General features: G+C 44.2%; 1 protein-coding gene across 3 annotated transcripts; it reads left to right on the plus strand.

The window, feature by feature from the left end:
* The first annotated feature begins 23,466 nt into the window (after positions 1–23,466).
* On the plus strand, positions 23,467–95,127 carry LOC126237489 (uncharacterized). Of its 3 annotated transcripts, XM_049947634.1 has the most exons (7): positions 23,467–23,608; positions 33,685–33,940; positions 42,194–42,360; positions 54,559–54,710; positions 66,403–66,578; positions 79,736–79,944; positions 92,599–95,127. In XM_049947634.1, exons 1-7 carry the CDS (start codon positions 23,578–23,580, stop codon positions 94,158–94,160), a joined length of 2,553 nt encoding a protein of 850 aa, XP_049803591.1. In that variant the 5' UTR covers positions 23,467–23,577; the 3' UTR covers positions 94,161–95,127. The 3 variants fall into 3 exon arrangements, with proteins under 3 accessions (XP_049803591.1, XP_049803594.1, XP_049803592.1); XM_049947635.1 differs by lacking the exons at positions 23,467–23,608; positions 33,685–33,940 and adding an exon at positions 40,421–42,095; XM_049947637.1 differs by lacking the exons at positions 33,685–33,940; positions 42,194–42,360 and having other exon boundaries at positions 54,583–54,710.
* The last annotated feature ends 49,052 nt before the right edge of the window (positions 95,128–144,179 follow it).

Genomic DNA, 144,179 nt, shown 5'->3' on the forward strand with positions numbered 1-144,179 from the left:
AAAAGTTGGAACAAAACATTGCCAATTTAAACCAAAAAATTTTAAATGTTGAAAACAATATGCAAACTAATGTAACTGTTTTAGATCAAAAAATTTCAACAGTTCAGGAAAGTTATATTATCCAAAATCTGTGTGCAAACAATGGTATGGTGTGGTCCAGCACTCCTATCAAAAGTTTTCCATCAGACTATTAAATCCAGTGGATTTTCTGCATCACTGTAGAGATACTTTTGCATCGGGCATGAATGACAATCAAAAAATTAAATTAGTTAAAAGACGTCTTGATGGCGAAACTCTATCACGGGTAAATTTAAATTTAAGTCAGTGGGAAAAATATCAAAGATTCAAGAAAAGTTTTTTAAATAAATTTTGGTCAGAACAGGGGAGAACCAAAAGTGAATTTTGAATGGTCCTAATTATAGGAATAGGGACAGTGCTTAAAAAGAGTTTTGGAATAACCAACTTAAAAAATTAACACACCTTGACGAACCCTTTAACAAAATGCCCTTGATTGATGCACTTAAAAGCAGATTACCAGGGAGGTTGCCTTGGGATTTAGTACATGGAACTGATGATTGTCTTGAACAATTTTTACAATATGTTGACAGGCTGGACAGAGCAGTAGAAAGAAGTATGTACCACAATAATCAGAGTTATAGAAAACACAATGTCAGTAATCACAGAAACAGAGATAACGGTAACTTCTATCAGGATTAAAGTGTCAATAGGGAGAGAAATTTTGAGCATCAGCAGAATGCAAATAATGGGGATAATCATGGGATTTTTAATAGGAAACAATCATAGAAGTGACTACTCGGGAAACAGCAGTTCGCCTCAATGATGATCCACAATTCTGGAGTGAGCAAACACATAAAGCAAAGGATCACAAAGTTACACTTGCGATTAGACAATAATAACAGTGTTAATAATATGGCACATGTATCTGAAAATTGAACAGAAGGAATATCAGATTTCTCATTTATGTTTTGATCAAAAGTTTTGGAATACTATGTTGAATTATGGTGATCTAGGTACTAATCACAAACCAGAATGTGAGAGTAGTGAGAATTTTGATGTAGTACGTACTAATTATGTTATTGATGTATGTAAATCAGGTGATGACTGTACTGCATCTGAACTAGGTGGTGTTTTTTATGTACATGTGAATGAGAGGTGTGAAGTAACTGAGGTTAAGTCTGACGCTGGTGGCTTACTGCAAATGAATGTAGGCGAGGTACATGACTCTGATGGAGATGAGACTTTTATTGTTAGTGACATTGTTAATGAACCAATGTTGGAGGAATATGATGGTGATGATAATGAGTATCGGGTATTTGCGGAGTTTAAGAATAATGAAGTTTCTGAGTTATTTGTGAATGATGTTCACAATACAGATAAGGCAAATGATGTATGTGAGTTGTGAGTGAGTGTCATTGAATACCTTTGAGCCCAGAGAATAAAGGTAGAAGCTTTTTGAAGTTAGTTTGGCACCAGACTGATGATAACAGAGATAAATGTGTATTCTGGAATAAGTTAGCTATGGTTAGTCAGAATATGTATCCAAATTCGTGGACTGAAGTGAAAGAAGATCTAAGCAGGAAGTGTAATTTTGACAGTAATGTTTTTTGTGTTCTTTGTGTAACAAGAGATGTTAGTTGTGCCATGGAATCTATTCGATATGTTCAATATTTAATGATAATAATAATAATAATAATAATTTTTGTGACAGCCTTCGTAGCGACAACACTTCGCTGTAGAAACGGCCTAAGAAGTCACCGCCACACTTTTAATAGCGGGCCGACCGGTCCGCTGGAACAGTGAACAGAAAGATGAAAACCCAAACACTCGGATTAAATGAAAGTCGGTACTTATCTTTATTAACGACGATACAGAACACAGTGGTGAACATGGTCTACAGAAATCTGTCTAGTTCGAGTCGGAGCGGCTAGGTCAGCGTCGGCTGACGACAAACAACAACTCTGCTGCGATGAACACACAACTGACTAGCAAGTACACAATTCGGTGGCGAGTATACAACTGAGCGGCGAATACAGAACTGTCCTAGCGCTCGCGACTCCAGCGCTTAAGAAGCCAGAAGCCAGCGGTGGCGCGCGCAGACTTGCGGCGATTTCCTGTATCGCTGGCGCTGCTTATGCGGACGGCGTCCGGACTTTGATGCTGCCAACCTTTTTGGCAGCGGGCTCGGTTGGCATTACTTGCTAGGATATAACACTCCTCCCCCCCAAATCGCCGCACCGTCGTTGAATAATGACGTGGCGAGCGTCGACGGCGGGGGAGGGGTCTGGCCGCAGACGTAGCAGAAGAGACCGGGGCGGAGACTGTTGTCGGTGGCAGTCCCCGGTCCGCACCCCAGCATTGGCTGCGCGGGGCCTCGGGAAACACCGACTGAAAACCGAGGTCAGGGTGCACGCCTGTGACCACGGGCGCAGCTTCTGGTACTGGACGCGACGGGGCGTCGGGACCCACGAAGAGAGGCAGCGTCTCCTGACGCTGCGTCGACGGCTGCCGAGTGGGCGCCGGACAAGGCGCTGCGGTGTCAGACTCCTTGGGGGTGCCCAAGGAAAGCGGCTGCAGGACAGGCTGCACAGCCACCGCTTGGGAAGGCGGCCCGGCTGAGGGGTCGACGTCCATCTGCTCCGAAGGCGGTGGCGACTGAAGAGGGACCGCAGGCGCCGGAGCGACCACTCGGGGGGCTCCCGTATGAAGCTGCGCGGGAGGCATCAACGGGACGGGCTGTCGGCGTGGTAGCGGCGACGGAAGCTGCTGCTGCCCTGGGGGCGGCAGCGAAGTCGGAAAGCGCGGCTGGAACCCGCCGCGGACCAAATCTGTGGACAAAGAACGAGCGGCAGAATCCGGGCGGCCAGCGCGGCGCAACTGGTTCTGATGCCTCCTGTGCACCCCAGTAGCACCTTGAACAGTATAAAAACCGCGACCCTGGACACTTATCACGGTACCACGTTCCCAACGACGGCGACCGTGATAAACTCTGAAAAAAAACGGCGTCGTTGCGCTGAACACGCGTGCGATGCTCAGAAGCGGCGGGTCGATCCGGGGGGTGCAACAACCGTAGTAGGGTGCGATGACGACGGCCGTGGAGAAGCTCCGCAGGCGAAGGGCCGTCGCGTGGCGTGGTGCGGTACGACGACAGGAACGTGATGAGGGCCTGCTGACGAGAGTGCGTAGCACGAAGGCGGTCCATATGATCCTTGAATGTGCGTACAAAACGTTCCGCTGCACCATTCGATTGAGGGTGGAACGGCGGAGTAAGAACATGGCGAATGCCATTGGCAGAACAAAAACTTTCAAATTGAGCAGAGGTAAATTGTGGACCATTGTCAGACACTAAAACTTCTGGAAGACCCTCAATACAAAAAATTGAAGTCAACGCCTGTATAGTTTGTGCAGACGTTGTAGACTGCATGGGCACAACAAACGGAAAATTACTAAATGCATCTATCACGATGAGCCAGCGAGAATTCCAATATGGACCAGCGAAATCAATATGTACTCGCTGCCAGGGACCGGCAGGGCGTGCCCACTCAAAATAGCGTTGAGGCGGAGCAGCTTGGTGTTCGGCACACGTCGAACAATCTGTAGACATCTGCGTAATCTGCTTATCAATGCCGATCCATGTACAATGACGGCGGGCAAGCTGCTTGGTGCGGACCACTCCCCAATGACCTTGATGCAACAAGTCGAGGACCTTGGATTGGAGCACTTGGGGAACCACTACACGAAGCTGGTCATACTCGGTGCGTAACAGCAAAACTCCGTGCGAAACAGACAACAGATGACGTTGCGGATAATAGCGACGAACCACAGGATCCGATATGTCCTTTGCCTTGGACGGCAAACCACGTTGAACAAAACGTAATAGTAAACTCAGATGAGGATCCGTAGCTGTCTCACGTGCCACCTGACGATAATCAATCGGAAAATCCCGGAGGGATTGATGCTCATCGGCGTCAATCTGATGGCAAGAGTCGTCAGAGGAATCGAAGACATCATCCGCAGCAATCGGCAATCTAGAAAGCGCGTCAGCGTTTGCATGCTGAGCTTTAGGGCGATACAGTATCTCATACTGGTATTGTGATAACAAAAGAGCCCAACGTTGTAGTCTCTGAGCTGTCCGCTGAGGAACTGGTTTAGACGGATGAAACAGTGACGTCAGGGGCTTGTGATCTGTTACTAAATAGAATGGTCTACCATAGAGGTAGTGATGGAATTTTGTGACACCGAACACAATAGCCAACGCTTCCTTGTCCAATTGGCTATAATTACACTGAGCTTTGTTTAGCAATTTAGATGCGAACGCAATAGGACGTTCGGTGTTACCGACTCGGTGAGACAACACAGCACCGAGGCCGAAAGAAGAGGCATCACAAGCTAACACCAGAGGCTTGTTAGGGTCGTAATGGACCAGACAACGATCATTCAATAAAGCCTCTTTTAGCTGCTGAAAGGCTGATTGGCAATCAGCTGACCACACAAACGGAACATTCTTACGGCGGAGACGATGCTACGGTGCAGCAATCTGTGATGCATTAGGTATAAACCTAATATAATATGTCAATTTGCCAAGAACTGCTTGCAATTCATGCAGATTGCGAGGGGCGGGCAAATCACGAATAGCTGCTAAATGTGACTGGGAGGGATGAATGCCTTGAGCATTAATAACATGTCCCAGATACTCCAACTCCGTAAGGAAAAATGAACATTTATCGATGTTGCAACGTAGGCCTGCCTGAGACAACACTGTAAACAAACACTCCAAATTACGGAAATGTTCAGCAGGCGTCCGACCGGACACAACAATATCATCTAAATAGTTGCAACACGATGGCACATTAGCCAAAAGTTGTGACAAAAAACGCTGAAAAACAGCTGGAGCTGACGCACAACCAAAAGGCAAACGCAGAAAACGGAACAACCCCAACGACGTGTTTATGACAAAATATTGTTGTGATTGCTCGTCGAGGGGCAATTGCAAATATGCTTCACGGAGATCAATTTTGGAAAAGAAACGAGCTTCCCCTAACTTATCCATCAGCTCGTCCGGTCGAGGTAAAGGAAAAGAATCAATGACAGTCTGAGGATTAACTGTCGACTTAAAATCAGCACACAAACGTAACTTGCCAGACGGTTTCTTTATAATAACTAAGGGAGAAGCCCACTGGCTCGCTGAAACGGGTTGAATAACACCGTTGTTTTGCCAACGACGAAGTTCATCTTCTACAGGTGCCCGGAGGGCGTGAGGCACTGGACGAGCACGAAAAAATCGAGGCTGAGCATTATCTTTTAACGTAATATGAGCGACAATGTTCGCAGCACAACCGAGTTCGTCTTTAAATATGTCAGTGTATCGGTTACACAAATCGGTTATGCTGTCTTGAGGAACAACAACAGAATTAAGTTGCAACACATTGTCTTGGATAGACAGGCCAAACAAGTCAAAACAGTCTAATCCGAAAATGTTTACACTGTCTGTAGCGCGGAGCACTGTGAATGAAACTGTTTTTGTGTTGCCACGGAATGTGGCTGGCACGCTACATACACCTAACACAGGAATTTGTTCTCCACTATAAGTAGCCAAAGAATGTTTTGCCACTGAAAGTTTAGGGCGGCCGATAGCCGCATACGTAGCACTATTTATTAGAGTCACAGACGCACCAGTGTCTAATTGAAAATCGAAGGTCTTATCCTGGATGTGTAGCTTCACAAATAGTTTATTACACTGCCTCTGGATCGGTGCAGCGGAGGCGGAAGACACAAAATCAGTGCGTTTAGCGCGTGTTCGCTGCTTACGACAACTCGTGGGTTGGGCGGGTGGAACAACAACTCCCGCTTCACTTGCAGTCTGTACATTACTTTTTACAGCGTTTGAATTACGCTCGGGTCGCATAGCAGAGGGCTGGGTGGGTGGCTTATTGCGAACAAGTTTATTACCCACACGAACCGTGGAAGAGTCTTTAAACGCGACCTTCTGGGCGGGCTGGCTTTGAAGAACATGAATATCCATGGGCTGGGCAGCACTAGAATTGTTCTTGCGTTTACGCAAACAAACAGTCTGGATGTGTCCTTTCCTTTGACAAAAGTGACAAACCGCGTTTCGTAACGGGCAACGTTCACGAGGATGAGCAAGAACACACTTAGGGCAAGACTTAAGTCTATCATTTTGCACACGCGGCTGACGAATGTGTTTAACATGACGCGGCCGGCTAGTGTTTACAGTCTGACTCTGCCGGTGGGGCCGCGGGCGTGACGTAACTTGCTTAGCACAGGCAATTTGAGAAATACATGGCTGATCTAACTCACACTCAGCATAGTCAAAAGTATCTTGGGCTTCAATAATGTTCATCACAGTCTCTAATGACGGGTCAGGCAACTTTAAGATAGCAGCACGAATACGAGAATCTGCAATGTTTTGAGTAATAGCGTCGCGTAACATGACATCACTGTAGGAAGCTCCACACACACAATTAAATCGGCACTGACGGGTGAGGCCCCGTAAATCTGTTAACCACTGTTTATTAGACTGATGTGGCAGTTTCTTTAATCTGAAGAACTTGAATCTGGACGCTGCCACATGAACTCGCGACTCGAAATACTCAGCAAGCTTGGTAACAACAACGTCATAGTCTAAAGCTTCTGGCTTGGATTCCGGGAACAACTTACAAAGTAGTCTATAGACTTCCACGCCTGCAGTGGAAATTAAATAAAGCTGCCGCTCATTACCTGTGATTTTGTAGACTGACATGTGCGCCTGCAACTGCGCGAAATATTCTTGCCATTCTTCTCGTGATGCCTCAAAAGCACGAAAAGGCGGTGCTGCCTGTGCTTGTTCCTTGTGTGCTGGTGGATTAGCCGCTTGTTTGGCGATTGCTTCCACCAGACTTTGTATTTGCTGACTCTGTAACAAGATCAACTGTTGTAATTCGGCAGACATAGTGAACACAAATTAAACCAGCCCCCAAAATTCTATCTCAAGAAACAAGTTAAACCAGCCCTGCACACGAGTTCGGAAGTCCTCGTCGCCAGTTTTGTGACGGCCTTCGTAGCGACAACACTTCGCTGTAGAAACGGCCTACGAAGTCACCGCCACACTTTTAATAGCGGGCCGACCGGTCCGCTGGAACAGTGAACAGAAAGATGAAAACCCAAACACTCGGATTAAATGAAAGTCGGTACTTATCTTTATTAACGACGATACAGAACACAGTGGTGAACATGGTCTACAGAAATCTGTCTAGTTCGAGTCGGAGCGGCTAGGTCAGCGTCGGCTGACGACAAACAACAACTCTGCTGCGATGAACACACAACTGACTAGCAAGTACACAATTCGGTGGCGAGTATACAACTGAGCGGCGAATACAGAACTGTCCTAGCGCTCGTGACTCCAGCGCTTAAGAAGCCAGAAGCCAGCGGTGGCGCGCGCAGACTTGCGGCGATTTCCTGTATCGCTGGCGCTGCTTATGCGGACGGCGTCCGGACTTTGATGCTGCCAACCTTTTTGGCAGCGGGCTCGGTTGGCATTACTTGCTAGGATATAACAATAATAATAATAATAACAATAATAATCCCTGATACACTTACACATGGAATAACTTATCTGAAACCTAAAGATCAAGCAGACACAGCAAACCCAGCAAAATATGCCTACCAGCAATATACAAAATATTAACTTCAGTCATTACACAGAAATTAATGACACATACAACACAGAACAAAATTATAAATGAAGAACAAAATGGCTGCTGCAAAGGAGCACGAGGATGTAAAGAGCAACTGATAATAGATACAGAGGTGACATATCAAGCTAAAACTAAACAAAGGTCGCTACACTACGCATACATTGATTACCAAAAAGCTTTTGATAGTGTACTCCACTCATGGTTACTGCCGATATTGTAAATATACAAAGTAGATCCTAAATTAATACAGTTCCTAAACATAGTAATGAAAAATGGGAAAACCACACTTAATATCCAAACAAAATCAAATAATATCACATCACAGCCAATACAGATTAAGCGTGGAATATACCAAGGAGACTCATTAAGTCCTTTCTGGTTCTGCCTTGCTCTGAACCCACTATCCAACATGCTAAATAATACAAATTATGGATATAATATTGCTGGAACATACCCACACAAAATAACACTTTTGCTATACATGGATGATCTAAAACTACTGGCAGCAACAAATCAACAACTCAACCAATCACTAAAGATAGTAGAAGTATTCAGCAATTATATAAATATGGCTTTTGGAACAAACAAATGTAAGAAAAATAGCATAGTCAAGGGAAAACACACTAAACAGGAAGATTACATGTTGGATAACCACAGTGACTCCATAGAAGCAATGGAAAAAACAGATGCCTATAAATATCTAGGATACAGACAAAAAATAGGAATAGATAATACAAATATTAAAGAAGAACTAAAAGAAAAATATAGACAAAGATTAACAAAAATACTGAAAACAGAACTGACAGCAAGAAACAAGACAAAAGCTATAAATACTTATGCTATACCAATATTGGCCTACTCATTTGGAGTAGTGAAATGGAGTAACACAGACCTAGAAGCACTCAATACACTTACACGATCACAATACCACAAATATAGAATACATCACATACATTCAGCAACAGAAAGATTCACATTAAGTGGAAAGGAAGGAGGAAGGGGATTTATCGACATAGAAAACCTACATTATGGACAGGTAGACAATTTAAGAAAATTCTTTCTAGAATGAGCAGAAACTAGCAAAATACACAAAGCAATCACTCATACAAATACTTCTGCTACACCACTGCAATTTCATAACCACTTCTACAACCCTTTAGATCACATAACATCAACAGATACGAAGAAAGTAAATTGGAAAAAGAAAACACTACATGGCAAGCACCCGTATCATCTAACACAGCCACACATCGATCAAGACGCATCCAACACATGGCTAAGAAAAGGCAATATATACAGTGAGACAGAAGGATTCATGATTGCAATACAGGATCAAACAATAAACACCAGATATTACAGCAAGCATATTATTAAAGATCCCAATACCACAACAGATAAATGCAGACTTTGCAAACAACAAATAGAAACAGTAGATCACATCACAAGCGGATGTACAATACTAGCAAATACAGAATACCCCAGAAGACATGACAATGTAGCAAAAATAATACACCAACAGATTGCCTTACAACATAAACTTATAGAACAACACGTTCCCACATACAAGTATGCACCACAAAATGTACTGGAGAATGATGAATACAAATTATACTGGAACAGAACCATTATAACAGATAAAACAACACCGCATAACAAACCTGACATCATACCCACCAATAAAAAGAAGAAATTAACACAACTAATCGAAATATCCATACCCAATACAACAAATATACAAAAGAAAACAGGAGAAAAAATTGAAAAATACATCAAACTGGCTGAGGAAGTCAAGGACATGTGGCATCAGGATAAAGTTGACATTATACCAATTATACTATCAACAACAGGAGTCATACCACACAATATCCACCAGTACATCAATGCAATACAGCTACATCCAAACTTATATATACAACTACAGAAATCCGTAATTATTGATACATGTTCAATTACCCGAAAGTTCCTAAATGCAATATAACATATACCGTACAGTTAAAAGGAAGTCACGCTTGATCAAGGTCCTCGTCACTTTCCATTTTTAACCAGACCTAAGGTCTGAGTAAGGAAAGAAGATAATAATAATAATAATAATAATTCCCGTGGAGGCCCGGGGAAAGAATAGGCCTCCGGTATGTTCTGCCAGTCGTAAAAGGCGACGAAAAGAACAAACCACTAATAGGGCTAACCCCCCTTTTAGTGTGATTAGTTGGTTCAGGACAGAACTAAAGAAGCCTCGGACAAGCGCCATCATGGTCGGGGACGACGCTTGAACCCTATGCCCGCCCACAATGGTAACGACACTGCTAGCCAACTGGAAAATGATTCAAATCCAAATAGAGGTGTTTTGCAGGATATGCTTCCTGCAACCACCCTAGAAGGAAAACAAAGACAGAGGATGAGATGGTCAGATGAAGTTAATCGACACCTCATGTTCTGTTATTACCAAGCAACAAACCTAGGAACCAACACAACTGGATACAGATCACAAGTATACACAACATTTATTACCAGATACCCAGAATTAAAATTTTTAACAGAACAACGACTAGCTGATCAGATCGGTGTAATGATCAAAAATAACAGGATACCCCTGTCAGAATTAGAAAACATCAAACAACAAGTACAAAAAATACTGGAACAAACCTAATGAAACGGTTACCAATGGGTGTAGCTATTCGAAACGGACGAAATTTATTTTAAATTCTTTGTAGGTATTTGTCATGAAGCCATGGTGAGACTCGCATCATGTAAAAGACAAAGCGTGTCAGGCCATACATTTACGTTCAAAATGGCTCTGAGCACTATGGGATTTAACATCTGAGGTCATCAGTCCCTCAGAACATAGAACTATTTAAAGCTAACTAACCTAAGGACATCACACACATCCAAGCCAGAGGCAGGATTCGAACCTGCGACCGTAGCAGTCGCGCGGTTCCAGACTGAAGCGCCTAGAACCGGTCGGCCACAACGGCCGGCCATAGATTTAGGTCTAGATGGCAGAGAGCGCAGTGGCGGCATGGCAAGGACGACGGATTCAACGTTTTGGAAGGTGCCGATTCAAAAGTGTGCAGCACCTTCAAACTCACTGCTCCTGCACAACGAGGGAAATTCTGAATTTTATTTTTCGTTTTCTGTACTGCTTATCGACGTACCGGTAAGTGTGGTCAGCAGCCACGTGTCACCACTGCAGTGAGTTTGGGTCGGTCCGTACGCCGGCCCCCTACTGTGTGGTGGACTCGGCCCGTGTCGCTCACTGGCCTCCCTCGCCCTGTGTTGCTGTGACGCCCACAGCCGGGCTGGCGGAAACTGGAAGCGGCTCAGACCGCAAAAGGGATGTTAGCTGCCCGCTGACCGCTAACTGCATGCTGTTACAGCGAGGACATGACGCACTTCCCACACACACACACACACACGTAAAAGCGTGGAGTATTCCTGGCGCACATCCGCAAAGCTCCACTTACGCAAATACGACTTGGAGGCGAGAAATCGCGATCCTGCGATAGTAGCTTCCCACTAATGGACAGATTTACACCAAACATGTTAATAAGACACGGCTCTATTCTGCCTTGGCACACAAAACAGCCACTGTTGAAGAAGAAACGAGAGAAATCACTTAAAAAAAAGGACAGTATCACCAAGAATGGCGACGTTTTACTGAAAGTCAAAAGTTTGCCGCACTTCAATGCGGTATGCTTTTAATAGTTTCCACAACGGAAGTGTGTCTTCACATCTGACATAAAACCCGCCAGTGTAAACATGTCGCCCACACATGTCGCGCGATCGCATTGACGAGGCTTGCAACCGGCAAGGTCAAAAACGTACTAATAGACGTCTACCATTTAACAGTAAATATAATGAAGCTGTGTTATAAGCAAAAAATGCTCAACACATTGTAGAACAACTTTTATTCTCAAAAGAACGAATAACTTGGAGCAGTGAAAGTTGTATTGTGTCAGAAATGATCAAATCAGTCATCCACACCGTACTCGTACATCCAGCAAACGTGTCTGTAACTGAACAGCCTACAGCCACTGGGCTTGTCAAGAAATCACAGTGGGCACCTGCTATTCTTTGTCTCAACTGATACAGGGTCAGTGATTTAACAAGCAGCCGTGTTCACTATACTCCAGCATATTCTGTGTAACGCGCTATGGTAGGTATTAGTTTCCATCAAAGAACACTTCTAGCGAGCGTAGTACTGTATTACGTTCACCAGTAGGATCAGAGACACAAGTTTACGGAACAATCAGGTGAACAAATCGTCAGCGCGGATGTAGCACCGCCTGTGTTATTCACGTCAGTCCGGTTTGCACACGCGAATAACCCAACACTGACGCCAGTGTACAGAGCTCTAGAGGCCGCCGTTCGACGTGGGACTGCTCCGGCTGCAGTGCTGTGCTGACTGAGGCAGGCGGGGGCGGCCGCAGCGCCTCACCAGCTGCAGCGCCGGCCTCTGCTGCCGCCGTGCGGGGGCGGAGCGACGCCCCGGCGACCGCTCTGCCACTGGGAGACCGCAGCAGCTGGCAGTGGGACAGCTCAGCTCCTTCACTAATACAGTAGGGATATGAGGTGAAAGTAATACTGCATTCACCTATAAACCCCCCTATTGAGACTAAATATCTGAACAGCTATCATTTCTTTCCTTCTGGAAGATAGTATCAGTCATACTTAAATGCCGTTCCGCCGCGTCTTTTAAACTTTGCAATATTGTATCGACGCTGTTCACTTGATGAAAGTTACTGAACACCGAATTCAGTACCTATGAAAGACGGAAAAGTCAAACTAATGCTCTTCCAGAAATCAAAACCAATATTTTCATTACAATGTTCATACGACAAATCAGGGTCAGATATTTTCGTTATGGAGTCCAAATGTTTCCTCTAGAGTCAGCCATGAATCTAACTAGTCAGCTAGATAATTTCTGCCTGACTGTCTGTTGACAATCTCTTGCTTTTTTACCAGACCAGGATGTTTCGTAATATCAACCAACCAAAAATCTTATATTCTTTTCACAAAACTCAATTTATCCCTGATCATATTCATAACTATTTCATATATTCGTACACCTGGAAGGGGTCAAATTGTCGTCCTTTTACAGAACTGCCGCATAAGCTGCACGTGCTGCGCCACTCTGTGATGCTGTCAGTGGTCACGTGATCACTCTCGCACTCGCAGACGAGCTCCTGCACGTCCACGCAGCCCTGACGCCCGCCAGAATCGTCTTATTCCAGGGGCAGCGGCGACAGGTCGTGCAGCTGCAGCAGCGCAGGTAACAGAGCTCGTGAGATCAGACGCGTCAACACAAACAGTCGCGAACGACCTATTAGCAGTGAGACTGTGGGCACCCACACTTCTAGCTCCTCTCCCCTCCCTCCCTCCCACACACACACACACACACACCACAGCATCGACGTGGAGAGCTCGACTGGTGCCGCCAGGGCTTCCTTCAGCTGGAAGAAGGAATGGCGCGCCCTGGTCTTCAGCGACGGCAGCAGACACTTGCCTGCATCCAAGTGACGGTCGTTTGTGCATACGAAGAAGAGCTGGTGAGTGCTACCTCAAAGAGTGTACACACTGTGCTGTTCCTGGAGAGGACATGCAGAATGTTGTTAAACCTGCTCTTTTGCTTTTCTTGTAAGAGGAAGATGGTGTGTTGCTCCACGAGGATAATGCTCGCCCACATACTGCTCATCGAGCTCAATGTGCCCTGCAAGACGTGTGGCAACTTCCCTGGCTGGCACGGTCTCTGGACTCCTCTCCAGTCCAGCAGGTGTGGGGTATGATGGGACGACAAGTGACAGGTGCGACGTGTCAAGCGAGGACTCTTACACAACGACGTGACATCACGTATCCCAGGGCTGTATTCGCCCCCCATACTATTGACTCGATGACAGTCAGCGCCTGTGTTGCCGCCCGTGCCGGCCGCGGTGGTCTCGCGGTTCTAGGCGCGCAGTCCGGAACCGTGCGACCGCTACGGTCGCAGGTTCGAATCCTGCCTCGGGCATGGATGTGTGTGATGTCCTTAGGTTAGTTAGGTTTAAGTAGTTCTAAGTTCTAGGGGACTGATGACCACAGCAGTTGAGTCCCAAAGTGCTCAGAGCCATTTGAACCATTTTTTTTGCCGCCCGTAGTGGCTACGCCACTTGCTAATATGGATGTCTCAGGTTGGGTCGATGCCTGATTCGTCCAACCGTGTGTGCTATTCGTCTGTATGTGTTACCACTTCACGTACTCCATATGCAGTGTTGCAACAATAAATCTTGAGTGACCTATTAACCTCCAAAAGCACCATTTTTTTTTTTCTGGCAGTGTATTAGGATCCATGAGTTGCAACATTTGCAGACAATAATCCTATACTATGAGATCATCAGCGTCCATCTTCCACCTCTAGTCTACGCTCTCCATAGACATTAAATCACGAGTAACTTGTAGTTAAAATAGATAACTTCACACAGAAATGTCCCTGGAAGCTTGTTCTAGCTGTACTACTGATGTGGCGACAATGGTTTGCAACTCATACAGGGTGTGGGGTTACAAGCTCAGACGTCTAGGTTATAATTAATATGTATTAAGGAAGAATATTTAGAAAATGGCAGTTCTAATTTGCCGAAACTAGTCATCACTGTACGATCAATTGTGATTTCGGCAAATGAAGTTTTCGAATCAGAAGACTTCAGCATTTAAAGCTATAGAGAGTCTTCTACAAGACTCTCTCTGTGCCAGGTAATCCAATAGATGTGACTTCAATTATAATGAATGTAATGCAAATAGAGATGTACAGGGCGAGTCAAAAAGGAATTTGCAACTTTAGAATGATACAGAAATGTATTGACATAACTTATAGAATCGGTAGGTGTATGATTATGCAGCAAACAACCTCCATGTAGTTCGGTCCATCAGTGCCCCATTCCACCACCAGGAACGGCAGCGTTCTGCGCAGTTAAGATGGCTGCTTTCACTGGTGTGGAGCGTGCCCGCTGTGTGTCCTGGTACCATGAAACGAACTCTGCAATAACTGTTCGGCGGTTTTATTAAAGACCGCGCGTATGTTCCTCGCATTGCAAACAATTTGGCCGACGCGAAAATCGAATCTACGCTGCCGTTGCACAAGTTTCGCCAGTTTTGGCACAGTGAATGTGGGATGTGTCCCACATCATAGATGGTAGTAACATCGAAACGAAATGACACTTTTATGTGAAACTTGAGGTTCTTTGCTACAAAATAACACGTCAATCGACTCTGCAAGATATATCAATATATTTCTGTATTTCGAAAGCTACAAAGTCCTTTTTGACACACTCTTTATTTTTAGCGTCTTCAGTGTGCAGTTTTCTAGAATTCTACTGCTGACCAAAGATAAGTTACTTCCAAATGCAACATCTTTGAACCTTAGCCTTAGCCACACTCTTTGGTTTGTTTACACCCAGTGGAACAAGTGGGAGTTGTTGTCTGTGGCAAAGTTTGTGTATTGCTGTGTGATCAGTCCAACTCTAGAACATGAACTACGTTCTCCAGTGTGGCTTGTGAGCAATGGGTAAATTGGTGGATGTTAATTACTGCAAGTAATACCATCAAGCTGACCTTGCACAGTAAGTAATTCTGGACACCTTGCCACATTCTGTGCTTCTTTCTATCGTCTTTTGTGTCCTTCCTTGGACTACATTTAGACATTAGAACAGTTATGCGAGGGATGACTGGTCCCGTGACATTCGAGGTGTGAAATATCTCATGTGGTAAACTGATAATGGGAGGTGCCGCCCAGGGACGTCGGGCTCGGGGACACGTTCTGAGGCCGCGTTCCTCACCAGCGTTGTTGGGGCCACAACTACCAATCATTCCTACTTTGCTTTTTTTCTCTTCTCAAAAGTTAAAAATTTCATAATTTTCGATTTGTAAATTTGATGTATTATAATTTCGAGAAGTGATTACAGCTGTATCTTATACAAAAAATGACAAAAGACCTCCACGCGGCAGTGCACGGGCAGCGCTGCCCGTGACGTCAGCTGCGCAGCCAGACACCGCGGCGAGGCGGGGGCATCGGCCGAGTGCACTGAGTGGAGCACTGGGTCCGCAGAAAAGTATCAGGTGGCGGACCCTGGCTGCGCAAATGCAGGCTCGGAAAAGAAAGAAAGTGCAGCCTTTGCTGGAGTCACTGATAGCTCGGTTAACTCGCGCCGGTCTTCCAGGACGCTTAGCACGATGCCGCAGCCGTGGCGGCTACCTCGGCAGTGAGCGCTCAGCCCCCACTGCCTGAGAGGACAGCGCCGGCCGCCACCGTCAGCTGCCGTCAGCCTCCGAGGCACCCACTCGGCCGCCCACTACGTGTTTTCCACGCGGCTGCACAGACAAGTTGTTGTACTGCATTTGCGGCATTCTTAGTGGCCTTCCCTGCGCGGAAAGCGAGCTGCCAGTAGTTTGTACCGCTCAGAAGCCGGTGAGTCGACTTCTGGCGCCACCCAGCTTTTCAGATGCTTTTAGCCAGCAACCAACTAGATCTATCGGACTTGCTTGATTATAACTACCTCCGCGATTTTCCATGGCCAATTTCTAGACATCGATTATAAACGAGACATAAACATGGAGCTAGCTTTGGGGCCAAAAGTTATGTAACTTCTTCTGGTAGGCCCTGAGAACCTCGGGCTTTGCCTCAAATGAGACTATTTAAGGGTATGGAGACAGCCTTATGAATCCATGTCAGCAGGGGACCGACCGTTCGAGGGGCTGGAGGCTCAGGAATGGTGTGGAGCGTTTTCAGTTGCAGTGACATGGGACTCCTGATATGTCTATATACAATTCTGATAGCTGACACGTACATAAGCATCCTGTTTCATCATCTGCATCCAATCATGTCCATTGTAAAGTCCGACTGATTCGGGCAATTCCAGCGGGGCAATGCGGCAACCCACATGTCCAGAATTATTACAGAATGACTCCAGGAACTTTCTTCCGAATTTAAAAACTTCCGCTAGCCACCAAACTCCCCAGACGTGAGCATTATTGAGCATATCTTGGACGCCTTGCAACGTGCTGTTCAGTAGAGATGTCCACCCTCTCGTTCTCTTACGGATTTATAGACAGTCCTGCAGGATTGAAGATGTCAGCTCCCTCCAGCACTACTTCAGACATTACTCAAGTCTGTGCCACATGAACCAATTTCTTTTACTCTTCAGTGCCTACATGTGTGCACGTGTATATGTGTGGTTCTTTTTTCACCTACGCATATTATGTACAGGCAAAAACAAATTAGAAAAGAAAAAGTGGTTGACTGGGAAAGCAGAGTGCTTATTATTAGTTTTCAATTTTTACATGGAATTAAATGCAAATATGGCACATAATTAAACGGAAAAAGCAGATAGTTTATTAATTTAAAAATGTATATGGAATTAAATGTGAAATTATATATGTGATTAAATGGTATAAATGGTTCAAATCGCTCTGAGCGCTATAGGACTTAACATCTGAGGACGTCAGTCCCCTAGAACTTAGAACTACCTAAACCTAACTAACCTAAGGACATCACACACCTCCATGCCCGAGGCAGCACTCGAACCTGCGACCGTAGCGGTCGCGGGGTTTCAGACTGAAGCGCCAGAACCGCTCGGCCACACCGGCTGGCTTAAACGGTATAGAAAATGAATATATTAAAAAATGGACATCGATCATTTTCTTTACAAAAAAAGATTCTTAACAATATCATTGTTATTCCCTAGAAAAGAACCTAATCACTACAAATGACTAGCCAGATGTAAATGATGAAAAAGGAGTATTTCCTTAAATCAATATTGTAAGATGTGGCTAGTTATTTACAGTGTGCTGCATTACACATGTCTTTCCTTCACAAATAGACACCTTACATATCAGCACAAAGCAAACTTCAAGGTAAAACAATAGGAACTAAAAAAATTATGCACAGTCACAGCAGCTTCGCAAAACATTACCCCTGAGTTAGAATAACTGTATGTAATTCATCATGAACATTAAAGTGCTGACTGCTGCGGGCCACACGCTGGCTGCCCTCCTGCATGCACCACCAGCTGCGGCGGCAGCACTGCTGTGGAGGCCGTGGCTGGCTGGCTGGGTGGGGAGCTGGCTGCTGGCTGCTGGCTGCGGCCCCGCCTCTGCAGATCTCCTCTGGAGGCGGGCTGGGGGCTCCCCATCCAGCCAGTGGCCACGTGGGGCCCGCGGCGGCAGCTCGCCACGGCACTGCCCGGCCGACACGTGCGCCGCTGCCCCACAGAGGCGTCTCGCGCACAGTGCTGGAGACTCCCGAGTAAGCACTGGCTCATGGCACGTTTATGTGCAGTACAATGGTGCGGACTGGGATGCGGTGGGACAGAGAGAACAATTTATTTTGTATTTTCTTTATTTACATTTATACATTCTATACTCGTTGTGTTGTGCATTGTTTTCCGGGAAATTGCTTTATATTAGCGTTAAATTCAGCTTGTACAGTGTTCAGTCCAGAAAGTAGCACATATATGAGTAGATATACCATCCCTAAATTCTGCTTCAATGGACTTGATACTAATGGCCTCTCCTGGCACAGGGAGAGTACATGAAGATATAACCTGCTCCTCCTACATTCAGATACCAGCATGTTAGCCCGTCTGTAGCAGTCGCTAACACGTATTATAAAGCACCCAAATTCCCCACACCCAAATGTTTTATTTAAATTCGCATACCCCCTGAAGTTAATTCAATCACAGCTTCCTATTATATACCCACTATTAAAACTCTCCTCCCATACATTTCAATGTCGGTTGGTGATTTAAATCCACCACACTCTGTTGTCATCTACTTCTTTGAATACTCCCTCATGCTACACAGATAGTCCTTTCATGCCAAAAACACTTGGAAAGTTTTCTACTTCTACAGCCATCCCAAAGTCACTGCCGGGTTCTGGATCTACATTCACGGGTTTAGATAGACTAACAGTCAAACTATATGTGTTGGTGAAAAGCGTTACACTTCAACAACTTAACTGAGACTTGGTGAGTTGAGGAAGCTCTGATGTCTGAGTATAATAATAGAAAGACTGCCGGCCGCTGTGGCCGAGCGGTTCTAGCTAATAGTCTTAGGCATAGTACAGGAGATGTTAAAAACAAGATGCTTCCTAAATCAGGAATTTATAAATTGACACGTAAAGACTGTAGCAAAATTTACATCGGGCAAACAGGGAGAAGTTTTAATACCAGATTTAAATAACATACTACTGGAACAGCACGTAATAAATCACTCTTTGGACAGCACTTAGATATGAAAAAACATGCAGAAATCAATATAAGGGATAATCTGAAGATATTGCATGTAACTCAAAAAGGACCTATGAAGGATATTCTAGAGAGCCTGGAAATTTTTATACATAATAAACGGAATCCGGCAGCGATGCTGAATGAAAAAATAGAGTCACGATAAAAAAATTTTCGAGCTATTCGAGAATAGTATTTGTACACAATGATGCTACTTTTCCTTTTATTATTTCAATAATTTAATTCCTTTGATGGGTACTACAAACGTGTCATAAACTTTCATCCTATCTTTAGATTTTTTAGGTTATCCTTGATTGTCGATATTTCCATAATCTCAAATAGGTGACAACTTCTCTGTGAATGAAGAGCCACGACATACCTCTACCACAGCAACGGACGCCGTGACCAGGGCGAAGATAACACCATATATGCACACCCGCTGCTACCATGACGACGGCGTCCTCGCTACACAGACTAGAGGGCGCCTGATATACGCTTTGTAATCCATGGCAACGGCGTCCTTACCACAAGGAGTAGAGGGCGTTGTAGTCCATCCGTATTAGCCGTTTTAGTAATTGACTCAAATGTTTTGTACGCACATCTACGAATAGATATATTATAATACAAGACGACACCAGTTTTTGTGTGTCACAAATTGTTTTACTTTATATTATGGCACATAATGTAATTTACGAATTTTACGAGTTGACTACTGAACATATGTTATTATTTTATGATTAACAGTATAACTGTAACTCTTTTTAAATGGAATGGTTCCGTTTTCTGTTATTTACTGTCACTTAAATTTATGTTAAATCAAGGTGACTAGTATTTACATATAATAAACTGTATTAAATGCAGTTGGTGCTACCATCTATTCACGTCATCTCAGCACGCTATTTAAGCCCATACGAAGGGTTAGTCTCGCACCCCCACGCGCATCCTCTATGACCTCATCCCCTTCCCCCATCTTCTCCTTTTCCTTGAACTCATCCGCACACTATATATTGTCCGCCGCCTTGATCCCCCTCACCCCCTGGTGTCTCCCTTCCTCTCCACTCCCGACCAGATGCCGCGCCTTTACCGTTGTGTCCCTCCCTCTCTCCATCTCCACACCCTCCATCTCCTTTCCCAACACAACTTCCACCGTCTACCGCTCCCGGATGATGAGCTTCGCCCTGACATCTACCCTTCCTACCAACTCTAACCCCCTCTTCCTGCCTCCTCCTCAGGGCTCCCTCTCCTCCCCCTCCCTCCTTCTGAGCGGATTCCACCTCCTACTCCCCCTCCATCTCTTGTGCCTTCTTTCAGTGTCTCTGCGCTCCCTCCTGCCCTGTCTTCCCTTTTCCTCTCCCGGCCCATGTGTCTCTTGCCTCTTCGTGAACCCACGGTTGCCCCTCCTCTCTTCATCCCGCCGCTTCCCCAGCTGCCCCATGCTCTCCCCTCCTTTTCCATCCTCCCTGACCTTTCCCTCGGCAGGTCCCACCTGGTAGTTTTATTCTTCGTCGTGTGTGCTCCAAGTGGGTTTTAAGTGTGTTGTTTCGGAGTGTTTTTACTACTGTGGCCAACTTTTAACCTGTGCATGCGCATCCAGTGTCTTCTGTGTTTTACGAATCGCCAACTGTGTTTTTTAACTTTCTGGTGACTTTTTTAACTGTCCCCAATGAACGTCTACATGTCAGTGTATTTTTACCTCCATTTTCTCCCCTTACTCTGTTTTCTGTTTCCCTTTTTTACCTCCTTATGTATGTATTATTTTCTTCTTGTTTTAGTTGTCATGTCACTCGGCTGAAGAGCGGCGGATTGTGCTGCTGACAGCCCTCCCCTGCCCATATGGGGCAGGGGAATGAAATCACAATAAAGAAAAAAAAAAAGTTAGTCTCGCATAGTTTCCTCAGTTATGTAGACAGGAGTGACACCACCAGCAGTCGACCAATGGGTAACATGTTTAAAATTTACGTAATTTCAGCTGTTGTATAATGGAGTCTTTCTGACGGACGTCTATAATTTCACGGTGTAGACGCCCAGAAGATGACCCCTACGTCGGCTTGAAACCGGTTGGCGATATAATAATAATAATAATAATAATAATAAATGCGATGAAGACTGTTTCTGAATAATTGCTTCAGTCTGGAATCGCGCGACCGCTACGGTCGCAGGTTCGAATCCTGCCTCGGGCGTGGATGTGTGTGACCTCCTTAGGTTAGTTAGGTTTCACTAATTTTAAGTTCTAGGGGATTGATGACTCAGATGTTAAGTCCCATAGTACCCAGAGCCATTTGAACCATTTTGAATAGAAAGACTGCAGGTCTGATAAATCTGGAAGGTAGTCTGTGGCCTGCTGATACATTTCAGCTGGAGTTTATTACCCTGCTGAAGAAAGACATAGGTATAATCGAATATATTTGGTTTTTGGCCCATCCCTGATGATAGCACTTCGCAACGTTCTTTTCACTACTGTATACAGACCTGAAACGATCCTTAATGGGGCGAGAGCAGTGTGGCGGAGGGGAATGGAGGGGGATTGGGGTGGGGAGGGAAGGGTGATCGCACGTCTGCTGTAATACGACACCGGAAGAAAACTACTGACAGATCCTGAGTCAGCGATTTGGCTCGCAGTCCACAGTGATTAAGTGCTAAGGTGGCTCAGTACAGTCTGTTAACGAATGGACGAGCGTATACAATAGGTTTCCAGAATTGTGAGTGGTAGAAAAATTTCTTAATAACAGAACCGCTTACATTGCACTCGAGAGAGCTTGGCGTGCTGCAGGACATAATCTGACATACAGGATGAACTGATGATGCTGTGGTGTACGGGGAGATGTAATTCTTGAGTGACTGTGGGACGGTACAAGTTGACTTACACAAAATTTCTAGATGGTGAGATGAATGGTAGTTGGATCTAAACGTAGAAATACTGGAATACAGCATTAGCAGTCACATCGATGAATTATCTCTGTGTAAGGTTGCAAAGCGATATGAAATGGAATGAGCATTTAAGAATGGAGCAGAGAAGGTGAATGCACGACTTCGAGTGGGAGAATTTTAGGAAACGTAGGGTTAATCTGTAGAAGACAGAATATAGGACAATAGTTCAACCCATTCTTGAGTGCTGTTTGAGTATTTTGGATCCGCACCAGGTCCTATTAAAGAAAGACATCGAAGCAATTGAGAGGTGTGCAGCTAGATTTGTTACCTTTAGATTCGAACAACACTCACATGTTGTAGAGATGGTTTGTGAACCCAAATAGGGACCCCTGTAAGGAAGACAATGTTATTTTCGAGGAACACTGCAGAAAAAATTTAGAGAACCGATATTCGTAGCTGACTGCAGAATGATTTCACGGGCATCAACGTCCATTTGGCGCAAGAAGCACTAATACAGAGAAATTATGGTGTCCGTGGGGGCAAATATACAGTCGTTTTTCCCTTGCCGTATTTAAGAGCGTAACAGCAGAGGAAATGACTAGTAGTGGTGGAAGGCAGCTTCCGCCATGCACCATATTGTGACTTATTGCGAGTATAGGGAGATGTTCATGTATATCTACAACAATGCTCAGCATGCCAGCAAGCGGTGTGTGACGGAGCGTGCTTCTAGCACCCCTAGCTGACAGTCTCTTTAGTGGACTTGTTGCATCTTCTACGTGTCCTGCAAACAAAACACAGACTTTGGCTCGTCTTCCACTCAAGATTTTCTGCTTGATCGTTCCTATTTAAATTGGCCCTAATTCTAATCACTTGGCATTAGCTGAAATGGCTCCCTTTGAATTTGTGTGACTCATCGAGCAAAAGAAATATAACGGAGTCCTTCTAGTTCGTTTGTGGGTGACACAAGACTTCTCATTGTTTAGAATCAGCTGCCACTGCCGCGCGGGGTTGCTGCACGGTCTGTGGCATCTTGTCACGGTTCGCGCGGCTCCCCCTGTCGGAGGTTCGAGTCCTCCCTCGGGCATTGGTGTGTGTGTGTGTTGTCCTTATCATAAGTTAGTTTAAGTTGGGTTAAGTAGTTTGTAAACTTAGGGACCGATGACATCAGCAGTTTGATCGCATAAGCTCTTACCACAAATTTAATTAAAAAAAATTAATGTTCAACTGCCTCTTTGCGTACCGCACCGATAAATTCTCTAAATAATTTTGCTATTGCTTTGATCTTCTGATGACTTTACTAGATGGTAAAAGAGAGCATCATCTGCAAACAATGGCTGCTCAGATTGCCTCCTAAATCGTTTTTATAGATTAGGAACAGCAGAATGCCTACAACACTTCCTTTGGCAAGGGCAGATATCACTTTTGTTGTACTCGATGACTTTTGTGAACTGCTACCACGCAAACAGGAATACGGGTGTGACCCGGAAGAGAGGCGTCACGCTTCCCGTGGTTTGGCCGTCCTGCGGCAGACTTCCGCTGCGCCCGTCGTCATATTGAGCGCGCGCTCCCTGCGACGCGCACTGCTTCTGTTTGCTCCCCAGTGTCGACAGCGGACAATGCAGCCGGCGGGCGTAATTGCCACAGTGGCAGCTCTGCTTGCAGCAAACGGGACATCGGTGCTGGATTGCGTCTGCTGGCGCCTAAACAACGTTACTGGCACAATCTCTGAACTCAGTCCCGTTGAAAATATGATGCAATGGCACTACTGTGTGCATAAAGGTAAGTGCTTTTTCGTGCAGTACATACTGACAAGACGTTATGCACAGTGCAGTTTTCACTCACGCACAGGCGCCTTGGCTTTCATATGCTCTTATCAAAGGTTATACGTTTCCTCACTGACAGTGAAGGACCGCCTTGGGGACAAACTGCACTTCATTCTCACCCTTTTCGGTCAATGTACTTTGTAACAACCTTTTGCATGTGAAAAATATCATAATGTACGATTTGGAAAGACGGTAAATTAAGCATCTATATTTGCGAATTGAGCCCAAAACGTTTTTCATATGTGTGAGAATAGATAGAAGTAAGATGTTGCGAAATACAACGAGTAGATTCTTTAAAACCAAAGCACCTTCTTGCGTAATTTCTGCCGTACCTCGTCATAATAGCACCCTTTACGTATTTTCCATAGTTCTGTATTCTACACAATAGTGGACACTGATATTACAATTAAAAAAAAAAACAATTCACAATGAATATAGTGATGTCAAACGGCTCTTAACTACTTAACGTACAGCGATACATCGATAAGAAAGAGAATTAAATACAAACTAAGTACAAAATTTCGATCGTTGGTAAGCACAATGAAGAGTGGAAAGTTGCGAGTGACAAGAGAAAATGGTGGGCTGCATTCTGCGCTTCAGAAACTAACATTCGCCGTTGTGTCATCGCGGTGCAGAGGACGTATCCTTAGCGGTACAGCACAGACATCGGTGGCTGATACCTGAAGTGGCTGCGACGGAGTTCACTTCCTTCACTGCACTGTACAACTTACCTTCCCCAACAGTTTAATTTCCTAAATTAAGTAAAATATTTTTGTAGTTCTAAAATTACCTTACAATGAGCCTGACAACGTTCGTAGGGTTGAATCGCCTGTAGACGCATAGAAAAAGACCATCATCCTTTCCTTTTTCGTGATGGATCTATGACTCTGTCGTTGAAATTTGGAAACCTGTGAATCGTTTTCTTTGCAATAGATAGCATGGCAAGATGAGACAGCCTATCTTCATCTCTGGTACTTCTAAGAAACTGTTTGATCCGCGACAACGTGCGGAAACACGTCCCTGCTTCACAGCTTCTCATCGGACAGCAGCCGCTAATTTCAGCAGATTCCTGACGTCGCCAAAAGGTTCTTGCAGATTATTTTCAATGACAAACTTTATAAGGGCTCCTGCGGTTTTTTTTTTCTTGAAACCTATTTCGAGAATAAATGATCTGTAGCTCTGTTTTTAACTCAGCTTTACTTAAAAAATTGATAGGACTGCGTAACAGCAGATAGAACATTTTCAGGACACTAATTTTTCAATGAAAGAAAGAAGCGGTGTTTGAGTAAATTAGAGGGCAACAAGTGGCTGCAGAATTCAAACCTCTGTTTCTTCTGTGATATCATTAACATTGTCTCTAATTTTAAAAATTTCGTTTCGGAATGATGCTGCTGCTTGCTTTATTGAGACGCGACCAGTGGTATATTTTTGAAATTGGCTGTACTAGATGTTCACGTAGGGCATGCATACATATTATAAAAATGGATATATGTATGTGTGTGTGTGTGTGTGTGTGTATGTGTGTGTGTGTGTGTGTGTGTGTGTGTGTGTGTGTGTGTGGTTTGCACATGTACCACATCCCTTCCTGAACCGATTTCAACCAAACTTGCTACACACATCTCTTACTGCCAAAAATGAATTGCTGTGGGGGTAATAACTACTCACCTCTCATAGTTCAGGACACATAACGTCATAAACAGTGAGATGCACGACAAATTGCCTCATAATGGATGACGTCTAAATTTACTGCTTCTTCCCTCCCACCTCTGTTCGCAGCACATTCTGCACACAGTACCGACGTACACCAGGGAATGTACCTGCAAAGTCGTGTCATTGCATGACGCAAGGCCCAGGAGATGTGGCGTCTTGAGTGATGAGCTGTGTGAAGAAATGCCCCGTCATGTATGAATTTTTAATGCATTTATTCGTTAGAGCTGTGACACACACAGAGTCGAGTCCACTTAAGAGAAATCCCCGATACCTGGCAGAGCTTTCATCATCTTTCAGCTGCGAAGCGCAAACGGCTGTAGGCGAAAACATTAGCCACCTGTAGGGCTGTGAAGAGTCTATGCAGACGTTTACAGAATCGCGGTCTAGACATGAAAATAAGCTGTGCTTACACTTCTGGAAATTATGCATATTTCGTTTCGTAATTTGAAGTGTTTTCATGAATACATATAAATGAAATTTTTTCGATATTACAGAAAAACACAGTTCAATTTTTGTTTTCATTTCTCATAGAAAATTGCCAAATGAATACCTGTACATTGCTGGGTTTGTCAGCTAGTTATTTTTATAAGATATCCCTAACCGAAAGGAAATTTTTGTGTGATAGAGTTTTATCCTTAGATCACATGTTTGATTTACATTTGTTGTCTGGCTGCTGGTATCTTCAATGTGTTTAAGACATTCTGGAGTGTCCTCTCTATTCACATTAACTGTGAGCACTTTTCATGATTTAAAGTTCCATGTAATGGCTGATCCGTGTGGGATTCTTTGTTTCACAACTGCATCTGGAACAGCCACTTTTCGAGGTGAATGACAGAAAAGTATTGCTACCTCCGCAGTAGTTCTGAAAAACGGTTTCATTTGTTTGTTTCGACTTGTCGCTTGGGCAAAAATTAAGTTCAGTGAGTGTTCATAACAATGTACGTAATACACGAAATTATGCCCTTATATTACAGTTGATTGGATTTCTGTATGATGGTCACGCATGACGCTGGCGCCATCATAAATTTGAGATATTACGTTTTCTTTCGTTTCTTGGACAACATCGGCGAGTACATCTTTAATTGAATCAGCCAAGGAGGTAGCACTGATGAGCGATTGATTTGAAAACATGCAAAATCTTTCAACCGGCTCTTCAGCAGATAACAGAAAACGAAATACTACCAGTAACTGAAATTTAGAAGCTGCATCAGATGTTTCATCTGCTAACAGAGAAACAAAAACTGTCTTCGCTAGTTCTGCATTATCTTCGTCCTGACACACATGTAACGTACAGTCCAATAAATTCTTCTGTATACCACAGGGTGCACCTAAAAGACAGCAGCATTGCTCACGTGCTCTTTCATATCCGCAGCTGACGCGGAAGTGAAATTTACCCGTTCCCTAAGTATTCTACGACTGTTAAATTGTACTGTTTCATCATGTACACGTAGCGCAAGTTCAGACTCACTGCAGAACTTTATCTTGGAAAGAGCATAGCGAGTTTGTCTTATATCGCCGTTCTGTCTTTCTGTATTTTGCCTGAAAGCTAAGATTTTGCATAATTTGTGTTTTTCCAACGACTGATAATGCGAAAAAAGCATTCTTATGTCCAATAGATTCCCCACGCTTCTTAAACTTCTCTGTTAGATGACTTACAAGGAAACTGTTAAGTGCGACGTCGCAGGTCGCAGGAACAGTCTTTAGTAAGGCTTATTCGAAAGTGAAAATTATGACCAGAAAAATATTAACTGGTGATGACGCACCATGTCCACAGAAAACGAGAGTCTGGGATGCGCAGAGATCAACCTTCTATGGGGTGCACGTATTACACCTCACAAAATGGACATCGTCGACATCCAAGAAATGTTAGAAACAAACCATTAACTAGGACCATGGAAACCGAATAAAAATGGCGCGTCTCAATGATCACAAAGGTTCGCACCATCGAGATCAAAGACGAGCTCCTTGGCAGCTACGAAGCGTGCAAGGCATCCAGTCTTGAAGAATGCATACAGAAATCACATTGGAGTAACAGGGTGACGAGAACTGACGGAAAGTGATGGCGTGCAACAGAATGCGAAACAGCTTACCGTGGAGCTTATCGTGAAACTGGCTGTCCTTTAAGGCGTTGCTGCAGGTAGTGCAATAATATGTTCTATACGCACAGAAAAGACAAACATGTGGAGGTTGAATTCATCTGGTGGTTCCAGGAGGTATGAACTGCAATGTCACACACTTTCCAGGAGCGATAGTTTGTTCTTTAGGAGTATGACTTTTATACGCAGACTACGAATGAAACAAAAGCAACTTATTTTGACGAGCTATTAGCCAATGTTCATACCATAGTTGCAGTTATCTAACGCCCGTTCTCCCACTCTTGCTTGCTATGATGTAAATATCCCCTACTGCCCTTGCCAAAATCACTCACATGAGAAAGAATCAAGGGTCGCAAAGCACCTCTTAGTTCCTGCAGAGCAATGAATAGCGTTCCAGCATATTTACCATCCGGTTAAAGAGTCAGTTAATTGTATACGAATTGATATTACATGATCTTGATAGAATTCTCATGATACCTTTAATTTCCAGGGTCCCTTTCATATGTGTTTCCTCTTCAAATGCAGATTGGTTGCAGTTGAAAACAAATTCCTTACTCAACGATAGGGTAAGTTTGAATACGCCCCTACAAATTTCTGGGCCGATTCCGTAGTATGCTGTGCATCGTCAAGCTTCGTTTGAAATTTCATTGTCCTACAATTCTGTAGCACAGTTTGACGTTAAGCAAGCATCCACTGCTTCGCTTGAAATCACTATATGTATGTCGGGCGCAGTTTGATGTGGATGACGTAGTGGGTCACCAGCATCTACATCCCGTAAATTGTATCGAGCATCCTTGAAACGCGAAAACATCAGTTTTTGTGACAAGTGCGTCTTGTCTGTTCAATAACCGTAGTTTTTCTTATGCACTAACGGTGATATTTCTGCGAACTTCTTCAAAATACACTACTGGCCATTAAAATTGCTACGCCGCGAAGATGGCGTGCTACAGACGCGAAATTTAACCGACAGGAAGAGGATGCTGTGATATGCAAATGATTAGCTTATCAGAGCATTCACACAAGGTTGGCGCCGGTGCCGACACCTACAACGTGCTGACAGGAGGAAAGTTTCCAACCGATTTTCATACACAAACAGCAGTTGACCGGCGTTGCCTGGTGAAACGTTGTTGTGATGCCTCGTGTAAGGAGGAGAAATGCCTACCATCACGCTTCCAACTTGGATAAAGGTCGGCTTGTAGCCTATCGCGATTGCGGTTTATCGTATCGCGACATTGCTGCTCGCGTTGGTAGAAGTCCAATGACTGTTAGCAGAATATGGAATCGGTGGGTTCCGGATGGTTGTACGGAACGCCGTGCTGTATCCCAACGGCCACGTATCACTAGCAGTCGAGATGACAGGCATGGCTGTAACGGATCGTGCAGCCACGTCTCGATCCATGAGTCAACAGGTGGGGACGTTTGCAATACAACAACTATCTGGACGAACAGATCGACGACGTTTGCAGCAGCATGGACTATCAGCTCGGAGACCATGGCTGCGGTTACCCTTGACGCTGCATCACAGATAGGAGCGCCTGCGATGGTGTACTCGACGACGAACCTGCGTGCACGAATGCCAAAACGTCATTTTTTCAGATGAATCCAGGTTCGGTTACAGCATCATGATTGTCGCATCCATGTTTGCCGACATCGCGGTGAACGCACACTGGAAGCGTGTATTCGTCATCGCCTTACTGGCGTATCACCCGGCGTGATGGTATGGGGTACCATTGGTTACAGGTCTCGGTCACCTCTCGTTCGCATTGAAGGCACTTCGAATAGTGGACGTTACATTTCAGGTGTCTTACGACCCGTTGCTCTACCCTTCATTCGATCCCTGTGAAACCATACATTTCAGCAGGATAATGCACGACCGTATGTTGCTGGTCCCATATGGGCCTTTCTGGATACAAAAAATGTTCGACTGCTGCACTGGCCAGCACATTCTCCAGATCTCTCACCAATTGGAAACGTCTGGTCAATGGTAGCCGAGCAACTGGCTCGTCACAATACGCCAGTCACTACTCTTGATGAACTGTGGTATCGTGTTGAAGCTGCATGGGCAGCTGTACCTGTACACGCCATCCACGATCTGTTTGACTCAATGCCCAGGCGTATCAAGGCCGTTATTACGGCCAGAGGTGGTTGTTCTGGGTACTGATTTCTCAGGATCTATGCACAGAAATTCCGTGAAAATGTAATCACTGTCAGTTCTAGTATAATCTATTTGTCCAATGAATATCCGTTTATCATCTGCATTTCTTCTTGGTGTAGCAATTTTAATGGCCAGTAGTGTATATTCGTGATTGTTGTTTTCGTATGCCACGGATGATTTTCCAAATACAAAATTACGTTTAGTACCAACTCCTAGGACAACGACTGTCCTTCAGTACGTTTCACTGGAAACGGGAACTGGGGCTCCCTGCCCGACAGCGTCGATGAAGTGCCCCACACCTGTTTCAGTAACACTTTCTTTCTATTGCCGTGCACGTATCATCACCACTATACGCCTTTTGTACATTGTTCGCACGACACCACCCATTCCACTGACTCATTTGCAGAAAGGCTAATCCTTCATCCGCCACTTCTTTCTCACTCAGCGAAATTTCTTGGGATTCTTTCTGACGGAATCTCAACTTCGGCTGTTGTTACTGAAGATATAACGCAATGTTTGCTTTGTTTATCGTTTCCATTGCTCTGCTTTGTATCAACACCATTAGCACTGTAGCACTATCGTGAGTTACTCGTCGACTAAGCAGTTCAGCTACGCTCCGTAGCCTCGTGCTGTCGACAGCATTTGATAGCTCCAGTCCCGCCCCCTGTTGGCATCTGCAGCCAGTGTTGTGTTAGCACGGTAGGCAAAATGTGGGTCGTCGAATGACGTTAGATCTGACATGCCAACGCATGTACAGCTTGTGCCTTTACCCTTAGCTAACAGCAAACACGGAAAACAAAATGGGCTATTGGTAGGAGTGAAGCAGGAAATGCAAATTTTGTTTTTACGTCCATTTACATTAACACACCTGGAGGATGCCTTACCTCGGCTTGTTTACGCTTGCCTTAACTCGAGCTGAGGCGGCGGCCTCTGAATTCCATAGTTCCCTTCGAAGCTTTAAGGTGTTTCATCTAGAGAGATACTTTTTGTGTGTCCAGAGACCATGCCGCAAAGTTTCTGGCAGGTGAGAACAGATAAGCACTTTTTAGTGCAAAGCCACTCTCTGCCACTCAGTGCCTTCATTGCTGCTTTATTTACGGCGAGGAACCGTATGTCAACCGTACTTGCATATCGGTCGACAATTTCAGTTCGATTATTTCTAAAATGATCTCAACATCTGATGAGTACTTAGCTATTACATTTGTTTTCTCCCTGCTCCGTAAGCGCTGAACGTTCCCACACAAGTACAAAGGGACAGAAGTGCAACTACTGCCTCGGAAGTGTACAGAACAACGAATGGCAGCGCCTCTGCTACTCACCTAACGAGATACCCTGGGTAAACGCGGCTACAGCTAAGAGGAAAATACAGCTCGGAGGCGGATCCCAGAGACTAAAGCGAGAGGAGAGTGGTATGCCGATTACATCATTGGGAATTCCAGCTTTTCTGGCTGCGGTTATTTGACTGTGACGCAGTACTTGGCAGGTAGACTGTGATGAGACAGGCTAAGTGTGCGGCGCTCCAGGAGATGAGAGTACAGAATGCCCGGGGTCGTCATTCACGGCCCAGCCTGGACTGGAGATCTGAAGTCGCCAGGAAAGGCTCCCACCGGCTGCCGCTCCAGTCTGGAGCGCCCTGCCGCCTGCAGCCCAGCTGCCTCTCGGCCAGCCTGGAGTCTCCTCTCCAGCCCCGCACTGCCAGCTCCGACACCAACGTAAGACTGTATCTGCTCTGGCGTTCTGCAAAGGCTTATGAGCACGGGTCCATATGTCTTATTCCCAATCTCGCCAATCAAACCAGTTAACGATAAGTGTGATTTTGACTTAAATATTACTGTCTCCGCCTAGCCAGGTACATCGCACGTTCCTGTGGTAGCGTGTAACGTGCGCATATGGGCGCACGATACTCTTTAAAGCCTGTACTATGGTAAGTTAACGGGCTTCACCTTATGAGAAAGGCTTTTCGTATAGATATTGACCGCGTGTACCTGAATGGTGGCAAATCAGACTTACACCCACTCTGTAATAACAATGATACGTCAAGTAAGTTCGAAATGCAACTACACGTCAGGATGGACAAAAAAACAACACAGAAGATGCTACCAATTTGTTAATAATACGGTCGCCAGCCTAATTAGGCATCAACTGAGTTTCTTCCCTGTACAAGTTGGCAGATATTCGTGCAAAGCAACAAGTAGTAACACTGCATAATATAGTAGAATTTTAGAATCAGATAATCTATTGAACTGATAGTTTCACGTTCTGTACTGATATGGAAAAAATCATGAATACAAAACACTGCACTATAATGTATACTACAAGACTTCGTACTGATTAAAATCGGGCATAGGTTACCCTAGAAATAGCATTTTCGAGTCACACACAAAATGTCAATTTTGATAAAGATAGAACGCTGATAAATTTTGGCCTTTATATTGACTTTAACTTTGCTGGGCAAATCAGTTTAGAACACTTCAGAATTCAAGTGAGTAAAAAGGGGGGGGGGGGGGGGGACCCTGAAACTGTTACGATTTCTGTATAAAAAAAATTGATTATTGAAATCATTATGCGCTCAAGATTTCCAATATATGAGTTACTACTCTTTTTATCTTATTTCCTGCTCATTTAAATACCATTTTTTACATAGTTAGGTCTGCAAGTAATTATTATTAACACAAAATTTAATTTTTCATTTCGGGACACTCGGATTGCACAACATTTGGAAAGGACCCTATCTAGGTTAGTTGTGAGGATAATTAAATGGTAGGACAGTTCTGGTGAAATTTAAGTTGTTATTGAACAGTATGGAACAAAAGTAACACTGGTCCATACGAATACAGTACTAAAAGTTTCAACCTGTTTGTATCGATGCGGCGGTTGGCGGGCGGCGAGATGGCGAAGCACAGAGCACACATACAACCACAGCAATGGCCCTTGATGTATCGGCACTTTAATTCTTCATAGCGTCGCAATACTTTTCCATTTAGTGCCTATGGAATTTTGCCATGCTGAATGGGCGTTGGAACGGCATACCCGAGGCTCAGTGAAACTATGTCTTCCAGGAGAGCCTCCTCGCTCCAGAAGGTGTCGCTCAGACCAATGCCCAACTCCGACTACTACTGCTGAGCCCGTTGTGCCGTACAGTGCCCGCGTGCATTTTCCCGCGCTCGCCTGCCATCCACCTTTTACCGCTCCCTTACAGACAAGGTATTCACCCGAGGTTTTACATTCTACATATTCTAACACATTGCCTACGTATGGACCAGACGCACAGTTACAATTTTAAACATCTTACAATAGTTTCAACATTTGTTACATTTCAATTCTATTACAATATTGCTTGACATTTGACATAAACATTAATATTCACACTGAAAATTGTTTACAGTTTCCTTAACATAGTGGCATGAAACAAAAAAGAAATGAAATCAGAACATCAATTACACTAATTTATCGAAAAATCAGGTGAAACAAAATTTTCTTACATGTACAATAGTACAGCGTTGTTGTTGTTACAAGCGGTGCTAACTCTGTCAAGCTGGGGCAGAACAGCTTAGCTGACATGCGACATTAAATTATTTTCTTGAAAGGATGCCGAAAATATCGCAAGCGAGCTGTCTCAAGGACTCAGAAATGTAACAGCTGCGATCAGTGTAACCAATTACGTATTCTATACCGAGTGGCTCCCCGTGAGATGGGCGAGAATGCAACGTGACATTCTCCGCTCTGCTCAGGGCCTGGATGCACGGATCGTCCACACCGATGCTGCAGTCAGAACTTCGGCTCATACGGAATGACGGCACAGTGTCCAGTGTTGTACTGTCGGCGCAGCTCTTCCCGCTTCCTCGTCAAGGGGAGCCGCAGCAGTGGCCGCCGTGCTGACAGTCAGCTGACTTGTTGACCTTTTGCTTGTAAAAGTGTGCAGTACACCTCACGCCGTGTCGATTATCGTTCGCTGCAGCTCTCTTAGTGTTTCACTTTCAGTAGCTGCTAGTACTGATGAGCATATGAGTAGCCCACGGAAGCTCGTGAGTCAGAGTGCAGACCTCGAGGTGACTGAAGAACGTTTTGCAGTTCGGTCACCGGGGTTCGCAACGTGCGACGGCCTGGAGCAAGCGCTCCCCGCGTGGTCAGCTGCGGAGCGCCTGGCGGACCGCATCTGGGACTCCGGACTGCCGCCGCCGCCAGCAGGTGGAGCGGCGGAGGGAGGGGGGTGCGCCGGCGCCCTGGCGCAGCTCCGCTCCCTCACGTTGCGCGAATCCGTGGAACTCCTCGTGGTGCTCGACTGCCGGATCGCTAACGACTGTATCGACTTCCGCTGTGTACCGAGGTATGTAAACCACTCGACGCCATTACTACTGACCGTACAACTAACTCTTTCCTTAAATTTATTCTCAATGCTGTCAGCTACTTTTCCTATTTTGCGATACGAACTATCGGTCAATAAGGGCACATTTGTGAGACCCAAAGAGGAAGCGCGCTAATACCTTCTGCTGCCGCCTCTTCTGTTGACACTTTCCACCGAGCAGTCAACGGAATGTGCCTCGTGGCATACGTCTCTCTCCGCTCGCTGTCTCCGCATATCGCTACAGCAGACAGTAAATAATCTGATGATGACAGTCAAAGACTGAAAGCGGTAACTAACAATAAAAGCTTTTCATCGAGACTGCTTGCGTTACTAAAATTGAATTTATATTCCTATTTCCCAACCGTAATATCAAAAATCAATAAAAGTATAGCGTCGTTTGAGATGACAACAGCTGTAGCTCGATACCGTTGTTAGTTGTAAATTAGTTCAAAAGTGAACAATAAACACTGCAAGTGGCTAAATTAATTACTTTTCGAAAGAAGCAATTGTAGAGTCAACACCCTGCACCACCAGATTACAGTAATGCTCCACAACATTTGCTGTACATACGTAATTAAAATCTCTAACATGGCAGCAGTCAGCAACAGTAAAATTATGGAAGCCATAGGAATCGAACAGCCAACCAGTGGCACGTCAGATGTTTATTCACACTTTTACCTTGCTTTACTGTTCATTAAGCCATGTGGCTATACCTTAGCATTTATATGGGTCATTTTAGTGTTGACTGAGCTTTATGACCTGTTTTCTCTTTTCACACAATAAGTTTACACACGTAACTACTTCTTCCAAGGAAGAAAGGTTTATATCTGTTTAAACCTAGGTAAGGATTCGAATAAACTTGTGAAGTACAACTAGCTGGTGCATGATTCCCATTCTTTCCATACATCATTAACTTATAGTAAGACAGTCACATGCAAGCCAACTTTTGCTCCAAGCATCATGAAATGGCATCACGGTATTGCCGCCTCTAGCCTCGAAGACTTCGTCAACTCGGCGGGGAAGAGAGTGCCGGAAGTTTCTTCAGATACGCAGCATCTGCCCGAGGCCTCCCACTGACGCATCAGATCCCGCAGAGCTACCAGTGTGTGTGGATGTCGGCTGCCACGTCTCAGCCGCTGTTCCAGACAGTACCGTACGTCTGCGGCTCTGAGACCGGGTTGTCTAGTGGTCGCCTCGAGGTGCTGTAGGGCGCCTGAGTGTTCGTGAAACCGGGAGTGTATGCACGCGGCCCTGGGAACACGACTCTGTGTGTCATCTTCTACAACGCAAGTGTCCAGAGAATAGGGCAACACTTCGTCACCGACAATGTTGAAATAAACGTGCTGGTTCAGGTTCACATTAACCTTGGTGACTGAATCCAAGTCACGGCGACAGAAACACCCCTATGACAGCATGGAACCACCAGTGGCTTGAACTGCATCCTCTGTAGGCCGTCGCTCCCATCGCCACCTCCATAATTTCGGAAGAGGCGAAATCGCGCGACTCGTGTGACGCACCTCCACCCAGCCACTGTCCGTCTCTGTGTGGTTTGGCCCACTCAAGACGTGCAGCTGTGAGTGTCTGTGTGAGCGACGGTCGCTGACTCCAAATGTCGAGCCGGTGCAGCCGCCTTCCGAACGATTGCTAGGCAGCTGGTTCAGATGGAGCTGTTTTGCCAGGCATTGGCAATTTGCGTCTCGTTTGAAACCGATCGCCAGTCACTTGGAGTGACACTCGTCAACAGCCCTGTCGGCTAGGGTCTTTTTACGCCACTGCCTCACATCACTACGAGTGGTTCACCATTCGCTGCAGATACTTGGACAGTCCACATTGATAGACCAACAGATCGTGTAACTTTACTAGTGGTGTGGTCGTGGACATGTCGAAACGCAAAAATTCCTTTCTGCCAATTCTCGACATCTCCACGTCGACGCAGGTGACCGCCCTGATCCCACGCGAGCGACTGGCACGTACACACCGCGATTGTCACCTCACCGTCACCACTGACGTCAACGGTGGAGCGTCACGTGACCGCCTGGTTCCTCCCCTGCAGCACGGCATCCAGCCCTCCAAAGCGACCTCTGTGCTCAATTAAGTGGAGGCATAGCTTTTCGTCTGATGACATTAGTTCATGCTTTCCAGAAGCTCTGCGTTTTGTACACTTTTAGCCAACACTTAATTCGTCTATGATAAGCATCAGGTGGCAAATAACTTTGTAGTTGGCGACTTCAAGCACACTTTGTTCGTTTTTAATTTCACTAATAAATGGTGTACCATAATCGGTGGATTACTTTCTATCTACAAAAGACATATCGTTTTACGATCGCCACCCAAGTGTTGTTATTGCTTTTAGAAGCATATGTGTACTGTTCACTGAACATACGCAAATTTCCAATCTTAGTTCCTCATTTGCATATAACGCCATTTTAATATCATAAAGGAAAACGTTCCTGATGTTCTGCAACTACTATTTACATAATCACGGACTAGGATTCATGTTCTTATGCTGAGATATGATGGTTTGCGATTAAATTCGTAACATCTGCACAACATTGGGAAAATGTTTCCGTTGTGACATTATTTTCATGCTCTGTCGATCATCGAACGATAATTCATTTACTTAGCGTCATTTTCTGTCAAATATGGTTATGTCTCCGTCATACACACACGAAAAAAAGTTTTGCATCACCCGAGTTCCCAGAACTGCTGAAGATAGACGTTGATTGTGGATATTGTATCACGGTTACAGTCCCTTCGACTGTTCGGAGATGTCACTAAACCCGCCCAAAGACGTAAACAACCGTGCGTGAGCAGCGCTTATGACACGGAAGGGATCCGACAGTTCCAGTCGTTCCACCAGGAAGGAGGTACACGGCTCGTGTTGTCTGTAGTTCAACCGTGCCCAGACGGTCAATACCGCGGTTCGATCGCGTCCGCATTGTTACTTTGTGCCAGGAAGGGCTCTGAACAGAAGAAGTGTCCAGGCTTCTTGGAGTGAACCAAAGCGATGTTGTTCGGACATGGAGGAGATACAGAGAGACAGGAACTGCAAACGACATGCCTCGCTCAGGCCGCCCAAGGGCTACTACTACTTCAGTGGATAACCGCTACCTACGGATTATGGCTCGGAGAAACCCTTACAGCAACGCCACTATGTTGAATAACGCTTTTCGTGCAGCCACAGGACGTCCTGTTAGAACTGAAACTGTGCGCAATCGGCTGCATAATGCGCAACTTCACCCCCGACGTCTGTGGCGAAGTCCATCTTTGCAACCACGACACCGTGCAGCGCGGTACGTGACCCACCAACCAATCTGAGGGATCTACGCCGATTCGCCGTTGAGGAGTGGGACAATCTGGACTAACAGTGCCACGACGAATACAGGCAAGCGCCAATGCCAGAGGACGTGCTACTGGGTATTAGAGGTACCAGTGTGTACAGCATCTGGACCATCACCTCTGAAGGTCTCGCTGTATGGTGGAACAACGTGAAACGTGTGGTTTTCTTGACCAATAAAAAGGGCGGAAATGATGTTTATATTGATATCTATTCCAATTTTCTGTACAGGTTCCGGAACTCTCGGAACCGAAGTGATGCAATCTATTTTTTGATGTGTGTATTAAGTAGTGAAATACATCTCAACATATCCATATCTTACTAAGCGAGGTCATAAGATTGTTGAAACGTTGACCAGTCACATTCAAAAGGGTAATTAGATTAGGAAGGAAGACTCTAAAGCAGTAGATGATTTGTCCTATTCAGGCAGCAACATAATTGTTTGCAGCCGAAGTAGACAGGACATAAAATACAGACTGGCTAGGGCTTGGAAAACATCTCTGGAAAAGAGTAATTGTTTTGCTGTTTAACATAAATTTGATCTTTACGCTGTCATTTCTTAAGGTACTTGTCACGAGTGTAGTCTCGTATGGAAGTGAAACATGGATGGTAAGCAGTTGACACAAGAAGAGAATATGAGGTACTGAGATGTAGTGCTAGAGCAAACTGCTGAAGAATAGGTGTTTAGATGGTTTAATTATGAGAAGATACTGAATCGAATTAGAGACAGTAAAAAATATGCCACAACTTGAGTGAAAGAAGGGATCAGTTGACAGAACACCTCCTGGGACGTCAGCGAATCGTCCGTTTGGTAATGGAGAAGTGGTGTGGGGAGAAAAACTTGTAGAGGGACACCGAGTGATGAGTACAGCAAACAGGTTCAGACGAATGCAGGCTGCAGTAGTGGAGGGGCTCACACAGGATAGTGTAGCATGGAGGGCGGCATCAGACCGGTCTCCGAACTAACAATGACAACGACAAATAACTACGACAATTGTAATGACAACAGGAATAACGTTATTTCTCACTAATCTGAAATCTGAATCTTGCTGACAGATGGAAACTGTGTGTCAGGCCGGCACTCAAACCCAGTCCTCCTCCTTCTGCGGACACTTCTCACACCAGCTGTAGTACCGAGATATGAACAACAATGTGGGCATTGTCGGTCCGCCTTGATGCAAAATATTTTTGTTGTTCATTTATTTATTTATTCATTGCCCATGTTAGTTACAGAGACAAATATCGCCATCAATGTAAAACATGCAGAAAATAGCACAGCTATAAAACGTGTAAAACGTTATTACATGTTTACTGTTTGTTTTTTAAATATTGTGTTCTGTGGGTACTTTCATAATAGCTTATTTATTATACATTATAAGCGTGATTTTAAGATTCTTGTTGGTGTTTGGGGCATATTTTCTGTGTTTTTCTGTTGCCGTTTTTCTAAACATAAATCATGTCATTTGCAACTGTGTGAGCGACTATTAGTAAACAAATACGAAAACGTGAACTTACATATGTCAGCGTTATGCAGTTGGGATTACGGTGGTGTTGTGGATACAGTTTTGGTGTGTACTAGGTTGTTACATAGTTTCTCGTGTACTCATGTTCGCTGGACGGCTTGCAGCTAGTTCTATACACAGAAAAACATAACCGTCGCACTTCTTTCATAATGCATAACGTTACGCCAACTTGCCGCTGGCGTGTCTCGTGACAAATGTATCACACGTTGCAAGAAGGTTACGAAAATTTAAGCGCGAGTTCTGACGACTTCCGTTCCTCATTTATGTGTGTCTGTCTGATCGGCGAGTGGTTCTCTTGCAAGTGTGTGCTTTCTGTTGTGTGTCGTGCGTCAGTTCTCTCAGAGCAGTGAGGATTGTGTCGTTGAAAAGTGTGTTTTCTTCGTTTATTACGTTTTTCCCTTCCACTATTGCTTTTTGTATGTGATAATTTTCTTCTGTTGTTGTCGATATAAACAGAAAAACTTCTGGGATAGAATAAAATGACCAACCTAAGTGATTATCCAACACAAAGATATCAAAGGAACCCAAAGACATTCATAGAAAGCATCACAGGCATCCTCACACAGAACCAGACAAAAAGAATGATACAAAGGAGTCCTAAAGCTCCACTCTTAACAGGCCTCCCTGAGGTCCACAAACTTCTCACTCTAGTCAGGCCAGCGGTGGACTTCAGAGAGACACATGTACACATCCCTAGAGAAATCATACACATACACAAACAACAGAAGCTTCAAAACCCCATAAGACATAATAGAGAAAATTAAGAACATCCCCCCAAGAGCAAAACTTGTATCTTCTGACATTACATCCATGTACACACACATACTCACAGAAGAAACTATAAACACTATAGAACAACAGCTAAAGTACAAGAAATTCCCAGAAAGACAAATAAATGAAATCTCATCCACTCTTAGTCTAATCACTGAACAAAACTATTTCACTTTCAGCAACAACTTCTGTTTGCAAAAAGAGGGGCTATCCATGGGATATCCCCTCAGTGCGAAATTAGTAGGCATATTCTTGGATCGTATAGAGAACACAATATTCAACAACTTTTTAAAACAAGATGAGTACAAAATAATTGACTGGTACCGATACGAGGATGACATAATTGTCTTATAGATGAAACACAAAACAGTTGAAGAGCTACACAGTAACATCAACACAGTACTACCTCAGTCCCACTTCACAAAGGAAAGAGAAAAAAAACAAGAATCTAAATTTCTTGAATCTTACAGTTACAAGAAACAAGCACCAACATTATTTTTCCATCTTCAGAAAACCTACATCCACAACCACTGCTACCCATATCTCATCCAACCACCATACATTCAGTAAATATGCCAGCTTTGGACCCATGCTCCACAGGATAAACAGAACACGTCTTAAACTGAAGAGTACACACAGGAACTAAATATAATCAAACACAGCCGGCCGGAGTGGCCGAGCGGTTCTAAGCGCTACAGTCTGGAACCACGCGACCGCTACGGTCGCACGTTCGAATCCTGCATCGGGCATTGATGTGTGTGATGTCATTAGGTTGGTTAGGTTTACGTACTTCTAAGTTCTAGGGGACTGATGATCACAGCAGTTAAGTCCCATAGTGCTTAGAGCCATTTGAACCATTTATAATTAAACATATTGCTGTTGAAAATTACTACAAAACAGATATCATAAACAAGCTCAACAGCAAGGTAAATATGAAACATAAAAATAGTGGCCACCCACTCAAAAGCACAAGAAAAGAATCTGAAAACCCACAGGCCAAACACACAGACAACAGAGCAGACCACATCACTTCAGGAAACGGAAACATATGGTACACACTGACATACAGTAATAAAATATCACATAGAACTGGAAACATCTTGAAAAAGCAAGGGATCCCAATAACATTCTAAACAAACAACATAGTTCATAAAAGACTAAGACCAGACAAAAAAATCTCAGAAAAATTCAGCATGCTGTAATATACCAGCTCACATGTAACTGCTGTCAGGCCTAACCCATAGGAGAAACAATCAAAAATATCCGAATGAAGTACACAGAGTCCTAAAAAGTGACAGCACACATTCCACTTTCGCAAGACACCCAATGAACAAAAACTGTACCTCTACTAATATCGAAAGTGATCTACACATAACAGAATGCACACACACGCAAAAAGACATAAACGAAGAACAGAAGTCGTCAGAAATTCCGCTACAATTTTCATAGTGTCCCCTTAGGTAATTTCTTCGCACTCCAAGGTCCCGGGTAGTTTTTTATTGTTGTTCGAAGTGGTCGCCTAGTGACCAAATTCATCGTGTGAAACTGGCTACTTACTGACTGACGAGCTTCCGAGTTGACACCAAACTGAGGGAGTACTTTTACAAATAGAGACTCCAGCCAAACACAAGCGGAACTGAGCCCACAGAGTTCTACCTCCATGACACAGAGGCACACAGGCAGTCATATGTGCCCCTGGATAGGACCAAAATTTCCTGCAGCTACTTCCTTAATTACCTTGGTGTCTCCCTCTTCCTGTCACTGTCGTTTATGCAGCACTGCGCGGACCTGTGAAAGTCGTTTGGTTCTATTCTAAATCAACTGCACTACATTTCCGCAAAAAAAACTGGGGAGCAAATGTAGACAAACAAAACAACGCTGCAATTTCTGTTGGTTATTGAGCTGTCGCATATTGTGCTAAAGTGTGGGAGAATGGCACCCATACAGTTAAGACGTAAGGAGCCATGTTGACTATTAATGACATTGCTACAACAGCTACAACTTAGGGGTTGCATGTTCTGTCCAATTTTGTCCCTGCTAATCTCACAATCAAGGATGCCAAGGTACTAATTCCTAAGACAGGGTGCAATAAGTATTGAGTCCAACTGAGTGAGGTAGCGCAGTATGGTCTTTCTTGTCACGAAAGATCAAGATTCAACCTCATCCAAATGGCACAGGAGAGACATGGCAACGTCTTGAAAACGTGGTATTATAGTGGAAGTGCTGCTCGTGATTATGGCGCCAAGGAGCAGACGGTGAGCCATGTTGTGGGAGAGCGCCCACTCCATGCCTTTGAAGGCGGTCTGCCGTGCTTGTCCAATCATAGTTCTGGCTGCACGTTTGTATGTGAATTCTTGTATTTCATCAGAAATTATCAGTTCACCAGAATATGTTAGCAGACTCGCATACCAGCCGTGATGTAGGCAACAATTCCTGTCTGACACCTCGATTCGTCTCTAATGGGCTGGCGACCTCTATCAATGGGAAACGTAAAAGCTGGAGAAGGGCAAGTTCAGTTTAGTTTTCACTATTCTAGTCTACAAAATACAGTCAAGTTTCAGAATATCATCTGTCACATAAGCTGACTCCATTTTATTTTGAAAGGTTGAACAACATGGAATGGAACATGACAACGCTGCAAGCGGATGATCTGAGGCATCATTTCCTGTCCCAGTCAGCGCATGCTGTTCGACGCGTCACAAGAGCCACGTTCGGCAGGGTGAGATGCGAGGCGCGGCGTCATGATCAGTTTGAATGGAGGGATGAACCTGGTGAGTATATTATTTGGAAGTTCGTTATTGTTAAATAAAGTGTAATGTGCTCATTTAGGTATTCTATAAAAACTCTCGTCGATGCTTATGAACACATGATGGAGTTGCACCACATTTGAAAATTCAGTCCTAATAACAGTGCATAGAAATAAAAACATCAGAAGTAAATAATAATCACACTGGAGAAAAGAAACAGTTATCTAATCACAACCGATTGCATCTAACAAGAGAAGATGACCAACCTGGTCTCACATACAAAACGCACACCTGCAAGGTGTGAGCCCCAGCTGTCTATGTCGCGCGGAGATTTGCGCCACGATTATGACTGTACGCAGTTAAGACCTTCTGACCACATAGGTTTTTAACGCTCGTGTACCACTTGTTTCTGGCACGCTCCGCTGCGTCCGCCCATTGTCGGAGCTCGAACTACTGTACGCTACGGTGAGTAAGAGGTTCGTGTTTATAGTGCCGGTCAACCGACAAGCGACAGTGTGGCACCTCCAGGAGCAGTATACAGTGACGGTCAAATTGCCACGTTTAAACGTCAAAGCTCGCGACAGTTGTGATCGGTAAGCGTCGTTATATGTGGCTATTCGACTAACTCTTACACGAGGCAAAAGAAACTCTATGAGCGTTTCTTTGTGCTACTATTTGTACCTTGCGATTTAGTTGCGGCAGTCATAGAGAAGATCCGTTAAATGGAGAGAAGAATAGTTGATTGACGTTAGACTATTCTTTATGAGAGGATGGTGGTGACAATGATGACGATACCCTTTCACCACCATCATTTTCGTCAAACAACTTCATTGGCACAATGCGACAGAGACGTAAAATCACGAACTGATTGTTTAGGAAGCTTGCTTTGAAGAGGTAATATTGTCAGATTTCACCTTGCCTCTGTCCGTAACAGAGATCTGTGTGTGTGTGTGTGTGTGTGTGTTTTATAAAAAACTGCTGCAGAATATGCCCTAAAATATTGCTAAACAGTGTTGACCATATATGCGCATGGCATTGAAATACTATCTGCTCATATTGCTTACCCGTTTTTCATGTTAAATAACATGTGTTCTAGTTGAAGAACAAAGTTTCGAAACACACGGGGCAGACGTGACCGACTCCACGCACGTCTTCCCACACTTGCGACATGAAGCGGGTCTGAGGGCTCTGGACGTCACCCCGCTGCACAGTACTCTGCACAGATAGGGTTGACAGAAGAGATAGAGAAGATCCAACAGAGAGCAGTGCGCTTCGTTACAGGATCATTTAGTAATCGCGAAAGCGTTACGGAGATGATAGATAAACTCCAGTGGAAGACTCTGCAGGAGAGACGCTCAGTAGCTCGGTACGGGCTTTTGTTAAAGTTTCGAGAACATACCTTCACTGAAGAGTCAAGCAGTATATTGCTTCCTCCTACGTATATCTCGCGAAGAGACCGTGAGGATAAAATCAGAGAGATTAGAGCCCACACAGAGGCATACCGACAATCTTTCTTTCCACGAACAATAAGAGACTGGAATAGAAGAGAGAACCGATAGAGGTACTCAGGGTACCCTCCGCCACACACCGTCAGGTGGCTTGCGGAGTATGGATGTAGATGTAGATGTAGATCAGGCATCTGCAGTGGGGCGGAGCCAGTCGCAGGCAACCTGCACCAACAGAACTTTAAAAACTCTGCATTCAAGACGTCTGAAATGAGTATTATCTTAAGTATGGCCATTTATTTTAAGAGAGGGCGGGTGTTCGGTATCTAGGGTTGAGATCTCGCAAGTGTACGTTTTTCTCCTTACAAAAGAAGGTCGAGTTAGTTATGTTTATGTGGAAGGTTAAAAGTAATAAACATGAAGGTTGAGAACAGATTTCATTCGATGTCAGATAAAGAGAGATCATGCTGACACATCAGTAGAGCACACCGCCTCTAGCCTCGACAAGGGCCTGAGTTGGCCGACAAAGAGAGTCCACGAGTCTCTCCAGTTGTGTCGTGTTCAGCTGACGTCACTCAACTGGTCCCGTAGAGCCGCCAGATCGCAGGGACGTTGAGACCGCCGCTGTCCACACGCTGGAGCCAGACATCTGCTGTGAGGCGGAGACCGGATGGCTTAGCGGGCATGTCGGGATGCGGCAGGACGGCTGAGTGTGTGTCCACGCGGTCTGTGAACACGGCTGCTGTCTTGGGAGCGTCCCCAGGATACTCAGCATGAAGGTAGCGCACAGGTCCGGATTAAAAAATCACTATGCGATGTCATGCGATCTAGACTGCTCGCTCACTAAACTTCAGCACAGATCTCTGACACGTGACGTTTTAAGACTCCCGTTCATTGTCGTTGCGATAAAAGTGACAATGCAGTAACTTTTCCGAAATTTTCAGACCTTTAATGCCATACGCTACAGAGCGTACGGGGATCCACTACACGATGCCAACCCCAGCAGAACAGACACTAAAAGTCGCAAGAAACGACAGAGCCCGTGTCCTTAGAAATAGTGTAAAGTGCGTTATAAGAAGTAGCGGAATTTGGCACATTGTGTACATTTATTTACTTCTTTATGCGTTTATTCCACCTGATAAAATTAAGGCATTCGTGCACTCTCTTATATATAACCTGACATCTCAATGGGTCAACATTACGACATGCGAAGTACACGGGCAGCTTACGGTGGTGATAATTATACTACACTCCTGGAAATGGAAAAAAGAACACATTGACACCGGTGTGTCAGACCCACCATACTTGCTCCGGACACTGCGAGAGGGCTGTACAAGCAATGATCACACGCACGGCACAGCGGACACACCAGGAACCGCGGTGTTGGCCGTCGAATGGCGCTAGCTGCGCAGCATTTGTGCACCGCCGCCGTCAGTGTCAGCCAGTTTGCCGTGGCATACGGAGCTCCATCGCAGTCTTTAACACTGGTAGCATGCCGCGACAGCGTGGACGTGAACCGTATGTGCAGTTGACGGACATTGAGCGAGGGCGTATAGTGGGCATGCGGGAGGCCGGGTGGACGTACCGCCGAATTGCTCAACACGTGGGGCGTGAGGTCTCCACAGTACATCGATGTTGTCGCCAGTGGTCGGCGGAAGGTGCACGTGCCCGTCGACCTGGGACCGGACCGCAGCGACGCACGGATGCACGCCAAGACCGTAGGATCCTACGCAGTGCCGTAGGGGACCGCACCGCCACTTCCCAGCAAATTAGGGACACTGTTGCTCCTGGGGTATCGGCGAGGACCATTCGCAACCGTCTCCATGAAGCTGGGCTACGGTCCCGCACACCGTTAGGCCGTCTTCCGCTCACGCCCCAACAGCGTGCAGCCCGCCTCCAGTGGTGTCGCGACAGGCGTGAATGGAGGGACAAATGGAGACGTGTCGTCTTCAGCGATGAGAGTCGCTTCTGCCTTGGTGCCAATGATGGTCGTATGCGTGTTTGGCGCCGTGCAGGTGAGCGCCACAATCAGGACTGCATACGACCGAGGCACACAGGGCCAACACCCGGCATCATGGTGTGGGGAGCGATCTCCTACACTGGCCGTACACCACTGGTGATCGTCGAGGGGACACTGAATAGTGCACGGTACATCCAAACCGTCATCGAACCCATCGTTCTACCATTCCTAGACCGGCAAGGGAACTTGCTGTTCCAACAGGACAATGCACGTCCGCATGTATCCCGTGCCACCCAACGTGCTCTAGAAGGTGTAAGTCAACTACCCTGGCCAGCAAGATCTCCGGATCTGTCCCCCATTGAGCATGTTTGGGACTGGATGAAGCGTCGTCTCACGCGGTCTGCACGTCCAGCACGAACGCTGGTCCAACTGAGGCGCCAGGTGGAAATGGCATGGCAAGCCGTTCCACAGGACTACATCCAGCATCTCTACGATCGTCTCCATGGGAGAATAGCAGCCTGCATTGCTGCGAAAGGTGGATATACACTGTACTAGTGCCGACATTGTGCATGCTCTGTTGCCTGTGTCTATGTGCCTGTGGTTCTGTCAGTGTGATCATGTGATGTATCTGACCCCAGGAATGTGTCAATAAAGTTTCACCTTCCTGGGACAATGAATTCACGGTGTTCTTATTTCAATTTCCAGGAGTGTACTTCTGCTAACAACAACAACAACAACAGTGGAGACACATAAGAACACACGTTTCTCTTGATGGGACATGCACAACTGTTGATACACATCCAAGTGATAAAATCAGCTGCTGATGTACAATTTTGCAACTGTAGCATGTTATGCTTTATATCAGAATACACATACTACAAAAATTATAGCTCTGCATCTTTAAGTTGACTTAGATGTAAAACAGTGTAACTGTTTCAAACTGTGGATGCATTACTTTTACATGTTTGTTCGCCTTTCTTTTAACAAATTACATGATAAAAATATCAAAAATTCACGTACTGCAATTACATAACACTATGGCTTCAGTACAAACAGTCATGATTGCACACGAGGTTTGACCTTGGAGCGGAGTGGAAGAGAGGGGAGTCCCTTTCTCTCTCCCTCTGTCGCTCTTTGTTTTAACTCGCAACCGTCGGTAGCTATCGAAAACGCTCGCTTCCCCACGGGATGTATGCTTCGAAAAGGATCGAGGCACAGGAAAGTTCCATCTGAGGTTACGTCCTGGCGAGACTCTTGTTAATACTCGTACATCTGTATTTATGGGAAGAATTGTCCGATTATCTATGTCTAGAAGTCGAAATCTATCGTTTTCTAAATCCTGCTCTTCGATTGTGTGGCACACCTAGGGCCAGATGTAAGCTCAGATGTCAACTGAATTGCAATGAAGAGTGGATTGAAGTTTAAGAGAATGGTCTGGAAGAACAAAATGCGGAAAGGAGTGGGACACTAAAGTGCAAAGCAATCACGAAATTCATTTGAATTTCTCTTGGGCTGTAGATATTACGTTGATGAATACCACACAGGCAGTTCATTTGAACAGAAATGGACACCTATGAAAAGGGCATCGTAGAAATTGGACAAACAAAGATAGATATAAGGAGCTAACGGAAAAGAAACCTTGGGAAACAGAAAAAAACACAGCAACTGATCAGCAAATCATTGGCGAAAGTGTCAACCAAGAATTATTGAAGTTGGCGTCTAGAATATACGAGAATGGTGGTATACCATTAGACACAACCATGAAGATAACAGCAGAAACTTGCAGGCCTATCGCACAACTAGCATAACACCTCATGTATGGAATTTGTCGACAGGACTAATATATACAGAGGAATGGAAAAGATAATAGAGAATATGATAGATGGCGATCATTTCACCTGTCAGAAGGCTAATAGCGTGAGAGGGTGGTACGTCTGATATTGTGACTGATGAGAGAAACAAAACTTGGAAAATAAAATGGCCACATTCATAGACCCTATAGACCTAGAAAAAGCATCCGGAAATGTAAACTTCTGCAAGATGTTCGAAATATTGAGAAAAATGGGAGTAAGTTGCAAAGAAATACGGGTGATACGTACAAGAACCAAGAGGAAACAATAAGGTTGCATGACCAAGAACAAAATACTGTCCCATCTTCCTACCAAAGCGTTTGGTATGTTCCATTCTTCACCGATTCTGCTGAGAACCTCATCATTTTTTCTTTTATCAGTCCATCTAATTTTCGACATTCTTCTCTAGCACCACATCTCAAACGCTTCGATTCTCTTTCGTCCCGGTTTTCCCACTGTCCATGTTTCACTTTCACAGAATACTGTGCTCAAAACTTAAGGGGTAGATTTTGGGAAAGTCACCCAGAACTGTGGGTCAGGGGAAACTTACTGTACGAGATGAGAAGGGAAGACTAATTGTTGAGGACTGCATCGGACGAGATTTGAAAACCTAAGAGCTTAAGACAAGGTGATATGCACGACAGAGATTACTGCTAAAACATTGATCACAAGTTATTAAGAGTGAGAAGGTAAGCACATTGTACATAACAGAGGTGGGATGGGGCGGTGAAAAATAGATGGGAATGACAATGAAAGATGCAGGAAACTGAAACGGAGTGAAGCAAAGAGTAGTTACAGTGATAAAAAGCTGGATGGCGAGAACCAAGGACACGTTGTAGAGTTAGTTCTCACCTACGGAGTCCTGAGATACTGGTGTCTGGGGGAGAAATCCAGGTGGTGAAGCAGGCGCTGGTGTCACGAATGTCACGTTGTAGATCATGCTCTGCAACAGGATATTGTGAGTTACCAGTATATACCCTCAGCCTATGCCCATTCATCCTAATTGATAATGTGATGGTAGTGATGCCTATGTAGAAGGCTAAACAGTGTTTACGCAGTAGCTGGAATATGACTTGTATCTTTTCGCAGCTGGCTCTCCCTTTGATAGAATATGTTTTGCCAGTTACAGGGCTATTATAGGAGGACACACTCTTGTTAACTCGAGATCAATGTTTTAACAGTAATCTCTGTCTTGTATATTACCCTATCTTCCACCTTTAAGCTCCCTGGATGCGGTCCCCAACATTCCTTCTCATCTTGTACGGTAAGTCTCCTCTTACCCGCGGTTCTGGGTGACTTTCCCAAAATCTACCCGTTTTCCCCCTTTTCCTAGACCTGTCCAGTCCTTTTCCTTAACCCTTCTTCCTTCCGTTTCAACCCTTTTACCTGCAGAAGGAGCCACTGGCTCCGAAAGCTTGCCAATCACAACAGTTTCTATGTGTGTTCTGCCGCTGCTTCGTGAATCGATTCTTTTATCTATCCTATTAAATAATTTTATCAATGATTGTTTGATTTCGTTGTTACAAAACTGACAGTTGATGTTAGTTGACTTCGTTTGGCCGTGAACATCCTCTTTGAATGTTCTCTTTCATTTTTCCATTATGAGTTAGTTTGTCCTTGGTTAAAATGGCTCTGAGCACAATGGGACTCAACTTCTGAGGTCATTCCTTCTCATCTTGTACGGTAAGTCTCCTCTTACCCGCGGTTCTGGGTGACTTTCCCAAAATCTACCCCTTTTCCCCCTTTTCTTAGACCTTAGAACTAGTTAAACCTAACTAACCTAAGGACATCACACACATCCATGCCCGAGGCAGGATTCGAACCTGCGACCGTAGCAGTCTCGCGGTTCCAGACTGCACCGCCTAGAACCGCACGGCCACTTCAGCCGGCTACTTTGTCCTCAAGGTAGCAGAATCCTTTCAGTTCGTCTTGATCCTCGTGTACAATTCTGACAAGTTGAACACTGATCTGATTTCTGCTAGACATCATTAATTTAATCTTTCTTTGGTTTAGTCTTAATTCATAGAGTCTACCCATTAGATTGTTCATTCTACTCAACATCTCCTACTGTTACCTCTGACTTCCATTGAGAACAGCAATGACATCAGCTATTCCTGTCACTGATAACCTTTCAACATGAATTTTAATTCCATTTCTGAACCCCATTTTTAATTCCGTCATTGCTTCTTCGATGTACAGATTGAATCGTAGGGGCGATTAGATGTATGTCTTTTACCTTTCCTAACCTAATCTGTTTGTTATTGGTCTTCCTACTTTATCCTCTTGTTTGATGTACAAATTGCACGTAACCCTTCTTTCCCTAGAGGTTACACCCATTTTCCTTAGAGTTTCGGAAATCCTGCAACATTTTAAATTATCGTACGATTTTTATCTAACTACAAATCCTACGGACATGCCTAGATTTTCCTTTAGTCTCGCTTTAATCATCAATCGCCAACTGAGAAGTCCTTCGCTGATGCCTTTATCTTTCCTAAAACCAAACTGATCGTCATCTAGCACTTCCTCAATCTACTTTTTCCTCTTATATACATATTCTTGTCAGCAACTTGAGTGTGAGAGCTCTTTAGGTAATTGTGCGGATGTCCTCGCACTTATGTGTCCTTGAACATACAGAACTATGTGAATGATATTTTCAAGAGATACTGATTGTGTATCTGGAGAACCAGTTTGAATAATAATTTGGCTTCCAAATTTTCGAAATTCCTAAGAACTCTTCCATATGCCTTCCAGATCATTTGATCGCGAGTCTTCCTAACCCCTGTTTGTTTCTGTGGGCTGCAGAGGTAGGCATCTCGACGACCGCTGCTTCCCGTGACGTCTCACGAGGCCACCTGAGGACAGAGCAGCATCGACCTGACCGCCACAGGCAAAAGCGACTCCCGCCGCTGAACACCACAGAACACCCTACACTATGCTGCTTGTGGTGTGGTGTCAGTGGTAGCCACAGATCTCAACCCAGGTTACACCGGTCTGTCTGTGATGGCTGGTGAACTTCTCCCAACCCGTGGCTATACATTCTGCAGTCGTTGCCCTACAGCCAGACGCCAGTGTAATGTGTCGGTACGATGCTCTCAAGTCCCTCATACCGATCATTCGTTTTTTTTACAAAGTCATTGAGATGCACGTTCTTTGGACTTTCTCTTTTGCGATTTGCGCTGAGTAATTCCAATAGCATTAGGAACAGAACAAACATCGTGTACACACATCATTCTCCATCTGTAGCAATGTCTTTTTTGTACTGAAAGTAGGCTCGCATAAGAACGAAATGCCAAAAATCTGGCACAGGCATAAAAATAATGCAGTATCTTTCTTAAAGACGTTGTGTCTGCCAGTAACTGTAACATTATTTGTTTTCACGACTACATTTTCGATCCTGTGCCCTTTATACAGGTATACAGCAATAACCGAAAAGTGAAGTGCAGATGGCATGTATAGAACGCCACTATCCTCCCATACATGAGGCAGTTATATTACAAAAAATGCTAAAAACAGCACATCACTTGCATCGGGCCACTGGAGGTGTCAAACTTTACAAATCTTCTGACGTGTGTATATCTCACTGTTGTCTCTGTATGTTGAGTCTCCTAACTGCGAGTGTACATCAACTTTAGATGAGCGTAAGGATCATAGCAATGGCATAAGGTAAATTTATTGTTACTGATGTTAACATCACTAACATGAATCTCCTCAAATCACTGTTCATGTTGTTTACACGACAACTGAGGCGGTTGGTGGGGAACATATTCACAAGTCGTTTCTTCTTTGCCCTTAGCAGTGATTGTACATGTAGTGTCGGCAGACTTGCCAACACTACGCACACTAATTGAAAGAGGCGGCCAAGATGCACGCGCTAACTCACGAAGGATGGAGTGAGGTCTGAAACAGGAGACTTAATGAATGTGATAAAGAAAATACGTATCTTTGGAATATACTTAACTTTTAATACATCCTTGTATACATCGTTCTTGATGAGACATCTGGAGATTGTGGCGATACAAGTGACTCTTTATATACAAGCTATTTAAGGCTAATGGCGCCTTGCTAAGTCGTAGCCATTAACTTAGCTGAAGGCTATTCTAACTGTCTCTCGGCAAATGAGAGAAATGGCTTCGTCCGTATAGTCGCTAGCAACGTCGTCGTACAACTGGGGCGAGTTCTCGTACGTCTCTCGAGACCTGCCGTGTGGTGGCGCTCGGTCTACGATCACACAGTGGCGACACGCGGGTCCGACATGTACTAATGGACCGCGGCCGATTTAAGCTACCACCTAGCAAGTGTGGTGTCTGGCAGTGACACCACAGTACATGCCACAGTAAACGTTTTATACCAGAGTATCTTAATATCGTGTTTACATTTGTTAACAAAATTTGGCATTCTGATTACGATACAAGCATTTGGCGTAAAGAAAAAAGATAAGACATTTCTTTATTGTGATAGTGCGTAATAGTACATATGGTATCCATCGTCAAAGGCTTACAGTAGCTTGGCTGCTCATAAAAACATGGCAGTAATAATCATATATATATATATATATATATATATATATACACTCCTGGAAATGGAAAAAAGAACACATTGACACCGGTGTGTCAGACCCACCATACTTGCTCCGGACACTGCGAGAGGGCTGTACAAGCAATGATCACACGCACGGCACAGCGGACACACCAGGAACCGCGGTGTTGGCCGTCGAATGGCGCTAGCTGCGCAGCATTTGTGCACCGCCGCCGTCAGTGTCAGCCAGTTTGCCGTGGCATACGGAGCTCCATCGCAGTCTTTAACACTGGTAGCATGCCGCGACAGCGTGGACGTGAACCGTATGTGCAGTTGACGGACTTTGAGCGAGGGCGTATAGTGGGCATGCGGGAGGCCGGGTGGACGTACCGCCGAATTGCTCAACACGTGGGGCGTGAGGTCTCCACAGTACATCGATGTTGTCGCCAGTGGTCGGCGGAAGGTGCACGTGCCCGTCGACCTGGGACCGGACCGCAGCGACGCACGGATGCACGCCAAGACCGTAGGATCCTACGCAGTGCCGTAGGGGACCGCACCGCCACTTCCCAGCAAATTAGGGACACTGTTGCTCCTGGGGTATCGGCGAGGACCATTCGCAACCGTCTCCATGAAGCTGGGCTACGGTCCCGCACACCGTTAGGCCGTCTTCCGCTCACGCCCCAACATCGTGCAGCCCGCCTCCAGTGGTGTCGCGACAGGCGTGAATGGAGGGACGAATGGAGACGTGTCGTCTTCAGCGATGAGAGTCGCTTCTGCCTTGGTGCCAATGATGGTCGTATGCGTGTTTGGCGCCGTGCAGGTGAGCGCCACAATCAGGACTGCATACGACCGAGGCACACAGGGCCAACACCCGGCATCATGGTGTGGGGAGCGATCTCCTACACTGGCCGTACACCACTGGTGATCGTCGAGGGGACACTGAATAGTGCACGGTACATCCAAACCGTCATCGAACCCATCGTTCTACCATTCCTAGACCGGCAAGGGAACTTGCTGTTCCAACAGGACAATGCACGTCCGCATGTATCCCGTGCCACCCAACGTGCTCTAGAAGGTGTAAGTCAACTACCCTGGCCAGCACGATCTCCGGATCTGTCCCCCATTGAGCATGTTTGGGACTGGATGAAGCGTCGTCTCACGCGGTCTGCACGTCCAGCACGAACGCTGGTCCAACTGAGGCGCCAGGTGGAAATGGCATGGCAAGCCGTTCCACAGGACTACATCCAGCATCTCTACGATCGTCTCCATGGGAGAATAGCAGCCTGCATTGCTGCGAAAGGTGGATATACACTGTACTAGTGCCGACATTGTGCATGCTCTGTTGCCTGTGTCTATGTGCCTGTGGTTCTGTCAGTGTGATCATGTGATGTATCTGACCCCAGGAATGTGTCAATAAAGTTTCCCCTTCCTGGGACAATGAATTCACGGTGTTCTTATTTCAATTTCCAGGAGTGTATATATATAAAATTTTACATGTGTATTCTTTATACCACATTAACATCACAAAGGTATAAATCGCATTCACAACAACTTTCGTACATGAATTGATCCGGTGGACAAATAAAAAGAAAAAGGAGTACAAAAAAAGAGATAAAAACATGTGATGGGATACATGTCACACATTACAAAACATTATGTGTATCATCATGTAATTGTAAAATGTACTGTTAATATGTAAGGTACTGTACCAGTACAAATGTAGTCATACATTTCCATGCTCCTTAGAAAGTTTAGGCCGAGAATGGCTTTTTCAGCTACACTTGCAAAACACCTTATTCATTTTTTTACTGAATTATTAAAATATATTACTTATGTTAAAATAAAAACACCCTAATTACAAAAACGTGTATGAGTGGACATAATTCTTTCTCATTTCCATACATATCATACCAATCATGGGGAACGTCGTAAAGACTACTCATATTATAAAACCAGCATAGACACGATCCTGTGCAAATCGTTACGTCCTATGCTTGTCAGTAAGTCAAAGTCAAATAGCCAAACTATACATTCTCATTTATGTTACTTTCTATTATTAGCACGTAAAACTGACTGGAATTTATCTCGAGGTCTCTTCTTTCTTAAATCCGTCTTATTGTTGGGCAAGCCGTGTGGGTGATTTTTGAAATAGTTGTATATTTCCACTTCTTCAGATATTTTGATACTTCTACCCTTAGGTTAATTTTTATTACTGGATCTACGTTAGGTGATGGTACTCCTCTCTCTTTGCTTGATGTGCTCTTTAAATTTGTCGCTGGAATATGAGCTTTGTAACGTCCGGTCAAGGTGTCCACGCTGTAACTCATACGATTACTGACATTGTATATTGATCTACTTTCAAAAGGTAAATGCTACCTGCATACACTTTGTGGGTGCAGAAAGGGAAAGCTGTGCTTCCTACAGAAGTCTGATCCACTGGCTTGTTCACCAGTCCGTCGTCTCCCGTCTTGTGCAGAGCTGCAGGCCCAGGCGGCTGTTTTCCGGGAACGCCTCTCCAGCTACTGGCGGGACTTGGCGCAGCTGCTCTCACTCGGTGCGACGCACTTCTCACAGCTGTTGGTTCCCCTCGCATTCGAACGTATGGTAAGTGGAGTTTTTTCCTCCTCTTATAAACTGTATTATACGTACAGGGGGTGAGAAAATGACACACACCACCTGGTCAGTTCTTGGAGAGTGTTTCCCAGCTTAGCTTCTTCACACTGTAGTTATCTTTGGCTCTCCAGTTCTAATACTAACCATCTGGAAGAATTCTGAACCAACCTCTACTTCTGTGAGCCTTTTGGGGCTATGATGCAGGGAGGCTAAGCTCGGAATGGTTAGAGATCGTAGAAAATCGTCTGTATCTTTCTTTTCTCGTATTTGCTAGCTACTTCTTTAACAGATTCAAATAACTTTGCATCCAGTCCTGCTTTAGAAGATGAAGCATGTTAGCTTCATATTTAGTGGAGAGTGGTCTAGAGTCTCAGTGTGGCACTTCAAGTCCCCATCAGCATCTTCTCTTCCTAAGAATCCCTACTCCATATGGAAGGCCTATAAAATTACTTCTCTCAACATGGAGGTTCGTCATCTTTAAATCTCGTAATGAACCTGTATACATACCACATAATTCATACATTTCGACACAACTGCTCAAACTCTTCCCACCTTAACGTTCACGTGACCATTTCCCACGACTCCATGACCAGACGATAGCGCAGCTGACACTTGTGGCTCTACGCCATTGGTGGCCCCCTGTGCTCACCACTGCCAGCCACCACTGTCCGTGTGACACGGCAATGCCCCAGCCGCCGCAGCCACAGAGGACGCGCGTCAATAACGAAAACCTGCAGTTGAGGTCCACCAATTAGCGCGTGTTGCGCCAGCGAGTGGCTTTGTTAAAGGCACTGTGCTACTACAGTCACAAGCGGAATATCTGGTGAATGCGTCAAGGCCAACGAAAATCTGTGCCAGACTAACGTGAAACCGGATGCTGCTTTCTGAGAGCATTCATCTTAGTCGTTAGGCTTTCTGCACGTGTCTCGTGGCCTAACTCGAACCATTATCGAGTCTGAATTCTCTATGATTTATGAACACTACCACCAGTGATTTTCCCACTACCGAGAATAAAAGCTATATGGTCTTTGAACACATACACTGGACTCGCATTCGGGAGGACGACGGTTCAATCCCGTGTCCGGCCATTCTGATTTAGGGCACGGCCGACTTCCTTCCCCATCCTTCCCTAATCCGATGAGCCCGATGGCCTCGCTGTCTGGTCTCCTTCCCCAAACAACCCAACCTTAACACATAGAATGGCACCGAGCGAGGTGGCGCAGTGGTTAGCACACTGGACTCGCATTCGGGAGGACGACGGTTCAATCCCGTGTCCGGCCATTCTGATTTAGGGCACGGCCGACTTCCTTCCCCATCCTTCCCTAATCCGATGAGCCCGATGACCTCGCTGTCTGGTCTCCTTCCCCAAACAACCCAACCTTAACACATAGAATGGCCACTGTGCATTATGACTGTTTGGATTCTGACAATAGTATACATGGAAAGCAAAAGGACGCAGTATGATCTGTGTCTTTGTGTAGCTTTTTGTGGCGTATGTAGCAACGTGCCAGTCCCTAAAGTATCGTGTGAGCCTCATTTTGGATCCATTGAGAAGAGAATTAGGCGATACCTGTTTTAGTGAACTGAAAAGGTTCTGGGTAGATTAAATCTTTTGCCTATAAATATTACGGATGTTTGCTGGATGGTAATTTCAAAGATTGCTATAAATATTACGGATGTTTGCTGGATGGTAATTTCAAAGATTGATAGTAGCGGTTTCCCTATTTAAGAATGGTTTCTGCCGACATCGTATCATGTCCTGTCATTGCATCTTGTTTTCGTTACCATCATCCAAGCATTTCACTGCAGCAAAGGCAATTTGCCTGATACGTATCCAATAATTTGTAGTGTTAGTACCTCACAGCTTGCGAGAATGTTTAAAGGACGACTTCTTTATTACATTTGCGGTGCAGCTACGCTTCGTTGATCATACACTGCACCTGCTTAGGAAAAGTGTAATTGCGAAAAGTATTCCGTGAAACCAATGTTGTACAGATAGTTTCGATTTAAAGACACACTTAGCTTTCTGAATGAAACTTAAGTCTTCAGACAGCTGCAGCAGTCTTGAGGTATTCGTATTCGAGATAATTCCCCTCGTGGTTCTTCACTACAGCCCTGCAGAGTAGTACGGCAAAGCGTGCTGTGGCCCAGGTAACGACGCAGCTTACGATTTTGACCCTGTGCCCCTGGTAACTGGGCTCTCACATAATACTGTGTACAAATATGTATGTATGTATGGTCAGAATAGTTCAAATGGCTCTCAGCACTATGGGACTTAACTTCTGAGGTCATCAGTCCCCTAGAACTTAGAACTACTTAAACCTAACTAACCTAAGGACATCACACACATCCATGCCAGAGGCAGGATTCGAACCTGCGACCGTAGCAGTCGCGCGGTTCCAGACTGAAGCGTTTAGAACCGCTCGGCCACATCGGCCGGCATAGATTAGGTCTAGATGGCAGAAAGCGCAGGACGACGGATTCAACGTTTTGGAAGGTGCCGATTCAAAAGTGTGCAGCACGTTCCAATTCACTGCTCCTGCAAAACGAGGGAAATTCTGAATTTTATTTTTCGTTTTCTATACTGCTTATCGACGTACGGGTAAGAGTCGACCCACTACAGTGGGTTTGGGTCGGTCCGTACGCCGGGCCCCCTACTGTGTGGACTCGGCCCGTGTCGCTCGCTGGCCTCCCTCGCCCTGTGTTGTTGCGACGCCCACAGCCGGGCTGTCGGAAGCGCGAAGCGGCTCAGACCACAAACGGGATGTTAGCTGGCCGCTGACCGCTAACCGCATGCTGTCACAGCGAGGACGTGAGGCGCGTCCCACACACACACACACACACACACACACACACGTAAACGCGTGCAGTATTCCTGGCGCACATTCGCAAAGCTCTAGTTACGCAAATACGAATTGGAGGCGATAAATCGCGATCCCGTCTAGAACCGGTCGGCCATGTATGTATGTATGTAAATTCAAAAAATATTGTATTCGAAAAGGATTTCTTTTTTCTCTGGCTCCTGCCATCAATATAAAACTGATAACGGAGGTATTTCACTCAAAAAATATGACAAAGAAGAACAACTGTATTGTAAAATTTCCATTTTTTCTCGTATTTGTTATATACGTAACAGTTTTGTTATTTCGTAATTGATTCATTACAATATACACATTCTTTTGTGAATAAGGTAATTTTTTAATTTCCAATGTCTATTAAACACTTATTAGTAACTCAGACAGAGAGAGAGAGAGAAGTTTTCAGTGTGTACATACTTAGAACAGCAACAGCAATGGCAGCTCAAAAACAATACACACACACACACACACACACACACACACACACACACACACACACACACACACACACACACACGCACACGCACCATAAACATATAAAATACTTTCTTTACACGGATGCATATTGTACATGTTCCACACGAAATATATACTCTGTCTCTCTCTCTCACTCACACTCTCTCTCTCTCTCTCACACACACACACACACACACACACACACACACACACACACACATGGACGCACGCAGTGTGCAATGAGACATTCATAATCTCAAATATGCAGTCAGAACTGTGACAAACAGCTCATCAAACTATTTCACACACACCCAGTCAAGTGTAACACCTTTTTATCTTTTTACTAACAAATAAACCCACCCAGACACATCAGTAAATAGTCTGGGTGCAGCAGATTTCCACACCTATGCCCCCCGATGAACCACTTGTGATCGTGATAGGACACCCCTGCTTCCAGCTGGAATTGCAGTATATACCTCAGTATATAACCTCGGTCGAAAGGTCTCCTGATAAGCATTTGTGGTGCAGCGCCAATGCCCTAGAGGAGGCACCTGTTGAAGTCCCTGAACGTGAAAGTCTTTCAGGCTGTGCAAATCACCGTGGCTGTCATGCTGACTTGTGGGATAGTCCAGCTCTACCTCTAGGACATATCCCTCAACAGCATCAGCAGCCACATATTTGATCTCTTTCCTCAGTCTGGTCATTTTCCCTTTGGACATCCATGAGAGCCCTTGAAAAGGGACACTTAGTTGCATGGTTTACCTTTAGAGACAGTTTACATCCAGGTACAGGATGAAACTGAAATCGTCAGACAACCTGTACTCCCCCTCGATTATTTGCAAGTTATTTGCCTTGGCATACCTGCGCACACATCGGCAAAGTCACTCGTGGACCGCATGTTCCCATGCATTTCAACGTCGGTCAAGAATTCGCTGCTGGCTTGTGTCTTTCTTAACATGGCATCCCACGAAATCTCAGCCATATGCTACAGAACTTCTCGAAGATGTTGCCGGTCAGATGTACATTCGTGTTCATCATTTTACATGTTCTGATAAATCAGAGATGCCGAAGTCCTGCTGTTCATTCACCAAGTGCCCGTTCTTTCCATTCATTATGGAAATGCCTCTTAGTTTACTAGAGAATGGTTCAAATGGCTCTGAGCACTATGGGACTCAACATCTGTGGTCATAAGTCCCCTAGAACTTAGAACTACTTAAACCTAACGAACCTAAGGACATCACACACATCCATGCCCGAGCGAGGCAAGATTCGAACCTGCGACCGTAGCAGTCGCGCGGTTCCTGACTGAGCGCCTAGAACCGCTAGACCACCGCGGCCGGCTTACTAGAGAATCCAGATATTCGTATGGAAAGACCTCTTCTCCGCCACAAGTTGAAACTCTTGAAACTCTACATCATCGAGATAAGAATATCTTCAGGACGCGTTGGTTCAGCAAATTGCTAAAGAGACGTGAGCATGAAGCGTTGTGAATCCAGGAAGTGGTGTGATCCTCTTTGAAGCGGCATGTATTTGTCAACGGTGTCAGCAATGACACTGACCTTATCATCCTAATACCCAGACTCGTCAAAGTGCTGAACTAGAAAGTGGGCATCATGGTCGCTGAAATTGTGGAAAAGATGGCTGTGTGCTGTGGCAGTTGGTACTTAAAGTTACACGGGTTGTCAGCTGCACTCTGGGACTTCCCCGTTACGTGGCAACAGACTCTACAGGGAGCTTCCTCACCTCTGTCCAGTCACAGTCCCCAGGTATAACGATCAGCTGCCTGCTTGTACAGTGCATCATTCTCCTTCACGTTGGTCATCAGGACGTTTTCACTATAAATGTTATAAACATCCCGTACAAGACTTTCAAGCTCAGTGAGCAGCCATCTCGCACTATTCCCTTGACATAAGATTTTAATTTTAGTGCACAGAACTTGATGGGTAGCCACATATCGTATGCATCATTTTGTGACAGTGATATGGGAGGCAGAGGCACCACGTTCACACTGTACCACAGGAGCTAGGAGGCGCTCTAAATCGACGTAAACGACGAAGGGACAGAAGTGTTGGTGAGAGGCATTCTTAGACTTCGAGAACCGTTTATCCTTGATAAGCATTTCCACACGTATTGTTTCCTGGCTCTAGCAGTCAATCAGGTGTCTTTCAAGATACATGCTCTTGGTAAACGACTTGAGACATCTAAAGCAAAAATATCTTGCACCTTTTTTGTTTTCATTTCAGAGGAACGTAGGTGGGACATGCATTTTATCCAAACGTTGTGTTGCTTATCGTCTTCAGAGATTAGCAGCAGGTCTACACTTTTTGGATATTTCTCGGCTAATATGGACAAGAAGAGGGGACCACCTAATTTACGCTCGACTTCTTTGTCGATGTGCCATACAGCGTGTTAATGTTTGTCTTCTTCTTATGGCTTTCCTACATTCCGCCATAAACGAGAAATTAGAACGTCAGTGGACATCTGGTGTTTGTTGTGTATCTGTATGCCCTGTATTTTTTGGTTAATTTCTATCGCTAGTGAGAAGCAACCATGGAAATCAATTTAAATTCCTCTCGTCATGATTCTGGGCATTAGGACATGCTTTTTGTTAGCAGTATATACTTTTGAAGAGAGATGTAACTGGACCCCACAATAAGTTGATCAAAATCTTATGAACATAAATCAAGGTAGAGCATACAGCTGAGTGTCTTACACGACCCCCTTTCCTGCACCTCAGAAAAGTGACTCAGTATGACCACTCTGGTATCGACTCACCCCATGACGTCACGACAGCTCTCCCCCTAACTTGGACAATGCTCTTCCCCTCAACAACACGTCCAACTCCTAATAACTCTGCACACGAGTAGGAGAAACAGACGCAGTTGATAAGTATCTAAGGAAGGAGAAATAAAAATCCGTATTCGTATTATAATAATAATAATAAATTCTGAGTACTTACAAGTAAAACTGTTGTTGTGTTCATTACTGGAATACACTTCCAGCAACTCATCATCAGTGGGCATGTTTGTCATTAAGGGCATATCCAGCATGGGTACTAGAGGAGGTGTATGACGTCGGCAGGGGAATGTGTCTGAAAGAATATGGACAAACCCAAACGAAAACACAGGTGCAAAAGAACTAGTAGCTGGTGGTCGTGTCTAAACACCGATATTCGCCCTGAGAACATCTACAAACTAGAGCATCTCAAAAATAACAAACAAAAAATTTAATACTGTAGAATAAGCGATATCTGCCTCTGAACAATCGAAGTCGTTCCCCAGAGATCATCATCATCGTCATCATCATTATCAGCTGCTGGATTCAGATCCCACAGCGAGTAACGCCTGCTCACGCCTAGAAAAGAAGAAGTAGAACCCATAAGAATCACTTACACTACTGGCCATTAAAATTGCTACACCAAGAAGAAATGCAGATGATAAACGGGTATTCATTGGACAAATATATTATTCTAGAACTGACAGTGATTACATTTTCATGGAATTTCGGTGCATAGATCCTGAGAAATCAGTACCCAGAACAACCACCTCTGGCCGTAATAACGGCCTTGATACGTTTGGGCATTGAGTCAAACAGAGCTTTGATGGCGTGTACAGGTACAGCTGCCCATGCAGCCTCAACACGATACCACAGTTCATCAAGAGTAGTGACTGGCGTATTGTGACGAGCCAGTTGCTCGGCCACCATTGACCAGACGTTTTTAATTGGTGAGAGATCTGGAGAATGTGCTGGCCAGGGCAGCAGTCGAACATTTTCTGTATCCAGAAAGGCCCGTACAGGACCTGCAACATGCGGTCAGGAATTGTCCTGCTGAAATGTAGGATTTCGCAGGGATCGAATGAAGTTAGAGCCACGGGTCGTAAGACATCTGCAATGTAACGTCCACTGTTCAAAGTGTCGTCATTGCGAACAAGAGGTGACCGAGACGTATAACCAATGGCACCCCATACCATAACGCCGGGTGATACGCCAGTATGGCGATGACGAATACACGCTTCCAATGTGCGTTCACCGCGATGTCGGCAAACACGGATGCGACCATCATGATGCTGTAAACAGAACCTGGATTCATCCGAAAAAATGACGTTTTGCCATTCGTGCACCCAGGTTCGTCGTTAAGTACACCATATCAGGCGCTCCTGTCTGTGATGCAGCGTCAAGGGTAACCGCAGCCACAGTCTCCAAGCTGATAGTCCGTGCTGCTGCAAGCGTCGTCGAACTGTTCGTGCAGATGATTGTTGTCTTGCAAATGTCCCCATCTGTTGACTCAGGGATCGAGATGTGGCTGCACGATCCATTACAGCTACGCGGCTAAGATGCCTGTCATCTCGACTGCTAGTGATACGGGGCACTTGGGATCCAGCACGGCGTTCCGTAGTACCTTCCTGAACCCACCGTTTCAATAGTCTGCTAACAGTCATTGGATCTCGACCAAAGCGAGCAGCAATTTCGCGATACGATAAACCGCAATCGCGATAGGCTTCAATCCAACCTTTATCAAAGTCGGAGACGTTATGGTACGCATTTCTCCTCCTTACACGAGGCATCATAACAACGTTTCACCAGGCAACGCCGGTCAACTGCTGTTTGTGTATGAGAAATCGGTTGGAAACTTTCCTCATGTCAGCACGTTGTAGGTGTCGCCACCGGCGCCAACATTGTGTGAATGCTCTGAAAAGCTAATCATTTGCAATTCATCACGCTTCTTCTCTCCCCACTAACATTACTTACACATAGCGCATTGCGACAGTACCCAGCGTGTTGGTACACATTTGAACATGCCTCTCTCAACTTGCAACTGCTCTCATTACTTACCAAGCGTGGACGCAAGGCAGCACAAACGGGTTTATTTCTCGTAAGAAAAGAACTTCCACATATTAAACGAGTGGGATTGTGCTGTGACAGAAACGCGCGAAATGGAATATGCTGGTTGCAAGTAGCTGCTGATCGGCTATGTTTTGAGCGACACATCGCAGAAACTTGGGAAATCATCTCGACAGTTCTCCAAAAAGAGTGTAGATGTCACCTGGTAAATAAACACAGGTGACAAAAGAACTGTAAAAAATTAGCTCGGGAGTATCTAAACAAGTGCAAAACTTTTATTAAGAAAATAATATTTGCACATATCTGCAACACAAGTAAATCCATTTTTCTCTCCAGCACCATGCACTTGCTTAAGGTGTCGGACTGACATACAGTTGAATGGTTCCAAATTCAGGATGGCAGTGTTCTTGAAAATATCCCACATTCATACCACCACCTCACGACCTTTGACTGCATGACGCTCTCTCTGTGATCACAGAGTGATGTCAGCATATCCTCACAGGTCATTCCTGTATCGTGGCGGCTACTGCGATAGTGGAATCGAGTCAATCACGCTACTGTCTTCGTTGTTCTGAGCAACTGGGCAGAAGTGACAACTGTGTAGAAACTTGTCGAAACACAGACTGAGTCGATGCGTGTGACAACAGCTACACCTTTAATCATCTTTAAACATGAAGCGGCCGCAATCGTCGTGGAGGCCTCGCCCGTGAGCAACAATGTTGTACCAGAAGACAGGCAGCTTGGACCCTGGCAAGCAGGTCTTCAGCTGTATCTACAGGTGTTTCGTACACCTACATCTTGGCATAACCTCAGAGAATGCAGTCGAGGGTTGTAAGATCCAGCGATCGCAATGGCCATCAGAGAGGACCCCCCTTTCCAGTCCTACAATGAGTGTGAGTATTCTTCAGGTGCTTGGTGCTTGCAAACATTAACATCAAAGTGGAATGATCTTGGATAATGCCCTAAAATACCTTGACTGAGAATCTTTGCTGTTGGCCTCCGATATGGGTGGCGTGGGTTTTGTCCTCATTCTAGATCTGCCTGTTTGGCTTTTGAAAACAACATCACGGATGAATGAGGCCTCATCCACAAACAATACAAACTGTATGAAGTTGGACAGTACAGCTCTGTGAACGATACTGGATTGACACAAGCAGACATAGGGCTCAAAATCCGTTTGTCCCAGTGCTTGCACATTTCATCTTTGATTACTCATTGTGCACTGTACACAGCAACACACCTCACCATGAACACAACACAAGCTATCTGATGCAATGGACAGCTGACAGCAGGGTCAGTGGTGTGCTTGCGGCACAGGTTAATGCGCCACTGCGATGCTTGAGTGCTACGAGCCTAGTTGTGTACAGTAGGTCCGTTTAGTGGTCAGGTATCTACACAGTTTATCAGATGTTACTGTTCGAGTGCACAACGGACACCCGAGATCTTTGCCAGAGTGTGAAGAACTGCAGGCATCATTGCAATACATGCATTCAGACTGACAGTCGTTGCTTTGAAGAATTACTATGAACTACATTGTTGTTAGGTGGTGTATGCTGTGTATGTCCTTAACACAATAAATATGCACTTTCGAGTATTGGTTCCCTATCTCAATATAATATATTGTGGAACCACTGTCACCTGCTTCAGTGTGACCCAAAAGGATTGGGGACTCCACGTACAGAGAACAAGAGCAGCTCTGTCCCACTTCCCTCAGACACTCCCGACGGCACCCATGTCTGTGGTGAGCACGCACCTTCCAGAACAACATACTGGGTGATGCTAGGGTAGATAGAAGAAAGGAAAACAGAATGGGAAAGTACGAGAGGGACTCAAGCACTAAGGGTTCTGTACAAGCTACCCATCCTGGGAATCGAGATTCCCAATGATTTTTGCCTGTTATCGACACTTTGTAACTTTACTGGCAAGATACTGGCCCCAGGAATACCAAGATCGATTCAGAAATTCTACGTTATTTCCTCAGCCCAAACAAACAAGAACAAGCAAGCAGAGGACTTTAGTTTACGTATGTAGGAAGACAAGATGTAATAACACATTTCTGTTTACGTACTAAATCATGAATACAACATACATTTTATCTTTGGGTGCAGTAATGTTCGTATGCTATACTTTCAACGGGTCATGAATACAATGTATGTCCAAATCGAAAACGACATTTTTATGTGATATAATGAAAAGTTAACAGGTTTCAGATTTTTTGCTTTACTTGTACCGGAAAACTTAGTTGTTGCCAAATCTCATGATTCCAAGTCAATGGAGAGCACCCTATAGGTTTCGATGAGTGAGTTTTCGATTATCAAAACACGAGACATAAACGGCCGTATCTGTTGACTGGAGTGAGTTATAATCTTACAGTTTTTACGCCGCCAAGGGTCCACATACCTTTGTATGTGACATAATTTGAACATGATACCCAGAACTTATCCAGAGAAAAAGATTCCTAACAGATGGTCAGACAAATAGACAAACTGATAAAAAATAATAAGAAAAGTATTTTCTAGAGTTATATAGTTACCAATTTTGGATTTTAATATATTTTCCTTTATTTGCACTGTGAAATCTGGCTTCTTTCAAAATGTCATGATTCTAAATCAACAGGGAGCACCTTATAGATTTTTGTGAGTGATTTTTCAAGTATGAAAATATGTCATTTAAATGGCCAGATCTTTATTGCAGTGACTTAGAAGCCTACAATATGTACAACGTCAAAGGAGCATAGACCTTAATATGTGACATAAATGTGAGCTTCGTACCCGAAAATGGTCCAGAAAAAATGATCTTAACACTCGAACAGTCAATACATTCCTTCAAATCTGCAATATTCGAGACCAGATACAGACGACATCGTGTTAGATGACGAGCAACAAACGCAAATTTTCGGCAAAAGCGATCAGCCAGGCAACAGACAAATGCTACAAAATTTTGAGTCAAACTGACATTTCGTGTGTGCACATTTAACTCAGATAATGTTTCAGATATGGAGCGGCTGATGTCTATCATTGCGTTTGTAGAAGGTCATAACGTGTTCAAGTTTCTCACAGCGTTGGTAACGAGTAGGATTTTGACGGATTTGTCAACAGTGTGGCCATTCTATTTTCGAAAATCGTTCAAAAGTTTGAATAGAATCTCGTCAGAGTTCCAGCCACGCCATGTGGCTTTACACGTAGGAACTCGACGCTGCTGGCAGCTCCAGAACATTTCAGTTGGATACATCGTCACGGGAGTATACATTCATACATTCAGACGTCTGTAATGTCAACTACCAAGAAATATCTGCACCTCTCTTATCGGATGTCACAGTTTGAGAAATGTATTTATTTAGTAAAACCTCACTAGGCATCTGCTGTGCATTAATGTTTTTATGCCTCTACAAAACTGAATGTACTACACTCATGCGCTGGCAGTAATTTCAGTGTCATGTAATAGTGCTACATGTAACTGTATATTAAGACAGGCTGCTGCTTGTGGATGTTATGAAAGTAATTTGAACTATTTTCTGTGTGTCTCAGGGTAACCACGCAAGTGATGAGCAACTCCACGGTTGGATTAAGGACATGGAACGTGTGAAAGACATGCTGCGCACGAAATTAACCGGATGGGTACATGACATGCAATTAGCCAGCAAACAGGTGGAGCACTACGAGCTGGAAGAAGACGAGGACAGGCCAGGGCACTTGATAATCAGGTATAAACCAGTGTACACTCAAATGTCTGTCGTACTCACTACGGTTTATTGGAGTTTATCTCACTTTTATCCATTGAAGTATTCATTAAAGTTATAGAAAACACAGGGATCATTTAATTCAGAATGGAGTAAAGAACTAGCACTAATAGACAGTAGTGAAGGGCATGATTTACAAAGTTTTTTGACTCCGTTTAGCCTTCGATATTTTGATTCGTATTGTGTCTTAAAATGTTCCACGTATTACGTAACAGACCAGCGGAGAAAACTGACACAAAAAACGATGTTACTGCATTTACTAGAGAAAGTATTGATGGTTACAGATACTTCCGAAGTTTTCATAATTTGTGGAAACAATGGTGTGGAACCTGACACGAAAAGTGAGCGTGTCCTCGTCTTATTCGGGACAAAAAAAAACACTTCGGGAGAAATTACGGTAATACCGTGTAGTAGCGACTCTAGTCCAGATACTGGCATCCAGTCGGTGAGGAAAAGAGGCCACAAGTCATGTTCATCTCAATAGATGGAGGAAAAATCTAAGCAGCGAGTAGGGCAGGAGCGGATAGCCATCGTTCTTGTATTTTGTCCTGTGGTTGGTGTGTTTAAATCAGTCCGTAGCATAGAGCGTAAATGAGGTTGCGAGCGGAAAGAAAGCGGAATAGTCTCTCGAGTGGTTGACATATGGGGCCGTGGAATGGAGTGTTGTAGGAGATATGTTGGCACTATGGAGGGTGACCAGGTGGCTTCCTATGTGGGAATGGGCAAGCTCCCAGCAGGCACCCCAGGTCTTGTGGCGGTGTTGTTGGATTCTTTCAGGTGGCTTGTTGTGGGGTAGCTATGGAGGTGGAGAACATGGATTACGATGGACAATTAGACTCAGTCGTGATTGCTATCAATAGAATGAAAGACTTGTGCAGTTATATCTTAAGAGGCCGGTAGGGGAGTCACTTTGCGATGAGTGTGTCTGGGAAATGGACTAGGTCTTCTGAAACGAAAGTGATCAACCGACATCCACAATTAAGTTCATCATGAGAATGGATGTGGGTAAACAGCTGTGGAGAGGCAGTGGTCAGTGTGAGGAACGAAATTATGTGCTATAGGATGATGACAGAGACAGGCAGTAGGACAGATCACGGTCAGGGTGGTAAAATACACACTCAGGATAAAGTATTGTGCAGGATGATTGAACATGATTTGTAGCCAACTGGAGCTGTTTTTGAGGAACGGTATTGTTACTCCACAATGTTTATTGTGTGGGGATTTTTGGTTTGCTACTCCACATCTGTCATCAGAACTGTGAGTGGGTTACTGATTCACTGTGTACGGACACGTGCAGATAGTGTGACGGGATAAAACTATCGACATTGTGTCAGGCAGTGGGAATGAAGGTAACAGTGGTTGGGAAGGTGAACTGAAAATCGGAGATGGGTAGATTTCAAGACAGGGGTGCACTACGCAAAGGAAGCAGCTAATCGGATAGCAGAGTACTTGTGGAGTGCACATGGGGGGTTTCAGGCTAGCCGGTAGTTTGAGGTACTCTCATGAACACTCGCCAGTTGGTACACATTTAGGGAAATCAGATAGCTTTCAGAGTAAAGTCAGTTCGACTCTGAAACTTTTATCAGTCAACTGTCGAAGTATTTGTAACATAGTTCCCAAATTTGCTCTCCTCCATGAACGTTCTCAGCCTCAAATTATTCTTGAATTGAGAGCTGGCTAAGACCCTAAGTAAAAAAACTCTGAGATATTTAGTGAGTCTTGGAATGTTTATCGGAAAGACATATTCGACGCCGTAGGAGGGGAAGTGTTTATTGCAGTTGACAAAAAATATTCTCTTTACTGAGGTTGAATTTGAGTGCAATAGTGAAGTTACGTGGTCGCACATAACAGGACTAGGTGAAACCATATCAGTTGTTGGATGTTTTTACCACCCACCCGACTCCGCTGGGACAGATGTGGAGCCATTCAAAGAATCAGCTTTCCATAAATATCCAGATCACGCGACACTAGCTGGCGGTGACCTTAACCTACCGAGTATAGACTGGGACGTGTATGGATTCACTGCAGGTCGTGCAGACAGACAGTCTTGTGAAGGACTTTTGAACACATCTTCCGAAAACTGTGTTGAGCAGCTAGTTCGTCAGCCAGCACAAACAGGCAGGACCTTATCGATGGCGTCAGCATAGAGATGGGGATTAGTGATCATGATGTCATCTTAGCGACTATGGTTACGAAAGTCAGTAAATCAGTCGAGAACGTTAGGAGAGTCGATATGCAGTTGTCAGCGTCTCACTTAGACAATAAAATACAATCATTCAATTCCAGAATTATGGCCATAGAGGAATTATGGCTAAAGTTTAAAGAGATTGTAAATCGTGATCGGGAAAAGTATGCGCCTACTAAGTGGATCAAGGGCGGAAAAGACTCATCGTGCTTTAATAACAAAATTCGGAAAATGCTGAGGAACGAAAGAATGTTACATTCTCGGTTCAAAAGAGAACGCGCAAATGAGGACAGCAAGATTTGTAGAGATTCGTGCGTCTGTGAAAAGATCTGAGCGCGAAGCATACAACAGCTACCACCGGAGAACCGGAAAAAGTTTTGGTCCTCTGCAAAATCGTTAAGCGGATCTAACGCTTCTATTCAGTCACACGTTGACCAGTCTGCTTTGGCGCTAGAATATTCCAAAAGGAAGGCCGAAGTTCAAAATTCCTCGTTTAAGAAATCGTTCACGCAGGAGAATGGTTTGACCATCGCACAGAGTCCCGTGTGGAAATCACAGTAATGAGTACCGCTGGCGTAGAGAAACAGCTGAGACAGCTGAAAGTAAATAAGTGGCAATGCCTAGGTGGAATGTGTACGGCACTGGCCCCTTACTTAGCTTGCATTTACCGCGAATCTTGCGATCAACGCGAACAACAAAGCGAATGGAAAAAAGTGCAAGTGACTCTAGTGTATAAGAAAGGTAAAAGAACGGACCCACAAAACTGCAGACCAATATCCCTGTTTCCTGCAGGATCCTTGAACATATTCTCAGTTCGAACATAATCAACTTTCTTCAGACTAAGGAGCTTATGTGCACAAATCAACACGGTTTTGGTAAGCGTCGCTTCTGTGAAACTCACCTTTTCCTTTTCTCGCATGATGCACTGAGAGCCATGGATGAAGGGCAACAGGCAGATCCCATATTTCTAGATTTCTCGAAAACATTTGACACGGTGTCCCATTGTGGGGTGCTAACGCAAGAACGAGCATATGGAATAAGTTGACAGATATGTGTGTGGCTCAAAGATTTGTTAAGCAATAGTATGTCTTCGTCGTCGGCGAGGGTTCATCAGAGACAAGGGTATCATCAGCAGTGGCCATGGAAGTGTGATAGGACTTCAGTTGTCCTCTGTATAATAAATGACTTGGCGGAGAAGGTGGGCAGCAGTCTGCGGTTGTTGGCTCATGATGCCATGGTGTACTGTAAGGCGTCGAAATTGAGTGACCGCAGGTTGACACAAGATGACGACGACAAAATTTCTAGTTGGTATGATGAATGGCAGGTGGCTCTTGCTGTAGAAGAAAGCGGATAAGTAGCAAAAACCAACCCGTAATATCCGGATACGGCATTCCAAGTGTCCTGCTTACCACAGTCGCTTCATTTAAATATCTGGGCGTAATGTCGCGAAGCGAGATGAAATGGAATAAACAAAAAAAATGGTTCAAATGGCTCTGAGCACTATGGGACTCAACATCTTAGGTCATAAGTCCCCTAGAACTTAGAACTACTTAAACCTAACTAACCTAAGGACATCACACACACCCATGCCCGAAGCAGGATTCGAACCTGCGACCGTAGCAGTCCCGCGGTTCCGGACTGCAGCGCCAGAACCGCTAGACCACCGCGGCCGGCTGGAATAAACATGTGAGGATTCTGGTAGGGAAGGCCAACGGTCGGCTTCGGTTTATTGGGAGAGTTTTGTGAAAGTGTGGTTCGTGTGTAAGGGAGACCCCGTATAGGACGCCAGAGCGACTTCTTTTTTATTTATTGTTCCGTGGGACCACATTAAGGAGAAGTCTCCATGGTCATGGAACGAGTCAATACATGAAATTATAACACGATTGTAGAAACAGATAAAATGAAATATAAGAAACATATTCAGGCGACAAGTCGTTAGTTTAAATAAAGAAAATCAAGAATGTAACACTGGAATTTGCTTAATTTTTTAGCTCTTCCAGGAGCTCCTCGACAGAATAGAAGGAGTGAGCCATGAGGAAACTCTTCAGTTTAGACTTAAAAGTGTTTGGGCTACTGCTAAGATTTTTGAGTTCTTGTGGTAGCTTATTGAAAATGGATGCAGCAGAATACTGCACCCCTTTCTGCACAAGAGTCAAGGAAGTGCATTCCACATGCAGATTTGATTTCTGCCTAGTATTAACTGAGTGAAAGCTAATAATTCTTGGGAATAAGCTAATATTGCTAACAACAAACGACATTAAAGAAAATACATACTGTGAGGGCAATGTCAAAATTCCCAGACTATTGAATAGGGGTCGACAAGAGGTTTTCGAACTTACACCACACATAGCTCGAACAGCCCGTTTTTGAGCCAAAAATACCCTTTTTGAATCAGAAGAATTACCCCAAAAAATAATACCATATGACATAAGCGTATGAAAATATGCGAAGTAGACTACTTTTCGAGTTGAAATGTCACTTATTTCAGATACTGTTCTAATGGTAAATAAAGCGGCATTTAGTTTCTGAACAAGATCCTGAACATGGGCTTTCCACAACAGCTTACAATATGCCCATTCTGTCTGATCAAAATATCGGTTCTTGTTGAATTGTGAGTTAGAAACTGTAAAAACTGAGTCTTACTGTGATTTAGCATCAAATTATTTTCCACAAGCCACGAACTTATATCATGAACTACATTATTTGATAATGTTTCAATATTACACACAAGATCCTTCACTACCAAGCTGGTGTCATCAGCAAACAGAAATATTTTTGAATCACCGGTAATACTAGAAGGCATATCATTTATATAAATAAGAAACAGCAGTGGCCCCAGCACCGACCCTTGGGGAACGCCCCATTTAACAGAGCCCCATTGGGACTGAACATCATTACCACTCTCAATATTGCGGAGGATTACCTTCTGCTTTCTGTTCTTAAAGTAGGAGGCGAACCAATTGTAAGCTACTCCCCTTACTCCATAATGTTCCAACTTCTGCAGTAATATTTTGTGGTCAACACAGTCAAAAGCCTTCGTTAAATCAAAGAAAACACCTAACGTTCGCAACCTTTTATTTAATCCGTCCAAAACCTCACAGAGAAAAGAGACTATAGCATTTTCAGTTGTTAAGCCATTTCTAAATCCAAACTGTACATTTGACAGCAAATTATGTGAATTTAAATGCTGCAGTAACCTTGTATATACAACCCTCTCGATAACTTTAGCAAACACCGATGGCATAGAAATGGGTCTATAATTGTCAACATTATCCCTGTCTCCCTTTTTATAAAGTGGCTTCACTACCGAGTACTTTAATCGGTCAGGAAACCGACCACTCGTAAAGGAAAAGTCACAGATATGGCTAAGTACTGGGCTAACATACATGGAACAATACTTCAGTATTCTGCTAGATACCCGACATATCCATGAGAGTTCTTGGTCTTTAGTGATTTAATTATTAACTCAATCTCCCTCTTGTCAGTATCATGGAGGAGCATTTCAGGTAACAGTCTCGGAACACTTTTTTCTAAGAGCGCTATATGATTCCCTGTTGGGACTAGGTTTCTATTTAGTTCACCTGCTATATTCAGAAAGTGATTATTAAATAATGTACATATATGCGACTTATCAGTAACACGGACGTCCCCACTACGCACTGATTCTATATTCTCGACCCGTCTCTGCAGACCAGCCACTTCCTTTACGACTGACCATATGGTTTTAATTTTATCCTGAGACTTAGCTATTCTGTCTGCATACCACATACTTTTTGCCTTCCTAATAACTTTTTTAAGCACCTTACAATACTGTTTGTAATGGGCTGCTGCATTTAGATTGTGACTGTTTCTAACGTTTTGATATAATTGCCACTTTGTTCTACAAGATATTCTTATCCCTTTAGTCAGCCACCCAGGCTGCCTGTTTGTGCTAGTACCCTGTTTTGAACGTTCTAACAGAAAGCAACTTTCAAAGAGCACGAGAAAAGTCTTGAGGAAAGCATTATATTTATCGTCTACTGTATCAGCACTATAAATATCTTGCCACTCTTGTTCCTTGATAAGGTTTACAAAAGTATGTACAGCAACTGGATCAGCTTTCCTAAAAAGTTGGTAACTATATTTAACATGTGTTGCAGCACAAAAATCTTTTAGACTTAAAATTTGTGCATCATGATCTGAAAGGCCATTCACCTTTTTGCTAACAGAATGCCCTTCTAGTAATGATGAATGAACAAAAATATTGTCTATGGTTGCTCTACTGTTCCCTTGCACTCTCGTTGGAAAGAATACGGTTTGCATAAGATTATATGAATTAAGGAGGTCTACCAGCATCCTTTTCCTTGCACAATCACTTATACAATTAATATTGAAGTCACCACATATAACTAACTTTTTGCATTTCCTATAAAGTGAACCAAGAAAGTGCTTTAGCAAAAATGTTGTGAAATCGGAGTCTGGGGATCTATAAATAACAACAGTTACAAGTTTAACTCCGTTAAATTTAACCACACCTGCACAACATTCAAACACCTTTTCAGTGCAGTACTTTGAAACATCAATTGACTCAAATGGGATGCCGTTTTTCACATACATGGCTACTCCCCCACACCGCAAAGAGCTCCTAGAAAAGCTGCCAGCCAACCTGTATCCTGGTAAAGGAAGCCTCTGAATTATTTCCTTATTTAAGAAGTGTTCAGATATACCAATAATTTCAGAGTCAACATCTATAAGCAGTTCTCTAACTTTATCTCTAATACCTTGTATATTTTGATGAAACATACTAATTCCCTCATTACTCGGATACCTAAGCTTTGTCGAAAGTGGTTCCTTTGTTAGAGAGACTTCCCTTAAGCAGGAATACCTATCAGCTGACTAATCTAAAAAAGGTGCAGCTCTAACACCCACTACTGCAGGAATTTTCCCATGAGTGATCCCACCAACCCCACCTATGCTGTCACCTGTAAGCTTTGCCAACCTCCCCTTCCCATACCTGTTGAGGTGCAGGCCATGTCTAGTGAAACCCGTCCTGCTGATAGACTCCACCGACACCACTGAAATGTGACTCATGCCTTCTGTCATCAGCGCACCCCCAAGTCTCATGTTATTACGCCTGACGGCTGTATTAAGATGAGGCCGATCGTGACGCTGAAACAGTTCCACGAAATGCACATTCGTGTTGCCAGTCTGAGTGGCTATCTTTTCCAGGTCACCATCTATGTCATACTCCCCATCCCTATCAATACTATTACCAGCCCCACCCACAATCACTACCTGATCCTCTTTAGTAAAATCCCTACATAACCCCCCTATGTTAAAAGTCACCTGAGCCAATCCTGCATTAGGCTTCACAATGCTGGTGACCTGGTACTCACTCCCCAAAACTTCCTGCAACTGCTGGCCTACACCTCTACCATGAGAACTACATAACAGCAGAACCTTCTTCTTTCTCTTAGACTTTGCAACTGTCTTAGCCACCGTAACTGCTGAGGTCTGCTGCATACTTCCTACATCTACAGCTACTAGAGATTCCTCTCCACTAGACTCTGACAGTTGGTCATATCTATTACAAACACCAATAGTAAAACTATCTGAAAATCTTCTTCTCCTAGCAGATCTCTTGCCAACAGCCAGCTCCCATTCCCCAACCCCCTTCTCCCTCCTCATCCTATCTAGCTCCTCCTGTGCGTTTTTCAACTGCACCTGAAGGGCACAGATCTTACGCTCCAGCTCCTCTATCAACTTACTCATGCTACATAACCTACAGTTCCAGGAGAGGATCTCACCAGAATGCCCACTGGCTTCCCCACTGCATTCCCCCCAGTGAAAATACTTCGAATAAGTCTCACACCGCAATCCACTACTCACGAACCTTGTTCAGCATTGCTCGAGTGCTTGGGATCTGCACCAGATCGGATTGAAAGAAGGCATCGAAACGATTCAGGGGGAGCAGGTAGATTTCTTACCGGAGTTTCGATCAGCATGCAAGTGTTACGTACATGCTTCTGGAGCTCAGCAGGGAAGAAGACACTCATTTCGAAGAAAACAACAGAGAAAGTGTAGAGAACCTGGCTCCAGAACGATCCTAATAATGCCAGCATACATTTCTGGTAGGGACCACGAAGACAAGATACGAGGAATTACGGCTCCTAAGGAGGCATATAGACAGGTGTCTGTCCCTCGCTCTGTCAGCAAGTGGAACAGGAAAGGAAACGACTAGTTGTAGAACAGGGTACCCTCCGCCACGAACCGCACCGTGGCTTGCGGATTATGTATGTAGATGTAGACACAAAGGACGATAGTTGAGAGGAATTATTGGTTTCATGTCCGTAAATTTAGTGAAATCATTTTTGGCTTGATTTCATTTGGAATCGTGAGGTTTTATCTAGTCTATTTCATTTGTTTGGTCTTATGACTGCATGCATGAGGGTTGTGGTGTAATAGGTGGCCCCAGTTGGGTGTAGATAAGGACATTGACAGAAGTTTATGACGGCGGTGACGAAGCTACAGTGGTGGTGGATGTGGTTGGAACTTCTGGCTCCGGCAGTGGTGCGGGCGATGGGGCGGGCCGCGGTTTGGGGCTGGCGAGGGAGTCGACGGTAGCGCAGGTGGCGGCGACGGTGGTGGAGCATTTGACGGAGGCAGTGGCGAAGGAGCTGCCAGACTACGGCTCTCTGTGAGTGGTGAAGCAATGAAGACGACGACGAAGGGTGGGAGATGATCGGCGAAGAACCACTAGCAGAGTCCAGGTGAGAGCTGAGGTGCTGGTGAAGTATAGTGGGGCATGTCAGTAAAACGGAGGATATACTTCATACTGGAAATTTTGAGAGGACATTTTGAGGTTAACATGAGTAAAGCGAGTCAGAGAATATACTCCAGCCGAGAATGTGCTCATCGCGAGTAAAAGGGTGAGGGATGTTGCTCAAAACAAAGAACGTTCTCCGATTTCGTGTGAACAAAACTAGAGGAGCTTCTCACAACCGGAAAATATTGAAGCGAGATCTGTAGCATTCTTCGGGCTGAGTAAGTTCTGTTAAGTTTTACCTACATTTTGGCAATGATGGCAGAATTCATATTGCTTGGGAGGCAAAAAAAGAAATATGTAGCCCAACGAAGTGCTGAATTGAGGAGCTGTAGAAGTTTATACCGCTTTGACAATAAGAACATCATCTGCGGACGACCTCTCAAAAGAAGTGAAAATTGAAACATTTTTATCGCTATTTAGTAGACCCAAGTTTTCAGACTGACGTACGAGAACATTTAGCTGTAGGCCTACACCAAACAACCGTTTCGCTGACTTTTCCAGACGTTCACCATCATGTCTTCTCACAGCATAAGTCTTATATAGTGTGATGTTAGAAATAAGTAAGGTTACCAGAAAAATTAAGAACTGGTTTATTGCAAACCTAGCGACCTGTTACTCGTAACGAACGCATGGTGGGGCGCTTACGTGCTTGCCAAGCGAGCAGACAGCTGTGGGCCGTATTTAACCAAAATTATCTCGTGTTAGAGAACTCATCAGAGTTCCGGCTTGGAGTAGATAAAAAGTCATGTAATCTTAAGATTTCGTTCGCATAATGTTCGCCTAACTTCTATAACTGAAAAGTTTTCCGCATGTTGTAAATTCGGTAACCTCAAGAAAATGCATTTTCATAAGCTGTATACGTAATTGTCTTAATAATTTGTTGCCGCACATAAAATAAACAAAATGAAACGTAGTGCAACTCTGCCTGAACACACTGATGCCGGTTCCAGACATGTCGCCCGTTTGAGCGAGCTGAATGAAACGTGACACTGCGCGTGCTTTCTGTGCCGGACACGGCAGACCACACACACCGAGAACTCAGCAGGGAGCAGAGGTACTGAGAAAGAGGAACCCTCTCGTCACAGATTATGGCTTCGAATGTTTTGCTCGTAAGAACTTTCCCAGAGAATGTTCTTTTGCTCGGAGAATCTTCTCCAGAGAACGTCGTCTTGTTTATTCATACGACCCAGCGTGTTTACCTTCTGTTGGATGTCAGTACAAAGGCGATAACCAAAGACGCACGAGGGGCCACAGAGCTCCAGCGGCAGTGGTGTAGCCATTTCGTGTATCTTCTGTAGTTCACGTATCGCCATTTACAGTCGGTCATTTCTAAATTCCGCCAATCCACTTCATTACTGGACTCGCATGATACCTTCAGTAATGGCTCCAGCACTACAGGCCAAAGCCGCCTATAGCACACAGACCCCTGCCTCTGCACGCAAATTGACGACGATTCACTTCCGTGGCATCGGTCTGCCCCGCTTGTCGACACTCCAGCTCCATGTGGCGAGTATTTATTGCGTCCTCTGTTGATTTGCCACTTTGTGTTGCAACGCACTTGCTCCTAAACTCAATATGGTATCATTATAGCTGTGTAGTACATTCGCAACTGTCCAGAAGTTTCGAGATTTTCTTTAGAGCTTGTTTCAGTGGATATTGTTTGTTCACTTCCTTGCTTCATTTAAATCCGTTCTTTCGTTGCCTTATGGAATGAACGGCTCCATTATGTTAAAAACAGCCCTTTCCCGAAATTCTTCCCAAACCAAATTTCCGTATAATGTTTATTCAGGTCATTCTCAGTATGCATCTACTTCCTGGATCTGTGGCATGCAAACCATAAATTTTATCACGGCACGGATTCTGAGTCCCAGCTTGTCAGTGTAGTAGGTGTGGTACTGTTCCTTCAAGCAGAACAGCGTGCTGGTGTACGTAGCGTGTAAATGGTTTGCGATCCTTAGCACCGTGGCACCACATGCCTTATGGGAGGGACAGCTTTCCGGTCAAACTGGGGACCCAGACATCACACGGAACTCATTATGATGCAGCTTCATGCTTTAATTGGCAACGTCGTTGTCAAGTAACAGTGATAACCAAGGACCATACTACAAGGAGTACAGGGAGTACTGATTGTTCTGCATTGTATCTGGCAGTATGGAAACTTTCCATCGTTGATGGGCTATAGGGAATGCTGTCGTAGATTAATCAGGAAAAATTTGTCTCATACCCGATTCTGAGGGCTCCATTCTCATCGCAACATGTACCTGACACATATGTATCGAATCGATGTACGGAACACCGACCTTAGGACAAAGTTTTACGGCCAATAATTTCTGTATGATAATTTTCACTGCCAAACGAGAGACCCGCACCAACCACTCACGAAGCGAGACCGAGCGAATTCTTCAGAGCCAAGTAAACAAACATTTGTATGCAATAGTGAAGCGTCAGTTTGTCAAGTTTTACGTCAGCAGACATGTACTTCTGCACGTCAAGCATAGCAGTGTGAGATGGTGGGATGCACACTGCCGGATGTAAGCAGAAACATTGTAAAAATGCCACAACTGATGAGGGTATAATGAGTAAAACGAAAGACCTATTGCGAAATAAAAACACATGTTTGGTATTTGCAAAGACGGATTTGAAATAGTTTAAGTCATCGTATGGCGCTGTCCTTAGCCGTTGGATTAGCTGAAAGGGACTGAATAAGTGGACCTGCTCGACGGTGCACTCACGATTGTCCACAGAGCTTCTTCCTGTGGGAGTTCTGCTTTCAGCTGTCATACAGTCTTTACGGAAAATTATCGCAGATGTCACATCACCTACAGCAGATAGGAAACTCCCTGGCAGGTTAGAGCCGTGTGTCGGATCCGCGGCGTGCACTCTCCACTGCAGAGTGAGAATTCGTCCACGAAGCAACTCCCGAGGCCTCTGGTCACTGCAGTGCCCATCCTTCCGGGAGCGCTGGGCCCGCCAGCCGTGCAGGGGAGCTTCTGTGACGGCTGGAAGGCAGCGGCTGAGCTACTGGCGGAAGTAAGGCTGTGACGGCGGCTCTCGGTCCGTGCCTGCCTAGCTCTATGTCTATTTTTTTAAGGACGTGTATTCGCCATTGACTATGAAAATTGTTTTACAATTGCAGTTTCGACCTTATGAGCCATTTTCAAGTGGTAATGTGGAAGATTTTGCTTCAGCTCATGACAGACATGTCTACATGTCAGCGTCTAAAATCATCTATAACAAATTTGAACAAGTCATTCATATCCTTAACATAAATATCACATGTTCACTCTCTTGCAATGCATACGAAATTCTTCTTTAAAGAAAAGAGGTGTTCTGCGGCAAGCGCTGCAGTTCTGCTGTTTGATGTGCCTGAAACCAGTTAAAACGATATAGCAGCACAGAACGGAGTGGATGATCTGCAAGAAATAGTTATAATCGGTGTCTCACTCAAATGCTCCGAAATCTAAAGATGAAATCTCGATGCGCTAAAATGCTAAAAAGACCAATGGATTTGCGATTGTTTGCTGTGCCGGCCAGTGTGGCCGAGCGTTTCTAGGCGCTTCAGTCTGGAACCGCGCGACCGCTACGGTCGCAGGTTCGAATCCTGCTTCGGGCATGGATGTGTGTGATGTCCTTAGGTTAGTTTGGTTTAAGTAGTTCTAAGTTCTAGGGGACTGATGACCTCAGATGTTAAGTCCCATAGTACTCAGAGCCATTTGAATCATTTTTTGTTTGCTGTGTTAGTATGCATCCTTTAAAGAATGAAAAAGTTCCAGGTTTGTGTCCCAGTCTGGCACACAGTGTTCATCTGCCAGGAAGTTTCTAATCCACTGCTGAGTGGAAATCCGTTCTGGATACTTTTAGCCGCGCGGGATTAGCCGAGCGGTCTAGGGCGCTGCAGTCATGGGGTGCGCGGCTGGCCCCGGTGGAGGTTCGAGCCCTCCCTCGGGCATGGGTGTGTCTGTGTGTGTCCTTAGGATAATGTAGGTTAAGTAGTGTGTAAGCTTAGGGACTGATGACCTTAGCAGTTAAGTCCCATAAAATTTCACACACATTTTTCTATACTTGTACGTTCTTGCATAAACTATACATGCTAGGTTTTTAACTTTTAACCTCGCACCTTGTGTGGTACAGGCGGCCACTGTTGAGTAAACACCGGCTGCGCTATCAGCCGTGGAGCCTCTCCTTTGACGACGACTTCAGTGCGCTGTGCAAGGAGCGGCAGCCAGAGGCGTCGCAAATGTTCAGTCTCGCTGATGAACTGTACGCCTTCTATCGTGTCTACTGGGTCACTGCAGCTGAGTACATCGATTCATTCTACGGAGATGACTTCAAGATTGTAGGTAAGTTTAATACTGGGGCCCGGCCACTTCACGGTTGTGCGCTGACAACTGCTCAGTTGTTCGAGGAATGAGATTCAAATACCCTTCTGAATTTGTAGTTTTAGCTCTTGCGTGATTCTGCACGTCACGCATGATCTCTGGTGCTCTTTCCAAAGTCAGTTTGTAGATTCCTCGGCAACTCTCCGTCTGGATCTATGACAAGCTATCTACTTCATTTCGATGTATTATTGACTTCTTCATTATGGAAGGACTAAAAAAAGACTACGGACACAAAATTTTGGAGTGTTTAGAGAAGATTAAAAAGAACAAAGTTTATGTGGCACAAAGGTCACAGGTGTACCCCCACCTGCTCGTGGCCCGTGAAGGTTTCGACGCCAGCGATGTACAGAGGCTGTGTGATGTTTTGGAGACGTTACTCAAGTGCCAGCTGGGTGCTAATGATTGTGCAACACACTCGAAACAAGTGGACGCCTCTCAAATAACGGTTGCAGCCTCAGCCTAAGAGGCAACCACCTCACCTGGGGTGTCTGCCAGTGTCTGGTACACCGAACAACTCGTCTCCCTCCTGTAGGAGGCCCGCCACACCTCTAAGACAGTGCCCATCCCACAGCACTTTGAACACCGTCTCTGAACGCCAGTGCAGATAAGACCTTCATACGTGTGCGACACGTGCCTCATACAAAAAAGTCTTCCTCTTTATCTTCCAGAAACACTCTAAAATTCTGTACATCTAGTTTTTTTTTTTTTCAGACCTAGTCTAAGGCTTTTTAAAACTGGCGAATGGTCTCTGCAACATAACGGCTACAGACAAGCTAATTTTCTGTCAATACTCTAAGTGGTGTAGTGATTTAAATTTCTCATGTGTGATCCTAGCACGATACTGTTCGTATTTACTAATTTTCTTTGACGAACAATATTTCGATTTGTAACAGAACAGTTAATTGTATGAGATACACTGTTAATATTATCCTTAGAAGTGTTAATACTATGAACTGTAGTAGGACTGAGGAAACACTGTATTTTCAGCTATCGAACCTGTTTGCTAAAGAACTCTATTTGTTCGAATCACTATATTCTTTAAATTTATTATTTTACTCTCGTTGCTGGACTTTATCTCTTACTCGATCATCTATCTATCGTTGCACCAGACATGAAACGAGCTGTAATCGTTCATTTCTTTCTTTGTAACTGTCTGATAGCTTCTTGTTCGGTAGGGGGTAACTCCACTTAAATGAGAGGAAGGGGGGACAGTGCTCCCTCAGCGGAAAAGTTATTTATGCCTGCCGTTGTCACTCTTGACCGCTTCAGGCAATCGAACTTGCAGGGTTCTAATTGGTAGTAAACCGACTAATTAAGAAACTAAGGTGGTCGAAAAGGGTTACAGCACATAAAGAAGTAAGTTATCATAAGAATATGCGTATATTAGAACCAGGGACTGTAATACTGCGAAGAACGGTCTTTACAAAATTTCGGCTGCAGCCGATAATTTACTGCAGACACTCATAAGAATAATAGTGGCACATAAACGGAAATACGCATTGTTAGCAAGTTACTAAACAGGCAGACTCTTACCCCATCTGTTTCTAGACTCAGCTGCACTCGGCAGTAAGTCTATGACTGAAACCGTAATGGACACCGAGAACAAACGTGTGAGCTGAAGTTGATGTTTCTATTCCTCGCGAGTTGCGACAAGATATTAAAGAATGAGCAGCGACAAGAGCTTACAGAGTTGTGGACAACTAGCCGTTTGTCTGGAAGCTAACTTTAAGCCCGACATTGAAGATATCTTCAGGGGAAAGTTGTCATGATAATCCAGAGAGATCGGAGAGATCGTGGTAGTTCGGTCGAGATAGGGAGTGGGGGAGGGGGGGGGGGGAGGGAAAGAAGAAACGGGTGCGAATCTCTTCTGAGCACGTGGCGATGTTGGAGATGGCTTGCGACATCCAGCAGGCTGCTACAACGGCCCTGTCTGAAAGAGTTGCCCTCGCCACTATTAAATCCGTGGTGCTTTACTGTCGGCTGTTTTACGCATCACTGTCCCGCAGGACTAGATGCTTGGCCACAACAGACCAACGTATCAGGAACTGAGTCCTGATTTGCTGTCGCTGCCATTGTGTAAAATCAACTAAATCGCAAATCCAAGGCTACAGATGTCAAAAATACTTCCTGTGTGACGACTATCTGACACAGTATCGCAGAACCACCTGGCCTATCCCAATTACAAACAAGACCAGTCCAAGTTGCAAATTTTTATTTTTTATTGATTCGATGATTTGTTTCGGACCGAGACCCATTTTCAAATCACCATAACATAGTCGAAAATGGCATTTCCGAATATGTCAAAAACGTGCAATGAACATTTACAGTGCATGCAAATAACTCATCGAATGAACAAAACTTCGGATCGGTTTTTCGTTCACTGATTACCAGAAGTTGCTGACCCAAACTACAGCAGCATACTGGAAGTTCGTAAAACCACCCATGTTAACTATGCCAAATGTACAATCCTTGCACAACTGCATCATCTACACAGCCTCAACCCGAATGATCTAATAAATATAAAGTACACGCATTATTCACGACACTAAACTTACATTCCGCATCCCAACTACATGCATTCCATCCTCACCATCAAAGATATTGAGTTCAGATCCACAGTTTTCTACACCGTCAGTCGAGCTCACCGTCATCATCTCAACAGTTTCTTGTGTCGCATCCCTAACATGAAAGACATCCAGTTTAGAACCACTGTTTTCCACAACATTCACTCTCTTTCAACGTCCACATATCGTCCAACAGATGACGATAACAGCCACAGTCACCTTCCATTTTAACATCCAAGTCACCTATTCCAAAAAGCAACCCAACTTTATCTTCAGCCACACCAAAACATCAGCTTAAAACCTATACCTAACCTTGTTTCGCCACATAAAACATCAAGACAAAGCAGCAGCATAGCATTCCATCCATATGTCTGTTCCATCAAATCCAACGAGATCTTCATCACTCACATGTTGTAATGCTACAACTATACTTTAATGAAAATGGTTACAGTCTCGTAACACAGTCCCAGTCACTATACACTCTACAAAGCACAGATAATTGCTACAACATACAATCAGATGGTATTGCCATTGGGTGCTTGTGAGATATCCTGATACCAGCACCTCATTCTGCAGATCAGAAACCCTGGGATTGGTGATACACATGAACAAAAACACTGCCACATTTTCCAACAACTGAACAATCTATTGAAAAAGGATTCATTCTCCTCTCATCCATAACAACCACACGTTACCAAACAACCTCAACAAGCCAGACTCAGTGCTTCATATCTTAAAGATATACTCACTGTATCTAATGACTGCTCGACAATTCGGTACGTACAATGTCACACAAATACGACCACCATATCTCTTGGTCCCAGTTTAAAATACCTGTCTATAACGCCACAAAACGAATTAAATACAGCATTTACAACACAAGACTATAAAGTCACACATTTTGTGAGTGTGTGGGTTGGTGCTATTCTGTCATTCTGCGCAACAGATTAATCTGAGATGTACCCTTTACCCTTTGGCCCCTGCAAGATGCAATTTCCACCCCCACACTACTACAAAAGTCAGACGGACACTCCTAAAGTTCTAAAGAGAAATGCCTGAAAAACTTTCAGCAATAAATACCTTCTGGAGTCGTCCACTGTAAGGAAATGACACAGAAATTCACAAAATGTCTTACGTAACTAGTGGGATACTTGGGTACTGGAGTAGCGCTAGTTAGTGTAAGATAAACATGAAAGTAACGAAAATTATTATTTATTTTGCAAAAATTCTGAGAAATCACAATAGCACTTTTAGTTATGAATTGAACACGTTATTTGCGGGTTCTTTTCAGAATGTGAAGTAACCTCTTAAGGATAGGATTCGCTAATGAAATTTCTATACAAAGTTTAAGATTGTTATTGACTTGGCAGAATGGCTGAGAGCCGCACCTACTCAACTTGAATAATTATCCATTAGAATGTTGCTAGGTACAGCAGAGGCTGTCACGTGTGATATGCAGTGAAGGGTACTGTTGTGGAGGAAATGTGGGGGTCGCAAGAGCTGTAGCTGCGATGACTGCTTTCTATGCCGCTCGCTGCCGACAAATAAGATAACTCTCGTTCTATCTGGATTGACCTTCGCCAATCAAACTCTCCCTATGCCTTGATGAAGTCAAGGACTCCTATTCGCCCCTAGTCTATTGGCGTGGTACACCGGTCAGATAACCAGTCCACCGCGATGCCACTCAAAAATTCGCTCGCAGGCGTTTAACTATTACTCAGTCCGTTCACACCGCACAGTAAGTGTGGCGGCCAACACAGAGAACAACGCTTAATCGCAAGGACTCAGTATAGAGTCACACTTCGATTCGCTCTCGACAGAGGTGCTCTCCCAGTGAAGTACTGAGGAGAGACTTGTTCCTCGCTCTTTGAGTACACGTACGAGCGCGCACGCTCTCGTTACGTGTTCTCGCTCCAAGAGTGACAACGGAATGGCCCCTCTGCACGCCAGACGTGAAGGGGTATATCTTTCGATCTCTTCCATTACTCCTTCAGCTCAAGGCGTCAGAAATATCGTCTGCCAATCAGCATTGCTATTCTAAAACGGGAGAATGACGTTTTGCTTAAGGCGACCAATCCGGAAATCTGTAGTATAGGTGTTTGGCGTTTGCTGTCTCCCTGTGAAAATCTCTGAAACTGCGTGCTATGTGTAAAGAATGCGTAGGCTGGCTGCTCCCACACAATGTAGCGGAATTTGCTTTTAAGCCGAACACGGGGTCGTCCTTTCACTCGGGCTAACGCTGTCTCCTCTACAGGCGGTCACTGGCCGACGTAGATAGCTTGGGACCGGCCTCCTGGTGTGCGGTTGCCTCTCTCGAGCTAAAAGCTCCTGTGACCGTCGAGTCTGGAATGTATGTGTGTACGCCAGCCTCGAGTATTTCAACCACAGTGCGCACTTGCGATTTATTAGTTATTTGCATATCGTTTACATGAATTCATACAATACTGACTTTATCTTATCGAGTTTGGGCTCGAATGAAGCGTCTTGATGTGCAGAATATGATTGTGAGGGCGGAATATGTAACCAATGAAGGAGACCACGACGTCTTACAATTTCAGGAAATTCTTATGAGAGGCTGCTCATGACTCTATTACTTTCGACCTCCTTAAAAAACCCTTATTTCCTACTAGCTCTAGTCAAGTTGTGTGATATCATGCTGTATGCAAGTTTATATCCCACGGCTCACCTATGATTTAAGGGTAGTGTCTTTGTATACTAATCAAAACGTCATGGGACCCAGGTTCAAACCTCGCTACTGCTTAAATTTAGAATAAAAACCATCAGTAATGATGGATGGGCGGATAGAGCTTCAAGGCACTTTCTTCCCCTGCTCCTAAAACCCTGAAGAGTCAGCAGTGCTCAAAGGCATGAGAATGCAGAAGGTAATCGGAACCACTGGTGCCTGTCCACAGGACATGTGGCCTATAATTGAAAAGTGGTATGATGACTCCTCCATTGGCGAAATATTCCGCAATAGTCGCACATTCGGATCTCTGGGAGGAAACTGGCAAGTGCCAGGTGTCCCAATGAATTATGTTTACTGTATAGCTCCTTGTCTGGCACACCATGCTTCTATTGTTATTGTAAATCTTACTCAACAGCGTATCTCCATCTGCCTCGATAACTTCACCTCTTGGTGTAGCCTCTGCTACATCAAAATCACTTATGTTAAAAACCCAAGGAATTATCACAATAAATACCACCAATCATTTCTCTCTCCCTAACTTCCACCATGGCACACATAAACATGACTGTGTGGTGGTACTCTCTTCAAAGGTAAGCTGGTTCGAATCCAGGTGATGGAAGAAATTTGCATTGCTGGTATATCCCCAGTAATGGGAGGGGGAATTGAAGTAAAGTTTCCCATCACCAGACCTCGTGTCAGTGTTCTACATTACATTACCTCTCCTCAGTGTATCATGATACACTGATGCCTGTGACACTGTTGAAGGTGACACATGTGGTGTCGACGATACTCGCCTGCAGCAAATCGTCAATCGACCACCGCAGAGATGCTGTACACCTAAGCAGCATCGCCACCGCCTATGAGAAAGAGGTAGTAAGCCACTCCTCCTGTAGCTTCGAGGCGCCACACACGACAAGTATTTCCAGCTCTGCCAGTGCCTGGTACGAGTTCTGCCAGAGTCCAGCCTGAGTTCTGTCTACGAGGGTATCAACAGTTCCATGACGACTGCAGAGAAGCGACGAAGTTCTGCCTTCAGAGTGCAGTGTCGGCGTAACGTCACTCAGTCAAGCCTAGGCCAAGCATGCACGTACAGAGAGTCGAGGGCCAACAACAGACACATATTTGGCACAGTTGTAGTAAACGTCCAGTGCTCATCATCTGCAGACTTGCACTGTAATGCCGCTCAGTGTTTTCAGCAGCTCCTGTGTATTTGGACCCCAATTAATACCACACGTGTTCACGCAGCCACAGCCATGAGGAGCTAAAGATAAGTGTATTGCTTTCCAAACAATAAGGCGTTCTGATCATTGACTGTTTCATTTATCTACTTGTAAATTTATTAAAAGCATGACACAACAACATGTGTGTCAGATGTGGATGTTAAGCTCTTAACGCATCCATTACAGTCATGTACACTCAACAGATAACTCCGAGTCACAGTTCTCTCACAATGCAAGGACAGTGCCCAATTACGTGCTGGAAGATAAGCGCTTGAAGTAAGGCGGTGGACCTGCTGCTCCATTCCTCTCTGCTGACATGGGCAGAGGACTCTCACTTTCTCATATCTTGGAATAATCACGCATCCCCAGCTTACAACAAACTCAAATTAAGAAGACAGGAAACTCGACAATGTGGGGATTCCATCATTCAGCCATCCTCTGTACTTGGGTAAAACCCACTGAACGAGGCGATGCTGTGGTAAGCTGTTGGCTCCAGGCTTGATTTTCGACCATATTTAGTTTCTCTGCGATGTCCCTACACAGCTTAAGGTGAATGATACGACGGTTCCTATGGATGGACGCAGCTGTCCTGCTTCCCCGTTCTTCCCAATTCTGGGTTATGCTCTAATAGCTGTTTCACCAACAGGACGTTAACCCCTGATCTTGTTTCTTCCTTCGTCTTTCCAAAAGCCTTAGTAGCCCCAGTGTTACTTTCGCCAATATAGCTTGGATCTCAGCACTCTCAAAAATTTACCATTCCTTACAGTCTTAGAACACCTTGCATTCTGTATCATATTTGCAGTCTCAGACGCAACCTCTACCAGCTGATTACATTGCCCTCTCTTCTGAAGTTCATCAGACTTTGTCACAAATTGTAAACGTCCCATAAACGTGGGGAACAAAAGCAATTTTTCTCGCCTATCCTCTGGATACCTAGGCTTCTGGTGCGCCTATACCAACATGTCATATCCACCCTCCACTTGCCACCCTTCTGTATCCTATTCGAGCGGAACTTCAGCTGGCTAGTTCTTCCTGCTCCAGAATAGTATGTAGACACTTACTCCTCCAACCAGCTATAATCCTAGCGTCTACGCCTCTTCAATATGTAGATGATCCCGCTTCCAGCCTCCTGACCACTGTCATCCCTCCCTCACACCTCCCTGTACCCACATCAACTTGTCAATCATACTTCCCAGCCCACTCCAACACCTTGAATACATACACCCTTTCTGGCCGGCACCTGCATCATGCTGTATTACCCTCGTAGTAGTTATTGGGAACTGACTGCCAGTGACTTGCCAGAAGAAAGAGCCTTATCTTCACCATAGCACCATCATCAACTTCAATGTACATGTGTTTATGTAGAGACACTATGGCTTTTATTTTTTTGAAACCTATCATTTTATTCATTCTCCCATAAAAGCAATACTGGCCTAACTTCGATAGGCTGAAGAGCAGCAAAGTGTCCGAAGCTTGCGCACCACACGATAATGTGGTGGGAGTGGAATGAATAACAAAGAAAATGGAGTGTTTACGACAAAGTCGTGCATTCGGCCTTTCACAGAACGTGCCGGTGTATAAGAATCTTTCAGAACTTATTCGTCTTACTGGGTATACATTTGCGCTCAACACGCCAATGAACTATACAGGGTGAGTCACCTAACATTACCGCTGGATATATTTCGTAAACCACATCAAATACTGACGAATCGATTCCACAGACCGAACGTGAGGAGAGGGGCTAGTGTAATTGGTTAATACAAACCATAAAAAAATGCACGGAAGTATGTTTTTTAACACAAACCTACTTTTTTTAAATGGAACCCCGTTAGTTTTGTTAGCACATCTGAACATATAAACAAATACGTAATCAGTGCCGTTTGTTGCATTGTAAAATGTTAATTACATCCGGAGATATTGTAACCTAAAGTTGACGCTTGAGTACCACTCCTCCGCTGTTCGATCGTGTGTATCGGAGAGCACCGAATCACGTGGGGATCCAAAGGGAACGGTGATGGGCCTTAGGTACAGAAGAGACTGGAACAGCACATTACGTCCACATGCTAACTCCTTTTTATTGGTCTTTTTCACTGACGCACATGTACATTACCATGAGGTGTGAGGTACACGTACACACGTGGTTTCCGTTTTCAATTACGGAGTGGAATAGAGTGCGTCCCGACATGTCAGGCCAATAGATGTTCAATGTGGTGGCCATCATTTGCTGCACACAATTGCAATCTCTGGCATAATGAATGTCGTACACGCCGCAGTACATCTGGTGCAATGCCGCCGCAGGCTGCCACAATACGTTGTTTCATATCCTCTGGGGTTGCAAGCACATCACGGTACACGTTCTCCTTTAACGTACCCCACAGAAAGAAGCCCAGAGGTGTAAGATCAGGAGAACGGGCTGGCCAATTTATGCGTCCTCCACGTCCTATGAAACGCCCGTCGAACATCCTGTCAAGGGTCAGCCTAGTGTTAATTGCGGAATGTGCAGGTGCACCATCATGCTGATACCACATACGTCGACGTGTTTCCAGTGGGACATTTTCGAGCAACGTTGGCAGATCATTCTGTAGAAACGCGATGTATGTTGCAGCTGTTTGGGCCCCTGCAATGAAGTGAGGACCAATAAGGTGGTCGCCAATGATTCCGCACCATACATTTACAGTCCACGGTCGCTGTCGCTCCACCTGTCTGAGCCAGCGAGGATTGTCCACGGACCAGTAATGCATGTTCCGTAGATTCACGGCCCGGTGGTTTATGAAACCCGCTTCATCGCTAAACAGGTAGAACTGCAACGCATTCTCTGTTAATGCCCATTGACAGAATTGCATTCGATGATTAAAGTCATCACCATGTAATTGCTGATGCAGCGACACATGAAACGGGGGAAAGCGGTGACGATGCAGTATGCGCATGACACTACTTTGACTCAGTCCACCGGCTCTCGCAATGTCCCGTGTACTCATGTGTGGGTTCATGGCAACAGCAGCTAACACACCAACTGCACCCGCTTCTCCTGTGACGGGCCTGTTACGGACCCGTTTGCGTGATATGACCATACCTGTTGCATACAGTTGGCGGTAGATGTTTTGCAATGTGCGGCACGTTGGATGCTCTCTGTCCGGGTACCGTTCTGCATGCACCCTTCAAGCTTCAGCTGCATTTCGTCGACACTCGCCATAGATGAGTATCATCTCCGCCTTTTCAGAGTTCGAATACACCATGGTCACAGTTCCTACAACACTACACTATCACAGACGTCTGGTAACACGGTGTACTACAGTTGGTCTGCGTGCGGAGACGAATGCAGAATAACAATAGCAGCAAGCGCTACATGCGGACATTGCGACAGCTAGAACAAACCACAACAGTGCACTACAGCCACACTCGTAAACACGGTCGTCATCGTAAACATGTCCCTGCAGATGCTGCTCGCCGACCGTGGCCCGTGTTTGTTACAAGACGCAACTGAATGTCGAAGGCTTCAATCGTCAACTTTAGGTTACAATATCTCCGGATGTAATTAACATTTTACAATGCAACAAACGGCACTGATTACGTATTTGTTTATATGTTCAGATGTCCTAACAAAACTAACGGGTTTCCATTTTAAAAAAACGTAGGTTTGTGTCAAAAAACATACTTCCGTGCATTTTTGTATGGTTTGTGTTAAACAGTTACACTAGCCCCTCTCCTCACGTTCGGTCTGTGGAATCGGTTCGTCAGTATTTGATGTGGTTTACGAAATATATCCAGCGGTAACGTTAGATGACTCACCCTGTATACATTGGATGCTGTGTAGCATATCAGTATCATTCTCCTTTGATTTGTACTCTGAACAGGAATAGTGCTCGAGGAAAACGACCATCAGGACTTCTCAGAATACAGTAGGTAAAGCCGTCATCAAGCTGAAGCCTGGTTTGGTCACCACAATGCTTCGCGAGCCACTGTCCTACTGCAGGTTGTGGTCACTCGCCGTCTTCCTACTTCTGAACTAACTTACCCAGTTAATAATTGTGGGACACAGTTAATTATTGGGTCTCCGAACAATTCTACAGTTCCAACATTTTCGATTTCCATAAATCGATGTCAGAGGTGAAAGAAGAGATAAGTGACAGAAGGAATCTCGGGAGCAATGCCTGAATCCCAAATCTCTGGAGTTGTAATCCCACATTCATCCACTCAGCAGCTGAGGCATATATGTCCCAATTGCATTTATTGCTGCATTATTATCATTACTCTAGGTACAAGTGAGGCGAAGTAATTACATTTTTCTGCGTGTTTTTGAATGTATGCAAACAGACTATTAACACTAAATCGTTCATTGTGGTAAAGGTACTTCCAAAATCGTCAGTTACTGTATTTTGAAAGTGAAATATCACACAGACGAGAATTCAGCCTGCATCCTATTTCTTTGTACAGGACGCCTATGGAGTTGAGTCAAAAGAGTATATTCTATATGGACGTAGTTAGATATAAAAAAAAATACGTATCCAACGGATCAGTGTATGGACGATCACACCTTCCTCAGATATCTATGTGTCTCGCTGTCCCCCTTGCTTTATTGCGGATCGTTCTAGTAATTCTGCTTAGAAAGACTTCCTCAACACTTGTCAATTTTCCATTAATCTTTCAACGTTGAGCCACATGAGGCTTTATTATTCTTCATATTCAGTTATTTGCGTGGTAAGATCAAAAGTTTGTCATGACGATTTCAAAAGGTAGTTGAGGTGGTAATGTTGGGATTTCGTGGTAACCATTTTAATGTGGCATTAAATGCTGCAGAACCAAATACAATCCGAGAATAAGTTGTTCATTAAGAAACCCATACATCTGAACAACAAAACGAGACTCAAGCTCCTTCCTTCTACAACCACACAAGATCCGTGATTGCCTTGTCATGGAGGTGAGATACTGAAAACTTTTGTTGTACAGAGAAATGGAAGTTCCCATTCATGCAAGCTTCAAAAGAATGTGGTGCTAACAGGTATTCTGATCACACAATGGCCCACATAATGTGAGGTAGGTTCCTTTCCAACTCTTGCTGATAATGGGTACTTTCCTTAGACAAGAAAACAATATTTTTCCTGAGCAAACAGTGGTATATGGCACATTTATAAGTAAACAACACTCTTGAGCGAGACATGGCACAAGTCGCCACAACGAAGTACGGCAGGTTACAAATCGCTGCTCCATACTACTGTCAGATAATTCAGTAACAAACATGGGCCTAAATCCTTTCGTATTCATATTTTTTCAGTGTGGTCGTGCATTGTTGAAGAAGATGCTTGAAGTCCAACTGCTCTTTTGCAAATGATTTTCATTGGAGACTGCTCATCTGATTAAGAGTGGGTGACACACGTTTCCTGTCACTTTTTATTGCTTCCAATATCTGGTCTGTCTTTGAGACAGCCTAAAAATACAGGACATTTATCTCAATCAGGCATGGCTACTTTACGAGGGGGACTGAAGCAAATGGTCTCATCATACCTTACATAGTTTTTCCTATCTGCGGATGTTCATGCACCCACGAATCCTCCACTAGTCTCTCCTTTACAAGATAACTGTTGGCCCATGGATTCGGAACTCAAAGACTGCAGTGCTGAAACAAAAATATAATTCTGTTTTTTTAACATCTTCAGTGCAGGACTGTCAATAAAACCTATTTACTTCCTTATTTTTACAATGTCAAGAGCGATGCAGGGACTTCTTGGACATGATGAAATAGACGTGAATATTAACAATGATACCTGTCTTTGTTAATATTCTTACTTTGTGTTGCCGGCCGCGGTGGTCTCGCGGTTCTAGGCGCGCAGTCCGGAACCGTGCGACTGCTACGGTCGCAGGTTCGAATCCTGCCTCGGGCATGGATGTGTGTAATGTCCTTAGGTTAGTTAGGTTTAAGTAGTTCTAAGTTCTAGGGGACTGATGACCACAGCAGTTGAGTCCCATAGTGCTCAGAGCCATTTGAACCGTTTTTTACTTTGTGTTGACATGCCGCCTTACATACTTCTGGGTCACTGAACCTGGATAATGTGGGTAAACAACGCCCAGGCTCGTCATCCAGAGAAGACTTTGGATTCAGCTGCCTGCAGTGAACGGCCACCACCTACTTGCTGTCGTTTTCTTGCAGACGAGGAGTGGCAGCTGGAGGACAGAAGCCACGATACGCTCTCCGTGGACACTGACTGCGTGCAGCTGTTGGTGAACGCCCTGGACCACCCCACGTGTCCGCTGGAAGACCTGCCGCTGGAAGCCGTTAAGCAGCGCGAGCAGTGCCGCGAGCAGCTGTGGGACGACGTGGTGCAGAGGTCGCCCCACATACCCGTCACCAGCTACCTGGCCTACACGCAGAGGATAAACGTCAACCTCTGTCTGCTGGCCTGGATGGCTGTCAACTCGTACGGCATTTGTCAGGACGTCCCGTTTAGTATGCTACAGTCCGTGCACGATGCTCGCTGCTATTTCGATAGTCCCGACGATCAATCGTGTCTGCAGTCGAACGCTACAGACGCCATCTGCTCTGTTTCCAGAGCTATTCTGTTGCTAAAGTGTCGCGACTTTTCCTCCATTAGGACTTTCTATAATTGTAAGTTCACTAGTTACGCATTTCCATTATACCATAGTAGTAGCAGTGTACTGTATCAGGAGCTAACAGAAGAAACACTGAACTACAGAAAGAGTTTAAACAACGCTACCTTGAGATACAAGGATTTCAAAATAGACAGCTTGAAGCCTTTAGAAATCTCATTTATACTGATAAATATCATTTTCCGTTTTTCGACTGCCGGAGTATACATGTACCTTCCCCAGTTACGTAATTTGCCTGGAAAGGTATTCTTGTCCTTTCAGATCACGTGCATGGTCCAGATCCTGTGTTCTGAGGTCGTGTATCGTATGGCAGGCGTCCCTGACTTACCAACAGCAGTGCTGATAGACAGCGCCCTCACACTTCTCAGCTGTATCTGGCTGAACTCATTCTGCTACCAGATGTATGCTTGTGTTCGCCATCTCAGGCTTCCTGACCAGCTACTACCTGTTGAAGTAAGCCAGTTATTCCGTCGTGAGGTGCTGTGTGCGTTTATACCGTGGAGTATAGTATGTGTGGCAGCTGTTGCTTTGGAAAAGACGAGTAAACATCACCTGATCCACAGTCGCATAGTAGTCCTTGCAGGGATTTCAGTGTCTGTGGCATTCAATTTGGTTTGTCTCGGACTGCTTGGATACATGTACCTACGTACTCGGTGCTCCATGCGGCAACTCGAAATTTTTGATAACAAGAAATTTGCCTCAAAGAAGCAATGTCTTTTTATGTCAGTTAAGGCCATTATATTAAGTGGAATAGGAATTATTATTAGAATTGGGTTCCACCAGGCTCAGGGAATAGCGCAGTTAGTGTACTATATGCATCTAGTTACGATGGTGCAAGGACCAGTGCTCTTCGTCTGTTTCGTTTGCAATGGAACGACGCTCCCCATACTCAAGAACAGGATACTTCTTTGGTGGAACCCAACCGACATCCCTGCAGGTCTAGAGCTGTGTTCGGCAGCCGAGAGGAATCTGCCAGGAGAAACAATGAACAGTCTCCCTTTTCAGAATCCTAGCTGTAGCCTCCTTCAGTATTTTTCGCAAATAACTGTCTCCACACTACACTGCGTTAAGCCCAGCAATAAAAATGGACTCTACCTGGTATGACAATATTAAATGTCATTAAATCTCATATCGTACAGCCAGTACTTCTCTTTCCTAACGTCTCCTTCATTTATAACTGTGTGCTTATTTGTGAGTGGTAGCCCCTGTCTACCTATTCTAATGCACTGAGACTACTTACTAAAATAGTTGGGAAATGCTTCGTGTATACAATAGGCTGCGTCAATCACACAGCCTGTTATATACAAGGAAAACGCAGCACGTTGTCGAAGGAATTCCCGTTCGTCAGGGTCATCTACCGTGGCGATGGTGCATTTCTGGACACATATTCGTATGACGTCTTTTCTCCGTTTTCCGTCGAGGATCTGTCTTTGCAGTTTGTCGATTTTATTAATGTATGATATTAGTATATATCATTTTATGTCTGAAACAAAGAAATTTTCCATGTGTGTGTGAAAGATGTACTTTTACATGATTTGTAATTCAAGTACCATGACAAGTGACATTCAGATACTTATAAAATCAAAAGAGAGGGGCCAATGACTGAAGTGGTGTGTGCATGAAAGTGTAAATGGGTTTGTTGAGCTTATTAGTGGTTCGATTACATAGAGTGGCTCAAACAGGTATAGTAATAAAGTAACAGATGACTTGTTGTGTGAAATGTGGCTTGAAGTGAACGCAAAATGTCGAATGACAGAGTTATATGAGATTAGCATTATTGGGTTTGTGAGACAAGATGGTGATTTGTTAAGCTAGAGGTTTGTAAGGGTACTATGGCAGATGTTAAAAGTTAATGTTCCATGTGCCACTCTTGAGCAAGGAAGAACATTACTTAAAGGCGTATTTACAGAAACAGTACTGTGGAAGGATAAACTTGTGCCAGTACTGTGAGTCCTGGAAAACGTGCCATAGTAGCTTCACTAGGAGCACACAGTACGCCGAAATTGTTGTGATTCGTAATCAATAGACGATCTCCCATTTGTTCAAATAAAACCTGAGTGAGCAAAGTGAAGGAGTGTCTGTGTGAATTTAGTATCCAGCCCAACTGAAAATCCTGTGATAAATAGTATTACGTGGAGTCATTTTCGCGAATTGTGAAAGTACAGCCATCATCGCGCACTTAGCAGGCACCCGCAGTGTTAACCGCGATTTTCGCACTGGACGCAGTGGAACCAGAGGCCGCAGCGCCACGAGGGAGGCAGGTGCCGGGTGCAGCCCGCCTGGCCGCAGGCGGCGCCGGCAGCTCAACACATTCTGTAAAACCGTTTCACGGAGATTTGCAGGCCGTGCGCCTCGATTCTGTCAGCGCAGCGCCAAGCCAACCCTGGCCCGCTTTGCGTGACGTCACAAGAGCGCGCCGCGGCCTTCTCTTTAGGTGGTGGTGGCCAGAGCCGACACGGGGCGCACTGCGGGTGCTTAGCGGCCCACCCAGACAAGCGTCCTGCACCACCGGGACACGCGTAAAGTCAGTCCGACACAGTGGTCGCCGCTGGAAAGTATCGAACCTCATCGCTCGAAAGCCAGTAGTTAACGGCCCTCGTGCTACCTACTTACCCCCAGGCAAAATCCCGAGTTCCGGCCGCAGTACTGGGAACATTCACAGCCGAGTCCAGGAAATTACTTTCGACTGGCTGTACGAAATACACAGTTCAAACTCAACAGGAAGACGGTCACTCAAAAAACATTACTCCCAAATTTGGATAACAAACTGAGATTATCGCTATCCAATTACCCCAGCCAAGCCAGTCATTTGAGTCGGAGCACCACTGCCACTTAGCTAACATCACCGAGTTTTCCCTGAGCTACAGTTCGCCGTAAACGCCCACACTAACTACTATGCAACATTCGCAGATGACAGGAAAGTTCTTAAGCGGTAATGGATGCGCGCAAACGAGAACGCGTGTGGAAACTCGAGAACACTGTGCGTCGCGACACAGAACTCCGCTCCGGAGCGCCCGCGACCCGCCACGTCGGCCACAAGGTCGCCGACGTCCAGCTTTCGATTCCCCGAGCTCCGAGCCTCTCCACGAAATCCTTCTACACGTGGGCCTTTCAGCCAATCAGGAGCAGCAGAGGACTGGAAGTCCCACCACTGGCCACTCCCTGCTGCTTACAGCCGCTGCTGTCACGTTCTAGTCTTCAAAAAGGCGAACCAGCGAGAAGATATGGGTGGTCAGGGAATCACAACCCTTTGACTCGTGGGGTATCAAGCATTAACTTCTGCAACCAAATACCTATTAAGGGCTTTCATCTGATGTATCCGGAGACAAGCATTCTCGCAGCCGAAACTGCTTGAACTGTTGTTACATGTACGTAGATGTTCGACAGCACACGTGTTACTCAGACGATGTCCCCTGCAAAGTACATCATGCGTAACTCGCGCCACTGCCGTCAAATGCAGCATTGTCAGAGCGACTCAGACTTGGGATCAGCAGTCTGCACAACCGCCACACTTTGAGACAGGGACGACCAACTCGCATCTGCCGAGGCTAAAGGTACGTTGTCCAAGACGCGACGCACACTAGCGACTGCGACGGGTCGCTACGTGACGTCAGAAGTTGCCTGCTGGCGCATGCGCAGTTCGAGTTTGGGATGCGACGCGCGACTGTTGCGGCAGCTGTCGCAGCACTGCACCAGTGAGCAGTGTTGCGACGGAAGTCGCACGACACAAAGACGTACGGCTGCCAGAAAGATGTCGAGCCAGTCAAGGAAAACTGAAATGAGCCACTCACAGGATGTGATGCTCTGTGAGCTGGTCTCGCAACATCCTTGCCTTTACGATTTGAAGAACCCTAAATATAGACACTATGTTCAGACATAGAATTTGGGAAGAAATTGGTGGACATTTGAAACTGGCAGGTGAGTGAAATATATAATATTTTCCCATTAATGCAAATTTTTCAGGCCTGTTATGAAAATCATATAATCCATGCAGATGTAGAATTAGAATGATGAAAATGAACTTGAAGGTCAATTTTCGCATTACTCTTTTTTGTGACGATAAAAATTGAAAACGGCAAGTACATTACAAAATGAACAATCTAAAGTACAACGAGAAAGTTACATTTTACAATACCTTCACTTCGAAAGTAAACGGTAGATTGGTGTCTTGATGATACCTTCTAGTTGTGAAAAACCACCACCAGATTGTTGTACAGCTTTCTGTAATCAATAGATGTTCGTTTTTGAGGAAGGCGTTTCTCAACAGATTGCGCAAACAGTTTGCTGCAATAAGTAATTTGTCACATTCACTTCAATTCATTGGTAGAAGATGGTGCTCAAAAAACCGTTTTTGAGGAAGGCGTTTCTCAACAGATTGCGCAAACAGTTTGCTGCAATAAGTAATTTGTCACATTCACTTCAATTCATTGGTAGAAGATGGTGCTCAAAAAACTTGTGCCAAAAGTGCACTACTGTTTTACAAGGCCCTTCTGGTCTGACACAGTTCACAATTGAAATTCGTCTTTTGTAAATCCTGGAGTCATCTTTTGAGTGCAGCTTGGCAAGATTAAATGTTCATGTCATCCATAACGATGTATGCTGTCAGAATATAAGAATATGGAAGTTCATTTAGATGGGAATAAAGAGTCAGCCGGCTATGAAAGTTGCCTTAGCTTGTTCCAAAAGTTTCTGCATGGGAGAAACTGACAAGTATAATTTGGGGAAATTTTGTGAACAAGCACGGACATTATTTCTTCCACATTTCTGCTAGTGTATACTGTAGACGTTCAGAATGAAAATTCTAGAAATGTTTAAGGTGTAACCCTATCTTGTTGTCAAGAACTTGAAACAATGGAATGACGCTAGCGTGCGCTTATTGTTAATAAACTTATCTTTCATTGGAATTTTAGGTGAAATGTGCAAAAACACATGGAGGAATATTCGGGACTCGTATCAGAGAAATAAACGAGAAAGAAAGCTTGGAACAGGTTCAGATGCCTCAGCAAAACCAAGAAAATTGGTTCTGCTTGATCACTTGGCTTTAAGAAACCTACATTTCGTGGCATTTTAAATGAAATTGTCAAGAGCATATGGAGAAATATTAGTAACTCATACCGGAGAAATATATGACATAAAATGGTTTCATTAGGTCGAAATGTGTCAGCGAAACAAAACAAATGCATTCTCTATCGTGTGATGACCACACGATTCTCGTTGCGCGTCGACAGAACTGGCGGCTAGTCGCGACGCTCCCGGAGATATATGAGCCCAAATCTCGGAAACGGAGATAGATATCATTCTGATCTCAACTTTAAAAATAATTTCGATATGTTAGCTTCTTTTCATCGGCAACGATGTATGACCTAACGTGAACCATACGTAAAGTAGCCAGCGACCACATTTTTCACTGTACACAATTCAAATTTTATGCAGTAGGTTACTTGTAAATTAAGTATCGGAATAACTGTGACGAATATCGGAAAAATAGACACCTCATTATCAAGCTGTGATGTGAAACTGTAAGATACGCAAACATCAATTTTTTGTGCCTTTTACTTTCCTCACAATTGATAGAGAAGTAATATACAGCGAAAAAATCACGCAAAACCGGAAGAGATACTTTTCAATTTTTTAAAGTAAAAGGAGAATCTGTGGCAACGGCCTTGCCACAGTGGATACACCGGTTCCCGTGAGATCACCGAAGTTAAGCGCTGTCGGGCGTGGCCGGCGCTTGGATGGGTCACCATCCCGCCGCCACGTGCTGTTGCCATTTTTCGGGGTGCACTCAGCCTCGTGATGCCAATTGAGGAGCTACTCGACCGACTAGTAGCGGCTCCGGTCAAAGAAAACCGTCATAACGACCGGGAGAGCGGTGTGCTGACCCCATGCCCCTCCTATCCGCATCCTCACCTGAGGATGATACGGCGGTCGGATGGTCCCGATGGGTCGCTTGCGGCCTGTAGACGGAGTTAGTTAGTTAGTTAGTTAAAAGGAGAATCTGTATCGAAAAAGTAACTCTGGGAGCCGATGTAACTTTGTTGCATTAACATACAGTATTTTTTACAGCAAGAAAATCGGAATTCTTATTTTTCTTATGTATTTGAATCCGCCGCCGCCGACCGGAGCTTGGGAAACGGCGACGACTCCAGTCGTGTTGCGGCCGTGTCGCCGTCTGCCAGGGTGGGAAAAGAGGAGGGGGCAGCGTCGCAGTCGCAGCCAACTGTCGCGTCTTGCACAACGTAACTTAAAGGCACAGAACTCAACGTTGACTGCGAGCGTTCTCAAGCAGGGCGTGGGGACTATGGATCGTCCTGTTACCGATATGCAACAACAGTTTTCAGCGCACCAGACTGAAGTAGAGAACTCTGTCTCCAGCAGATGTCCAGAAACGCAACGCTATGCGAACTAGCCGAAAACCCGGACAAGAAACCCGAAGTAAACATCCAAAGCCGCCACAAACACGATACTCCAATTACAAAAAGTTTACACTCATCCAAATACATCTCACGAAGAACAAGGTTTACAACTGGTTGGATGCAGATGGAATTAAAGTACATCTAACACAACTTATGGCACTTTAGCAAACCCTGCAATAAACTATAAACTAAGAAGGTGGCAAACAAACCGCCAAATCGTTGTAACCTGCACTAAAACAGTTGCCTGGGCCACCAAGTCGTTCATAAAAAAATCCGAAAAAATTTGCCAACATCACAACACACCCATCAGATATCGAAACCCGAGAGAACAGTTTGAGTTACTTACCGATCTGAAGCAACAGTAACAGAAATCACACCGCACGCCAAAAACTAAGCAAAAGAGAAACCACACAGACTCACGCTCGCCTTTGTGATAACCAATTTTGACCGTGATATAACAAACGAAAAAACTGAAGGGGACCTAAAGGTACCGGGAAACTAAATCAAAATTCCCGCTATTCCTTCCAGTCATCTATAGTTACAAAGAACCAACTAACGAGCTACTTGTTCACCATTTCAGAATGCACTGTGTACCTCACAAGATTGGACTATTTAAACACTACCTCCTCAATAACAGCAACGTCCATATTGCAAAACTTTCCAACAAGCCACGAAAAGCTGCGATATAAATTGAGATGTGGAGAACGGAGTCGAGCACATCGAATTTTTAATTGCAAAATAGACCCGAAACAAGAAGCACCAAAATGCAGGGGCTGCAACACTGGCAACGTTAATAGTGATGAGAGTTGCAAAGAAAGACCGAAACAGCCTGTCTCAGCAAACAAAACTCAAAACATTAAGCGCATTGATCAAACTATCACGGTCTTCGTCCAAGAATGTCAAGATAACAATCAAACGGAAAACATACTCTGAGTCTTCACTACATGATATTTGAAAGAAGGGAAATAATAACAGCAGTTTCAAAAAAGCTCCTACTACGTTCTTTGGCGAACACGGATCCACGTCTATGTCGCCATATTGATAGACAAGGAGGCCTATGCCCAACCTAGCCTGAGACACCAGGAAACAAGAATTAACCTTCACATTCGAGCCTAAGGAAGATATTGCCACTATCTGCATTGTCAACGCACTGGGTTTCTGCTCTAAAAACAGACTCCCTAAAGGCATAGTAAGAGAAAAAGAAGTTGGTATTATAGTCGCAGCACATACCTCATGAGCAGGTAGAGAAATCAATCTAGATAACTGTATCTGTCACCGACCTGATTAACCCAAACCAGACCGTAGTAGAATCTGAGATAGATGCTTGAGAGTCTTTCATATACAGGGTGTTTCAAAAATGACCGGTATATTTGAAACGGCAATAAAAACTAAACGAGCAGCGATAGAAATACACCGTTTGTTGCAATATGCTTGGGACAACAGTACATTTTCAGGCAGACAAACTTTCGAAATTACAGTAGTTACAATTTTCAACAACAGATGGCGCTGCGATCTGGGAAACTCTATAGTACGATATTTTCCACATATCCACCATGCGTAGCAATAATATGGCGTAGTCTCTGAATGAAATTACCCGAAACCTTTGACAACGTGTCTGGCGGAATGGCTTCACATGCAGATGAGATGTACTGCTTCAGCTGTTCAATTGTTTCTGGATTCTGGCGGTACACCTGGTCCTTCAAGTGTCCCCACAGAAAGAAGTCACAGGTGTTCATGTCTGGCGAATAGGGAGGCCAACCCACGCCGCCTCCTGTATGTTTCGGATAGCCCAAAGCCATCACACGATCATCGAAATATTCATTCAGGAAATTAAAGACGTCGGCCGTGCGATGTGGCCGGGCACCATCTTGCATAAACCACGAGGTGTTCGCAGTGTCGTCTAAGGCAGTTTGTACCACCACAAATTCACGAAGAATGTCCAGATAGCGTGATGCAGTAATCGTTTCGGATCTGAAAAATGGGCCAATGATTCCTTTGGAAGAAATGGCGGCCCAGACCAGTACTTTTTGAGGATGCAGGGACGATGGGACTGCAACATCGGGCTTTTCGGTTCCCCATATGCGCCAGTTCTGTTTATTGACGAAGCCGTCCAGGTAAAAATAAGCTTCGTCAGTAAACCAAATGCTGCCCACATGCATATCGCCGTCATCAATCCTGTGCACTATATCGTTAGCGAATGTCTCTCGTGCAGCAATGGTAGCGGCGCTGAGGGGTTGCCGCGTTTGAATTTTGTATGGATAGAGGTGTAAACTCTGGTGCATGAGACGATACGTGGGCGTTGGCGTCATTTGGACCGCAGCTGCAACACGGCGAATGGAAACCCGAGGCCGCTGTTGGATCACCTGCTGTACTAGCTGCGCGTTGCCCTCTGTGGTTGCCGTACGCGGTCGCCCTACCTTTCCAGCACGTTCATCCGTCACGTTCCCAGTCTGTTGAAATTTTTCAAACAGATCCTTTATTTATCGCTTTTCGGTCCTTTGGTTACATTAAACCTCCGTTGAAAACTTCGTCTTGTTGCAACAACACTGTGTTCTAGGCGGTGGAATTCCAACACCAGAAAAATCCTCTGTTCTAAGGAATAAACCATGTTGTCTACAGCACACTTGCACGTTGTGAAGAGCACACGCTTACAGCAGAAAGACGACGTACAGAATGGCGCACCCACAGACTGCGTTGTTCAAATGGCTCTGAGCACTATGGGACTCAACTGCTGAGGTCATTAGTCCCCTAGAACTTAGAACTACTTAAACCTAAAAAACCTAAGGACATCACACACATCCATGCCCGAGGCAGGATTCGAACCTGCGACCGTAGCGGTCTCGCGGTTCCGGACTGCAGCGCCAGAACCGCGCGGCCACTTCGGCCGGCTCACAGACTGCGTTGTCTTCTATATCTTTCACATCACTTGCAGCGCCATCTGTTGTTGAAAATTGTAACTACTGTAATTTCGAAAGTTTGTCCGCCTGAAAATGTACTGTTGTCCCAAGCATATTGCAACAAACGGTGTATTTCTATCGCTGCTCGTTTAGTTTTTATTGCCGTTTCAAATATACCGGTCATTTTTGAAACACCCTGTAAAACACCACAACGATGTATCCTGCCGAGGAACTGCCAACTGATCTCGTGAATTATATACTCTCATTTTGCCCAGCTAAAGGAACAGGAGACTCAGTACTAGATCTGCGATATTTGCTGAAAAATTGAACAAGAAAGATATTAAACTTGTTGTAGCCATTTTGAATCACGCAAGACTCAGAGATGATCGCCGCCTTTTATCAATCACCAATCACTATGGCACTTCTATCTTAGAGCATATACTACGTATAACATAGCTACCCAGATTCTGAAGCTACTCTGAATTTGGCGACTGCATAGCTAACGAATACCTCACATTTATTATGCTGTGAACCACAAAAACTAGGAAAAAACTTAAAACGATCATAAACTCACGAAATCGGATAGTCGAAAAATTCAGATTGATACGTTTTAACACAAAACCTAACGAATCAGCTATTCAAACCACTCCTTAATACTCCTGACGTACATAAGAAACAAAATTAAACAGTAGGGAAATTCTGTAGACCATACGGCACTAACCAAATGGATATGCTACGATTGGCTTCAACGTTTTCAATGACCTAATAAGAAGAGAAACCCACCAAATGATGCGCGAGGTAATCACAAGAATTAGGTCCCACAATAGCAGTAGTTTTTGGAAAAATGTTCCAACAGGTCATAGCACACCATTTGCGAACAGCCATCCGCAATAGCAGATGAGAACGTCATTCATTACTGACGACCTCAAAAAAGTTCCTCAAAGTGCTACAAAAACATTCACGGTCATCCACGGTATCCAAAATTCGATGAAACCGACGAAGAAATAATACTCGAAAATCCGAGTGCAACCGCTTAACATCCACTACTTCATAAGATTGACGAATATAAAATGGAAAGAAAGCAGCTCAGAGACTGGAGGCACTGGAAGATAACAAAATAAATCACTCCTTTCACAAGACACCTGCCTCAAACACATCAAACGTTTCTTCATCGCGGCCATGAAACTGAAAATAGTCTCTCTAAAATAGAAGCAAGCTAAAATCAAGATGATTTCCCAACCCGAAAGACCAAAAAACAACACCAAATCATAGGTTACCGTGCTCTCAGTGACAGGGAAAGCTTTCGAGACAGACTAAAAATATTCAAGGAATAGAGCAACATAATCGCACAAGAACAAGCCGGATTCAGCGGCAACCACAGTACAGGCGACCCGGTCCCAGGACTCAGCAGCAGAGCGACGCAGGCTGAACGGAACACGGCAGGCGCAACGCCAGCACGCTTTCTCGTGGACGGCGAACGCGCCTTCCATTGGTTGTGGCATGCTGGGCTGCTCTTTGAAACGTTACTTTTGAACTTCGCACGCCGAAGTGTGCAGCTTACTAAAAACGTTGCTGGAAACAGGTAAGTACAAGCGCTGCTTGGTGATCACCATTCGACAAATATTACGCCAGCCGCAGAGACGCCACGTGGCACCGTCACGTCTCCACTACTACACACCAACAACACGGCTGACATCGCTAAAGGTCGAGGAACGAAAGAAGAGCCCTGTACACAGACGACACTGCGTCATGTTGTCGCGGCCCGACATGCGGCAGAATTAACGAGCAGGTCAGCCCCTTCACAAACAAGCAGGAATCATCGCTAAGCGAGTAGATTAAAATACAGCGGATCCACGAAATCTATTCTTCATCACCAACCTGTCATCTTCAACTACCCCCACTTTAAATAAATATGTATTCCTCACGTCATCTTCAGAGGTACTCTCACAGTCAGTTATCAACAATAAAGAAATACACCAACTGGGAAATAAGAGATGTTGTTGCGCCCCTCAGTGTGAAGACTGGTTTTAAAAATAGCTCTCCATTCTACTGTATAACTTGCAGGCCTCTTCATCTCCAAGTACATACTGCAGCCCACATCCATCCCAATCTCCTTACTGTATTCACCACCTGGTCCTCCTCTACGATTTTCACCCACACTTCAAAACTAAATTGGTTACCTGTCGACGTCTCGGAACGTGTCCTACCAACCGCCCCTCCATTTGGTCAGGTTGCGCCTCGCATGTTCCCACGTTTCTCGGTAATCCAAACTTATCTTCCCTGAGGTCGGCGTCTACCAGTGTTTTCATTCTTCTGTAAAGAATTTGAGTTAGTATTTTACAACGACGACTTATTAAACCGATAGTTCAGTAACTTTCACACCTACCAGCAACTGCTTTCTTTGGAACTGATAACATTACATTCTTCTTAAGGTCTGTGGGTACTTCGCCTGTCTCATACGCCGGGCACAACAGGTGGGAGAGCTCCGCCGTGGCCGGCTCTCCCGAGGCTGCCTGTAATCCTGCCAGAAGACTGTTTACTCCCTGGGCCTCGTTTCGACTTAGATATTCCAGAACACTGTCAAATTTGATCTCGTACTGTTACATCTCCCACCTCATTTACATCCATGACCACTTCCCTATCTGTAATATTACCTTCAGTGAGATATAACTGATATAACTATATTAGCTGAAAACAAAACCTATGTGATGTCATGACAGCAGAAATTCTAAATATGTTGTAGCTATGCTATTGACTATACAAGGACATAGACCGCTAAACCATTCAGACTCCAGTTTCTCCTACATAACATGGCGCTTACCTCTGACTTACACGGTTATGTTACAAATCCCTTCGTATCATACTAGAGATTAGTTCCTAAGCATTAGTCTTAAAGACTACTGGTACAATGTAACAGGACACAAAATGCCATAACGATTGACAAACAATCGCAGGTGATGCTTTTTTAAAGTAAGGTTTTTAACCCACTCATAAGGCGAATGCCAGGACTCAACTGTAAGAATAGCATCGTCCTCCAATCCGCCAGGATTACACGCTGTGCCCAAACCAAATAAGAGCCTCAGATTAAAGATGAACAGCGTCACTACATCATTAAGCGCATATCCGTTCAAAGAGTAACACGTTTGCTAGGGCACATTGCTGCTTGTACTAAACTTAAATATTTTCATTTTCACCTCTCCCCTGTCAACAGTGACTGTAATTGGGATCAGCAACTCAGAAACAGACATTCTTTAACAAAGTCAGTCTGAAGTAGTCGACGAATGATCTTGACATTAATGACATGTTATTAAGACCTGACTTATCAGGTGCTGCACATAAGTGATCTTATGTATTTCTGAAACATTAAAACTTAATTACGAAACCTTTTAATTTCCTTGTTCGCAAAACCACATTGCTCTACCATTCATTACACGTTTTGGTTGCCAATCAACTATTGTTAGCTTGTAAAAGAAACAATAAAAAGGGAATTGCCTTAGATTTAACCAAATTTAACAAAGTTACGTAGTATTGCGTGATGATATGCCAATCATGGTAAATACAAAGTGGTTATGAATTCTGTAGGCTTGAACGCCATCATCTAATAGCATATCTTGGAACTGTGTAATTGGAAAGTACCTATCGGGTGAATGTGAATAGTAAACTGTTTTCAGATATTAAAGAAATAAGCAAATAGAAATAATGAAAACGTACCATGCTGACTAATGAACCACATTTTCCATAGACTATTGGTTACACCAACAAAGTTACAGAGTGCAACTCTCAACATATAGTAACAATCGAGACACACTCTTTCGTTAAGAATAAAGGCGCTAGCCCAGCTTAAGAAGCGAAAGTAATTTAAGGAAGAGACACTCTCTCTAGTTACTTATATCGAAAATGAGTACGAGCAGAAATTAGTAAGTGTAGCTGCCTTTTTGGCCCTATCAGCTGTTCTCGACACTGCTTGGTGAGAAGCACTTCTTTAGAAATTCACGATTGTGTCGCAAATTTAAGGTCTTACTTAACAACATGCTAAACAATAGAGCGTTTCATATCCATTCGCACAATGACAGATGCAGGGTACTTAAACCAAATGATAGTTTACTTCAAATGTCTGTTCTGAGTCACCAGCCACTGTCTGTGAACAAGTAATAATGAAGTTGACAGCAACATCTGCTTTTTATCGATGTGAAATCCAAACTCAGTGTGAGAACTTGTTTTACTTCGTGGCAATGTATCCAGCTGTTCACCTTCTATTTCTACAAATTGCATTCGTTAACCGGTAACAGATAAAAAACTATTCGTCGAGGGTCTTTACACACTCCACATGAGAGGAGGAGGGCCACATTCGAGCCAACCATTAATTTCTTTGAAAAGGCGATGAACAGGGAAAAGATTGTTTCATTGGTGTTATTTTGTCGTGTCGCAGGGCGGCGCCGATCGAGAGAACGAAGATCACCAAAGCTTTATTTTACGGCGCCTGATTGCCTTATAGCCCGCTCGTTGGCGCCTGTGAAACTGTGGACTCACACCAAGTTTCATGCGTTCGACCACAGAGGTACACATATACACAGCGGGTGCATCTATCCTTGCTGTGAGGTTCGGAACCAAATGGATTAGACAGTTACATTATCTACACCTGGAATCAATTACTGATTTCAAAACTGATCTTGTTGTGTTAGTGTCGCACATGTAGTAAGTGAACTAACCTACTTTCTCCAACAGTCGCAATGTTAATGCGATAACTGTCCTTGTTACGTTTGGCCAGGTAGAGCGACAGCAAACGTTTCAAACACTGTCCTGACAATTCTTTATTTACACAATCGACAGAATTGCAGTAATTTGAGAATCCCTGTTCTTGTTGACTGTGGCTCATTTAGCTGGCCGCTTCCACAGAAGGCTAAATATCAGTTTCACGGGAAGCACATATTTTTCTGGCCCTGTCCTCAGGAATGCGTGTCATTATGCTTTAAGAAGAAACATGCGTAGTGTCCTGTTTTCATACGGAATGAAACGCTATGGCTTCTTATTAATCCAGTACATTACTTGAAGAGTAAATTCATAATAGTGGGTTAGAGAGAAACGTTCTGTCGTGTCAAAAATGTTCGCCATTCGTAGAACTTTCGATCTGACGACCGACATAGCCTAGATCCCTACATTCATCCAACACATGGATTTTGGAAAGTGTTTGCTGCGTAACTTGTGCTATTCTGTTTTAACATATAAAGGGCGTATAACTAACAGCTTGTTTGGAACAGTGTGGGCTACAAGTGCCAAACGCACAAATTTCCAGCGGTTTGATTTCTGTCTCGACACTCGAAACTTCTGTTGCCAAAGTCTTAACGATGTAGTTGCATCTTTCTCTGCAAAGTAGTTCTGCGACATCTTACACACTCCGGCCACGTATCACATCAGCATCAAAGATGCCTTGATGACGACAGAGAATAAATTTATCATTAATATCTGCTTCTACCAAATGTGCTGTGCACTCTCCGTCGTGTTTAAATAGTCCTTACTAGAAAACTATAGTAGAAATTGGCGCGAATCGTACATGTGCATAACCTTCGAAAAACGTGACCCAATTACGGGAAACACAGTTGCTGTACTTGAATACGGTGTACTATTAGAATTTTTAATTTGTCATCGATACACTGACTTTTACATAACAAGGCGTGTGTTGTACTCTGAAGATTTCCATGAGTAACGCACACTAAAGCTCTCGTAATCTAGGGCGGCGCTTCCGCATACAGACGCGGAGCGGAAACGAAGAGGGGGGGAGGGGGGGGGGGCGGGGTTGAGAACTGCGCACGTGCCAGCAGCAGAGAGCGGGCAAACAAAGTCCACGTGGCCGAACTGCATTGCTAGGGACAACATTCAGGCTCGTTTGCCTATGGTACATCGTATTATAGGTTCAAATCTACGAGGGAAATAGTAAATATTCGAGAACAGCTGACACAGTTTTGTGAAGAGGTGAAGTACCATTTTTCTCAAAACGACATTGAAACTGCTTGCAATAATTACCATTTATTGCGATTTGAACTGCATTATAAGTAGAAATTTAATACACTACAAAATTAACTTCGAGCACAAACCGAAATCATTATATCTGCTTGACAACTGCTTCTGCTCTGTGTCTAAGGTGTGTGTGTGTGTGTGTGTGTGTGTGTGTGTGTGTGTGTGTGTGTTTGACGGTAGTTGAGTGTAATCACTGCGTGTAAAAAAAGAATTAGTGGTAGAAAAGACTGATGTAAAAGACTACCGTAAGAATGGTCAGTAAGTTGTCATATTTTTCTTTGTTAACGGGCATTGTGAGTGTAAAGTAACACGTTCGATGTTACAGTGAGAGACCGCATCGATAATCAATTGAACGAGTAAAAAGTTAAGCTCCACCTGCGAATAACTCCAGGGAATCTGACCGATAACATCGAAAACTACCGATCTGTCGACAGGTAACCATCATTGTCATTTTAGAGCCCCGTCCAGTAAGTGCCTTGAAAATGACAGAGGTTTACAATACGGTGGGAGAAGCTTAACTTCTCCTTGCGCAATATATTTGTAGTCTGCATAATTAAAAGGATACAAGTCCTAATCAGAAAGGTTAGGAAGTTCTCATTATTATGTATGCAACTGATCTGTTGACAAACACATTTTTAAGCCGTGAGTCTTTAAAACTAAGAAATATTACTTTGTTCCAAAGTCTACATTGTAATACCATCTTCACTTGTGTTTGAGTCTGTTTCCGAACAATCTGGTATTAAATTTATGATGATAGGTTCAAGTCGTATATGAATCATCGTTTCCCTGTCAATTTCTTCTTCCTAAAGCTTCTCAGCATGCCACACAGACTATGCCCACACTACAGGTGGGATGTTGTCTGTTGCCTCGTTGCTTATTGCCTCATGTACAAGCGATTCACTGTATGTTACCTTGAATGTTTTGTTTCTTTTTCTTCCACATAGTCTTAACACCCTTTGCCCAAATTAATTCCATGTGGCTACAATGACAGTGACACGTGAGTAAACGCAAAATGGTGTGACCGCATTCATTTGCAAAGAAGTCGTGTGTGAACGTTCTGTCACGTGACTGGTACAGTATAAATTAACGAGCTGCAGAAGATCGACACGAGTCTAGATTATACGATGCTAACTATTTTTATTTTTAAGGTGGGCAAAAATATCCACATTTCAGGTGTTTGTACTTGATCTTTTTTTCAATAACAGTTTAATTATAACTGGCAATGACCGACTTCGAAGCGAGGTATGACAAGAATTGTGAATCACATCACGAGACTGGCAGCGTTCATCCAGAACGGTAGTCACTGCTGTTTTACTTGCACGTAAATACAGGTTTATTCTCAGAAATAAAACGAGAAGAGTCAGCCTGCATAATAATTGTCCGAGAACCTATCCCTATGAGAAATTTAAAACTGGCAGTACCATCAATAATTTTCCAACATATCTTCTTGGAATATGTTTCATCAAGATAATACACTGTTGACCTACTTGCTTCTCTTGTATCGTGAATCTTTACATGGGATGTAGTTCGTGCTGCACCTGTATCATTTGTTTGAACTAAAAACTCTCTTCTTAACGTATCTGGAACAAATGACTTTGAAAATTCTTTACCTTGACGAAGCGCTTACCATTGAAGCCTGCGTAATTGTAACACGTTTTTGTTATGTCAGGCATTCATCATTCACATGGATCTCTTTAAAACATCATTGTTAAAACTATCCATTTGTGTTACAGGTTCTTTGCGATTTCGATGCTTTCCGGCGACACGAAACCAACTGTTTCTACAGTTTCGGCAGTCTTGACACTTCCCTTTACAATTCGCTTTAACAGTTCTTTGCCGACTCCACATGGTTCTGGGGGCCACTGTTGTGCTTTCAAATATCAACCGTAGGAGACGCGCTTTTAAATTCACGTTTGAAAAAGTTATAAATGTAAATAATCCACCTCGCCTGCTTGTGATGCACTTCACGTTTATTGCCGTCATATGACTTTTTTTTTTAATCGCTCTTAAACATTTACAAGATACACATTCACAGCTGTACTGCTGCAAGAAAATAAAGGAAAGAAAAAAAAATTGATAGTTGGATGGACAGTTCGGTTGTGGCGAAGTGCGGCAACAGTGCTGCACGTGGGAGCGAGATTCTCGCTCTCTGCTGGAACTCGCTGCTAGCCGCTCGGAAAGAGCATAAATATTAGTGGCCGCCAGTGGCTAGTGGAGGGGGATGAGGAGAACAGCTGAAAATTGGGCCGCCTTCTCACATGACACAGACAATAGGACTCTTCTGATTCGTCCAGACCGATGCTTCGACGTAAATATTGAAATTTCCAGCTACTATTAAAGTTTTGGAGCCAGTGCAGATACGTTTCTGGAGGAAGTACTTAGGTGCTTTCAGTTTACTCAGAATCGGCAACGTATTGGTAGTATATGAAGCTACGATGTCTTCTGGTCAGAAGAAACTGATAGCACCTCTTTGTTTCGACAGATTATACTTCACCGTAGCTGCACGTACCACCACCGTGCCACACAGAGTATGTTACTCTTGTGCCGTAGGTTTATAGCGAGACCAGAAAAAAAAGAAACCTGATATCAGTATATTTAACGAAGTGATTCATTACCGTGTATGTTACTCACCTCTCGGTGTGTGCACTGCTCTATTTGGGAGCTGAGGAAGCGCCGATAGCAGACTCTTGTCAACGGCTGAATCTCCATTTTCAAACTGGAGGTCGTCCGTACTAGATATACGATGAAGCGATTTGCCAACTCGGGGCAAATCTGTCTTTTAGTTTAATTGCTTAGGGAGACAGACTGAAACGGCATAACGTTGTCTCCCTTAATCCACAGAAAACACGGTAAGAAATGTTACGTTCTTTCCATTGAATTACTGCTAAGAAAAGCCTTGGGATTATCATCGTAATCGCAGTTCTTTCTACTTCACCGCCCTGTAATTCGTCACGGTCACGTAAACGGACAATTAAAATGGCCCGGTGTTTACAATAAATTGCTGTGAAAACAGCTGTAGGCCGGAAAATTCCGTTACAGCTGGGAACGGTGTTTCTCGCGACGGCATTCTTGTGCCACGTCCGTGCTCTTGTCGAGTTGAACTTTAGTAGCAGTTCAGGATTAATTCAGAAAGGTCCATCGCCTTTTTTTTCCGTCTCCGCATCACTATCGCTGTGCTGCCAGACAAGGTGTCGACGTCTGCGACGCTGTTCCCCCAAGTTGGGAAGCAGATGATTCGACGAACTGCTGTGCAGAACAGCCACTGTACAGGTTGAAATCATGTTTGCGAAATCTGATCTGTGCGGCCTCTATGATGACAGAAAAAGTAAAGCCCTTTTCTTATAGAAAGGAATCTGTGTTTTACTCGATATTTCGTTTTAACAGTACTCCAAATACTTTTGCGTACAACGCTTAGCGAAATATTACGCTCAGATTAGGCAAGTATCAAACGAGGGAAAATGTTAGAAATATGGCGGGCTTCCCAGAATCAACTGTTCCCTTCGCTTCAGCGGTGTTACGTATATTCAGATCTCGGGGTGGGCGTCTATCGCTGACAGTATGGTGACGTCATAACATCGACACTCGCGACTCATTCATTACGAATAGTGATGGGCTAAACTGCGATTTTCCGATATCAGTGATTTCTGTGAATGCTACTTTTCAGTATCTGTTATTCTTAACTGCGATTTGTCGCAGTTAAGAGTCGCAGTTAAGGAACATAGGTCGTGTATCCCTCCGCCACTGCTATTTCTGCGATTTCTGCTACTTCCGCGATTTCTGCGACTTCTGCTACTTCTGTGACTTCTGCGATTTCTGCTACTTCTGTGACTTCTGCGATTTCTGATACTTCTGCGATTTCTGCGACTTCTGCTACTTCTGCGACTTCTGCGACTTCTGCGATTTCTGTGACTTCTGCTACTTCTGTGACTTCTGCTACTTCTGCGATTTCTGTGACTCCTGCGATTTCTGCGACTTACCACTGTATGAAAAAGTTACATCTGTCAACACAGAAAATTGCATCGCAACAAACCTGTCATTGGCAAGTATGTTTTACGTTTTTTCTTCCGTTGGCTTTAATTTTGTATTAAAGAAACAACTGTGAAAATATTAATAGTGTAATTAATATGTAAGTAGCCGTACAGTACCGTAATAGTTCGTATTTACAAAATGAATTCTAACATATTGTTATGTTCACAGGTACCTGAACTACATTTCAGTCACTCAGTAAAGTGATAACTCAAAATATCATTGTCAACAGACCTGAAGAAATTGCCACTGAGTCTTTAGACCGTTTTCGTCAGACGAGAGGTTAGTTTCTAAGCGTTTCGATGGACTTAATTACTTCAGTGAGATCGTTCTTGCAAATGTGATATTCATTATAGCAAATATTAGCATTCTACTCTGTCAATTATATTGCTAGTAATTAATGACAGCAAAAATTGTTTAATAATCCTTGTGTTTTTGCAGACACAGTTCTGACTCTGATTACTGGTTGCTGTACGTATCTATCCACATCAAGGCTGTTGGGAGAGACTCGTGAAGATTCAAGACAGCTCTTTGAGGATTTGCAGTTTAAAAGTGAAATAATTGTGAAATAAGTGTGTGAATGATTAAACTGTGTTTTATTGAAGTTGTTGTGCGATTTTAAAGGAATAATAAATGTCAAATACAGTGAGTGAATAATAAAAATCTCATTTTCCACATGTTTAAGCCGTCCTATACCCATAATTTTCCGCCACTTACTTATTGGTAAACACTTGTTGGAGAGCGACATGCCGCCCCCCCCCCCCCTTTCTCCACAATCTTGGTGTGACACTGACCTGTAACATATCCCGAAGTCTACAATATGCATTTTGAGGCTGTTGATATGAAAGTGGGAAGTACAGATCTTCCAGTTAAATCAGGAATAGCTTAAGTGCATTACTTGAAAGTAACACAGGAAAAGCTTACTTATGTAGGTGGTAGTAGTGTCGGCAAAAAGTTCTTGTGTGTGAAGTTGCCATGTAGAACACCAGGTGTAAAACTTTTCTCCCGAGTCTTGAACTGTGTCGGAACAAAAGTGAGGCATTCATATGACTGTTTTCATTTCTCTACACTTATACAGATGTCTGAGTTCTGCTGTGTTAACATTGCAAAGTCCTGTAGGCATGTGGAGTATTAACCAAAACTGTCATATTGGAAGCAGAATCAAACACATTTGTTACGTTACTTGATATTTTCAGGAGAAAAGGGCAATGTTGCTTCTTATTAATATAATACATTCAGAGTCACAGCAGTATTTGACCAACCATAACTGATGCTGAATGTGCATGTCGTCATATAATATGAAAGGCTTATTTCAATAGTGGTACAAGTCCATTACCTCCACTTTTCTGTCTATAATGCTTCTGAAATTAGTGATCAAAACAAACATAAATAAAGGTTCATCTCTAGCAAGAAGCCATATGCTTGAATATTTCTGGTATCTCAACTGCAGATTTTTCAGCGCTCATTTAACTTTACGACTCTGTATCTCAAAATGAACAAAAATGGACTTGTACCACTATTGAAATAAGCCCTTCATATGCACACACAGCACATCGATCTCGTGAGGCACAAGGCTCTCATAACGAAGTACGTACGTCGGTCAACAGATGACACTAGGAAAAGTATGTTAACTGCGCTTTTTAGTTGCTACTTGCGACTCTTAGTTGCGATTTGTCACAGAAATCGCAGTTTGACTCGGTAGCGAATAGCGTAGTATGAACTTTGCTCAACAGATGGGAGTGCTAACTGCGCTTTTTAGTTGCTACTTGCGACTCTTAGTTGCGATTTGTCACAGAAATCGCAGTTTGACTCGGTAGCGAATAGCGTAGTATGAACTTTGCTCAACAGATGGGAGTGCTAACTGCGCTTTTTAGTTGCTACTTGCGACTCTTAGTTGCGATTTGTTACGGAAATCGCAGTTGGACTCAATAGCGTATCGCAGAGATGGGCGTAGTACGAACTTTGACCCACAGATGGCACTGTTAACCGCGCTTTCTAGTTGCTACTTGCGACTCTTAGTTGCGACTTGTCACGGAAATCGCAGTTGGACTCCATAGCGTACCGCAGAGATGGCCAACAGATGCAGAGATGGCCAACAGATGCCACTGTTAACCGCGCTTTTTAGATGCTACTTGCGACTCTTAGTTGCGACTTATCACTGAAATCGCAGAAAGCAGTGCTAAATTCGACCAATAGATGGCTCACGTCTTTGAATGTGAAATACTTATTGCGACTGCTAACTGTGACTGAAATCGCAGTTAGATTCTGTAAAGTTGCTGATGTGATATCTGTGACTTCTCAGTCACTGTGATTTCTAACAGATACGCGATTTCCTGCCCACCACTAATTACGAACGATCCTGCCCTGACAAACGCGCCAACCCTGTAATCGAGTGACCCTACTAAAGAAGCATTTTTTTCCATTTTTGCTCTAGTTTACGCCTAATACACCTTGAAAACGCAAAACGGCGGACATCTTTCCGCCTGGTTTTAGCTCTCCTGGTTACAGCTACCAACTATATAATTATTAATCGCTCTGTCTTGTAAGGTAACAGGGGATAATATGGAACTCTTTCAAGTAATTTAAAATTTAAAGCACGGCAGCAGAGATAATATGCTGGGCAAAATAGACCGGAAAATACTTGTTTGTGTTTTGATGGACGTTGTAGTTCCGTGGGATAGTGTTTTGGTTTTCTTTTAATTGCAACGAATTATATAAGTGTGGTGATAATTTGTAAACTTATATAATGTATTTAGATTTAAGTATTTAATATTATAAAATATTGTAAACGAATTGTGGCCATGTTTAGCAATTGTTTTGACTACTGTGGTGTCATGTGACCCGATTCAGGACTGTGGATGTGAGCGGGAAAATCGGGGTCTTTGGTCGTTGGCCGTGGTGGTGGTGAGATGGGAGCGGGAAAGTGCCGCGAGTGCAAGCATGGACGCCAGGGTATGCGAAGGAACAAAGTGAAAGTGTGTGGGTGTGAGACAAACAGTGTACGAATTGCACCGATTATTATTTGTGAACTTAAAAATGCATGGCCACAACGTTAAAGTGTTTCTTTTGAATAAATAAGTTACAATCTGAACGTGTATAGTTCAATTCACTGCTCTTCAAAAGCCAGCCAATATCAGGCTCAATAATAGGGGCGCAAATGCAACCGTTTACTACCAACCCCCTTTACAGATGAGCCACGTGAAAAATAGGTAGTAAACGAGCCCGAGTTCAGTTGCAATTGGGGGCTCGTCCGGGATTAGGACTTTCTTCCATATTCCATAGTATTTCGGAATCGAATGTCCATCTGATAGGCTTTTGAACAGTCAGTGTGGGGGCTCTGAGCTAAATCGGTGCATTAGCAGTAGCGGAGTGTTTGTGCTGGACAAGATACGCGCTGCCCCGTGGTTACGCCGATATAAGGCCACCACGATTGTGAAGCAGTCAGTTACACAGTCTAATGAGTCGACCACGTGTTGCCGCGGGTAAAACCGCCGTGCTTGCCGTATCCACGTGTTGCCGCGGGTGAAACAGTCGTCCGTGCCGCGATACGTGCTGCCGCGAGAAGAAACCGTCGTCCGTGCCACGTCCATGTGTTGCTACGGGTAAAGCAGTCGAAGCTGTATCCACGTGCTGCCGACGATCAACGCCGTCGTCCGTGCGACCGACCAACACGACTACATGCTGCCAGGGGCCTACGCAACGTGTTCTCGCTCCTGATTGAGTTTGCTGTGTGTCCACGCCGCCGATTAAGATTCATTGCATAGCTGTGCCGCGGAGCTCACTGCAGACGTCGCGTCACACGAGGATTTAAAAGATAAGTACAGCCAGCAGCTACATTGCAAAATTGTCCTTTCATTAGCCATGGCCGATGAGACGCGAGAATCTCAAAGTGAAGGCGAATCAGTGGATGTTAGGAGTACCTGTAGTAGCCCTAGCATGTCAAAAGAAATAGGCTGGATACCAGGAAGTGACCTCAGCACATTTTTTGTAAAACTTACTAGTAAATTAGGAGAAATAGACTCGAAAATAGGGAATATAAAAACTGCAATAATTGGAGAAATGGATTCGAAAATAGGGGATATGGAATTAAGGCTTAGTGATAAAATAAAGACAGTGAGTGAAAAATTTGATCAGCTAGATCTCAAATTCACTCAAATTACAGATAAAGTTGAAAACACAGTTAAAATTGTTGAGGGAATTATTGAGAGAGTTGATGAGGTTGAAAGAGGCCTAGTAGCCAAGGTGGACACTGTGCAAAGTAATCTTGTGGGGCAGATTCAGGTACAGGAACAGAAATGCACATTATTTCAAAGACAAACAGAGGCAGACATTGAATCCATTAAGATAGGAGTGCTGGATTGCCATAAGGGAATTACTGACAATAAGAAGGAATTAGAAGGGGAAATAAATGTCTTGAGGGAAACAGTTAATACTGTGGCAGCAGGGAATGGAAATTTATTGTTGGGATATCCTCTGGGGCATGGATTTCAGTCAAAACCTTTTAATGGGGAGAGTAAATACCATGCAGTTGACTTTCTAGCTGCATGTAAGGATAACTTTGTGACAGGGATGAGTGAGCAGGCAAAAATTAAATATGTTAAGAGGCAGTTGGAAGGGGGAGCTCAAACATGGGCAAACCAAAATGATGATAAATTTTGTGATTTTAAAACTTTCGAAAACCTGTTCTTGAACAAATACTGGGGCCAAGCAAAACAATTAAGATTGCAAAACGATTTTTTGAATGGATCCAGTTACAAGAGTGGAAAGGAAAGTATGAGAGAGTTCTGTGTTAGAGAACTGAATAAATTAAATCATCTGGATAGGCCACTGGGCGTATTAACAGAAATATCTACACTAAAGAGAAGATTACCAGAGCATTTGCAATGGGATTTGATTCACAGTGCAACAGATTCAGTGGAAGAATTTCTTAATTTTGTGGATAATATGGACAGGGCATTGTGCTACAGACCTAAATACATGGAACATAGGGAGAGTGGAAGGTATCATGAAAGGGGAAACAGTATTAATTATGAATACAGTGATAACCATAACAGGTGGAGAGAAGATAGAAGTAATCAGAATAATCAGGATAGAGATTGGAGAAGCACGCCACAAAGGTATAACAGAAATTTTGGAGGGAGAAGAGACAATTTTGATCAGATGAGGAGTGATAGAGAAGGTTTGAGAGTAGGAATACCAGTTGCAAATGGACAGGGTAGGCAATCAAAAAACTAATTGATGCCTCACTTAAGGTCCGCAGGGGGGCTGGTAATTATGTGAACAGGGCCAGACAAGGACATGATGGGATGAGTAATAAAGTCAGCAAGGAGAATAGGGAAATTGGGATATGTCATATGGATGCTGTCTTAGGAAATGAAAATCTATGGGGGGGTTTTAACAATTATAGAAATACAGATAAAAGGTATAAGAGGAAAAAAGGGAACAAGGCTAATATCAGCAATGAACAGTGTGAGTTTCACATTGATGACATGTTTAAAAGGGAAGAGAAATTACAAGCAGAGGAGGACAATATTGGTTTGTGTGCAGCAAAATTCATTGAAAGATCAGAGACAGAGGTAGTTTCATCAAAAGGGGGAACAGAAGTGGATATGGAATTAAGGGGCAATGTTCACAGTAATAATGGGTGTGATGAATGGGTAGAGATGTCTATTGGAAATAGTATGGAGAATTGTGGAAAAGGTGAGGAGAGGGTTATTCAGTGTGATGTAAAGGCTAATATGAGTGGTGTATTTGACAATGTGGAAAATGCTGGTAAATTACCTACTGATAAGGTTACTGTGCTTGTGGGTGCAGGTGTTAACTGTGGTAGTGATAATGACTTCAGTGTGGATATGGAAATGTGTAATGATATGGAGAATGTTGCTGTAGGTTGCCCAGAAGATAAAATTGAAACCTATGTTTTCTTAACTGATGATGCAAGCCTCAAAGATGTTAATTGTGGATGGTTAGGAAAGGAGGAGGCTGATTATGATTTGAGTGATTGGGTGTCCTATGCAAAATTACATAAAGCTTTGATGCCTGAAGAATGGGGTAAAATAAAATTTAAAATTGCCAGAAAATTGGAAGAATTAAGTGAAGAAGAGAATGTTGAGTTTGCTATTAAGGATCTGTTTGAAGGGGATACTGATGTATGTTTTGGAGAAAGACCTAAAGATATTTGCGTTATGCAAGAGGAAAGCAGGAGTGAAGTAGAAAGAGATTTATTACAGGAATCAGGGCTGAACAGAGTAGAAATAGAGGTGATACAGCCAATAATTGATATCAGTGTGGGAGGAGTTGCAGATGTAGCATTATTAGACTCTGGCTCAAGTTTATCTGCAATCTCTGAATCTTTCTGGCAGCAAATTAAAGGTTTAGGATTAATAGAATTACCAGTTACGGGAGTCAAAATTAAGACAGCAACTGGGACATGTAGCAAGCCCATCAGCAGGGAAGTATTACTGGAATTTAATAGTAATGAGTATTGTTTTGATATTAGTTGCTTTGTGGTGAAGGGTTTGGCGTTGAATGTAATTTTGGGTATGGACTTCTTGTACAAGTATGACTGTAGCATTTTTGTAAAGGACAGAGTGGTAGAATTTGATGCTGGTGGAAATAGACGAAGAATAAAATTTAAAGGGGAATTAAAAGGAGGTGAGACAATTACTCATTTACAAAGGCTAGAAGAGGTAGGTGATGAGATCTGCACTGAACAGCAGATACATGACAATGTAAATGAAATGGGACATTTAAATGAGGAACAAAAGGTGCAGCTTACAGGTTTATTGTGTAAGCATAAGCATGTGTTCTCTGACAGACCTGGAAAAGTCGTAGATTTCAGTTACGTTTTGAGGGTATTGCCACATGAAGTGATAAGGGCCAAACCTTATCCTATAGCAATAGCTAATAGAGAGGCTGTAAGGGCAAGGATACAGATGATGTTGAAGTGGGGCATACTGGAAATGGGGAGGAGTGAGTATTGTAATCCAATAGTAGTGGTGAAAAAGAGGGATGGTTCTATAAGAATTGTACTGGATGCAAGAAAGCTAAATAAAATAATAGTCAAAGAAAATGATCAGCCAGAGAACATGGATGAGCTGTTGCAAAAACTTTATAATGTTAAAATTCTGTCAAGTGTTGATTTGACTTCAGGGTTCTGGCAGGTGCGATTGGCTGAAGAGAGCAGAAAGTACACTGCTTTCTTATTTGAGGGCAGGACTTATATGTTTACAGTTGTGCCATTTGGTTTATCAATATCTATAGCAGTCTTTGTAAGGGCTTTAAGTCATGTGTTGGGTGATGAACTAATGAGAAAATTGACAGTGTACGTAGATGACATTTTGATTACAAGTAGCAATTGGCAAGAGCACTGTCAGCTGTTGGAGGATGTATTCAAGGCTATATCTAAAGGGGGGATGACCCTAAAGTTAAGTAAGTGTGAATTTTTTCAAGCAACATTACTATTTCTCGGTCATCAGTTAACTCCTGATGGCATTCTGCCCAATAAAGAGAAAATCAAGGCTATTGTTGACTGCAAGGTGCCAACGAACAGGAAACAATTGAAATCATTTATAGGACTATGTTCATTCTATAGGAAGTACATAAGTGATTATAGCCTGAATTCACCTAACTTATGTAGACTATTAAAGAAAAGTGTAACCTGGTGCTGGACATCTGACTGTGACCGGGAATTTAAAGCCATCAAGAATAGCTTAAAAAACAGCAAAATTTTGTTCTATCCAGATTTGTCTTTGCCTTTCTGTATTGGGGCAGAGAGCTCAGATTATGGGATAGGGGCAGTGCTATTTCAGGAGAGGGTAGTAGATGGGAAGACCGAGCACAGGGCAATCGCTTTTGCAAGCAGAATGCTGTCCAAACATGAATTGATGTATGGTATCTCAGAGAAGGAACTGTTAGCCATAGTTTTTGGATTTCAGAAGTTCAGGATATATGTGGAAGGTAGGAAAGTGATTGTTTACACAGACCATAAGGCTCTGAGCTATTTGCAAGAATGTAAGCTGTTAAATAATAGACTCATGAGATGGGCCATGTTTTTGCAGCAGTTTAACTATGAGATAAGATATATTAAGGGCACAGACAACAATGTGGCTGATGCCTTATCAAGATTACCTTTCATTGGAGAAGAACATGAAGCGAATGGAGACGAGAAAGAACTACAGATATTGTATATGAAAGGAGTGGGTGGAGAGAAGGAAATCAGATCCATCTGTAAGGACATGAGGAGACTTCAGAATGGGGACCAAACCTTGAAGTTTATCAAAACAAACTTTGGAAGTAAAGAACATGAAAAAATAGCTAAATATTATAGAATTTATAAAGGTATTTTATTTAGACGAAGAAATTTGGACAAAGAGGAGTGGAAGGTATGTTTTCCAGATGAGCATGTGGAAAAATTAATAAATTACATCCACCTTAGCCATGGGCATTATGGGGCTCAAAAATGTTTGGAAATACTGCAGGACTATGTTAGTTTTAACAACATGGCCAGGAGAGTAAAGAGACAGTTGGCTTCTTGTGACAAATGTCAAAAAGTGAAGTATAATACTATTGCAGTACAAGGAGAGATGCAGAATATTGTTCCTAAAAGAAATGGTGAACTGCTGGCTATTGATTTATTTGGGAGGCTGCCAACAGGCCGAGGGGGTGTAAAGTATGTTCTTTTAGCTGTTGATGTATTCTCAAAGTTTGTAAGGCTGTATCCACTGAAAAAGGCCACTAGCCAGAATATAATTAACAAGCTAGAGAAAGATTACTTTGTGAATTTTATAAAACCAGAGAATGTTCTGTCTGATAATGGAGCACAATTTGTATCTAGTGTGTGGGGGAAGTTTATGCAAAGATCTGGGATGAAGCATATAAGGATTTCAGTGTATCACCCTGCAGGAAACCCTGCTGAGAGGTATATGAGGGAGCTGGGTAGGCTATGTAGGACATATTGCAGTAAAAAGCATAGTACTTGGGCAGAATATATAACTGTGTTTGAGGATCTTATGAACACAGTGAAGAGTTGTGCAACAGGATTCTCACCCTATGAGCTCATGAAAGATATCAAGCCTGACAATCTAATAGCAGAAAACATAGATTTTCCTCCATCTCAAGACTTGACAAGTCAAGAGAAGATGCAGGTGGCCAGACAGCAAATGTTAAAGAAAGGACATGAGAGACAGAGGAGGCATGGAGAAAGGTATAAGACAACAAAGTTCAAGGAGGGAGATAAGGTGCTGGTGAGGAACAAGAAAAAATCCAGTGACATTGATGGCGAAATCAAAAAGTTATTTGAATTATACCAAGGACCCTTTGAGATAGTGGGTTGTCCACACCCTAATGCATATAGGTTGGTATATCCAGTGTCCAAAAAGCCATTTGGACTGAGAAATGTAACGGAGTTGAAAAAATATGTGGTAAAAGAATAAAGATTAAGGAAGTGAGATTCCCATGTACACTATTGTCGAGTTAAAAAAAAAAAAAAAAAATTATTGGGGTCTATGTATACGTGTATTTATAATTGGAGTATTATTTGTGTTACTGTGTATGTTGCGATGCCATTGTTGGTGGTCAACAAACTTCATTATACTGTATATATTTGCAATAAGGGAATCTGTTGTCCAATGGATTTGCACAACTGGTGTGGGTGTGATAAAAGCCTTGTTGAAAGTCATACGGGAACTGAAACCTACTGTGCATATAGTCTATTTCTGTATAAATATGTGGAGAATATAGGAGGGAGGAAATCTGCAAATAGTTTGTTAAAAAAAAATAGTTGATATTTTTATTAAAATTTCTAATGTATCTGTGGCACCTGGAGTTGATACTGGTGCGTGGGGGTAGAAGTGTCGGAGGTCCTGATCTGGGAACGTTTGAAGGGTGAAATAGAATATATTTAACTATGCCATGTTTGTGTTTGATTTGTGTGCATGTTTGTCATTTGTACAAACCTCAATAAGAACTGATCAGTGAAAACGGGATGTTCCAGGGAGGATTTGGATAGCCTGATTCCTGGGAAATGTGGGTCTGCATGTCTAGGCAAGATTTATGAGGATTTGATTAAATTTTGATAGGATGACTTGGCTAATGAGAGGAAGCACAGTGCTGTTGGCTGACAAGTTTGGAAAGACTGTATTCCAATGCATAAACCTGTGAACACAAGGATCTGGTTACAACAACTTCGTGCAACTTACTGAAACAACTGTGTAAAAAGTGGAAGTGTTAATGTGCAGTGAGTGGGCAACCTACATATAGACTAACATGGCCATTTATTTTGCCTGCCCAGTCGCTCAATAGGATACTATCTAATTGTATATTTGAGTTGGATACATTGTTGGATTATGTATGTATGTTTTCCTAATGACAGTACATACACTGATTAACTAACCACTAGAACACTGTTCTACGTGTTTTGGTGCCATTATAGTTATAATTAAAATCTTTAATATATAAAGTAATATGGGTTCACTCCATTTGGTGCTACTTCATGTTGCCGTTACTAAGGTAATGTCACCATGAAGTGGGGGTATGTAAGGTAACAGGGGATAATATGGAACTCTTTCAAGTAATTTAAAATTTAAAGCACGGCAGCAGAGATAATATGCTGGGCAAAATAGACCGGAAAATACTTGTTTGTGTTTTGATGGACGTTGTAGTTCCGTGGGATAGTGTTTTGGTTTTCTTTTAATTGCAACGAATTATATAAGTGTGGTGATAATTTGTAAACTTATATAATGTATTTAGATTTAAGTATTTAATATTATAAAATATTGTAAACGAATTGTGGCCATGTTTAGCAATTGTTTTGACTACTGTGGTGTCATGTGACCCGATTCAGGACTGTGGATGTGAGCGGGAAAATCGGGGTCTTTGGTCGTTGGCCGTGGTGGTGGTGAGATGGGAGCGGGAAAGTGCCGCGAGTGCAAGCATGGACGCCAGGGTATGCGAAGGAACAAAGTGAAAGTGTGTGGGTGTGAGACAAACAGTGTACGAATTGCACCGATTATTATTTGTGAACTTAAAAATGCATGGCCACAACGTTAAAGTGTTTCTTTTGAATAAATAAGTTACAATCTGAACGTGTATAGTTCAATTCACTGCTCTTCAAAAGCCAGCCAATATCAGGCTCAATAATAGGGGCGCAAATGCAACCGTTTACTACCAACCCCCTTTACAGATGAGCCACGTGAAAAATAGGTAGTAAACGAGCCCGAGTTCAGTTGCAGTCTCCTGATTCAGCAAAAGGATCGCCTGAGCCGTGTGGACGACATGTTTACATCGCTGTGACGTCTTCTTTCCGGAAATGGTGCTGTGATCTCCTGCACATTCCGGTCGTATATAAAAACAGGCCCGTACTTGGCTTGTTGACAATGTGGAAACACGTAAAGGTATCATTTTTGTAACCTCTTGTCAAGTATGCCGTCCATTCTCCATCGTGTTTGAATAGTCTATACCACAAAGCCGCAAAACAAATAGCTGCGCAACTTATATCTGCACTTAATTCACAACTGTGCACCAGTAAGCTTAACTTTGGACGCACAATATAGCACCTTCCAACACTTTAACGGACGTGGATAGTACTTTTGAGCATGCCATTACGTGCAATCTCCTCCTTCCCCTCTTCCTTATATTTTCACTGGCGTACGTAAGAAATCCATACCCTCCAATAATTGTTAATGTCTCCTCTCCATATTAGGAAAACACCGATAAGTTAGCTGTACCAAGGACAGTTGCATTGCAGAGACGATACTCGTAAAAATTATGAATCTCGTAATAAGGACTAGCAAAACCTGTCAAGGTTTAATATGTAAACATAAGTAGAGAAAAACGGTTTCCGAAATTTTCGCCTTCTGAATGTTGTGTCCGGTGTAAACGTCGTATCTGTCGTACTGTTCACCTTGACTGCTCAGTAAATAAGCTACGTGGAAAATCGCAGCAAATATTGAATTCTGGTCGACGTCTGCGTGGTACCTTAGGTCATTGCCCATATGTTTTAGGTACATATAGAGATACAAAAATAAATTAATATCACCGTATTTAACAGTCTCTCGTTCATCACTACTGAATCACAGACGATATTAAAAAATACCGTCTTTACGCATGGTGATATGATCGATGTGACCAAATCAGTTAAAAGTTTTGTTTCGTTTTCAATGCTTTGGCAATCGACCAGCGGTGCACAGTCTTTGCTATCAATAATACTGATTCCGTAGGGTCTCATGTGTTGCCCCATAACAGCGTCACTGACACTCATGTCACGACGTTTACACATTTACTACTTTACTAGAGGACTTTTTGTATTATACATCTATTTTCTTAGCGCCTTTGTCAAACGTATCATACTTATTGTCTGCTGAATTTTAAAGTTACTGATAGCTACCAACGCAATCGTCATTTTGCCTTTGTTAGCACTTACCACCAAAGGTTAGGTGTACTTGACTCCTGAGCATTTGACCAACATTCTGTCACGCATTGTCTGGCATATACAGGGTGCAGAACCACAATTTGACCAAAAGCCAAAGCATCAAATGAAGGAATGTAGAGGTCGCAGTTGAGTATTTAAGGCGCTATGCCAGCATGAACCGTGGTCAATTGGAACATTTGCTCCACATAATTTTGTTAATTAACTGGTGGCTTAGTTTTCCTTCCTTTCGGCCCTTTTAAGGCGTATTGAAAAATGAAACATGGACATGTTATTTCTACATTTCTGAAACAATGCTGTCTAGCGTGCGTCAGCTAAATCTGATACAGGTGAAAGTGATAATTTAAATTTGCCTTTTTCTCATTGTGACGATTGGTTAGTCCAAATATTGTGTTTACGTATACATTTTCTGTAAATTACCAGTCATTTGAGTGAAGACATTCGTATGTCAGATTTCAAAATGGTTCAAATGGCTCTGAGCACTATGGGACTCAACTGCTGAGGTCATTAGTCCCCTAGAACTTAGAACTAGTTCAACCTAACTAACCTAAGGACATCACAAACATCCATGCCCGAGGCAGGATTCGAACCTGCGACCGTAGCGGTCTTGCGGTTCCAGACTGCAGCGCCTTTAACCGCACGGCCACTTCGGCCGGCTGTCAGATTTCAATTATGTTCCTGTAGCCCAGAAAATATGCAGCTACGACCCTTAGTTGCCATACACAAAATATTATGTCTCATGCTATCTTTCCGCCCTGCACTTTTTCCGCGCCCAGTATAACGGCGCTGGATAGAAAACCTGCCTCAACCAGCCCTGTTCAAATAATTCACTTTTTACGCACGCTACACACAGCTCATTGAATGACTCCCAGCCCAGTCGTCCGCCTATATTCCGCCACGACACTGGAAAGCCAGCGCGCGAGCCTCAAAATCATGAACGCAGCATCAGATTCTCATAGCGACACTGTACTGATTGTGAGCAACCTCAGACATTAATCGCAAATGCAGATCATAGTAATGTAGAAGCTGAGTTTATCTTTCCGTTTGTTCTCCGTCTCCTGCAGACCAGAGAGCTCTGTCGCTGCATCTGCGGTCGATTACTGGTGTTGGCGCCACGGAACGATGGCAGTTAAATTGTGATTCTATTAAAGGAATAAAAACAGAAAGCAGTAAAGAACGCGACATCTAGCAGTCAAGCAGCACGTTTCTGGTAGTTTAATGCGATGACAAATTTAAACGATAAATTACGTAGTGGGACTGAGTTAACAGCTGTTACATAAACCCAGGTTTAAAGCTACGCACTACAGAGACAAACTCACTAAAGTTATCGTCGTTGGCACATTTTATTTTACACACAATTGAGTCAGACCACTTCTTATGAACTACACTTGACTATGCCTGTAATTCATGGCGAAGCTGACCATTACTGTTACTATTTTGGTATTTTTCTTAGGTAAAGACTGAGCAAAATGCTCACACGATATAGCAGTCTTACGTCTATCATGCAATTGTCCAGGAAGCAATTCCTCCAGTCCGAGCCATTCCTGTTGCGACTAACCTTATAAACTGAATACTTAGTAAACGGCGAACCGAATTACTTACTGCATTGTGTGAATGAATGCTGCAATTTTCTCGGCAACAACGATAAACAAGCACGATAGAGAAAGATTTAGCTACAGATGTCTGCCATCATAGGGTTGTCGTGACAGCTAAGTCATTAATGAAATCTTGCGAGGTGCCGGGGTGGAGAAGAGTTCGTACGTCTTTAATTATGACGAATTTTGCATGAGAACGAGACATGCAGTCGACCCCCTCCTTATCTACCAGCTAATTAATTATGCGCACAATGGTAATGGAAGAAAATGATGGTGGCCCCTGCCAGTTAGTTAAATAAGGAGTGCACACTCACAATAATTTAATAGGAATAGTAATCTACTCTGAAAAAAGGAGAACTTTATCATATTAAACAACAGGAAATGGGATTCTGCATATCTCTACGACACGATATACGGATTAAATGTTAGAATGAGATTTATTATACATCAGAACATAAATTCACATGATTATCGACACATACACTTCGTTAAAGAATAGGGTTACTGAAATATTATGAGAATAAGAGTTGGCTCGAGAACAAGGGGCTCCTACTGTCTGTGGTGCAATAGATTGACGATAATGACTGGAGGTCCTAATGAATCAAATATTAATCTCCCGACTATATAGCAGTATCGCAATTAGCAGTGAGAGGTGATCACATGGAAAAACAAACAAGGTGGACTTGTAACAATGTGAGCATGCTTGCTGCTGAGTGATTCAGTATTGATAAGGACCTACAATGCTGGAGCCGCACAATGCTGTACCGGTACTGAAATCTGCAGCACGCCGTCGGTAGGCAGCGTCCTGGTGGTGTAGGCGCCGACTTGTGCCGTGCAGCAACTCAGTGGCAACCCCTGGCAGCGAAGGCTGTCTGAGAATTCTAAGCAAGAGCGAAGCCAGCCTTGCTGAACTCTCTACTCTCCTCGGAAACCGCTGCTTCCAAAATTCCCCCACACTGTCTCGGAACATCATTCGCGCCAATAACGGCCGTTCCCTCCAATTCCGAGCAGGGCTTTATGACGTCAACTAGCCTCAGTTTAAGTTGACCAGTCATGCCTCTGCTGTTCAGCTCACGGCACTGAACTTGCCGTTTGACTGGCTACGACAACAACCTGCCTAGACCACGGGCCATCTGGCGCCAGACAGTCGCACCCAGACTTGTGGACACAAGTATTGTCAGAATCAGGAGGAGAATGCAGTCAGTCGGTGCCAGGAATCTTCGTTCCGGACGCGCCGGAATGGTAAACACATAAACTGCGGCGACACTCGGACGTCTCGCAGGTCGTTCCACCAGGGGCTTAAGCCTATTGTACGCACCCCTCAGATTCAGGGAAGTGCAGCCCCCAACCGGAAATGCCATGTGCCACGTCCTCCGATGGTTGCCTCGCACAAGCCACCCAGGGAAGTAACCCAACATGTATAGGAATCAAGTGAACATTATTTTTTGAGCACTCAGTAAAAATACTCTCATTACAATAACCTTATTCGGTCTGTTACTACCGCGCAATGACATAGAACACTAATAAAATTGATTAAAATGAGAGGAGACACGCAAAAGGCGGCACAGAACCTCTCATCCCCCCCCCCCCCCCCCAGTCAATTTAGATTATTTTTGGTAGCGGATGACTCACTTGACAAATGTAGTGTGTCACTCACTCAGAAAGAATCGGTCAAAACAGTTTCCAAAATGTCACAACGAACTGGCAGATTAAATTTGAAATTGATGATAAAATGAAAGGTGGAATTTTTCTTATGGCTTCGCCAACATCTTACTCACATTGACGAATAAGTTACACGCAACACATATTCACCCTCAGGGAGCCCACTGTCATACATGGGCATACACAGTCATACAAATGTTGAACGCATGCCAGAAGGCTAAGTTCGAAGCTGCAGTAAAATGTTGACCTAATGGACCTGCAAGCTTCTCATTAAAGTAACATTTCAGAATTAGCTGCCGGCCGCTGGTGGCCGAGCGGTTCTGGCGCTACAGTCTGGAACCGCGCGACCGCTACGGTCGCAGGTTCGAATCCTGCCTCGGGCATGGATGTGTGTGTTGTCCTTAGGTTAGTTAGGTTTAAGTAGTTCTAAGTTCTAGGGGACTTATGACCTCAGCAGTTGAGTCCCATAGTGCTCAGAGCCATTTGAACCATTTTTGAAGAATTAGCTACTGGTGCCCAACTCAAACACACACACATACTTCTGCATGAAGCCAAAAAGACAAACAATATCTCTATGCTTCATGGTTGAAACGTTTAACCACTGTCACGCCGTTTCCCTGAACAGAAAGGATGATAAATATTTTACAGTGATTGATTGGCTGATGGTCCATGCACCATTAACCGGAATTGTAACCACAGATATTCCGCTCACATAGACAAACAAAAATACTCTCGTGTAACAGTAGCATATTATTGTGTATAACATTTTGTAACTATTGAAATTTGTACACATAGTGACAATTGACAGGCATCAACATAAGTGAGATGATATAGTGTACATAAAAAGACAGTAATTTCGTAAGTGTAGCTGTGTGATCGAAGATTATGTAACATAGTGTGCATCACCAAAAAAAAAATTGTTACAAACTGACATGATGATAGGGAACCAGGATATCTTTAACATGAACATGTACATATAAAAAAAGAAGACTAAAAGCTATCAAGCAAAAAAATATACATGTATTTGACACTGAATTTCCCATCTCTAGTGTCTGAAATAAAGTTTGGGAAGCAAAAAAAAAGCAATGTTTTCACTAAAAGCACAAATGTTACTGTGTTCACGCAGTTGTCTGAGCAAATATACACTCCTAGAAATGGAAAAAAGAACACATTGACACCGGTGTGTCAGACCCACCATACTTGCTCCGGACACTGCGAGAAGGCTGTACAAGCAATGATCACACGCACGGCACAGCGGACACACCAGGAACCGCGGTGTTGGCCGTCGAATGGCGCTAGCTGCGCAGCATTTGTGCACCGCCGCCGTCAGTGTCAGCCAGTTTGCCGTGGCATACGGAGCTCCATCGCAGTCTTTAACACTGGTAGCATGCCGCGACAGCGTGGACGTGAACCGTATGTGCAGTTGACGGACTTTGAGCGATGGCGTATAGTGGGCATGCGGGAGGCCGGGTGGACGTACCGCCGAATTGCTCAACACGTGGGGCGTGAGGTCTCCACAGTACATCGATGTTGTCGCCAGTGGTCGGCGGAAGGTGCACGTGCCCGTCGACCTGGGACCGGACCGCAGCGACGCACGGATGCACGCCAAGACCGTAGGATCCTACGCAGTGCCGTAGGGGACCGCACCGCCACTTCCCAGCAAATTAGGGACACTGTTGCTCTTGGGGTATCGGCGAGGACCATTCGCAACCGTCTCCATGAAGCTGGGCTACGGTCCCGCACACCGTTAGGCCGTCTTCCGCTCACGCCCCAACATCGTGCAGCCCGCCTCCAGTGGTGTCGCGACAGGCGTGAATGGAGGGACGAATGGAGACGTGTCGTCTTCAGCGATGAGAGTCGCTTCTGCCTTGGTGCCAATGATGGTCGTATGCGTGTTTGGCGCCGTGCAGGTGAGCGCCACAATCAGGACTGCATACGACCGAGGCACACAGGGCCAACACCCGGCATCATGGTGTAGGGAGCGATCTCCTACACTGGCCGTACACCACTGGTGATCGTCGAGGGGACACTGAATAGTGCACGGTACATCCAAACCGTCATCGAACCCATCGTTCTACCATTCCTAGACCGGCAAGGGACCTTGCTGTTCCAACAGGACAATGCACGTCCGCATGTGTCCCGTGCCACCCAACGTGCTCTAGAAGGTGTAAGTCAACTACCCTGGCCAGCAAGATCTCCGGATCTGTCCCCCATTGAGCATGTTTGGGACTGGATGAAGCGTCGTCTCACGCGGTCTGCACGTCCAGCACGAACGCTGGTCCAACTGAGGCGCCAGGTGGAAATGGCATGGCAAGCCGTTCCACAGGACTACATCCAGCATCTCTACGATCGTCTCCATGGGAGAATAGCAGCCTGCATTGCTGCGAAAGGTGGATATACACTGTACTAGTGCCGACATTGTGCATGCTCTGTTGCCTGTGTCTATGTGCCTGTGGTTCTGTCAGTGTGAACATGTGATGTATCTGACCCCAGGAATGTGTCAATAAAGTTTCCCCTTCCTGGGACAATGAATTCACGGTGTTCTTATTTCAATTTCCAGGAGTGTATATATATAAAAAAAAATTGTTGACCGTAACGTCCTTCGCATCCTAACGTCACACAACGAATCACTCGACACACGAATATTGCCACACTTGTCTGTGGAGCGGGATGGTGGTTCCTGGCGTGGAGAAAGCGGTGCCAGCTGGAAGGAGTGCGACTGGTGGTGTGGGCCAGCAATCTAATGTTTCTGGGAACCAGGCGCGGCATCCGGAAGTTGCTCCAGTCATCCTCCACTCTCTGTAGTGGCACTGTCCATCGACAAGAAGCTCGTGGGGTGGTACGACAGCCTATTGTTGATGTGCAGCACCGTGCGGTACGGTGGCAAGCACTCGTACGGGCTCTGATTGTATTGAGGACCGCAAGAATCGGGACAGAGCCGTAGGACAGGTAGTTGGCCGTCCTGAGACAGTAACACTTGGTCTTATCTAGACCTGCCGGACGCGGTGGTCTCGCGGTTCTAGGCGCGCAGTCCGGAACCGTGCGACTGCTACGGTCGCAGGTTCGAATCCTGCCTCGGGCACGGATGTGTGTGATGTCCTTAGGTTAGTTAGCTTTAAGTAGTTCTAAGTTGTAGGGGACTGATAACCACAGCAGTTGAGTCCCATAGTGCTCAGAGCCATTTGGACCGTTTTTTATCTAGACCGAAAAATTGCAATACGCGATTCTACTCTTAGAGTGACTGCAACACTCGTGGATTCATCTGATGGAGGATGAAACCAGGATAGCAGATCGATGAACGTGGCCGATTGCTCGGAACTGCTCTATGTAGGAGAGAACATAATCACGACAAACTGCAGTCCATCAATACCCGGCACAGAACTATTTTGGGCGAGCAGTCCGGCCTATTATAGTGATTTATGCAAACTGGTGCAGGAACTGTAAACGGCGTCCGTCAGAAGCGCGCCTCACGAGATCTCTCCGACTCTCCGTGCTGCCACTGTCAAGAGTACGCCCTCGTCGTCTGGCACCTCTCCTGCAGTGGAATCCCCATTTCTAGTGGAGTCCCCATTTCTAGTGGAGTCCCCATTTCTGCGTCGCCGCTGAGCGGTGCCGTGCTGTCTCCTCGGCCAGCCGCCAACGGGGTCGGCCGTCCCGGTGGGATTCCGGGGTTGTGTCCGCCTTCAGCTGACCGGAAGCTGTCGGCCAGGTGAGCCGCCGCCTCGCTGAGCAGGTGGGCGGCACGCGCCTCTGAGCCGTCGCGGGGGAGGGGGGGGGGGGCGGGGCGTGTCGTGACTGACAGCCGCCTCGCTCAGGCCTCTCCCTGCCGCTCGGCCTCCATTTACTCCACACCGACCACCGTGTAGCGTCACTTCTCGGCCAGCAGTCACTCGCTGTTCGCAATACCTGCACAATACTTAAGACCTTTTATAAAGAGTGCCTCCTCAAAACTTTTTACTAAAACAGCATTCAGAATTTGTAAAGATCGTATTTTGTACATTCGATAAACAAATTAATAGAGATGAATATTTACATGAATAGAACTGTTACACTAATACAACACAAAATTCTTATACTCTGCTGAGAGACTTTATAATTAATGCTTATTGTAAAGAATAGTGACTTAACCTATGGGCCCATTGTTAATACCAGGGTACGATTCATTAAGATACAGAGAAGCTGAAGCACTCCACCCGTAACTCTAAAATACTGTACGTAATCCCACCTATGACATACCCGTCACTGGAGCATGCTCACAACTACTGCTGACTCTTTAACTTCACTAACTACGCTATCTACAGGCGCCACTGCACGTCCCTCGCCGTCTCGGATCCCAGAGGCCTCGATCGATCCCTGAAACTGCTCAAGACATGGCGGACGCACACAAATAAACAATGAACACATATTAGACGAGACATAATTAGCTGCAACCGCCTTAGTAATGGAAGTTAATAAAAATACTATATGTAACTTATCGGCTACACCCGTTTACCATACGTACTCCCCCGTCCTGCCCCGCTGAGACAACTCGGTGTATGTTGCTGTCTCTGGCGTGGCCGATCGCTGAGTCGGTCACTACTCATCTGAGATGGAACTGGATGTACAGAAACTTACGGTGGAAAATTTACAACAAAAAAAAAAAGAAAAGAAAAAAAAAACACGGCAGACTTCGCAAGTTACAATGCAAGGACTCTACCTCTGTACACAATTTCTTGTAATTATCATACTTTTAGGCTTCTCGTGTGTGCTAGGTCTCACACCGAGACACCAGTTACCGGACTTGTTGAGGAATTCCATACCTTCGGCATTACACCGCTCACACGATAAATCCCGACGACCGCTCACGCTCAGAGACGTGACGTACCATCGTACGAGAAACTCGCCACACTCCAGAAAGGTTGCGCTTAACAGAAGCGGCATGGGCGGGCATAGTGGCCACCTTTGTACATCCGCCTCCAAACCCTAAGAGTATGGTGCAACGCGCTGTGGCGTGCCCAACACGCCAACGAAGAGAAAAGTCTCACTGAAAATAGGTGCGACATCGCAATTGTGTGCCCATGACACCAGTGGCAAATACCGCGCAAACAAACAAGTGGTGCAACGCTGTAAGGCGTGCCCAGAACACTGTCGGCTCTTCCTCAACAAAGACACAGTAATTGGTACGGTGTAAAGACAAAACACACATGAAGATGGACTCTGTGTTACCAGTGACTCGGAAGAGTGGTGGCTCCCCCATGAAACGGAAAGTACAGAAAAGTGAGTTAGACCGACCCTTCGTTTTCGGAGTTAACAAAGAATGCGGAAGGTCCATATGTCGCCTCGTAACCCCTACAAGTTACACATGTACATGTTAAAGAATATAAATAAAAACAAAGTACCACACTTAATGTCTAATACGTACGCAACAGAAAGATGTTTTCTAAGCCAGCCTATTTTACAAATGTTTCCCTTTTGTTTCACACACAGGCAACACTTTTTTTCTGTACGAAAACTACGTTCTTGCGCTCCTCACATTTCAACATATGTAAACGGCTCTGTCCGAGTATTTGTGCGGATTTTCCCCGAGCCGAAACCGCACGGTCCTGGCTTCAATCACGCCCTCCATTTCTGTTTCGGTGATTGGAACTCGGGTTAGGACCACGTATTTCGATTCACTCGTCCCGCTCTTCATTTGAATCTCTGCGCCTCCAGCTCGTGTCGTACTGGCGGGTATCGTTTTGTCTCTGCAAGTTACTCTGCCGCCCCAATTTTGTCTCTTATAGTTCTGGTTCCCTCATGTTCCTCCACGCTGATGGATGTTGTTATTGCGCGGTTCTCCACGAAAGTCGCCATTGTAATAGTTATTTTGCCCTTTCCTTCCATCATGCGCTGCTTCTTTTTCGAAAATTAACTCCAACTCGCGCAGAAGGCTTTTCAATGTTTCGATATTCGCTCCGTACTTTCCTACAAGCGCTAGCTGGTAGTTGCTTGGCAGTTTCGCGAAACAGAACTTCATTATTTCACCATCTCTATGTGGCACATCAAGAAACTGATTCTTTCTAATTAAAGCCTCGAAGAGGGCTGACGCCTCCGGATATGGACACAAAATGATTTCTTCTTTTATTCGGTCTTGCACTTGGCGCGATAAATACTTTCCCAGCAACGCGTCGGTGAATTCTGGGTACGTTCGGCATGTACAGTACCTGCAACACTACGCATTTTCTCAGCTGCCGTGCCCTCGATGTGCCCGCAGATAAATTCTAATTTTGTTGTCAATGGCCAAGATATTAGTAGCGTGTTAGAAAACTGTGACAGCAAAATTTTTGGGTGAAGTGAGCCTCCATTTTCCAGGAAATTTTGGAATTTGAGGACCGATAAAATGTGTTTGTAATCAAAGTCTGGTACCTCTTGCACATTTCTATTGGGTGTAGTATCAGACGCGCCCGTCTGTTTGACGCGAACTGATATCTCCTGGTTCTGCCCCATAATGATACTGTAACTGAGCGTTAGTTGTCGCGGTCGGGCTGTAGTTTTGCACCCGTGCGCTCCCTGGGCTGCTGAGCGCGCTTCGTACTCGACTGCCTCGCGCCCAGCCGGTCGTCGCCTCTGGACGCTGTGTACCAATTTGTACTCGGCGTTCCAGGCTTGCCACACGTTCTACCACGCTTTCACACCTTTGGGTGGTACCCGCAACGCGTTCTTCAACGCTTTCCATTCTTTGCGTTGTGCTCGCAAGTGCTTCCTTCCACTGGGCTTTCATTGCATCGATTCCTATTGCATTCATGTGTCCAATTCGCCTAGCGATTCTTCCACGGTTATTTGCGGTTTTGGCCAATGTTTTGGCGCCAGCTGCCTCTACCCTTACTAATTCTGCATGTCTCTTGGCTTCGGTGGCCCTTTTCTTGGCTTCGACACTCGTCTTACCGACCTCCGCTATTTCATATCACATAATCGGTACTGTTTAGTTATGCGGCTCTGATGCTGCTGTCGCGATTTTGTATGTCGCGTGCTGGCGTTCCAGTGACGTGGCGGAATATAGGCGGATGATCGGGCTTGGGACTCATTCAATGACATACGTGTAGCGTACATAAAAAGAGTATAATTTAAGCAGTACTGGTTGAGCAAGGTTTCCCACCGAGCAACGTTATACCGGGCGCGGAACAACAATTTGACCAAAAGTGCAGGGCGGAAAGACAGTATGGAACGTAAGAATGTGAGTGTCGTAACTAAGGGTCGCACATGCGTATTTTCGGCGCTATAGGAACGTAACTAAAATCTGACATAGGGACGTCTTTACTCAAAATGAAAGGTAATCCACAGAAAATGTACGCGTGAACACAGTCTTTCGACTAATCAGTCTTCAGGATGAGAAAAAGCAAAACTTAGAACATCGCATACACGTTTATCATACTTAGCCGGCGTACGAGACAGTACTTCTTTAGAAATGAAGACAATCACATGTCCATGTTTCATGTAGTAGTAAATGTATAAATGTCGTGACACAAGCGTCTGTTACGTTATTATGGGGCAACATACGAGACCCTACATCATCGGCATTAATGAAAAGAGAGACAGTGCGCCGTTGCTCAGTTCCGAATGCACGGAAAATGAAACACAACTTTTAATGGCGTCGGTCGCACTGCGCCTATGATCGTGAGTAGAGACGAAATAATTTTATGGCGTCTGTGATGTGGAAGTGACGACTCAGAGACCGATCAATAGTGTGACATCAAGCTGTCTCTGTATCTCCAGATACACCTGTCACACACTAACCTATGGAGCCAAGTTGCCCTCATTTGTCCTCCTCTCAGAGGCAACCCGTATTCTATTCATTTACGGTTTTGACTGTACTGAAATGTGGTGAATTTTGCCTCTAGTCCTCCATCAAGGTGTCTGATAAGTGCTGCGAGTTCCCCTGTTTGTGCTGAGCAGTCAAGATGAACAGTACGACAGAGACGACGACTACACGGGAAACAACATTCAGATGAGGAAAATTTCGGAAACCGTTGTCCTCTAATGATGTGGTTACATGTTAAACGTTATTCGACTTTGCTACGGCGAACAAACGTCAATGTCCCGAGCTTCATAGCTTTTACACGCATGGTCTGTGCAATGCAGCTATCCTTTGACGAAGCGAACTTGTCAGTCTTCTTGTAATACGAAGTGGAGACATTAACAAGTAGTGGATAGTACGGAATCCTGGCAGACGCCAGTGGGGTCATGATGTGGGGGAAGATGAGGAGCAGATTACACGTAAAGGGATGTCCAAAAGCCTGGTGCACGGCCACTGAAGCGTACGCAGCTGATTTATTAAGCCATCAGGATTACGCTCGTTGAGGAAAGATGTGCGAGATGGGCACTGCTGCAAACACATTTCACCAAAAAGTATTAGGCGTTTAGGCAACGCGACAAAACTTCTCAAAGACCACAGACCCATCCACACGGCTGTGCACAGAGTTAGGGGCTGTCTCGTCTCCGGCCACTGTTTGCCGTGGCCCTTGCCTCTAAGCGAGAGGCTGGCTGTGGTTATAAGCACTAGAGATGGGCAAACTGAAACACGTAACTGTTTCGAAACAAATGAAGCAGTACAGTGTAATGTTTCGATACGCTGTTTCGAAACAGTGAAACAGTTTGTGTTTTGTAATCTAATAAACCTACACATTTTATCATCTTGACTGTCTACTGCATAAGTATGTCCACATAAACACAAATGAGGTGCGAGAGCGCTAATCATATCGCAGAAAGTATGAAATTATCACTTAGGCATCTTGGCAGTTTCGTATTTCTGCAGCAAATACGCTGCTTTCGTGTCGTGTGACTTCCATACTTTTCAATTGGCTGAGGACAGCCATAGCTGAAGACAGAAGAGCCACCACTAACGGAACTGGAGGTGGGAGCAAACTGCAGAAACAACGGATATGCTACTGGGATTCCCACATTCTGTTAGTATGGGTAATATACCCATCCTGCTAATTTCCATGCGCACAAAGGGAATCATTGAGGATAATAGGCACAGTGACTATAGACTCACAAATAACGCCAAATAATTCGAATACATAACAAAATATAACAGAAAAAATTTTGTCTTTCAAGGTGTTTCGAACCGTTACTATAAATTCACCATGCTTCCTAGTCCTTCCCGTTCACCATTACACTATCAGTGATGTGAAACAGATTGCTTGCAATTATACCTTCATCAGATTTATGTATATGTCTAATAACTGTCACTCTACGCCTTTTTTTATTCGAAATGTTGTAGGCTTACTTACGTTTCTTAATATGATTGCTGTACATGAACAGAGAAGCGTGTGTTATCAAAAAGTGTAATTTAACTGAATGATTTTCACATATTTATTATTTTGAATGTGAATAGTATGCGTTGTTTTATTGCTTGGTTAGTGTTTATAAAGCAGATGTTACGCCATTTCGGAATATGACGGTCAGGTAGAAACGAAGCTTTATTTTCGGATATCTTAAGCTTCATGCTATTGCTTGTCAAAAAGATTTTGACACTCTTGAAAGTGTTTCATGAAGTGATATGTTAAATGCGTTTCAGTACCGAATCTCGTCCGACACAAGAGGGGAATGAAACATCACTGTTTCGATACAATTAATCCGTTCCAAGCACTGGTGGACTGAAACAGCCTTATTCTGAAACAATGATACAGTTTCTGTGTCTGGCTCGAGACCGCGAATCTGGTCCAGTTATCCGAGACAGGGGTGGAATGAAACAACACTGTTTCGAAACAGTGAACCGTAGCCGTTCCGAAACACTGAAACAGTACCACGTATCGATACACTGTATCGAAACATAGAAACAGTGGCCAAGTCTAATAAGCACATTTCCAGGATCGATATCGCAATGTTGCGTGATAAGACACAACTGGTATTGGCAGATCGATTTGCAAATACTGCCCTACGTACTATGTAGTAGCAGTCCTACTATTTGACGTTCACAGATACGGTCCCCTACGTAAGTATATTACTGAGAAATCGGAGATTCGAATACCAGAAAACAATTCTATCATCACAAATGTCCCGCAGATGTGTTTGTCCCATATTGGGCAATGACTTCGAGAGGGCATGTAGACGTACAATACGCGCCGATCTGTGGTACAGCGTTGCGATGTCGACTGTTGAAACACGACGAATGGCACGTTTAATAAGAGGAATTAAAAATGACAGCTTTTGTTTTCGTGGTCATTCAAAAAAATTTCGGAATTGTTTTAATATATACCAAGAATGTGAAAGAGACTACAGTGGAATTTCGAGACGCTGCAGGAATATTATTAGCATGTTGTCATCAGAGAGCACGTGATCCGTTTGACGAGGCGAACACAAAACCATAAGGAGTATAAGGTCTGCGCTCATAGCCCGGACAGATATCCGCCGCCGGACAGATATCCGCCATTTGCACGCTTTCATAGAGGTTTAATACCTACACTAGAAGAAAAAAAAGTGTCTTATTAAACGGAAAGAACCACCTCTTCAGAAAAATCATGGATCTTTTTAGAGTACTTAATATATTATTCTAGTGAGAAGCAAAAAGGCCATGCTCGCTCGATTTCAGGGCTAGCACATGTGGCAATGCAGAGCCGTTCGTAATGAATGAGACGAGTGTGTGGATGTTACGACGTCACCTTAGTGTATGAGCAACATACGCCTGCCGTGGCCTTTACATAATGAAGTGCTGTCCGTCTCCCCCCCCCCCTCCCCCCCCACCAACCAAAAGAAAAAATGCGGAGATACTCACCAACCTCTTGATAGTACGAGATAAAATAATAATAACTATTTCTTTTCGCGTCGCAATGGAAAACGCCATAATAACGAAAACATGTCAAGCAGGTCAACTCTTACAACACAAGTAAGGCCTGAATAAATTCGTCTCCGATGCTGATTTGACGGCGGTGAGTTTCCTGCTCTGCTAATGGTGCATTTGCTTGCCGACGGCCACCAACACGTGTGAAAACAGATAGCGTATTACGAAACCTGAATATGCTTAGGACGATAATGCGGGAAAACAGTTAGCAATAAATACAATTTTAGGCAAAATTAGTTACGTTATTTATATTCAGGTAAAACTAAGGTACATCAGTTCTGTGGAAAGACAGGCCGCAGAGGTGGGAACGTACAGCAGAAACTTGTACCGCCACCACGGCTACCGTCTTTCCTTGAGAAGCTGCACAGGATCTCCGAGACTCGGAAACGTTTCAGGCATGGTGGAAGCAGCGTCGCAGACATCGACGCCTTCTTTGGCAGCACGGCTGGTCCAGAAAGAGACGATGGGGAGATTCGTCCGAATCTTGATTTCTTATTCAAATCTAACGCGGCAAACACGCCGAAAGCATTTGTGTCCAGAATGCCGCTGCGAGACACTCCGTTCCCAGTTGTAACAGTACTGCTTTGGCGACATTTCGAAAATTCACGTCTTTGTAATTGTTCGTTTATGTATTGCTGAAGAAACGAAAACCTCTGAACTAATCATGATGATGAGTCTACGAAATGTTTAGCTTTGGAAAGAGAACGAGTATGGAAATTATCGTGGCTTATATCAGGTAGTATCATTTTCTGGTGACGAATACGACAGGTTGTTACTATTGCAACGAACGACGACTTTCCACGTCTGCATACGAGTTTTACCCTCTGTTTCACAGCAATATATCATTGTCACTCCTAGTTAACAAACCGGTGGTCGAAGCTCACTTAACGTTTCTGAATACAACTTGATAGTTAGGAAGAAAGAAGACGATAAATATTTATAGCTCGTCCATTACTATTGCGAAAATATTGAAATGCTTTGAAATGCAAACAGAGTGCGTAATATAGCATACGATCGTTTGCTATAAAAAATGGGTCAAATGGCTCTGAGCACTATGGGACTCAACTGCTGAGGTCATTAGTCCCCTAGAACTTAGAACTACTTAAACCTAACTAACCTAAGGACATTACAAACATCCATGCCCGAGGCAGGATTCGAACCTGCGACCGTAGCGGTCTTGCGGTTCCAGACTGCAGCGCCTTTAACCGCAAGGCCACTTCGGCCGGCTCGTTTGCTATAGAGAGGTGGAAGTGTTATGAAAGCATGTCTCCACAAATGATTAGTGGATGTCGGTAGCATGTTATTCCGATTGGACAGAACGTTAACTTTGGCGAGTTTGTGTGTGGAAGGCCTAAGTCTAAATGTGGGTTTATATAGATTGAACACATTCATGTGCGCTCCACCAACGTTAATTATCGTCTAATGGTATACTCGCTTCTAACTTCGATAAATGTAAAGTTTGATTAGTGGTTGTGCATTTACTATCCTTTTTCCGTTTTCATTTTCTCCATAAAACCGTTATTATTAGCAAGAAAGTTAAAACGGCCGACATTGTGGAGCGCCAGCAGCAACAATAGGTCGCTGAGGCAGCGACAAAGCTCTGTGGGCTGCAAGAGACGCAGAATTAACGGAAAAATAAACTCAGCCTCTATCTTTCTACGATCTGCAAGCGCGATCAAAAGTGTTCAACGTCAGTACCGTGTCACTATGAGAATCCGACGCCGGTTTTACGATTTTGTGCAACCCGTGCTGGCGTTCGGGTGGCGTCCCTATTGGTAGTCAATCTGTGACGTGTGTGAAAAAACGCAAACGTAAGCAGTGGCGGTTGGGCGGGGTTTTGTCATCCTGCACTGTTACACATTATCAGACATGACATGACAAGGGTGCTGACCGCAGTCTCAAATCTTCGGTAAAATGAAAGTGCTTAAAACCGTAAAATGATGGAATGCTGTGGTAGTATTTTTTTCCTTCAAAATACAATACGAAATCCGGCATCGGTGACCATGTTTCGGGAGGCGATATGATAGTGTTTACCTGACGAACCAGAAGCGGTAGCGGCAGATCGGTTTATAAAATGCACATTCGTTACCTGTTTGTAGAACTGTTAAATAACGTTTATATTTTGTTTGACAGAATGAAAGCGATTATTGACATACTGTTACTCTTTCGAAGCGGAAACACAGAGAATCAAATATCTTATTTTTACGCTTAACGTTTCTCCTCCGTTCGGCATTTATAATTTTCTGCAAAAAGATACCAGAATTTCCGTGTCCATTACTATATACAAGGTCCTTCATCGTTGTGTGACAGAATGGTGCCCGTAGACATCTTTTTCGCGCTGTTTATTCCGTTTCAACGTCTTATTCCTTATATCAAAGCTTAACACGGCAAGTCGCATGCTGCCACCTGTCGGCCAGCGACTACACTGCGTCCTCTGTAACTCCTTCCGCAGTTAACTTCTTCTGCAACACGGGGCGCCATTAGAACGTCTTTCGATACCGCTGGTTGGGGTGCGAATCACGCACTTCCAACAAATAAAAACAGAACATTCGTACATAAAAATCTTTAGTAGTCGGCAACGAGGGAGGGCTGTAGCCTATTTGTATGAAAGAAGGTAAAATGAGACAACTGTGAGCCGACAAGACTGCCACATTAGAGAAACGGGCGGCTGCGATTTTAAATCCGCCTCCACACAGCACCAGAGAATGTCGTATAACGCAGTCAGGAGCCGTAGAATAAATTTCAGACTGTTTTCGTTCTCGAGCGAAGCGTTACTCAGCGCTTTCAAATAAGTAGTAGCATATTAAAACATGAAATAAGTTTATATTTTTTACTTCTTTTGAAAATAATGGAAATAAGTACATTCTTTTTTTCGTCACATTCCAACATTACCTGAAACATCATTTTTTTCCTGAGAGGAAGAAATTGATTTCAATGTCAGATAAGACTATGTTTCCTGCGATGTGCACTTTTCAACTACTTAAAATATAACGCGGCATTATTTTTTATTTAGTTCTTCAGTAAAAAGGCACCAATCGTGGCATGGAGTAACAAGAGGCATAAGCAATTAGGTGCGACTATGGAAGATACATTATCTGAACGGAGAAAGAGCCAAATTCACAACCGGCGGCAGTCTTCAGAGAAAGCGGTCGCGGATCACGTGTTGCGAGCGATCAACTGTCTGGCGAATCTTGAAACGGAAAATCTGAACTACATCGACAGCAGCGGGAGGCAAAGGCCGGGCAAGTTCTGTTACGTAGGACTATCCAGAAATCTGTGGGCGGCGATATGGCACCGGGTGGACTGATTAAAATCGGCGTAACTGGTCAGTGAGTGGGACACGTTACTGGAATGCATCTTATAACTGGCAGCAGACGCGAAATGACGTCTGCGTTTTGCGTAGAAGATCAAAATCGCAGCATTCATTCACACTATGCAGTACTTAACTCGGTTCGCCCTTTTACTAAATATTCAGTTTATACAGTAAAGTATGAATTACATGCAAAGGTAATTGTAAAATCGTTCCTGTGTCGGAAAAAGAAATGTTCTGGCCGGAGGAATTGTTTCCAGGATGACTGCGCGATAGACGCAAGACTGCTATCTCGTGATAGCATTGCGCTAGTTCTTTACCTAAAAAAAAATACTAGAGTAGTAGTAGTAATAGTCCACTTCGTCATGAATTAGAGGCTCAGTTATATGTAGTTAATAAGAAATAGTGTAATTCCGTTGTGTTTAAAATGAAACTTGGCACGGACGGTAACTATAGTGAGTTTGTCTGTGGAGGGCCCAACTTAAAACCTGGGTTTCTGTAATTGTTGGTAACTCAGTCGCATGACGAAAGTTATCATTCAAAATGGTCATCGCATTAAACTACCAGAAACGTAGTGTTTGATTCCGAGTTGCCTCATTCGTTACTTCTTTCTGTTTTCATTCCTTTAACAGAATCCCAGTTACTCCGGAGAAAGTCTGAATCTAACTGCCTCCGGAGAAAGTCTGAATCTAACTGCCATCATCCCGTGGTACCAACAGCAACAATCGACCGCTGATGCAGCGACAGAGCTCTGTGGTCTGCGGGAGCCGGGGAATTAACGGAAAGATAAACTCGGCTTCTACATTGCAACGATCTGCAATTGCGATTAACGTCTGAATGTGCTTACAACCAGTACAGTGTCGCTATGTGAATCTGGTGCGGTTTCGTAATTTTGTGGATCGCGCGCTGGCTTTCCAGCGACATGGCGGAATATAGGCGGACAAGCTGGCTTGGTTTCAGTGACATATGTGTAACGAACGTATAAAGCGAATAATTGAAACAGTGCTATTTGAGCGGGGTTAGCCATCCAGCAACGTTATACAGGGCGTGGAGAAACAGTTTGACGAAAAATGGAGGGCGGAAGGACAGCACGAAACATAGGAATGTGTGTATGGTGACTAATAGTCGTTAATGCTTATTTTCAGCGCTACGGAAACGTAATTGAAATCTGACATACTGAGGTCCTTGTTCAAAATGATAGGTATTTTACAGAAAATGTATACATAAACAGAATGTTTGAACTAACCAGTCGTCACGATAGGAACAAGATAAATTTCAAGCGTCACAAACACGTGTATCTCATTTAGCTGACGAACGAGACAGTACTTCTTCAGAAATGAGGTCAATTACATGTCCATGTTTCTTGTTTGGATATATTTTACAAAAGTGAAAATGAGTGAAAAATGAGCCACCACTTAATTAACAGTAGTATGTATAGAGAATGCTCTAACTGACCACCGTTTCCATGCTGCCGTACCGCCTTAAATATTTAACTGGGACCTGTATTTTCTATACTCAGATTCCTTCGTTTGGCGCTCTCTTTGTGCCCTACGCTTTTGGTGAAATAGTTTTTCCGCCCTGTATATGCCAGACGATGCGTTACAGAATATTGTTCGAATTCTCAGGAGTCCAGTACACTTAATCGTTCGTAGGATGTGCTAACAACGGCAAAATGTCAGAATGCGTCGGTAGCGATTTGTAACTATAGAGTTCAGTAGACAGTAACTATGTAAAAGGAAATGTGACACGTATAACGAGGCACTACGGAATTAGACGTGTAATATGTTTTCTGATTACAAAAAGTTCTCTAGTAGAGCGGTAACCGCATAAATGTTGTAGTGGACTGTTAAGGCAGCCAGTCCACAGTGAAGTAGCCGAAAGGGCACGCGTCAACTCACGCCGTCTGGCGTTAAGTCTGGAACAGGATTCGTAATGAATGTGATAAAGAAAAGAACGTAGCTACTAGAACACTTAACT

The sequence above is a fragment of the Schistocerca nitens genome, chromosome 2, assembly GCF_023898315.1.
Source record: "Schistocerca nitens isolate TAMUIC-IGC-003100 chromosome 2, iqSchNite1.1, whole genome shotgun sequence".
In the NCBI taxonomy this organism is placed as follows: Eukaryota; Metazoa; Arthropoda; class Insecta; order Orthoptera; family Acrididae; genus Schistocerca; species Schistocerca nitens.

Excerpts from the sequence above, each read along its gene's own strand:
- LOC126237489 (XM_049947634.1), top strand. The coding sequence starts at position 23,578 with ATGATGCAATGGCACTACTGTGTGCATAAAG. Across the intron at positions 54,711-66,402 it reads CCCTCGCATTCGAACGTATG|GGTAACCACGCAAGTGATGA; the intron begins GTAAGTGGAGTT and ends TGTGTGTCTCAG. Across the intron at positions 79,945-92,598 it reads AGATGACTTCAAGATTGTAG|ACGAGGAGTGGCAGCTGGAG; the intron begins GTAAGTTTAATA and ends GTTTTCTTGCAG.